This window comes from Pezoporus occidentalis, unplaced genomic scaffold (assembly GCF_034315485.1).
Source record: "Pezoporus occidentalis ecotype Australia unplaced genomic scaffold, CSIRO_AGI_Poc_V1 ctg223, whole genome shotgun sequence".
In the NCBI taxonomy this organism is placed as follows: Eukaryota; Metazoa; Chordata; class Aves; order Psittaciformes; family Psittacidae; genus Pezoporus; species Pezoporus occidentalis.
In genome coordinates, this window is record NW_026914106.1 from 1,357,202 (window position 1) to 1,499,600 (window position 142,399).

At 49.9% G+C, this 142,399-nt stretch overlaps 1 protein-coding gene across 1 annotated transcript; it reads right to left on the minus strand.

Annotated features, from left to right (window-relative positions):
* Positions 1-12,173: 12,173 nt before the first annotated feature.
* GRIK3 (glutamate ionotropic receptor kainate type subunit 3) lies at positions 12,174-113,173 on the minus strand. The gene is made up of 16 exons (XM_062620775.1): positions 112,678-113,173; positions 57,017-57,193; positions 55,596-55,853; positions 54,098-54,279; positions 51,086-51,139; positions 47,091-47,264; positions 45,043-45,186; positions 41,887-41,994; positions 37,857-37,970; positions 35,791-35,994; positions 28,073-28,296; positions 23,360-23,478; positions 20,654-20,871; positions 14,256-14,478; positions 13,781-14,031; positions 12,174-13,007 (listed from the first exon to the last, which is right to left on the minus strand). The coding sequence occupies exons 1-16, from the start codon at positions 112,790-112,792 to the stop codon at positions 12,813-12,815; spliced, it is 2,760 nt and encodes a 919-aa protein (XP_062476759.1). The 5' UTR covers positions 112,793-113,173; the 3' UTR covers positions 12,174-12,812.
* Between the last annotated feature and the right edge of the window lie 29,226 nt (positions 113,174-142,399).

Genomic DNA, 142,399 nt, shown 5'->3' on the forward strand with positions numbered 1-142,399 from the left:
GTGCCTTAAAACTGAGGACTTGCACAGACAGTGACCACTGAATAAGCACCTCTGATGACTGGATCTTTCACTTCAGACAAGGCAACGAGCAGTTAAGTGCTCAAATACAACAGCCCACATGGCTCCCCTCATCTCACCAAGCAGCAAAACCTTGGCTTGCATCCAGGGATTTCAATAGGCAAACCCCTCCTTCTTGGAAAGACAAGTTGGTTTCTTCCAATTCAATTATGTTCCTCAAGGTTTCCTCTTACTGAAGAAAACAAATACTGCAGCGCTGCACGCTGTGCATCAAACTCGTGTCACCCCAGAGAGAGATGTGGTATTTAGAGCAGGCATCTGAAGAGGCAGAAGCGAAGCACAGCCTGAGTAAAACTACAGCTGCATAAAGAGAGTCCTGGTGGGGTCTGGCAGCCCCACAGCGCATGGAAACCTGGTGGGGAGGTGGTTGCATGAGCGCAGGGTAGACACAGGCAGGAGTGATGCTGACAGCGCTTGTGTCAGTGCTGCTGGAGAGGCTCCAGCCCTCCTGGGTCAGGCAAAGGCCAGTCTCCAGGTGGGAAACGTGGTATGAACTCGTAGGAGAAGCATCATTCTGAAGTCTAATTCTAAAGTGCATGAAGTTTTCCCTTGCTGCTGTTGCTTGGGCTGGACAACCTGCCCATGTAACCCCAGCTTGTTCTCTGTAAGATACGAGCACGTGGCATCTGCCATGGCCAGAGATGGGGCAGGTTGTGACTGACTCCCATCAAATACTGAAGCAGAGGGAGAGGGGATTTCACTTTGCAGCTTTTATTTGGATTACTTTCCCCCCAGTCCCCTATAGAATTATGACTGAGTCTTCAAATACAAGCTTACTGCTTCTGTGTACCTCGCTGTGACCTCTGCAGTGGTTTGTGCCATAACGTGAGGGGCAGCAGGAAAAGAACCTTGCCATCAACAAACGCTGAACTCTGGGGAGCACCTGCAGCATGAATGAAAAATCAGAGGCAATGGGGCTATTTCAGCAGGTTCACATTCCATCCAACCCCCCTGCAGCAGAGGAAAAAGCTGTATCAATGTCTCCCCACACTGTTCATTTGCACTGGAGAAGGTTCAGCGTTGGCATTAAGTTCTCTAGAGTTCTGATAACCTTATTTCCCCCCCGGGAGTTTTCAGGCAGGATAATGTATAGCCCGTGGTTGTATGTTCCAAATTCCATTTGTGAGGAATCAGTGTTTTATTGCCAGACCAACATTTAAAAATTGCTCTCTATTTTCTTAGCTTTGTGGGAATTTACGGCCCCCAGAGTGGAAAGAAAAGTGTTTTTTTTTTTAATAAGATTTAGTCTGGACTTTTATTTGTGTTGATGGGAATCGTTACCCCATAGATTCATCTTGCTGGTTACAAGAAGTAGTTACTGCAAATGCCTGCCTCCTTTGTGCATCAGTGAAGGAGCTATGCTCGTGGCGTGTGTGTGTGACCCCATTCCCCAGGCATGGAATAGCTTTTGAGCAGTCCAGGCGCACGTCTTCAGGGGTGCCTGGTGGTTTGAGTGCCACCAGCACTGTGAGGCACTTCCTCAGGCTCAGCTCTTCCTAAAAATAGGACCTGAAAAGAGGCGCTTCGAGTCTCTTCCTTTGTTCCTCTCTTTCTGCCACCCTCCAGCAGTCGCCGTGGCCAGCCCTGTATTGTACCCTAATACCTCCCTATAGGCTGTCTTTTGACTGGCAATCCAGCACCTTCAGATCCCTGCTGCACCTTGCTGCTTGCTCATGCCAGCCAGTCAGCCCCTGCAGAGCGGGCTGTTTGTAGAGGAGCACCCGGATGATGTGCCCTAGGAGCTGGAATCTCCTTCTCCTCCTCCTCATGTCCCTGGCTGCAGCCCAGTCACTGGTTGTGCTCCTGGCCCTGATGTGCTCCAGAGACTGAACTGCAGGCTGCTTTCTGCAGCTCCTGGGGTTTTGCTCCTTGGAGCATCCTGCTCTAGTGGAAGGTGTCCCTGCCTGTGGTAGGGGATTGGAACTGGAGGAGCTTTAAGGTCCCTTCCAACCCAGACCAGTCTGGGATGCTGTGATTTCAAAGGGCCAGCAGCCTCAGGGAGGTCAGGAAGCCCGGTTGTGTGACCAGCCTGTGCTGGGTGCCTGCTCCGTGCCAGGGCTGTGTCGGATGCTCCAATGGGTTCTACCTTCCAGCTTGGGAAGGTGCCTGGATTTGCCCCATTGAGTTTTCCACTTGTCCTTTATTCCCTGCTGTAATTGTCAAAGCGTCTCCTGGTCACTGCTCTCCTGAAGGATTGAGGCTTTGGTGCAGATCATAGGAATTATTCTTGGGATGGCAGCTTGGGCTGTGTGCTGCTGCAGCACAGCTGTGGCCCGAGAGCCTTTGAACGCCTGGATTCCTCTCCTGAAGCATTACCAGAGGAATTCACTGACTGCTAATTGCTGCTAATGACTCCTGTGTATGGTTTGCCATGTTTATGAGCAGATGAAGTGAAACTTTCTGCCCTTCCTTGCAAACAGTTGAGTTTTGGTGTGGCTTTTATCATCACATTTCAACCCCCTTAAACTACTTCGTTACCCCATCCCACAGGGAAATAAGCTAACTGCTCTATGGCTTCTTTCCTATTCCTATGTTACTCCATGTATTTGTATGACGTATGGCAAATCAGTTGCAGTTAATGCAGACTGCAGCCATCCCACATAGGCCAGCACTTGTACGTCTTTGCCTGGAGGTGTTTCTGCTCATCCTTGTAGCTGATTCCAAGCAGAATCTTTTCTACACTCTGAAAAGCTTGGATAAGGTAAAGGTAACCTGGGTTTGGTGCCTGCTTGTGCACATCTGGGCTGTTGCTGGGAATCTGGTGAGTGAAAGCCTCTTCCAGATCCAGAGCTCCTGAAACAAAGCTGAGTTGGTCCTATTGTTATGCTGGGCTGTATCAAAGGGAGTGTGACCAGCAGGTCAAGAGAGGGGGATTGGAACTACATGATCTTTAAGGGCCCTTCAAGAATCCATTATATGATTCCATGAAATAGAGGGTATAAATGTTATTTTCCTCAGCATTTTATGATCTCACTGTCTGCTTGCAAGGAAAAAACCCTTTTAAGAAGTCTTTTAGGCTAACCCTTCTCCCCCAAAAGCTCTGTTCTTCTAAACCAGCCATGGAATATCAGCATTGGCACTGCAAGTATCATCCCACTTGTTGCTTCTTGATAGCAACACTAGATAAATGGATCTTCCCTTCCATGCAGGGGTAATGACAGCTTAAAAATGCCCTGTCCTGCCTCCGCTTCCTTCATTTGGCAGATTTTGGGTAGTTTATATAATTTGGCAGTGATCCTCCATCTAAACCATGTCCAACATTTCATGCAATAAACTTAATGGACTTTTCCATCTTTGAACAGCTGAATTCTTTCTGAGCAGCTGCTCTGGGTTATCGATGGCCTCATTAGAGCCCTGCCTCGGGCCTGCCATGAGGTAGGAAAGACTTTGCACATATCCCAGTGTGTAACAGAAACAAAGCGCTCCCAAATGATCCCGCTTGAAAGAGGGGAGTTGCTATGGTTTGGATTGCAGCAGTGGGGAGGCTGGATGAGCTTTAAGGTCCTTTCCAACCCAAACCAGTCTGGGATGCTGTGATTAACAGGGCAGGATCTGGCTCAGCTAGCATCTACAATCTTACTCCGTGCATGGTTAATGATTGAGGGTCTTAACTCATACTCACAAACTATAGCCCCTGTCTGCCAGCCTCACCTTGAAGAGCCAGGTGAGGGAACAGCCTTTGAGGTGCTCTGCAAAGCCTAGAGGTGCCCTTGCTGCTGTCACCAGCCATCCGCCAGTGTCTGACTGTCCCAGTCACTGCAGAGCATTAGAAAAGAGGCAATTAGCTGAGTGGCCTGGCCATGGCCATCCCGGCAGGAGGCTGGGATCAGTACGTGGTCTGAGAGGCTGCCAATGCCGAGCCTCACTGCTTGCTCCAGCTGGGATGCCAGGGTGCACCACCAGCACCCTTAGTGCTGTGGGTCTGTGCCGTGTACCACGCATCCCAGAGAAGGCACGTTTGCTTTGGAGCTTTTCTAGGCAGAAATGGTGGCTGATGCTGTGCAATCCAAGGCTGGCAGCAGCAAGCAGCCATCCATCAGCAGCGGGTAATTGATGCTATCTAGGGCCAGTTTATTCCAATCAATACAGCACTCTGAACATCGGCATTCACCGCAGCCCTCTTCTGTTCCAGAGGGTTAGAAAATGTTATTATCCAGACAAACCCCTAATTCCAACAAATTCGATTACCCAGGCAAATGAAAATAACAGAAACAAACTCGTCTGAGAGGCTGAGGCTGAAGTGCTGGTTGGTGGCTTTATTTCTTTATTTCTAACAGGATTTACAGAGCACTCCGTGGGCACATTGGGTTTAAAAGCAATTTGGAAAGAGCAGCCCTCTGGCATCCGCTCACACAAACACAAAGCCACAATTACCTTAGAGACTGCATTCCAGACCTGGCCCTTCCAGACTGAGGGAAGCTTTTCCTCTCCCTGTCCTCTCTTTCAGCCTTGTCTGCAAAAGGCAGGTCTCTTGGGCAAGGTCTAAGTGCTCCAGGCTGGACCTAAAGAACTATTGCAATGGCCGTGAATGTTAAATATAATCTGTGGAAACCTTTTGATTTGTTCTTATCTCAGTGTCATTGAGGTTGATGCTGCAGAATCGTAGAATCCCAGAGTGGTTTGGGTTGGAAGGGACATTAAAGCTCATCCGGTTCCAACCCCATGCCATGGGCAGGGACACCTTTCACTAGAACAGGTTGCTCCAAGCCCCATTCGTTTCTTGTAGCCCCCGTTTAAATATTAGAAGACTGCTGTAATGGTTAAGGATCTGTAACGCAGATCATCTATGCTCTTGTATATCCCTGTGCGGAAGTAAAAATGCAGTAGCTACATTGAATATTTCCCATTTCCTCAGGGTTATTCAGCCCAGGATCAGTCTGGGTGATTGAGATCCGTACTCAAGGATCTGATTTGTTTGGGCCAGAGCCATTCAGCCCCACACGTGCAGGTGATGCTGCTCATTTTCATGCTGAATTTCCAGCTGGTGGGAGCATCAGGGCCTCTCTGGTGGCCGTGGCTCCTTGTCCCAGCACCCAGCCATAGGGGCTTCCCCAACACTCACTCCCTATGTTTGGGAGCCTGATCCCGGCGGGCTCAGAGCTTTCAAGGAGGTTTGGGGTTAGAGACAAAGTGTGGTTTGTGCCATGGAAGCAGCAGGAGAAGCTGGAGATTCAGATGTGTGTTTCTGAGCAAGCTTTAGAGTTGGAAATGCGAGCAGGGCTGTGGGATGTGATTATGTTGTCGTGCACCAAGAGGCCTAGAATTCATGCTAAAAGACAGCCTATTCTAATTGTATTACCTATTGTAGCCACACGATCATCTGCGGGATAGAGCGGGATTAGCATTGCAGGAACAACCTGCTGCCTAACACCCAGCTACTCAAGCCTCTCTAATGCTTCTGTGAACTAAAGGAGCCCTCCTGCTCAGTGCCGTGCTCCTGTCTGAGGAGACAAGAGAGGCAGAGCCATTAGCTCGGAGCAGATTCCTTAATGTGGCATAAGCAGCTAAAGAAGATGTATTTATGCTCCTTCATTTGCAATTGATAATCTCAAGAGTGAGAGGCTGGTAATAAATTTTCTCACTGGGGCTCCTCTCCCCCCGCAGCCCACGCTGCAAAGGGAAGAGGCAGCTCATTTACATGAGATAATGGAACTGCAGCAAGAGAGGGAAACTGCGAAGCGACTTTGTTTTAATAATGACAGATGCTTCTTAAACACTCTGATTGCGGCTCTCGGAGCAGCTTGAGCTGGGCCACAAGAAGGGAGGGCAGGAGTGCTGAGGAACTGGGAATAAAACCCGTTCCCTTTGCACCACTTGAAGGTGCCTCCAAATCAGAGCTTTTCTCCTTTGCTCAGATGCTTTTCAGAGAGGGGATGCGGGTCCTCATGGGCTGATCACCTACCCTGGGATGGGGTAGGCTGCAGATGGTGAGATCCCAACACTGGGACACCTACAAGAGAGACAACAGCCCCATCAGGTCTGCGGGATTCAGGGAAGAGCTTCTGCCTAAGAGCTCATCTCAATCTCCCCTCTGTTGGGTTAAAGCCATTCCCCTTGTCCTGTCCCTACAGACCCCCAAATCTCCGCAGTTAATGGTACCCACAGTAACGACAGTGTTAGCAGCAGCCTGAACTTCCCTGAGCAACATTGGCTGTTGAAGTGTAGCAGCCACTTTGCTCTAAAGCAGCAGTGAATGGAGTATCCCGCAAAGCATAGGCAGAAAGATAAGGTCATTAATGGAAAGAAAGCCATAATGTAAGTAAACAGCAGGCATGTAGAAAATGGGAAGAAAATCTGGGCAGCAGGGGAGGATGAAAATAAGGAAACTTGCGCTGAAAGGTAAAAAACCCTAAAAAGAATGGGATGGGAAACCTTTCTGCAGCACACTTTCAGTCTTTTCTGCTGTGATTCATCTAACCCTGTACTCTGTTATTTGCCCCCTTCCTTCCTGTAATGATGGCCTTTTCCCTGCTGCTGGAGGTCATGTTCTGGTTCTGCCTGGCTCCTTTTAATGCCCACAGAAAGGAGCTGCTCCAGCCCTGGTCCTGCTTTCAGGCAGCGCCGAGGATCTCTGGGGTTGTGCAGTATTAGCTGTATCACAGTCACTTTGCTAATCTACGAAACCCATTTCAAGGCACATTATATACAGAGCCCATATGTCACTTCAGCGCTGCCAGAAGAGTTCTTGTTTACAAGATCATGCTTTCAGCCCGTGTTTCAGGGTGTGCTAAATAGCACCATTGATACTACTTAAAATAAAAGGTGTCAGCACCCTGTCTCTCCCAGCAAATTGCTCAGCGCTTTCAGCTCTGAAAACACCCCTGGGCACTAATGCCTCTGCTCAGCTGCAGGGGCTGATTCTGCCCTGGTCCTGACCCATCCTTGGTGCTCTCCCGTGGTGTAAAGACCATCCCTGTGTGTTCCCCGTCTCCCTGTGAGCACAAGTTCTCTGGCGCTGATGCGACCCTCAGCCGTTTAAATGCCATTTCCCAAAGTCTCCTCGAGCTCCTGAAAGGGAACAGCTTTTCCAAGCGGAAAGTTATTTACTGGATGCAGTCACAGCTCCCTGTTTCCATGCTTGTTCCCAGCCTGTCCGCTGCCGATGCATACCCAGCTCCTCTGAGATGGAATGGCCATCTCTCAATCTGATAAACCCACTGTGTTAGAGAAGAAGCTGCGCCTCCTGATGCGCTCATTCTCTCTGTGCCATCCCCAAGTCTCCATGAAGGAAATGAGGTGCATTTGCTTTAGGTTCAAATTTGCCCAAGTCCTTCCTGAGTGACAAAGGCTTTGTTTGGTTGGGTTTGAGGGAGCAGGAAGAGCTGTATCTGTAGCTGTTGGGTGCAGAGGAGGAGATGTGGGGTCTGTGTTGGCTGTTCCATCCCTGCGAGCAGCACAGGGCTGCGTCAGAGCTCTGCCATGCAGGGTCAGGAAAACACCCACACAATTGTACAATTACTGCTGGAAAATGGGATTTTGCTGGAAGAAAAACAAGGTAAAAATCGCTCCCTCTGGTGAGCTGAGAATCTGGAATGTCCAAAGGTGTCTGCGTGGAACAGGGGGTGGGAGAATGGGTGGGTTGGGTATTGCCACTCTCACGGGTTCCCACTTTTCTCCCTCTTATGCCCAGCAGGACTCATCGCTGCTCAAAGGGAGCCGATCTCTGTTGTCTGATTAATAATTCATCTATAGCTTGACTGGCAGCTTTGGGGCGGGCGGCTCACACTCGGGGAAGGGTGATCCATTGACTGACAAGGTTAATTGCTGCCTTGTGTTATTGGTGATAAGGATTTATGCTGACAATTCCCCCCACTGCTGCTCAGGGTCAGCCAGCGCTGCCTTGTCCTGCTCCTTGCGGGCAGGAGCAGCCGTTCCCTTGCTGTGCCCCTTGGCACGTGGGAAGGGGTTTTGGTCCCAGAAGCAGGCCTCGTGCTGAACAATGTAGAAGAAGCTTTGCGAAAGCATCACTTGCTTTTACCTTTATTCCCCTTCTTTTTGACATGTTCCCTGCATATTGATCGGCATTTGTAGCATGGAAGTGAGACTGGGCTCTGCTCTCCAAGTCCTTACTCGGCAGGAGAATCAAAGCTGCTGTTACCCAGAGGGCCTGAGTGAACAGAGATGAGAAAGATTTGGGAGAGGTGACCCTTATAAAGAATTAAAATGGGAAGGAATTGTCGTTTAAATTCCAGTGGGTGGGAAATGGCTTTGGAGCATGGGGCCGCAGGGTTGTGCCTCTGCTTAAAGGGTGTTTTATCGCCGCCTCGAATGGCCCAGCTCCAACCGCTCTCATCGTTCCCATCCCGGAAACCACAGCCTCAATACAATAAAGCAGGGTCGTAAAGATTTCAGACTAATAAACATTGGCCTTTAGGGTGCTTTCAGCTTTTATCAGGCTAATAAGGTTTTTGACTCGCATGGACAGGCAGAGCGGGTAAACAGAGGTTTTATGGACCTTGAAGCCTGCTTGGGTCCTGTGGTCTTGTTGAAGGGTCTCGGGCTCAGGCACCTTTCTGTCACGAAGAGCACACGCAGCCTCCAGGCAAACCATTGTGGAGAGTGCTTCTGCAGCTGGCTCCTCGTGGACTATCTGGGCTTGATGGTTTGTCTGACACAAAACTTTCCATAGGGATATGAGGTCAGGGAGCGTTACAGCATCCGAGCCTCCCTGTGACATGAGTGAGGCACATAGGGCTCTTATGGAGGAGGCGATGAAGATGATCCAGGGGATGGAGCAGCTCTGCCCTGGAGCCAGGCTGAGAGAGCTGGGCTGGGGCAGCCTGGAGAAGAGAAGGCTCCTTAAGAGGAGACCTGAGAGCAGCTCCAGTGCCTAAAGGGGCTGCAGGAAAGCTGGAGAGGGGCTCGGGACAAGGGGGAATAAGGAGACACGGATGATGTCAGTGGACAGCTTGGGTTTGGGTGTAGCATTTCAACAGGGAGGGAGGTGTTGAATCCAAACAGGCAGGAACTTTGTTGTTTTCTAGAAATAATTTTTTATTTAAAATTTAAAACCATATTACTTCATACAGCAAACTGTGCACTTCGATATCTCACAGTGTCTTAAAAAGGAAAATAATTGCCATTTTTTCTTTTGTTTTGTTTTTTTTGGAAATCTTATTTACATCAGCCTCGAATGATCAGCAAGTAACACAGTTACTATGAAACCAAAATTGTTACAAAATGTTTACAAAAAACTATATTCATAGAAATTCTGCATGTCCACAAAGGAAAATCCCCTGAATGTCACGGAGACTTTTTTTCCTTTTTCCGACTCTTTTCTGCCTTTTTTTTTTTGACTGTTTTTTCAATGAGAACCATGTCAAAGGAAGGTAGGGACAGCAGAGGGCTGGTGACACCAGTGCCTAGGAGCAGCCCCAAGCACCACGGGTATACCAGGGTCCCTGCTCCCTGTGGCTGTGCATGGTCGATGTCCCCACGGTGATCCTGCTGGGATCTCAAGGTCCCTTTGTGATGACCTTTCAGAGACGTGGAAGATGCCCGGCCACATCCTGCTCTGCAGAACCACCCGCTGAGGGGGGAGCTGCGGTTGCCCAGAGCTGGAGCTGGGTCCCCTTTGCATGTTCCTTCTCTTTGTGGATCATCCCGACACGCGCTGTTGGTTAACTCCAAATGGAAAAGCAACCCCAAAGCTACCCATTGTGCCCCTGCTCTGTCTCACAGGAGAGCTGGAAGGGAAAAGCAAGTGATAAAGGGACAGTGAACAGAGGTGACAACAGTTTAGGTGCAGTTTAATAGCCCAAACCTGGTTTTTCTTTATTTCCTCCTCACTTTTTCAGTCCCTCTGCCCAAGCGAAGAAAGGAGCTGATTTAAACAGAGTTGGAAGTTGGATGATTCCCAAGACATGAGTCGCAGATAGTCACAAACAGGTCACAGAACAGCTCACAGAAGGCTTTGAGGCTTTGTCATCAGCTCTGCCCCTTTGGAAGTCTCCCAAGGTATCACTGCTAAGTGTGAGTCTCATCGCTCCTCCTCTGTGTTTAAGCACCGCATGGCTTTTGGGCTCCCGGGATGAAGGCAAGGAGCAACAAGGAAAATGGGAATAACAGGAGAGACTCTGGCCTGTGCTAAGCAGTGCAACAGAAGGTGAATTAACCCAGGATGGGGTGCAGCTGCCCAGGGTCCCAGCGGGAAGGACAAGGTCCGGAGCCATCCCTCCTCCCAATAGTTCACAGTGAGCAGGAGCCAGCGGCCCCCTTGGGCTGGGGTCCAGGGAGCCCCCCCAGCTCCAACGCTGCTCCCAGTGGTGCAGAACACTTTCTTGCTGTTAAATATCAAGTGCTTTAATGACACAGATTTAAACATGAACCCATAATGCGGATGCATGATGTTAGCTGCTGTTTCACAGCTGATTTAGGGGCAGGGGAGAGAGGGAAGGGAAAAGGTTCATCTGCAGGGTTTGGTCTTGCTGGCAGATAGCACCCGTGATTCTAGATGCTCACCTCTCACTCTGGGATGTTTGTGAGTCAAATCAAATCAAACTGGTGTCAAAGGTGGATAAATGGGGTTTATGGTATCAGTAATATGTGTTTATTTTAAAATCATCTCCCAGGGAGCAAAACTAATGCTGTTTTCTCTGGTATTTTGCTCTCTGGACATTTAAAACCCATTTCAGGCTTGTTTTTCTCTTTGCCTTAATTGTAAAAATCTCTTCCTAAGAGCTGAGAAATCTGCAAAGAAAACATCAAATCTCCTCCTTTGCCAAGCCTAGGGATTTGCGGTGTCATTAGCCTTGGGAAGCAGACCCAGACTCCCAGTCTATGCTCTGCCATAGGTATCTGGTCAGCAAACTATTAGGATGATGATGCCCATGGGGTTGGCAGCTTTCGCCCCTAATTTTTCATGGTTTCCATGAAAAGGTGAGAATTAACATAAATTCTTTGCATATCTTAAGTCAAAATTTGACAAATTACCTTTTTTTTTTGTTTCGGGTCACTATGCTGCTGCTTTTCATCACAGAAAGAGCGAAATGAGGACAAATGCTGCTCTGTGGTGGGGCGGGGGAGCAGCTATCTCCCCTTGAGCTAACTCTGATCAGCTCTGCAGATAATTTTCTAACAGCCTGAAATAGAAAGAGGTGGGGAAAAACCAGCCTGAAATCAGCTACAAACAGGTTTGTTCCTTTGGGCGAGGATGAACTTTCGAGGCAGGCTTTGCAGGTAGGGGAGGGCGAAGTGGGTCACTTCAACATCTCAGAGCTCCGAGGACGAAGGTTTGGGATGCAGAGCTCGGGCAAGGGCTGCTCCATCGCTCTCCAACCCAAGGTTTAGAGGGGGAGGTTGCTGTTTTCTTTGCTACCAGTGTTTAAATCAGAGCTTTTAAGCACCTTTGCGATACTCTGTGTGATGTTTTGGGTGGTAACAGGCAAAGCCATTGCTGTTCCAATTTGCAAGTGCATCTGCAGTGCGTCCCACTGGCTCCCCATGGAGCGATGGAGCCGAGTGAAGGTACTTACTTGAGCATTACTTTAGGTCAGCAGAGGGGTCTTTGGTAGTTGTGGCCAAATTCAGCTGCAGGACCTGGGTCAAGAACACAGTTCCTGGAAGGTTTCTTGAGAGCATTTTAGCGTGTGTTTGCTTAAATCACACGGAGATGCTGCCTGCGGGGCTGCTGCTCACCGGGCACAGCGAGAGGGAGACAGGTTTGGCTCACACAGTGTGGCTTGTCCCAGGCCAGCCCTGACCCTGCAGCCTGAGGCTTGGTCTTTCAGGTGTCTCATGCCATGGGGAGCATTTAGTCCTCAACCAGATGCACAGTCCTCTCCTGGTCCGAGTGTGAAATCAGTGCTGTTTGGGTCTGCTGCTGCTGAACCCTGTGGGCTCAGCTGCTTCCCATGCTTCCTTGTAGGAAGGAGCGAGCTTTGTGGGAAGAGTGAAGGAGCTGAGGACCTGGCAATCATGGTGCCACGCTGGGTGGGGGCTATATGGCTGGTGTCACTTGGAGATGGCAGCAGCTCCGGCGCTGTCCCATCCCTGGCCAGGGCTTCGGCTCCATTCAGGCTTACTCGCCCCTTTGCAGTCACCTCCCTTGGATCGAGTGATGAACGTGTGCGTTGCCTTCTCTCACCACATCCCCATGCGGGTGGTCAGCCCTGAGGCAAAGGGCCACCACGGTGAGCTGCTTCAGGAGAAGATGCCTTGACCATCACGGTGCTTCCCAGACACCTTTCCCTTTCCTGGCCAACATATCCCAAGTGTGCTGTGTGGCAGTGTGGAATAGATGCTCGCACAGACGGCTGCTCACGCTGCACCTATCAAAGTGGTTCTTTTTATTGCCATGCTAAAGGAGCCTTGCTCGGGCTCCTCCTTACCCACTGAGGGGCAGTTTGGCTCAATTCTGGTTTGCCTCCGTGTGTTTGCAGTATGTAAACATCAGACTCCGGGGTGATGGGCGATGGGTGATGGTGGCGTGGTCGGGCTCCGCGAGGCCTGGAGGATCTAAGCATGGAAAACCAAAAGAACGAAAAAGAACAAAACCAAACCCAAAAAGCCCCAAGACCCACGTTCCAGTCCGTGCTTTGAAGCTCTTGCTTCTATCCGGTGACGGATGCAGCTGCGTGGTGAAGGCCTTGCTCTTGAAATGAACCAAACCAGGCTTTTTAACTGAATTTTCTGGGTTTTTCTTGTTTTGTTTTCAATCCTTTCTTCCCCACTTAGAGCGCATCCAGCCTTGTCTGCCGCACTGCCTTCCCTCCCACCCCCCCCATTCCCATTCCCTAGGGAAACACGGGTGTCAGTCCAGTGTTGCAGGTCATGTTGTCCTTCCCTGGCAGCCGTCGGTCGTTGAACGTGTGCATGTTGATCACGGCGTCCGTCTTCACCATGACGGGTGCTTGGGGCTTGTGCTTGACCCGCCGCTGGCACGTGAGGGACAGCCGGATCTCATCGGCCATGGCGCTGCAGAAGGAGCGCTGGGGAGAGCGGGGGACAAAAAGCACCGTTATTCCTGGCACAGCATCCTGATTATCCCACCGGGAGAGGGGGGATCCGAAACGGGTTCCTCAGAGGGCAAGGTTTAGGCTGCGTTTAAGGCATCAGCTGTGCTTAGCGGGACGTCAGGGATGTCAGACAGCTTGACCCCTGTCTCCCGTGCCTTTGATGCACTAAATCCTGCAGAAAGGCAGAGCTGGAGCGCCGGGAATGCCTGTGATCCCTGCGGGGGGTCTGGGGGATTTATGTGCTGGGATTTGGAGGGCGGTCGGATCCTGCTGGGCTTGGTAGCGGGCAGTTTTCCTTCATCTATCTGGCCCGCCACGTGGGCAGATTGCTTTGATTTCTGCTCATGCACGCAAATGCGCTTTTCCACTTGCTGTACCATGAGGGGCAAGAGGGAAACCCATAAAAGCAGGTCTCCCATCTCAGCAGCACTAATCGGGCACCGTGGGTGGGATGGGCCGGCTGTGTAAGTGTTGCGGCAAGTTGATAAGATAGCATAGGGCTTCCTGGTGGACCCTGACCAGTTCCTTGAGGGGGGAGAGGAGATGGAGACTTCATGCACTGTACGCGTTACACCCGGAAGATGCAACGCGATTGGATTTAAGAGCTCAGAAAGGTCCTTCCCAGGGAATTGTGTCTGTGTTTTCCTGACTTGTGTGTGTCGGCTGGCTCAGGATGGCCCTACAGATGTTGACCAGTGTCGTTACTGCAGCCAACGGGGGTGCAGGGAAACGGAGGAAAGCGGTACCTGCTCTCGCTCCGCCGTTTTGCGCAGCTTGTAGATGAACTCCACCATGGCCACGAAGACGGACAGCACCAATCCTGCTGCCAGCACGATGAAAATCCCACCGATGTTCTGGATGCCCAGGGCGCTGGCCTCCTTGTTCTCATCCTCAGGGCAGCCGTTCCCCCGCCACCACTTCTCCTTCATTACATGGAGCTTGTCCTCCTCCTGGAGCTGGAGGATGGCAATGGTGATCTTGTCCCTGTACGGCGACCCTGGGGAGGGGGAGCACCATTATACACAGAGGGAAAGCAGGACAAAACCACACACGAAGTAGGGAATGTGTCTGGGTTAAGCAGGGTTGCTCAGACCTCTCTTCGGTAGGCAATATAAGCTTTGGTGTTTGGGGATTTGCTGTTGGGAATGGATTTTCTTAGTCACATCTGTTGTATTCATGGCAATGAGTCCCCCCCCCGGGTACCTACAGACCCCCACTTACCCATGGGAGTCCCGATGCCGTAGCCTTTGGTGTCGATGAGCCCCCCGATCTGAGTGAGGTTGCAGTTCCTCTGGGTGATGTACTCGATGGTGGTTGACTCCATGAGCAGAGCGTAGTCCGCCGTGAGGGTTCGCTGGATCCCTTCCTCGTTGTTTTTGACAAGTGCCGTGGGTTTGCTGCTCATGAAAGCCCACATTTTTTCAAACGTGGAAATTTTGGATTTCTGGAAAAATGACACCCCCCCATCCCCAAAATAAGAATTAATCTTCCATTTGCTGAACCCTGGTAGCTCTTCAGGAAATAATACTAACAAATGCCAGTTTGAGAACAGATCGCAGTGTGGAATGAGGACCAGTTTGACCTTTTCTTAACTGTCTCTCTGCTTTCATGCCCAGCATTGTTTGGCTTTGTGTTGCTGTAACAAGAGGCAAAGGTCCAGCTCTTTGCCTGTCGTGCACACACTCAACATAAAGCAGCCCTGCTCCTGAGCCCTTATCCTGGAGCTGGACCTGAACTCCTCATTCACTTCAGCGAGGGGCAGGAGACCTTGCCTCGATGCCCTCAGAACTTGCTCGTGTGACAGGCTATCAGCACATCTCTTTAAATGCATTAGCTTCCTAAGCAGGATTTTGTTTCTCCTGTCTCTGCACAATGAGAGGAGACAGGGAACATTTCAGAGGGCATGTTTCTCTCTTTTTGCACACGCTCTATTGTATTTTTGTCTTTCCTCAAGCATTGCAAGGAAACATGTCTCCTCTGAGATATGTGCAACTGCCAAACGAATTTAACATACCCACATAAACAGAGGTGTAGAAGGATTCAAGCAGATTGTCTTACGGCTAAAAATAAACAGGGATACTCCTTCACTATCAGCAGGCATGCTGGTAAAATAGGAGGAAGGTTTTTTCTAGCTTCCTGTTCATGGTAATGTTGTTTTCTTCCTTTACAAAGTATGTTGGGTGAGAAGAAACATGGTTATTTTATGTCTTTCCGTAATATTTGACATATACCATTTGTCTATGACCACCTCCTGAGCTGTCCCTGTGCAGGTTGTCACTAAAGGCACAACTGGCTTTGTAAGAGTCCCCAGGGAGGCCCAGCAGCTCTCTTAAAGGTCCCTGTGTTCCCCTGGGCTCATCACGCCAGCTCCATGCATTCACTTGAGCTCTGGAAAAGCACTGGGAGGTTGAGGCTTGTGTTCACGCTGCTGCCTGCTCCTTTATGTGCCGTTCTTTTCTGCCTAACTTCTTGTTTTTCCTGCATCTCTTCTTGCCTTCTTATTCTATAAGAGGCAGCTTAGTCAGCCAAAACCTCCTCCTCCTCCCCGGCACTGCTGAGCAAGAGCCTGAAGCTGGCTGATAAGTTGGAGGGGTTGAAAAGTCTTTGTGCTTTGCCTTGACTAAGGGTAACTGCTCACCTGCAGCTGCAGGGGAGTTGCTACACAGAAGCTTTATCTCCTTTCAGGTCTCTGTCCTTCCCTAAGAAAGCAGGAGATGGAGCCCCAGCCCATCCCAACTGCTGCTATCCTGTTTTCCCCTCATTTTTGCAATATCACCCAAAATGTGCCAGCAAAACCACTATAAATAAGGATAAATTAGCTAAGGAAAAGGTCCCTTGTAATGCTTTCTATTTCAAATGCTTTGCCTGTCCACTTCCTTTTATTCAGCTTCTTCAAGTTAAACAAAAGCTTCACACCCCCAAAGCTGCTTCAGTAGCACAGTGGCAAAGGCTGTTCCTCTGTCTTTAACCCTGTGGGCTCCTAACTGAAATATCCATGGACTCATTTCTTCTCAGTTAAAGCTCATGTTATAATCCACTTGATGAATGTGCAGGAGTGGATGTGCTGGAGCAAACTTCATTCAAGAGGCAGGATAATCTGCCTTACTTGAAAAGCTGGACCGGTGCCTCTAAGATAGATTTGTGGCATCTATCAAACCTCAAAGAGCAGCAAGAGATGTAGCCTCCAAAAGGATTATTAAATATCTGTGCATTACAATGGGTAATTGAAATGAATAGCACACTCAGCTTGCTGATAAGACTTGTTTAACATTTATATAGTTCACATCAAAAGCCTCTGGGTTCACTGGCTCTCCCTTTCTCTCCTGCTCTTCCTGCATTTAATGCTCCTTGGGTGTTGACACAGAGCTCTTAAACAACATCAGTGTTCTCCAGTTTAAAGCATAGAGCAAAATAAACTGGCAAAAAATCAATAGGCTGCATTTAGTGAAGCTAATAGGACTTGCATGAGGCATTGTAGCTCTTCAGGCAACTTAAATTACATCAGACAGCGCTCCCTGGAAGAGAAAAACCACTTTTCTCTTCTCTTCTTAAATCACTGCTTTTGACCAGCTGAAAGGACTTAATTGTGGTTTGAAGTTGCAGGAGGAGCCAGGAGGAAGGCCAGGGGATGGGGGCACCCACGGTGGGGTAAGGACCCTCTCTGGCTGGAGCACGCCTGGGCCAGAGCTGCTTGCTCATGCCTGGTGCAACAGAGAGCTGCCAACACGGGGCTGAGCCCTGCAGCAGCATCCCAGCAGCACGGTGATGCTGACGGCAGCAGCCTCATCTTCCCAGAGATAAGGTGGCGGTGGGTCCTGCAGGGAGGGCAGGTCAGGCCCCTGGAGCAGGCAGAGCAGCTCAAAGCACGGCTCGGGTCAAAGCAATCTCAGGTTGTCCCCGTAGTCTAAAACCTGCCACTTCCTCCCTGGGAATTCATTTCCTATGAGTGCCTTTCCCTTTGCTAACATGAGATAAGAACACTCCTTTTCCAAGTGGAAATGCCCCCGCTGTAACTCTCAGCACAGCACCAGCAGGTTGAGAGACTGGGCTATTTGTTCGGGTCCAATCCAGCAGCAACTGTCAGTCACTGTGAGAGCCGTCACCGGTCGAGAACTGCCAAGCGCTGGGTGCTCCCGCTCCAGCCTACCTCAACCACTGGGCTTTTCCTATCAGGGGAAACGTTCCTTCCTCCCCTTCCTCCTCCTGGAACACTTCAGCCACACTGCAGAAGTGGTCGCTTGTTTATGGGAATTTGCATGACATCACCTGAGAACGTGCCATAGGAATACACAAAACCGTCTTAGCAGTGATTTAATAACCATAAAGGATGCACGTAAACTGGGTCTGTTTTGCTGACTTCTGATTTTGCAACTGAAGAAGAGGAAGAACTTCTTCTTAAGATCTCCTCTCAATCTCCCCTCTAGCAGCTTAAAGCCATTCCCCTTTGTCCTGTCCCTACAGGTCTTTATGTGGGATGATGGAGATTATTGCTGATAAAGGTGGCAGATCACGGCAGCGGAGGCTCACCCCACGGAGTCCTGTCTCCCATTTACACCTCTCCCACCACTTCATAGGAGCAGAGCTTCTCCTCGTGTTGGTTGGGATAAATAACATCAGAATCTGATCCCCTGCCCTCTGCATCTGACTAAACCCCTGCGTTAGTGCTAAATGAGATGCATGTATGAAAAGCTCAGCACCAGCCCCTCTGAATGCAGCAACTGCAGTGACACTGTGAGAGCGCCTCTGAATTCATTCTTTAGAGTCACAGCTCAGAAGCTGCCTTTAATAACCAATGCTTCAAGACCAGTCACCCAAATAAATTAATGGAATAGTTTAGAGGAGCCACTACAAGGCATCTTGCCAAGACATATACGCTTTTTTATCAGCAAAATTGGCAAGAAAGTGACTTCCAGGCTTAAGATTTTCAATTCCAGCCTGTATGAAAAAATAAATTGATTTTCAGCAACTGAAGATGCTTACTGTTGAGGATTTAACATTTCTGTACAAGTGAATATATATGTACACACACACACACTTCCACACTCGTATTCCACACTGCACGTTAAACCCAGCGTCTGTTCAGAGAGACAGCACCCACTGCAAGATGGGAAGGAGTTCTGGTTGATTTATAATGAACGCTTGATGCTCTTCCTAAATTAATTGATCTGGGTTTATCCCTGTAACTCGATCTGCATTGCCAGGGAGCAAATAGAATAAATAACTTCTTCGAGGTGCTTTTCAGACGTCAAAATCTGCCACTACGGTTGGTGTACGTTTGGAATTGGCTCAGGGAACAGCGTGCAAGGCATTTGTCTCCTTCCTCCCATTTCCTACTGCTCCCCAGGATGATTTCCAGGATGGTGCTCTCTTTGTGCAGCCCAAGGTCCTGCTTTGTTAGACCACCATGTGCTGGGGGGCCTACAGACCCAGGTGGGATCTGGCTGAAGACAGTGATGGGCAGAGCTGCAGGCACAGATGAAGGGGCCATGGCTTGGGGGGGATCCGTGTATGTTGTTTGCAGCTTCTTTTCCATGGAGCAGCAGAGGAGTGAGTTCTTAATGTGAGGGGGACCACTTTGCAGAACAACCCCACGAGGAACAAGGCAGCAATCTGGATGAAGTCCTAGTGTGTAGTCCACTAAAGAGGTGAGGTCCCAGTTGGGATGCTGCCATCGGCCTCTTGTCCCAGCAGTGAGTCTGTTCACCAAAATGAGGGAGTGCTGGACCTCCAGAGCCCCAGGAGCTGTGGGGCTCTCTCTCTGCTGGTAACCCCCTCTTTAGCAGAGCAGAGGGAGGTGATGTGAAGCCTTGTTTGCCATTCCTTTGATCCCACCCATCCGAGGAGATGCGGATCCTCAGCAGACATTGGGATGCTCAATGCTCGGTCCCCCAGAGCTTTGTGCTGTTTGAAGATGTCCCCATGAAGGTGGCACTGCAGAGCAGCTGTGATGCAGCCCAGCCATTTGGAAAAGACCTTGTTGAGGGGCGGGAGGAATTCAGCCTCCCCTGTATCCCTCTGTACATGGGGACCAGTGAACATCCTGCATGATGCTCTCAGTGCTCCACCAGTCAAAACGCTTCTCAGAAGGGACATCCCTGAGAATTCGCCTCCAAACAACAAGGATAATAAAAGGAAAAGGCAAACACACTGCAACAATAAACCCTGCCAGATGCCCATTAGAAGCCTGAGGAAGGATTCTGATGGATAATGATATGAAGCAGCAAATATACTATGTCCTTGATGATTTGTAAAAGAAGGCTGTTTCCTTTTACTCCCATATAAAACTCAGGTTGGAAAGAGCAGTTAAAACACATCAGTAACAGCCTGTCTTTCCTGAGAGCTGTGGTAGATTTCTATTGCTTTTGGACGGAACACAATGCACCTGACCATGCCAAAGACAAAACCGCATGCACCAGCTCCACTGCAGAAGGCAAAGTGACCTGCAGCAACCTGCTATTCAGAGCCACGCTGTCGTTTCCCAGCATGAATCATGGCTCAAGCCAAATCAAATCCTCCATGTTTCCTCATCAACCTGCCTTGCTGCCTCTCAGAGTGGAGGTTCAGGGAGTACAGTGGCTCCTTAACCAAGGGAAGCTGCAGAAGAACGCTGCTCTTCCTGGCTATTAAAATTCAGCACATAGGTTTCCTTTAACGAGTCTTGGCAATTAAACTGTTGATGGCCCCATCTCGCTGCCTTACACTGGGCCTATTCAAATCACTGCACTATTCCAGGCACAACCTGCTTTTTAAAGCACGAACTGTTTGTCACGCTCTGGCCCATATATTTCCTTCTGCATTAGGGTGACCGGGGGAGGGATCAGCCCCATTCCTACACCACAGGCTCTGCTCTGCCAGTGCCCCTCTTGCCTTGCTGCCACAGCCCCCAGGGAGAGCGTTGGCATCCATGGGTGCTGCAGCCAGCCCAGCTCTGCCTGTGCTCCCATGGGAGCCCCACTCCAAACCTTGCCTCGGCACACAGCTTTTTGAGTACACCGTGCATTTAAATTCTCCTCCAAGCCAGCGTGATCATCCCTTAGATTAATCACCCTCATTTCTATTCCTTTATTCTCTCTCTTTTTCCTGAAGTGTTTTTACAGGCCAGCTGTGGTTTTGAAAGTCTTTTCAAGTCTCTGGGTTTCTTTCCATTTTGGAGGCAATAGTGAAATATGAACGTTCTTAGCAGCCTCCTCTGCAGTGTTGGCTGACTCCTGAAATTAATTATGCTTTAAAGAGAAGAAATTAATGTGATTTGGGTCTGATGCATCGGTGGTGTTACCTTGCACTGGGTTTCAGAGGTTAAGAAAACTTGACTACGCTAATGTGAGTACCTGAAGGATAAGAAAGGCATTTCAGCTATAAGAAATACCGGTCGGGGAGGGTATACTGCAACATCTGGCCAGCTTTAGGTTTCATTTGCTGTCTCCTCTGTCCCTGGAGGCTGCTCGGGGCAGCCTCAAGGGCTCTGTGGAACCTCTGTGAGCTGAACTGTCAGAGTCCTGCCAAAGATGCGAGACTGAAGCAACCTAAGGAGAAGCAGCGGTGGCTTAGGAGGCTTTTTGTCTTTGGCTCCTTATTCTCACTCCCATTGGCCTGGGAGCGTTGCATCTGCCTGGTCTCACCTTGAAGAAGGTCATGGTAGCTCCGTCCTTCACTGCTCCATACTCTATTTTTGTCTGCTTTGCCAAGTCATCTGCCGAGTCGATGGGGGACTCCATCCTCTCCACTGTCAGGAAGGCAGCAAGGTTGGCCGTGTAGGACGAGATGATAATTAGGGTGAAGAACCACCATATGCCACCAATGATCCGTGTAGACAGTGCTTTGGGCATCAGCTCCGAGCCTGGGGTGGGAAGGGGAAAAGGAGAAGGAAGAAAGAGGTTAACAGAGAGAGAAAGAACCCATTTTATATACACATACACACATTGCATACATAGATCTGTGTATAGAAAGGATTAGGTTTCACTGTTGGAACTGTACCAGCTATGCAATTGAAGCCAACTGGTTTTGAGGCAAATGATGATCCCAACAAGTTGCATGCAGTGGAATAAGTGGGGTTTGTGTAGAACCCCTTTCCCTTCACTGCTGCCCTCGTGCAGTGCCCAATGTACAGGCAATATTCCAAGTGAAGTAATTAACCAGGCTGCTTGGATGAGATTTAAATAGCAAGCGATTTGTGGACTTTGATGAGTGTTTTGTTGTGCCATTTAAAAAAGGCTTTGCTTGTCTATGAATTCCTCTTCAAAGCCTCACTCCAGGGAATGTGTTCAAATACATAAGGTTTAAAACAAAATCAAACAGGAGGAAGGAACTATCAGGGTCCAGTACTTTGAATACCACTTAGAAGTGGGGAAGCAGGAGATGCTACAGCATAAAAGGTGTAACTGGTCTGGAATGACTTTTACTGAGCAGATGTGAAGGACTAAATGGGTTGTGCTATTTTCGTAATTGCCCAAGACACCTTTTAAAGCCGGGAAAGAGCTTTGGGTTTGAAATGACTGTGTTCAGAGGATACATCCAGCCTGGAATCTGCAGCAAAGACTGCTCTTTGCAAAGCAATTTTAAGCAGTGAGGCACCAAAGCGGAGCATGGAGCGTGGCTTTTCTCCTGAGTGCAGCAAGGAGGCACCAGGAAGCAGAGGAGCCTTGGATACTGAGGGCTGCTTCAGTTCTTGAGATCCTGATTCAGTTCTTCCCAGGATCCCGCTTCTTTCCCATTCCATCTCCTGTCCTCTGATGCATCGGGCGGTGCGACATCAGTCCAGCTTTGAAATCTTTTTCTTCTGAGATGCAGAGCAGAGTTAAAAGGAATTCAGCTCCTTTCATTTATCAGCTGCTGATAAGAAGGTGATTCATCCTGCTAAACAGTCTGGCTGGGAACTGTCACTGGCCATCAGGGCAGTGAGAGCTGGGAAGAATCTCTATTACCCGCTGCAGCAACAGGAGGAGCATGGAGCAGCAGCACTGCACATGCCACCAAGCTAGTGCTGGGGTTCTTTTGCTCCGTGGGAATAACTACTGATACATGGTAAATTAAAGTGTGACAATTGTTTGACATTTTCCACTTATTTCTATTCCTGGATTTTCTGCAATTAGATTACAGCTGAATTTCATTCCTTCTTTCAGAGCTGCTCGCAAGTTCCCCTTCTGCTGTCTTCCTAACTGATTTACTCTGTTCATTCCATCTCTATATATTCCATTTGCTCTATTCCACCCACAGATGTGAATGTAATCCCATCTATATCCCATTTCTAAGGTCCCTGTCAGTGTCGACGGGTGCACCAGTAGAATAGAAAGCATTCTGTCTCGCACGTGGTGGCTGCTGGGCTGAGCTGCCCAGAGGAGCTCCTCGCCATCCCCTCTGCCCTGTGTTGGAGGGGCTTTCAGGCCATTTCACAATGTGCAGAATGACCAGATGAGGATAAAAATGGAGGCAGACCGGAGGGCAAGATGCCCTCTGTTCTGTAAGCGTTCATTCAAAGCAGAGCAAGCCAGGACAAAGATCCTGACATTAAACAAATTGAATTATCAGGAATAGGAATTTGCAGAATCTGTGGGATGCTGCCGAGTTTGGTGAATTAAGCAGCTGAGGGAGATGAGGAAGGCAGTGCCCCTCCTCAGGGCATGGTCCATGGATGCTCCTCTGGGCACCCCAGCAGCAGCACACGTGTGAACGCGCCGCTGCTCCATCACAGAGCTTCCAGATGGCACCTGCCAGAGCGTGCACGCTTCATTAATGGTGATGATTGCTGCGTGGTGGCACGGGGGTGCTGGCAGCCACCTGCAGCTCATGGGGTTGGTGATGTGTCTGAGCTGGCAGGATGGATGGGGCTCTGCCCCGCAGGAGGTGGAAGTGCAAATAGAGGCAGGTGCCAGAAATGAAGACAAAAGGCTGAGAAGCTTGTTCTGACACAGGAAAATCCAGATGGCTCTCTTGGCGTAAAGCCCCTGGACCATGTCCTGGGGTGCTCCAGACAGGGCTCAGCTTTGGCGCGCATCCCCCTGTGTTCCTTCATCCCTGTTGCAGGCAGGGTGCAGAGGTGTCTGCGTGGACGTGAAGCTCAAAGGAAGGGGCTGATACCAAACGCAGTCACCAGGAGCTGCTGAAGTGCAGATCACAGCTAACGAGGCAATAACCACAGGAGATCCTGCCTCATCAGCCCTTTGCTGGCCCCGGCCCCAGGACCCCTCAGGGAGCAGGTCCCTTCGGTGCTGCGATGCACCAGGTACCCAGTGTGTCCTGCATGGTGGACCCCTGGAGGTGCGGGAAGAAAGCTGCCTCCCCTCTCCCACACCTCACCCGCTGCCTGTGGGTCTATGAGCAGACCTTACCCTGCTGCATGAGCGCTCCCATCCCAAACCAGAAGCTGTTCAATAGGGTGAAGTTGTTCTCCACGATGTCCGATCCCGGGTTGCAGGGATGGGCGTCGTACCACTCGTATGGGCTGAACCTACGGCGGCACACGGAAAGGGAGAGCTTGTTAGTCGGGATGTGGCATGACAAGACTCTAAAGGAACAGGAACAAAAGAGCCTTAATACTGCTTAATGCTGCTGTGGGGGCACGCTGACCCCTGCTTTGTGCGCAGCTCTCTTAGCCGGGATGCGCTCAACAGGAGAGAGTTAATGTTTTTAAAGCTGTTTATTTACCTTTTCTAAGAGTCCCGAATTTTGCAGAGATTAAATTAAAAACATAATTGGTGTAATTGCTTTCGAACCAGGCATTAATTATCATCTCTGCTTCCTCCTGAAATCCCTGCAGCTTCACAACAGCCCTTGCTCAAAGCCCAGCCCACAGTTTGCATTAGATAGTTCTCTGTGTGATTCTTTGCCAAATGTGCTGCTGCCCAAGGAGAAGTCTTATGGATCAGTCTCATGGTGCTCTCAGTCAGACAGCTGGCTGGATTTGGAGCTGCCATCCCCATGCACCTGAACGGAGCAGGGCAGAGTGCAGGAACATCCCACCATGGGAGATGGATGAGGTCTAACACACAGGACTTCATCCCTGGGAGGGTGCTGAGGCGCTGGCACAGGGTGCCCAGAGAAGCTGTGGCTGCCCCATCCCTGGCAGTGTTCAAGGCCAGGTTGGACACAGGGGCTTGGAGCAAGCTGCTCCAGTGGAAGGTGTCCCTGCCCGTGGCAGGGGTTGGAGCTGGAGGAGCTTTAAGGTCCCTTCAACCCAAACCAGTCTGAGGTTCCATGATTTTATCATGCTACGACTTCTTTTGATTTAAAAAAGCTTATTTTAAGTACCCATGTCCCATTGTTTGCCTCTATTTTGCGCAAGATACAGTTTAAGGACCTCTCATCCTCATCTCTTGTTGTGCCTTTCTGCAGCAGGGATCGCTGCCTGCTCTGAGCTTCCAGAGTGCAGACCCGAAGCCTTGCTCTGGCTGCACCCCAAAAATCCTGCTCATTCACCTGTCTGCTCCCCTCCCTCTGGTTTTTCAATAAGAGAAAATGAGAAGGGGAAACCAAGAATCAGGCTGAGCTTTACACACTGCCTGCTCCTTGAAACCTGCTCTGAATTGATGCAAGAGGTGTACGAAGGATGGCACCGCAGCCCTTGCTGTTGAATTAAACCAGGGTTCAAGAATTAGATGAAAACTTTCTCGGGCTGCCAATGATGGAGTGTGAAACAGAGCGGGAATTGCTGAGATGAAATGAGCCTGACAAGATGACACGGGGAAGAACTTCAAGGTCTCTGAGTGAAAACCTACTGGTGCTGCTCAGATTATAGAGGAACACTCAGAAAACCACTAAGCAGTGACAGAGCCTTCAGTGCTTGGAAGTGAGCAGGGCCATTAGTGGAAGCAGAGGGGTAATGAAGGAAAGAGTGAGCGGGGCTCATTGACCCCCTACAGCTGGAGCCATAATAAACGGGGGCTGCTCAGGATTCACCTCTTCCCTCAAGTGCGGAACAGGGGCTGAGAAATATTTCATCAAACCCCAGGATTTTATTCCCTTGTCTCTTCTTGGCCTTTTGGCAGGGAAATGGGAGTGTTTCAAAGAGGTTTTAAAGACCTGACACCAAAGACTTTGGAGTCGAAATTGCATCTCCAAAGGAATTCCTTATGGATGAATCTTCAGGGCCCTGCCCCGCTGGGCGCCCGGAGGTGATCAGCAGAGCTTTGGAGGCTGTGTCAGTCTAAGGCTGGTGACAATCCACATCAGCCCCTCCACAGTCCACTTGCAAGCACTCACCAGACAAATTACCCACACGAAGCCTTATGCATTGCAAGCGCTTATGGCTCTTTGGGGACTGGGGGGGGGGTACGAGGAGAGGCTCCATCAGTAACTAAGAAAGACTGATTAAAAGGGGAAATGGATCAAATACATCCTTTGCAGGCCTCTAAATAGTCCCTAAGTTGTTTTACGTGGCATTGACCTATGATTATAGCATCAGCAGGGGGCTCTGGTGCCTAGTTCAGGAGCCTCACATCTCTGAATTAAGGCTTTGCTATTTTGATTGTGGTTGTCTTCTGAGAATTGGATTTTAGAGGCCTTGCCGGGGTCAGAAGCAGATCCTGTTTCCATTACTTCTGAATGCAGTAAGTATTTTCCCCATGAAATCTCTTGCTTTCCATCTCCATGTGTTAAAAGATCATTCTTGCAGAACCTTAATTACACCGAACACTTGGTGTTCTTTGAAAGAAGAGGAAGACAGAGGCAATGTCAGGAGCAAAACGTGACAAAACCCTGTAATTGCAATATCTTGGAGGTTCAATTTCAGCCAAAAAATAGCCTGATAGGGAAAAACCTCTCCTATTACATCATAACTGCTAGGATATAGGGGATTATGAGGTTTGTTTCAGGTCGTTTCAGCACAAAACAAGACACTAAACCCGTGTTCTTCAGGTTTTTATCCCTCAACATCAGGCACACCAGGCTGGGACCCAGTTGGGTGCTTGAGGGCCCGAGGCTGCTCTCTGAACACAGCATAGAGATATCCCATTATGTACAAGGTGATGTCTAGAAGGTGTTTTCATTTCCTTCGACCTTTCCTCCGTATTTACTGCAATGAATTTTATGTGCAGCTACAATTTGCCCATTTAACATGCTTTCAAAATGGGACCATTTGAGCTGGATTTGGCCATCATATGGCTTGGGAAAAATAAGCTCATAAAGGTAAAATTGTATCTGAATTGTCACTCCAAGCCTCACAAGCAGTCTAATACTTTAGGGCATTAAAGCCAAATGCATTATGGCAGCAGAGCCCATCTAGCTGTGTTCTGCATGGCTAACAGAGACAGAAAGTGAAGGAGTTCTATCAGTCATGGCAATATTTCCCCTTTTTGTAATTACCTCGGGTTCATTCTCCCAGATGAGGACCTTTTCCTGCTGAGAGCGCCTGGTTCTTTCTCTGACACAAAGCAACTGCTGAGCACCTCATCCTGCCCCGCTGCAGGCCCCCAGTGTCTTCCCAGGGCTTCAGCTGGGGCAGGACAGAGCCATGGTGTCCCAGGCACTACGTGCATCCGGCTGGGGCTGTCTGTGGGGCAGAGCTGGTGGGAAGCTGGAGAGATGTGGTAACGGCAGCACGACTCTTGTCCTCTTATAAAATCACAGCATCCCAGCCTGGTTTGGCTCAGAAAGGACCGTAAAGCTCATCCAGTTCCAACCCCTGCCGTGGGCAGGGACACCTTCCACTAGAGCAGGATGCTCCAAGCCCCGTCCAACCTGGCCTTTGGTTGGAAGGCTTTGCCATCCTGGGTGGTTTGGAGCACTAATGCTTCCTGCTGAGCAGAGTTTACTTTGACAACTGCTGTTATGTGTAATTAGGATATTACGCAGTGAAATCATCTCTAAATGCTGCTGGGGACCTGAGGGATGCTGAAAATTGCAGATTTGTTTTAACATGAGGGTTAATGGATTCTGGTTGCTGCAGTTTCCATTTAATCTTCTTGAATATGTGATGTCAGTAGATCAAATAGGAGCTGGTTTGGAGGAATGCTCCGAGGAAAGCTCCTCACAGCAGCCCCTTGGGCTCTGCCTGTAGTGCCCAGCCCAAGGTGTGGGGTGAGCAGGGAGGGCTCTGAAGGCATTGCTGGCATAACTTGGACTGGAAGAAAGGGGAAACCGGTGTCCAAGTGCAGGTTGTGCTTAGGAACCTTCCTTGGGCACAGCATTTAAACAAGGGCTGTGCATGGCCAGGGAGGCGAGGGCTTTGTTCTGGCTTGAAAAGGTGGAATCAGCTCTTGGGAGCAGCCCTGGTCTGTGCGTCTCATCAAAGGCTCTGTGAAATTATTAACACATGCAAATCTATGCTAATTCTTCTTTTAAATATAGGGGGTTTAAACATGCTAATTAGATGCGTATTAATTTTGTAAACAGGCACATTGTCTGATCTCTAGCAACGGGTTCTCCATTCTCTTGATATAGGGAAGGGTTTGCGGGAGCTTTGCTGGTGGAGGGTTTAGGGGCAGGAGCTGGACGTGGTGCAGGACCCAGCGCGGAGGCTGGGTGAGAAGCGACCTGACAGGAGCATGAGCGAGAATGATGGAGAGCAGGACAATTACCCTCCATTATGCCAGGGAGGTGCTAATGAAATGGAGAGGCAACAACATTTCTAAAACCATAAAGGAACGGGCATTTAAAATTCTTTTCTCCTAGAAGCCTGCTGAATGTGTGGAGCTGCCTGCCCTGACACAGCGAGAGAGGCTTATGCTAATAAAGCAAACAAACACAAGCATTTAGTCTGCTAAAGCAGTAAAAGGGATGGAAAGCAGGCTCTTGCTAGCAAAGAAGGAAACAAATTTCCCCTGTGGCTAGCTCATCTTTGATTGTCACCATGGAGCTTGTATCACCTCTACAACCAACCACCTGAGATGCAGGTTCCAAAGAGCACAGGGCAGGGGAGCCTGGTGCTTGGGAGCATCCCTGGCTGAGAGCACAGCCTGCTTTGGGTGATGGACCAAAAGGCATTTCATTAACAAGCCAGGTTTAACACACCAGGCAGCAAGATGGATCTGAGCATGGGGAGGGCAGCTTGTGGCATGGCAGCAGATGTGGTGTGGTAGCCCTTGGGTTCTGGTGCATCCCCTTACCTGGCTATGACGAACAGCACGCAGCTGACCCCCAGGTAGGCGAGGAGGATGTACATCCAGATGTCGGGAGACAGGGGGTTGAGGAAGGAGAACACGCTGGGGTTGGTCCCGTTGGGCTTGCGGTACAAGATGCTGACCCCCAGCGTCATGAAGGGCTTGGAGAAGTCTATGGCCTTCTCCCGAACGTGGGTGATGGTGAGAGGAGCAACGGCCAGATCAGCTTTCTGTGTGCAACAAGAGGGAGAGAGGAGGAAGGCATTAGGAATTGTTTGCTAATTCTGCTCCATGACGTTCACTGTGTGGGTGTTTGTCTGATGGTAACCGGTGAAACACACTGCAGACAGCAGAGAGACATTACAGTCCCCGCAGCTTTCGCCCAGCTGCAGTGAGCTCATTTTAATGGGCTCTTCTATAACGGCTGGAAGAATTGTGTTTCACAATGGTATCGGATGTCTGTGGTCCTCGCTGAGCTTGTTTCTTGCCACACAGCTCCTTACAGCAGGGTTTGCTGTGTGCACATCCCACTGTTTGCAGAGATGATCTGTTTTTGTTGACTTCCCTTTCGAGGCTGCTGCAAGAGGAGAAAGGCACAGGGGGAGGCCACTCCAGAACACACTTGCAGGGAGTAATATTGCAGCAGCATGGGGTAAAAGCTTCAATTCCTTTCCTCTCAGTCCACATCATGATACGACTTGAAAGGAAGCCGTGGTGTAGGGTGGGAAGGAGGAAACTCACACTGTTCCCCTTCCATCTGCCTTCTGTCCCCATGGCTGCAGCCCCACCGAGGAGATGCTTTGCTGGTCAGTGATGGACTTCACAGCTTGTCATGCTGGAAGTGTCTGAACTGCACGAGGAGTTTCAGCTGAGCCCGTTCTGCATTCTGGCTTCTTGTCTGGCTTCTGTTTCTGTCTGTTATTCAATCATTTCTATGCTAAATGCAGTGCTAGGCCATGGCTAACTATATTGTACAGAGCTGTGTTCACTCCTCTCACCAGGTCCTTAAAAAACACCTTAACTAAATACACCCAAGACTACCTCAGTGGCAGCTGCATTGCTTGGGGCTTGCAAACCTCTTTCAGTACCTTTGACTTCCAGGGCAATGCAGGCACACAGATGATGCTGGAGTTGAGCAGCACCCATTGCCTGGCATTCCCATGCAAGGTCTATTGAACAGCTGGTTCTGAAAATTAACACTCTCAATTATCCATGAGTGATAATTGCCAAGAGCTACCGTGGGTTTGTCGTTACCTGCAAACTTTAAATCAATATTAGCTGTCTTGCTGGAACACGCTTTACTCCAACAGAAACAATGGGCTCACTGCAGATACCAGTGAAGATCCATGGCCTGAGTTATGGAGGATGGTCAGGGAATGGTCTCGTTTAACCTGGCAAATCTGTGATGAAAGTTAGTGCAGTATTTAGAAACACAGGAATCTGAGCCTCTTTCTGTAAGAAAAGTTCCTCTACGAGCTTTGATCCATTGCAGACGTGTGTGTGTGTGCAGGAAAAGGGTTTCCCCTCCAAAGAACGTGGCTTTAAAGGTCCTGAAAGGAAGAGTTTCGGGAATTCTGTCACAAGGGTAGAAGTGATATGCATTTTGTAACATGGTTCCTCAGCCGAGCCCTGGTTGCTTCCCTTCCCTCTCACTTCCCCAGTGGAAACACATCTTAAATCAGCTTGGTACAAAAAGCATCTGCTTCAATCACTGCCGTTTGCCAAAACTTAGGGAAAATGGGAACAGTGTTTTCCCAGCGAGTCCTTTTGTGCCTGCTGTGGCTGGGGGGGCACCGATGGACTCTGCAGGATGGTGGGCTCTGCAGTGCACAGGCTGGAGGTGGGATGCAGAGCCCATATCCTGGGTACCAGCAGATGCCTCGGCTGCTCTCCCCCCGTTACAGCACACGTGTGTCACAAGGCAGAAACGCCAAAAGAAAGGCAGGATTTCAGCTCCTGCATCGCTCCTGTGTGGGTGTCCTGACTCGACAGGGAAAACCGGAGGAGATAGTGAAGGATTTGGCTATGGATTCTTCTGGAGGAGGAAAGAAACGAGCAGTGCTGCGGTCAGTGCCGGCGAGCAGCTGCCTGGCTGAGAGCTCCCAAGCCACATTTGTCAGTGGTACAGCAGGCTAACCAGCAGCCAGGGGTTGATGCTTCAGCGCAGAGAATGAAGAGAGGCGAATCTGCATGGAGGCCCGAGCATCCAAAGTGCTTTCAGTGCAGAAATCAAATTTGACTGTGTCATTTCAGCAGCTCCTCTGGTTTGATCACAGCCCCGTGTCCTTGGCAGCAAATGTCACACCCCATCAGAAGGGAGCCTGTGTTAGGGAGCCCAGGCTGGAGTGGTCTCCTGAGCTATTACAGGCAGTGCAGGGCTGCACTTCGATACCCTTTTATCAATGCAGATTTCTTCTGAAGGTGGCCTCTAATTAAGGCTTTGCTGACTGAGAGGATCTAAATCAAGCCCCACCAAGGGCGAAGCTTTCATTTGTCGTGCTCTGACATTACAAACTGGGAGTCAGTTACCAGGCCCTGACTGGTTCCTTCGCTCAGCCCCAGCTTTTACACTCTTGCACAGGGATATGGGGTTTAGTTAAAATGAGGAACTACAGCAAGTGCCCTTAAAGGCCCTTGTCCAGCAAAACCACTTAAGCACACGCTTCTGTTTTACTGGGGCTTGCACACCTTCCAAGCCTTAGGTGTGCTCTTAAGTGTTGTGCTGAATTGAGGCCAAAAAGATGGATTTTGCCAAGGCAGCTACGTGGCAAATGCAGACACTTCTCTAACACACCTGGAAGGGTTTGGATCTCCTTATCCACCCACAGTGTTTTCACTTGGGTGGAAGTGATGCGGGTTACCGGGCATTCAGTGGCTGGGGGATCATATTCTCTGCACAGAGATTTGGCTTTTATCAGGAAGTGCTGAGTCTTATCTTCAGGTTCTCAGTTATCACACGAATGGGTCAGAGCAGCTCCTGCACTGCCACAGTCACTGTGGGAATCCTGCAGGATCCAGCCTGCACCAGAGGAAAACTGTGTGTGACAGCAGAGCTCCCATAGCATCAGCACCAAGCTCAATATTGATTCCAGACAAGAAGCTGCTTCTGCGCTTATTTTGCCAACCTGAGCTAGGTATTTACATAAACTAATTACATGTGTGTTGCCTGAGAGACAGAAATAGTGCATATTTTACTTATTTAATTGGTATTCGGGTATCTGGTGGCAGCATCGGCACTGTCATCCCTCCCCACTGCCCCACCTCAGGGCCCATTTCTGCCCCTCTTGCTCACGTGCTGCTTCATGCTCCTGCACCCCCATAGCTCTGCTTCATGCTGGCATCACTCCTGCATCCTTCTGCACCTCTCCTTGCAGTGGTGCCCTCATCCAGCCCCCCATGGGCACAGATCCTGGGGCACCGAGGGATGACAGGGGAGGCTGCTCTCGCTTGCAGGCTCTGTGCTGAGTGCCCTATGCCCACATCCCTCCCCTCGCTGGCCAGGGACAGGAAAACACTCAGTGTGAGAAGTGATGCTCGAGGAGAGCAGGGTTGTGCCCGGCAGCAGCCGGGGGTCACTGTTAATGGTCTGACTCCAGCTTTTAATGGCTGCTCCTACAGTTTCATTCCTAATTTAGACATCATTCCTGTCAGTGAATTTAGTTAATATCAATGGTGAATTAAGAGCAGATGTCGCAGGGACAGCCGAGCTGTAAGCTGAAGAGGAGAAAAGAGGACCTTGAAGACCTCTTGTAATCTTTTCTCTCAAGAAGTTCTTCAGAAAGGGACCTGCCATTAATTGTGCCTAAGGGATGCCAAAGGCTGCAGCATCCCAGGGAGAGCAGTTGTATCTTTAGAGACAAGCCCTGTCCTATGAATTACTGGTGGGTGAACAAGCCATGGGGAGGGAAAGGCAGGTCTAGAGCTACCTGAAGAGGCAAGCAGAGAACTTGGGGCACCCAGTGTGAGCTTCCATCACTCACAGGGGGTCCTGCAGTGTCTAAACCAGAAGTGAAGAACACTTCACGCAGAGAAGTTCTTCTTCCCCTGTTCCAGGCCCAGTGGCTTCCAAATGAATCCCCAGTTCACCTCGCTTGAAATAAGGCAGTGCAGGAACATTAATGGCAATGTGATGCAATATGTATTTCTGCCAGAATTTACTGTCAATAAATGCCCACTTATTGTGAAGGTGTTAAATCAGCTGTCATAAACCCTCCCTAAGGACAGATATTACATCTTCTCTATAGTTACCACTGGCAGGGATTTCCATTAGAAACCCTGTTATTTTTCATACCTTTTTTATTCCCACATGAGGCTTCAGATTGAATGGGAACTTGATATGCGCTGTCTCAGCACAAGACAAGTTTTATTTGTGAACAAGTTTGTGCAGAATGTCCAGCATGGCTCATTCTGCTGGCTTTATGGGATTCTGCCCACAGACAACAGGGGAGATTTGCAGGTGCTATTTGGCCAGACAGCTCGGCTTTATAAATCAGAATGGATGGACCGCTGCTCACAGCGTAGTTCTGCTTGTATCAATGATAATTTCTATGAATAAACATCACTAGCAGCTCACTGTGGATGAAAGGAGAGCTGACGGTTGCCAGCTTCCCTGTGTGTTATGGATGGGAAACACGGGAGCATCTCTGTGTCACCTGAATGCCCCAAACCCCCCCCATGTGCCAGTGTTGTGAGTTCAGCTTTTGTGGTTCACCTGCTTGAGGCTCCTCAGTGGGAGCGACCAGGGAGAGGGACAATAAACAAGGAGCTGCTGGGAGAAAGGACCCTGCTTCTCCAGGGAATGAACAAACAGGGGTGTTCTTGTGATGAAGCCCAGCAGAGGATGAGAGGCAGCAGGATGGGGTCTCTGCATGGGACCACACGAGCCTGCCTTCTCCAGGGCTGTGGAGGACCCTGGGGACCTGGCAGCTGGGGTCATGCTGTGAGCTGCTCTGACTGCTGTTGCTTTTCCTGTTTATGCTTAAGGCCAGACTAGAAACAAAGCAGTTTTACAAAGGATCCTCGCCTACGGCATTCCTGCCTCTGGCCAGGCTTGTCTGGATCAGAGAGGAGAGGGAGAGCAGAGAGATGAGTGACTCCAAAACAAGCCATGAGAGCTCAGAGTAAACAGCCCATCCTCCTTCATGCGTGCTGTGCACCTTCACCCAGCTCCTCTTCACCACATCCCAGCCTTGGCTGGGGCTGCTCGTGGTACACAGCATCTCCCACAGCTCTCAGCCCTTCCAGTGATAACAAATCACCATTTCAGCCTCTTCTTTCCCTTCAGAAACACCCTCTCCTATGCACAGGCCATTGAACCAAGCCTGTGCATCAGCTCAGCCCACCAGAGCTGCTGCATCTCACCAGTCCTGCGGGCTCAGCCTCAGATTTGAGTTCAGTCTTTACCAATGCACGGATTTAGTGCATAGAATTAATCCTGGCCTGGCTGCCTGGAGCTCCCCAAACCCTTCCTGCTTTATGCTCCCACCCGAATGATCCTGATTCTTTCACGAGGAGGAGACTCTGGATCTGGAGGCAGGCCAGCCCAGATATCAAACTCACAGTGGGGGCAGCCCTGTTTTCATCACTACAACGTTGTTTGAATGCCGTCTCCAACACTTTCCCTGCTAGGTGTGAAATAAGTATGAACTTTGCCATTGCAAAGCACCAATCGGTTGTTGCTTTCTCCACACACTCTGAAGATGCTTTGCTGCTGAGGAAGGGCCCCATCTGGTTGCAGTTTCACTTTTTAATGCTTTCCATAAACACTGCTATAAAAAGCAATGACATGCAGATAAAGAAATTAATGGCTTTATATGGGGTTTGGGCAGTGGTTATAAATCACTCCAAGGCATTCACCTGTTAGAAAGCAGAGTTCAAACCTACTGCTACAGTAAAACTTGCAACAGGAGGGCCCTTGGTCCTTTCCTGGTGCTGTATGTTAATTTGCTTTTTGAATAGTTAGCCAAGAAAATACTTCACTGCAGGTTGACCATGAGTTTCATGTTCCTTAGTGAGGTTGTTCCTCACACCTTCTTCTTGGTGGGTCTCTCTTAGCTGACCACAGCTTTGGGAATGGCTGGAAGCCTCCTGAGAGCCCTGTAGCATCTCGCAGGACATTGGAAGTGACATGGTTCGGACTAAGTGATGTCCTGGCTTCTATTCCCTACATCTTATTTCCTGCTTTGGAGCAATTACTTCTTCAGAGCCCTGCAGTGAGAGCCACAGACCCTGCCCTGGCAGTGAGTGCAGGAGCTGTGTCCTGGAGCACACTGGGTGCCATGGTTTAGTGAGAGGTGTCCCTGCCCATGGCAGGGGGGTTGGAACCGGATGATGTTAAGGTCCTTTCCAACCCTAACTGTTCTGTGATTCTATCCTATGATTGCATCCTGTGCTCTGCATCTGCTCAGCTCCACATCACACACAGCACTTGCAATGGCAAAGTACCAATGGCTTCTGCTGGGATGCTGTCACCCACCTAACTTAGCCTGGCTGTTGCGTAAGAGGCTCTAACGGGTGTGTTTTGTGCTGCATGGAGCTTTCTGGAAGGAGAACCACACAGGCAGCTTTGCACAGCCTGTGGTGTATTCCCTGCGAGGCGCAGTGTCCTTCTCCCCCAGGGCTGTCCTTGGGTGCCCTCCTCCCCGCTCCTCAGGGTGAGCCAGCCAAGGATGCCGGCGCTCTTCGCAAACTGATTAAGCATCGCTGTGTCCCACAGGGGATGTAATCATCATCATCTGCTTTTTACAGATGGAGCAAGCATTGCACGGAAGCAACTCGTCCAATGTCATCTAGGGCAGAGGAGCCGAATCTGGAAACACAACCTGGATCCCGGAGCCGCAGCTCAGCAGCCTCACCACCAGACGCTGCTCTGTTACCTGCTCCCAGCAAAGCTCCTTCACTGCTGGCACCCACCAGCAAATGCATTCTTCCCACATGAACCAGGGGAGCATCACAGCTGCTGCATACGTGGGGTTGGTTTCGTCTCTTTTCTGCCTTAGGCAGTGTTTTCAGCATGGAGGCAGGAACTTGAGAGGAGATCCAAGGGCTGCCCCACTTGAGCAGGAGGCCAGGAGAAGAGCGCTGTGTTACAGCTCTAGGACTGCTTACGTGGCTGCCTGTGCTGCAGAGATCATCACTTAACTTTGTCCTGATCTTTTCTTCCAGAGACCTTTTTGGGAATCAGAGATTCCTGAAGACACCGGCTTTCCTCACCTCCCTAACGGGGCTTCTGGGATCACAGGGTGTGCTGGTGGCGAAGGGTGGAATTAGCAAACTGAGCAGCCGTGAATTGAGGTTTCAGACTAGGTGACTTTTTGGTGTCTGTGAGAGCAGAGCTTCCACAACAGTTTCACCAGTGCTTAATGGGCTTTTCCTTTTAGGAAGAGCACAGCTGCTCTGTGGCAGGGGGAGCTTCGTGTCTCAGGAGTATTGCCGAAATAAGCTGCCTTTATAGGACAAAACAGATATATGAAACTGTGCCCTGCACACCTGCAGTCTGGATACATCATCCGGATCCAACTGAGCTGGTCTGGGACATGTCTGGGGTCCCTGAGCCTCCTCAGTGTTGTGCCCTGTTTATCAGGGCAGAGCAGCAGCATCCTCGGGAAGGGGGGGTGACCACCGGTACACCCTGCTCCTGCCCCAGGCAGACAGCTCGGGGACACCCCCGGCTCAGCCACCCCTCAGCAGCCCCCCTGCCCATGCTGCAGCCAAGCTGCACTCACGTGGTCAATGAGCTCCTTGATCATTCCGTTCCACTGCCCCTTCTCATCCTGCGCCCCGTATTTCCCGTCCTCCACCAGCCGGATCTCGTAGGTGAAGCCCAGGATGATGGCCAGCTCCTTCAGGAGGTCGATGCAGTAGCCCTCAAAGCGGTCGTTCCCAAACAGAGCCGTGTCGGACTTACGGAACATGACGAAGGGCTCTTCCTGCACACGGGAAGGCAAAAAGTCCCTGTTAAGGGTGAGCCGTGGTCCCACAGGGTGCAGGCTCCGCAGGCAGGGCTGCCAATGGGACACGTTGGGAATACACTAACTCTACATGGTGCTGATTACAGCCTTGGTTACAGCACAACACGTGATTTTGGCTCTTCAGAGCAGCCCATCGTTTTCCATTTGGTAGGATTTCAGGGAGAAAAATAGTCATTTCGTGCTCTGGAAATGAAGAGTGGTGAGAGCCAAGAGAAGGGGAAGGACAAACCCAACCCCGAGTTCCACGCAGCAGAAATGCAGCCAATGTGCGCTGCAGTGCCTGTTGTTTGCTGAGCTGCAGCGAGCAAGAGGCTGGTGGGTTAAATACAGGGTGAGGGAGCAGTGCATGGCTGGTGCCCATCCCAAAACATTCCCCAGTTCATCACATTTTCCTCTTTGCTGATGGGATACGGGCCCCTATTGCTACCCAGAGAGAGTTTCTGCTCCGGTTAGAGATGCCATGGGAAGGTTGGGGTGTCTTTAATCCCAGCAGTGCCAAGCCACCAGCACAAATGAGAAATACCTATTAAAGTGCTTTCCAGCCCTGTGGATCTCTGCCTCTTCAGCAGAGGTGAAGTTAGCAAAGAGCAAACTTGCACAGCCCTTGGTGAAGATCAGGCTTGAGCAGTCACCAAGGACAAGGGATGCTGGGGAGCCTGAGGTAGGAAACGTGTAGAGGACAGATGGAAATGGCAGAAGATGGTAGGAGGCAGGAAAAAGCTGGAGGGCAAGGGGAGGATGAGATACCAACAGTAGCTAACACATGGCTCCAATTGAAGGTGTCTCAAAGCAGGGCACAGGGAGCTCAATTGTGGAGCAAACGTCCAACCTATAGAGTTCAGGTTGGCACACACAGCTCCTGCACTTAAATCCTCTCTCCCTGGCCTCCTCCTCAGCTTTCCTCACTGGAATTAGTGCTTTGTTTATGAATCAGCTCAATCTATGGATCGTGATACAAACACACCAGCTCTAGAGCTGCCATAAAGCACTATTAATGTGGGGAAGCACTGTAGGGATTACATACATATTTAACAGCCGAAGCACTGAACATTAGGACTCCATTCGCTTCAGTAATGTATCTCCAGGTCTCCAGCATTTCCTAGGGGGTAATTCTGAACTCTATGAACCACTTATTCACGGCCTATTTCACAATTTATTACTGAAAATGGCCAGACATCCAATTCACGAGCTCTCTCGGTTTGCTAATCGATTTCTCAGTGAAGGTGCCCTCAATTTCATAACTTCACAGTTCCCATATTGCTTGGGGAGCGTGGTGCTGGCTGCTGGGGTAATATTTCTCTTCCAACAAGTCACTGCAATATGAGCAAAAGGGGAAGAAATAACCTTTCATGCTTTTCTTTTGAAAGATTCCTTCTCTGCCTTTTCTATGGCCATTTACAGCAGTGCAAAGGTACAAAGGGGTGTTGCAAATGCAAATAACATTTAGGGGTGTATTTTATGTTTAGTTTAGAAGCCAGTGTATGAAAATGGAGTTATGGCAGGAACTGGGATCTCAGTACATTTCCATTTACAGGAGATACCCCCTGTGCAAGCCCAAGGAGGGGCACAGTCAATAGGAACTGATACCACCCTTGTACATGATGCAGTTTGTACATCATCACAGAGTACGAGGTGAAAATCCTGCCTCAAAGAGCCCACCAAAGGCAGACGGTTGACAGGGCTCCTCCTGGCTCCATGGTTTTGCATTAGGCCATGGCCTTTGAGCTGCAGTGATTATCACACCCCAGGAATTTGCAGAGAGATGGGATATCCCTGAGAGTCGGGGGGAAAGGAATAAAGACAGGCTTGCAGTGTCCTACCAGGACCGTGGTGACGATGAGGGATCTGTTGCTCAGCGAGTCTGTGACATTAGGGCCTCGTCCTTTGGAGATTTCTGTGATGTTCAAACCATTGGAAGGGCTCCACGCTCCAACCTGAAATGAAGCAATAAATGGACCATGGGTGCCCGGCGAGCACTCCTCAGCATGGATGAGGATGCTGTCATCATCCTGCTGGCCTGGAAACGGAGCTTGCTTCTACCATCTACAGCAGATGGGAGCAAACCTGGAATGATCATCTTGTTTCACCTAAACAGGAGATTTGCCTTAACCCTTTAGTTGCAGGTTACCCCACTGCACATGGATAATCAACAGCCCCTGTGCCACATTCTGATGTATGAGAAAAGACCATGACTGCCCATGATTCAAGGCCAGGTTGGACACAGGGGCTTGGAGCAAGCTGCTCCGGTGGAAGGTGTCCCTGCCCGTGGCAGGGGTTGGAACTGGATGAGCTTTAAGGTCCCTTCCAACCCAAACCAGGCTGGGGTTCTGTGGCTGGAATTTAGGGGGTGAATAATCAATTCGCAAAGGGTTTGTGTAGAGCAAACAACCCAACCGTGCTGAGGAGTCAGCTCTGGGCAAGGATAAAGCAGAACAAAAGGGAAAAAAATCAAATCTGAGGCCATTTTATTTCTGTTTTATTTCCACCCAACTATATTGGTGAGGAGAATTAAAAATGACCTTGACCAGCTCTGCAAACCCCACGTAGGGACCATTCCTGCCCTCTGTGCTGTGGCAAACCAGATGGATATCTCTAACCCATCCCTTTGAGGGACATCCATCACAATGGGAGGTCTTGGTCCTGGAGGAGGGAATAGCAGCAGACATGCTCGGGCACAGGCACACGGTTCCTCATCAATTTGAGGTGTTGTTCTCGAGCTGTCAGTTTTAATAAATTGGTGGACTTTGAAGAAGCCTTTTTATCCAGAAATAGCAAAACATGTTCCTATTTACAAGAAGTCATCTGGCCAGCTCTAAGCCTGTTACCTTGATCCCCACAGGGCTATGGAGGCTTTAGAACAAACTTTGAAGGCAGGACTGGCTAAAGGACTGTGACGGTGAGATAAAGCATCAGGAATGCTGGAGGATGGAGGATTTCTACCTGGAACCAGAGCACGGTGGCTGCGTAGCCTGGGAAGGAGTGAGAGAAAACAACCCCTGCATGGAAATGGGAACAGAACGATCCATCTGTAGGGTCAAACTGTGAGGCGGTTTCAGAGAGAAACCAAAGGCTCGAACCCTCCAGGAGCCACTGATAGTTTATTTATTGCTGTTTTGAAGATTCTTCAACCTCTTCAGCAGCGTGAGGTTTCCCTGCAGCCCCAAAAAGAGACTTTGTAATGAGCAGCGCTGCCTGGCAAGAAAAACCCATCATAAATTCTACAGGAGTTTCCATGAACTTGGTGAAAGGCTTTAAATATTTCAGGTGAACCCTGAGCCATCCCCGCATCTCCTTCCATCACACCCCAGCTGCAGTGTCAAAAGATGATGATTGCGCACGGGGAAAGGGAATAGGGGCTGAGAGGCCCCTGTGGGAGCGCTGCTGGCACGGTTGAGCTCACAGCGCTCGGGTTTCTGCAGGGAAATTGAATACGTGGCACTTAAAACTGAATGAATCAGGTTGAAATAGTCAAAAAGGGAAAGAAAAAAAGGCCAAATACACGTTAAGAGGCCTGTGCAAGTCAGATAGTCCAACTACACGTAATTAAGTTTGGTTAATACTCCTGTAATCCCTGGAACATCCAGGAGGTATAAGGATCAGGAGTTCAATCCTAAAGCTCAACAAACACGAGCTCCTCTACATAATGCACAATGCGCGTGGGATTTGTTTGTGGTTTGACGGTTGGTTATTTGGGATTAACTATTGCCAGCATCCAGCTTCCACCGAGATCTGACACGGATGCTTCCAAAGCCCTCCAGAGCTGACAAGAAGCTTTGAGATGATAACAGTGGGAGCTGTGAAATCTCTGGATTGCTGGAGACAAAAAGCTGGGCGGCTGTAGAGAGCGTGCATTGAGGTTTGGTGGCTTCCTGTGGGCTCTGTGTGACACCACAGCAGTACAGAGCTGTGTTCTCCAGTACACCTGAGGAGGATTAGTTGGATGGATATTGTGGTTGTACTTCAACATTGAGATTCATACGGTGTCCGATACTCGAGAAGGCTTCTCTTAGGGTACCAGCACAGCCCATCGGAGCTACTGCGCTCCAAATAGATGCGGTGGAGTTTTGGGTTTAGACTCTATAGGCAAAATATGATGTTCAAAAAGAAAAGCCAGGATACAAGCATCATCTCCTGCTCAGTGCTCGTGGGACGGTGGCCTCTTCCCCTGCTCCTCTCCTGCCTCCATCTCACTTGATGGCAGCTGAGATTGGAGGTCACCGCGTTGATTTGGAATGTGTGCTTTATACTGTATTTGACACCAAAAAATACCCCCCAGGAGAGCGAGTGCTGGGGTGACCTTGAGATTCCTCACAGGAAGCAAAGAGCTATTGCTGTGGTGCGAAAGTGTGGCAAGGATTTATTCCAAAGCCAAGGCAAAACAAGCTGTAAAACAGGGGGATGGGGAAGCCAAGCTGTTTGCTCCCAGGGAGCATAACCTGTGTCCATGCCCAAAGGCTGCAGGACTCAGCGCTCATCCCCGGCTGCCAGCAGGCACCTCAGGCATGTGGTAAGGTAGATTCTGCTCCAGAAGGGGATTCACTGCCCGGTAGCAAAGTTGCTCCTATAAATCTACAAGAACCCTTAGCAGAGTGGGGAGTCCCTCAGAGCTGGGCTGGGTCAGCCTGGAGAAGAGAAAGCTCCTGAAGGGGAGACCTTAGAGCAGCTCCAGTGCCTGAAGGGGCTGCAGGAAAGCTGGAGAGGGGCTTGGGACAAGGGATGTAGGGACAGGCCAAGGGGAATGGCTTGAACCTGCCCGAGGGGAGACTGAGATGAGCTCTGAGGCAGAAGCTCTTCCCTGTGAGGGTGCTGAGGCGCTGGCACAGGGTGCCCAGAGAAGCTGTGGCTGCCCCATCCCTGGCAGCTGCTCTATGGAAGGTGTCCCTGCCCGTGGCAGGGGTTGGGGCTGGAGGAGATTTAAGGTCCTTCAACACAAACCATGCTGTGGTTCTATGTTTCTATGACTCAGAATGACTTTGAAGGGGTCAAGCTTCAGGAGTCCTCGGTGCTGTTATTTGGAGGAGCCTGGTTAGATCCACTCCTCACTGCAAGCCACTTGCTGCTCTCTTTTGCCTTAAACAAGCCCATCTCACCTTGGAGCCTGTGTTCTAAGAGCTCCAGCGCTTTGCATAGTGCCTTTTTGAATGGAATTGAAGGAAAGGAAATGAAATCCCCTTGAACACCTGAGAAGGAGATGTGCACATCAGCGTTGTATCTCTGTGCCCAGGGGAGATCTGTGCTCATGAGAGGGATCAGTGGCTGCAGCCTTTGTGCAGGGTCACCCCTGGGTAGCCAGGCCAACGTGGAGACTGAATGAGACCCTCCAGCCAGGCAGGAAACAACACACTTTGATATTTCTCTTATTGTCCCTTAGATAACACAGGGAAGAAATCAAGAGAGCCACCCACAGCATCCTCCTGCAAAACCCAGGTTGCAATAAGCTGGGGCCATTTCCAAGCCTCAGGCGATTTTTGTTGTGGGAAATTACACTCAGATGATGCTTTCAAGAGCTGTTGCCTCCCATCAGTGTTTTTAAGCAAGCCCAGCGATGGGAAGGGCTTTGTTCCTGCCCCTTTGGTCTGGGCAAGGACTGGTTAATGGCTGCTCAGGAAGTTTCTTCTGCTCCCACTATCCCAGCAAAGTGCCGCAGGGCTCTTGCAGCTCCTCACTGTAATCCCATGCCTGGCTTGGGGTGGTGAGCCACGGTTGAGGCATGGAAAAGGATCTGAGAAACCCCCCAAAGCAAACAGCCTTCTACACACAGCCAACCTGGAAACAATACAAGCACCAGCCCTTTGCTGCCTGAACATCAGACTAAGCCATACGCAGGTAGGTCAGACAAACCCTGCCTACCTTTTCAAGGCCATCTTCTTTGAGGCTGATGATATCCAAGTCAAAATCTGTCCTCAAACCACTCGTTTTGTTGAAGACAATTCGTCCCGTTAATCCTTCCCATTGGGCCTGTGGAGGGGCGAGAAAGGAGCAGGGCTGTTACTTGGTATCATAAACAGTCCTTTGCCCTCCACTGGATGCTCTTTTAACTAGTCCTTACGCTGGTTCTTCTTCCCTAAGGAGCATCATTAATAATCACCCCATCGCTGTTCAACTGCAGACGGAGTGAGGTTTTCCTCACTCTCTTGCAGTCCTTGCTAGAGGTTTTGTTTGGACCTTTTGTGTTCCCCAGCTGGTGCAGGACACGATGACTCAGTAGAAACCTGCTTGCATTTATCATGGCATCCTTGTGTGCTGCATTTATCCTTGTAGTACTGATAAATACCTGGCTGCAGGGAGCCTGGGTCTGGGACAAGTTCATAAATAACCCTTTCTGTGCATGAATCTGCTGATGCTTCCAAGGTGTGTGGAGGCTAAAATGTCCTGAACACTTCCCTGCCTCCTTTCAGGTAGGAAGTGGAGCACAAGAGGCCAAGAGGTTGTCCATGCAGGCTCTGCTGTTTTGCAGCAGGAGTGGGAATCTGGTGGGTGTGTGCTGTGTCTGCATCCCTGGCTCAGGTCTTGGCACTGTAAGTACAGGGCAAGTGCCTGCTGGGGCTGGGGAAGCCCCATTCCTGGAGATATTGGTCTGTCTTGGGAGCCAGTCCTGCTCTGAGCTGGAACTGGGGATAAAGATGTCTACATTGGATTCAACCATAATTATTCTATGATTCTGTTTCTTTCCCACTGTACACTTTGCAGCATCACCATAACTAATCTCTCTGATTGAGAAGGTGAAAGAGCCCCCAGATACCAGGCAGCAGCTGTGCTGGCAGAGCTGGTGCTAAGGGACAGTGTGGTATATGACGCCTGCTCTGCCCGGAGGCAGCGCTGGGATGTGCTACAACCATCTGCCCCAAGGAGGATGCTCCCATAAGAGTGCCAGGCTTGGTTTACTGTTTTGCAATCACAGCAGTGGAGAGCTGGGATTTGGGCTCCTTCCCCACAGCAGTTCAATGCATGCTCCTTGCTGATGAATGTGTTTCCTTTATGGGTGGGGGAGCTTGAAAGATCCCAGTGCGATGAAAGTGGTGTAATGTATTCTCAGGGGGGAATGACTGGCATATAAATACACCCCTCTGGCTCTTCCTCATTAATTCCTGAGGAGTAATGACAGCCTCCTCCCAGCCTCCTCACCACTGAGTTTTGGGGAAGGCTGGGCTGTTTTGCTCATTTTGCCATGCAGGTGCTTTGCCTGTGGAGCCTCTTGGGAAGCAGGGAAAGCACGGGGTGTTTAATGCTCCCCACCAGAGCAGCCACAGCCATGTGCTGATGGAGCGAGAGCATCCATCGGCTGCATGGCATTGCCATGGCTCTTCAGGGTGGCAGGGCCACTGTCCCAGCCCCTTGGCAGGTAGGAACAAGCAGGGATTCACAGTGGGAGCGAGCAACCTGGACACACTTCTAGTGGAAGGTGTCCCTTGGAACTGGATGAGCTTTAAGGTCCCTTCCAACCCAAACCAGTCTGGGATTCTATGATCCGGTACAGTGGGACCACGACCTATGCATGCACAAAGAGGGATGATGCTGGGGAGCCCAGGGCTGGGGGTGCAGGTGGCTGCGGTGAGACATCGCTCTGCGCTGCGCTTTGTCTTTACAGGAGTTTAGAGAGAGCAATTACTGTGTGTTCTGATTACAACGGGGAGGAAGCTTATCCCTGCAAGGCGCTGACACGGTGCCAGGGAGGGAAACAACAGGCAGGCACTGGAGTGTGAGGCTCAGGGTAATTTGCAACAGGAGCCAACCAAACAAATTATTTACACTCTCTTTTGGCAGGCAGCTGGAGCGGCTCTGTGCAGCCAGGAACAAAACAGGAGAAAGGAGGCAGAGAGGCAGAGAAGGGAGAGATACCATCTTTAGTGCCTATTAGGAAGCAAGTTCATTCTCTCTCTGCAATGGGAATCATTCATCCTTCCTCCTCCCGTATGTCTGCGTGCTCCGTGCGGCACCCAGGGTGGGCTCTCCCTGCCCCTATGTGCTGGTGCTCAGGAGGCACTGGGTCTGTGGGTGCTGCCACAGCACAAGTTGTGGGTAACAACTCTTCTGTTTAAAAAGTGTAGGGGATTTTATACCAGCCTTTTAAATGTGGCCTAATCATGGTCCAGCATCTATCCAGCACTGCAGCCTGACTCATGACTTGTCATGTGTAAAGCCACGGGCACAGAAGTTTGAAAGAGCCTTAGGGTAAATGAGGGTTTGCAATACCTCCCTGCAGCTCTGCCTTTGTTTTTCCTTATGTGAGGGCTCCTCAGAAAGCAAAACCAGGGCTATGAGTGCAGGGGTGCATCCTCAAGGGCCCTTATGGGGGGCCGTTCACCTCTCACCGCAGCCCCCCTGTGCTGCGCTCCCTGGGCGAGCTCACTGCTCATGGGCACCCGTGCTCTGAGTCAGCTTGTGTACTTAAGCCAGATGCAAACAAACAATTAGATGGACTGAACAGAGAGCAATGATAATGACTGGAAACAGAGAGAGAATAAAGCTGCTTCCTTGCTCCCCTGGCTCCCTGCTTGCTAAATCCACCGCTCTGCCAAAGCCGTTGATCAGGCAGAGATGCACAGCGCTGCCAGCTTTGCCACTGGGATTGAGCAGTGCTGAGTGCCCTTTGTGGACCCCAAGCAAATGTTCCTGTAAAAAGGCAAAAGGCTATTGCTCTGCTAAGAAACGGGCTCTGAAAGAGAGCGGTCCAGCTGGAAGAGGCCAGGGCGAGTCTTAGAGACAGCATGGGAGATTTCAGCTTGGTTCAGGGGCTTTGGGGTGGCTGTACGGATGTTATTTTGAAGGCAAAGACAGGATTTCTCCTTCCTGGGTGCACCCTGCAGGCTGGTGTCTGCCCGTGCTTCCACCCGCTTGTACCTGCCCAGGCAGGGGGAGGATGTTTGTAACCTTAGAGCTGCCAAACCTCCCCATGCTCTGGACGTGCCAAGCCTCCGAACCCGCGCGCCGAGCATCTGCACTGCTCCTGCCAGGGCTGCTTGGTGTTAGTGGGAAGCAATTGGAGCTGTTAAATCACGGTTTTACCTCTTTGATGAAGTTCATGAAGCGGCCGCCGAACCGCCAGGCTTTGTGCCGGTGGCACTGCAGGGAGTTCACCGTCATCTGCGGCGCGCGCTGGTAGCACACGGAGACCACGTGCACGGCGTCGTACAACAGGGCAGCGTCTGTCTGAAGTGAAGGGGAACAGCATTGGGGTTCCAGAGCGAGGAGGCAGGCAGACAGCAAAGCAATGGGGGGGGGGGGGGGTCCGTGGTGTGTCGCAGGAGGAGCTGCAGGGACCCCCTTTGAGTTACCCCCAGCCCAACACTCAGTGGACCCGAGGGTGGGATGCTGAGCATCCCACCTCCTGGTGTCTAATAGCAGCAGGGCTGAGCTCCACTGGGATCTAGATGATCTCTAAGGTCCCTTCCAACCCAACGCACTCTATGATTATGAGATGGCTGTAAATGTGTGTGCTTTAACACAAGACTTGTGGAAACAGCTGACATCTCATGCAAAACATGTCCTCAAAACACGTAGCTCTGCACAAGGCAAATGTGTTTTTCTGTTATGTGGCTCCTCAGACTAAAAGATCATAGTTCTGTCTTAAAATCAGAGGTTGTGAAAATGTCATGTGTCTCTGTGTATCTGTTCTGGTTATTTCTAGCACATTTGCTGCTGTAATGTTGAGGAAGGCAGTGATTTCTGAAGGTAGGAGATAGTAACAGGATTTTGGTGTTTAGTCTTCTTTGTCTGAGTGTAAAGAAAGCCTCTGTGAGAACCTATTATCCACACTACTTTAGACATGGGGAAATAGGAAACAGAGAAGCTAAATGGCTTGTCTGTGGGCATGGAATTTTCCAAAATGACCCAAACTATCACCGGAATCAGGAGGTTCTGTAACATCATCCTGCACTCCAGTGACTGGAACTAGGGAGAACTCTCTTTTTCCCTTCCATATAATGTGATGGGTTTAGATTTAATTTGAGATTCGCCATCTCACCTCCAAACACCGATCAAGAGAACTGGATTTATTTCTCACTCCAGAATGCTTAGACCTCCTAGTGAAAATCCATTATTTGCTGGCTTCACAAAGCTACAAACCAGATGCGAGCGTAGCAGTGGCCTCATAAAACATGATCAAACAAAATCATGCTGCAAAGTCTGATGCAAATGTCTAACAGGACGTGGCCACAAAGAAAATCCTCCGGTGTTGGCGGCCATCCCCATGACCTTGCCTTCCCTCAGCACCAGAGCATGAAGAGCAGGCACCGACCTGCATCCCATGGGCTTGGATTTACCACAGCAAGGATGGGGTTTGTAAGTTTGGGGTTGGGGGAGAGGAGGTGCAAGCTTATGTCCAAGCAATTTCATGGTGAATTACATACTGCAGTGCCCAGCTGAGATCAGGGTCTCACTGGGATTGAACCAAACAAACAAAAGGCAGGATCCCCTCTGAAGAAGAAAAGGGGGGAATGGGAGAAGATCCGGCGGTGATGAGGGGAACTCAGCCCTGTTGGAGGCAATAGGATGCTGCAGTTGTGGGCAGCGCTGTGGGAAAGAAGGTGGCTAAAGGAGAATGGTGAAGATCTCCTCTAAGACAAAGAAAGAACAGGAAGGATACGAGGAGCCATTTCAAGGTGAAAGTCTGGGAGGCTTTGCCACTTGTGGGTTGGTGCTGGCAGATCTAAAGGGAGAGGGAAGGAAGGAGCCAGTCAGCAGTTGCAGGGGTCGGAGACAGCCTCGCAGGGAAGACAGATGGGAGAGCAGGTGCTGTACCTGCCGAGCAGTAACTCAGCAGAGCAGAGCTGCCATCAGGCCCTAAAAGGAGTCATCAAAGCTGCTGCAAAGCCCAACTCTGGGCAGAGCCTTGGCTCGTCCTCGCTGCATCAATCTCAGCGAATTGACTGGTCCAGACTGCTCGTGGGGACCACAGGGAGCGATGATGGAGCCCTGCATATCCCTGCAGGGAAGGCTGCTTGGCTCCTCTAATGGGATGGGAGCATTTCTGCTCCTCAGTGTTGCTCCTGCCCTCCCTACCCCTCCAGTCTGCTTCCCAGGCTTCACCCCTGCTGTATTTGAACTGCTCATACCATCATCACGCCATCGAGCAGCCCCAGCTCCGCCTTGGGCGCTGACTGCAGCCGCTCCATGGACCACTTCTCGACGATGGAGGACACGTGCGGGTTCTCCACGTTGAGGATCCGGAAGCCGGTCAGGTTCACTCCCGAGTAGCGATATGGTTCTAGGTCTAATGCATAAAGATCCTTAAAAGAGAGAAACCAGTTTAAACATTTGGTTTAGCTTTGTTTGGTTTGTCTTTTCTGCATGGTCAATGTCTGGGTTGGAAGCGCAAAGGCAGAGCCCACAGAAGGCAGGAGGCAGGGCAGTGCCCTCAGGAATGGGGTGGATTATCCTGTCTGTTGCTCTCAGCTTGCAGAGACTTGTAGGTGTTAGTGGAATCTGGGTGTCGTTATGTGCAGGTTCACCCACCCACAGCAGCGGGAAACTCCTGCCAAAGAGCTCATTCTGTGCTTAAAAAAGGCGAGTGAATTGTGGGGAGAAACCCAGGCTCACTCTCTGTAACGGTGAAAAAAGCGGCTTGTGATCAAGGATGGGGGGAACCAGGCAGAGTTTTGTATCTGAAGCTCCCTGGGGCTCTTCCATGGAGGATTTGCTGTGAGTGCTGAAGCCCACGGGGTGCTGCAGATGACGGAGGAGCTCTGACTGCAGAATGCCAATTTGCAGACGGCTATCAAAGGGGAACTGAGACGCGTTTCTTGACATTCCGACCGGCCTACACAGTCTGCAAATGAATGAGAGTGCCCTTTATCCGATGTAAACCCCCCAGTCCTGCTGGCAGCCAGCCCACGAGCATCACTTGGCAGGCAGCAGGAGACAGGCATTGGGAGGCCTCTGGGAGTGCGCTTCTTTAATGCATCTCTTGGCTCTGCTGCACGTCTAAATATTAACTTCAGTTCAGGGATTAATATCAATGCCCAGCAACTTGTCTGAGTAGTCTGGGGGTAAAGAGCATGGCACGGGCATGCTGCAGGTGTAAGAACCCAGGGCAGCTGACCTGAGGGGCATCGTGGCTAGATGTGGGAGATAATGGCATTGGAAGGGGGATTCCTTAGTGGGAAGCATTTGTTGGATGGGACGTATTTAATCAGAGCTTATCCTGAATGAATCCTGCAAGTGATCAATGGTAGTAAAAATATGAGGAGGAGGAAAAGTGCCACTGTGGTAGAGGGTAGGGGGTGAATATGGGAATGATGCTCATTGTTCTCACAGGGGGCTATCAAATGAGTTTAAATAGGGCATGGGGTTCCGTGGCTGTGGCTGTTGGCTATAAGGTGGCTGCGCTGGTGGGACGCAGCCACGCTGCAGGTTCACCCAGATTTGGTGTCCATCAGCAGCAAGCTCTGCTCTGCCCACGGGGGAGTGGGAAAAGCACGGATCCTGAACCGCACTGCTCTCAGCAGAGCATCACAAACGCAGCACTCGGTCACTCTCAATGGGACAGCAAGGAATTCTTAGAGCTGTTTTGCTTTAATAAGCTTTGGAGTTTGATCTTTTCCTTGAGCCCTGGCCTCTGACTTTGCCCCCTCCAAGCGTGCTGCTGATGGATGCTATGGTTTAATCTGCAGGTGCAGCCAGGGCCCCAGCCATTAATCACACCCACCACACAGTTCAGGGGTTTTGCTGTCTGGTTGTGGGCTTTTTCCCCCTGAAAACTGCAAGCACAAACCTCCATGCTTTGTTAAAGGGCATGGCGAAACCCAGGCCAGGATGTTGACTTTTAAATGCTGTACAGCAGCTAAGGGCACATCCAGTTGTTTAACTCCAGACAGATGCTATATCATCTATATTCCCTTTCACTCATTATTTTCTGTACTGCACATTAAGTCTCCCCTCCATCCTATTCCCTTTACCAGTTTTGCTCTTGGTATTTCTGTGGGGCTCTTCCCCTTTCTTACATATGCTCCCCAGTTTAAATCCCCAGCTCTGGTTCATCAGCCATAGGCGCGGTGCTGAGGTTGCATCCTCACCACGTGGAGCATCCATGGTGGAAGCTCCTGTTGTGCAAAACAGCTCATGGATAGTGGAATGTCCCCGCTATGGATTGCTGCGGATCCCTGTCTGGCCATGGCTTTGCTAAGACTGCTGTTGCTGGGAGGAGCTGAATTGGCTGTAATGGGAGGCACATTGGAATAACACCCTGTGATGTACCCAAGCATGAGTACACTTGTGTTGTGTTGTAAGCCTCAGGTACACTGCGTTTAGCAAGAGCTCTCCTATGGAGATGGGTTGAGAGAGCTGGGCTGGTTCAGCCTGGAGAAGAGAAGGCTCCTGAAGGGAAGACCTGAGAGCAGCTCCAATGCCTGAAGGGGCTGCAGGAAAGCTGGAGAGGGGCTTGGGACAAGGGATGTAGGGACAGGCCAAGGGGAATGGCTTTAACCTGCCCGAGGGGAGACTGAGATGAGCTCTTAGGCAGAAGCTCTTCCCTGTGAGGGTGCTGAGGCGCTGGCACAGGGTGCCCAGAGAAGCTGTGGCTGCCCCATCCCTGGCAGTGCTCAAGGCCAGGTTGGACACAGGGGCTTGGAGCAAGCTGCTCCAGTGGAAGGGGTCCCTGCCTGTGGCAGGGGTTGGAGCTGGAGGAGCTTTAAGGTCCCTTCAACCCAAACCATCCAAGGATTATCAGCACCAGTGGAAAACTGGTTTGGTTTAGCTCCTGATCAGGAGAAGTCAGGCTGGGTGTGTGATCGTTGTCAGTGCCGACTCAAAGCATGGGAAGGGATCCCTGCTCCTGCCTGTCTGTATCTGGGAGCATCAATGACAGCAGTGCAGAAACTCCTGTATTTGCAAGGATTCCTTTTTGCAAGCTGCTGAGACATTCCCATAACTGTTGGGTTTGGAGGGGTTCTCACTGCTTGGGACTTCACAGGCTCTAAATCTGTGCTTGCAGGAGGGAAGGGCTCAGACGAGTTCCTCCTTCTCCTCTGGTAGAACAGGCTGATGGTGCTCTTGATGCTGAAGGCAGTGAACTGTAGTCTTGCTGCCTAGCAAAATGTTGAAGCATTTCATGCCAAGTGTTGATGCACCGTACTCACTATTGACTGGGGACCTTTTAGAAACATTCAGTATAACATAATAGACTAATTCATTAGCACCCCATGGGTCTAGTACTGTAGAAGCTGAAGCACATGCATTGCAAGCTAGGAAAACATTGCCTTAAGGAATGACAGATTAAAATATCTTTCCCATGATATAACTGTTATTTCAGGGAAGTGGCATTAATTGTGATTGCTTATCTATTAATTTATTATAATTCTCCTTTTCCCACCTCCAGGCTGTACCTACACATGAAATGTACTCTAGGCTCAGCTGGGGCTGATTAATAGGAGGTTATCTGGGAAATGCTTAAAGCTGCTTGGAATAGATAATGGCAGAGGGGTAATTAAAATGTCTTTTGCATCTGAGAAATACATTCTGCAGGTTTTGAGGGTTGGTTTAGTCTGTTCCGTTCCCAAAGGCAAAGAGATAAACCGGATCTCCAAAATCACACCGAATTCTATGCTCTGCTGGACAATGACATCCCGAATGGAAGCAAAAAACCCCCAGTGCCTCCTGGAGTCAGAGAGGAGCTGGCTCATGGTTGAAGAGAGTGGAGTTAATTTCAGGCTGAGTTCTGAGCCATTGGACACAGCAGGGCTGCTCCTGGCTCTTAAGGGAGACCCAGATGAGCCCACAGAAACATCTACCCGGTTCTTACCAAACTCGGCCCCATCACAGCCTGTCTGCACCATCAGAATGACTGGGAGGGGAAATAAACCCAGAGCCTGCCTCTCTGCAGAGCTGGAGCAGCTCTGAAGGAGGGAGCCAGTCCAAAAGCAGGGAAAGGAAGGACTGACATCTCTCAGAATGAGGAGCCTTCCCCTTGCCTACCCCATCCCACCGCTTTAGCGTCCTACACCTATGAAGGAGGCCCAGGACAGGACATCCAGCCTGCTCCTGCTGCTCCAACTGCCTCCATCCAGCTCAGCAGCCAGGTATAAAAGGTGTTTGCATGGATTAGGTACTTTACCAGAGTGGTGAAGATGAAGTGGTAGTATTCTGTCATCATTCCCATCGCCATGGCCTTGAGGAGAGTAGGGAAAGGAGGTTAGCAAGAGTGGATACAAGAGTACAACAACAATCACGCAACACAAACCTCTACAGAGCTGACGTGGCAGGAGCAGCCCCAGAAACACAGTAAATGTCTTTAAAAGGCTTTTGTAGTCCTCACACGTGTATTTCTGGTGCTTGGCATCCCCTCTCCTTCCGTGTCCCTTCATGCAGTAGAGCTCCGTTTGTGCATCCCTCCCTCTTGGCCAGCCCAAGCTGTAGATGTGCCAGTCCCAGCACGAAGGATGGCTGCTGCAGGTTGCTGGGATGTGCATAGCTGAGCACTGGGGAGGACAGCCTGGTCCATGAGGGTTGTCACAGAACCATGAAGGGCTGCAGGGACCTGGCTGGGTGACTTTGACCAAGCCCCACGCAACAGGAGGGGAACCTTGAAGTTCACCTTGGAGGCAGTGGCTGGCTACAGGACAGAGATTGTCGTGGTTTGGGCTGTGATGGTGGCTCTGAACATGGTTTCTGGACAAAGCACATGCAAGAGCACTTTAAGGTCTCCTCTATAGGAAAGTGGCTCCGAGCCGCTCCAGGAAACGTTTGATTCCCTGGGATTTTGCTAAAATTACTGGAGCAGAATTCAGCTCCGAGGAGGGAAGTGGCAGCTTGAAAAGAAGTGAGATGTCAAAATACAAGGGAAAAGGGAAGGATTTAATTTACAAGCCTAAATATTGTAACTCCAGAGTGGGATTTAACCCTACATTTCATGCCTGGAAATACCTTTTACAGAGCATAGCAGCTGTGCCTGCAGCCATCCTGTCCCCCGTCCCCCCCCATGCCTGGTGGGGATCTGTGGGGCGATGGTGTAGCCCCTTCCTGACCTGCAGAGAGCTGGGGCAGGGACCAGTACATGCGGCATCAGTTGGATGATGTGAAACCAATGGAGAGGAAATGATGCAATTCCAGTGGTAGATGAAGAGTCCAGACCTGCTGTAAGAAGCAGGCTCTGGCTTCCCAGTGCTGACAGCCTGTGTGCAGGATACATCTGGGTTTGTGGGGAAATGAATAAGTGATAAAGCTGGTGGATAAGCTACAGGCAATCTCTGGGCTGAGAATGGGAGCTCCATTAAAGTGAAGACGGGCACATCTGTGCACTGCAGAATGCAGCAACTGTTCAGAGACAGCTGCCAAAGAGAACAGAGAATCCGAGAAGCCAAAGAACAGATGTAAAGCATTAACAAGTGACCAAAACTGGGCAAGGCCAGAGAAGCTGGGGTGGGATGGGGAGGTCTCAGAGCAGGCCTAGCGCTGTGATAGGGTTTTACAATGATTTGTTTGTCCAAGAGGGTAGAACACTGAATGGTTTGATGTCTCAGTCATGCCAAGGAGCCCAGACTGGAGCAGCGTGTGGCAATGTCATCTGTACGTCTTTGTGCCAGCTCTTGTGCTGTTGTTATTCATGGATTACTAATCCATGGGGGCTTTTTACTACTCCAGTTTCAAAATCCTGCCCAGTTACCAGTGAAGTGCTGGGGGAAGATGGGCTTTAAATCACCTCAAATGGCCTGGGAGCAAGATGTGCCCTGGCACGATGGTGCGTGCTCAGTCAGAGCTACCCTAGTGAATGCAGGCTGTAGTTGCCCGAGCCTTTCTGTCCCCTAAAGCTGTTTCACAAGCAAAGGTGGCACCTCTAGACATGCATTTCTTCATTATGGGAGAAAAGCTGGGGACAGATGAGGTTTCTGAGCTTCCTGATTCTTCCACACGTTTGAGTGCCAACAGTGGGAGAGACCCAAGACCCTGCTCAGAGCCACCCAGTTGCCACACACCGGAGTAAGTGTGCAGGGGCCACTCAGGGCATGCTTTGGGCTTGTGCAGCTTCCTGAGCTCTGGGAACGTTTGCACTTTCTCCCCTAGTAAAGATGCTCGATGTAATAATGCTAAGCTGAAATCCATGGCTTTGGGCCCTATGAAACCCCACCACACACACAAAATCAGCCAGAAGGACTTCGAAAGGCTTCTTCCCCCTCAGTCCCCCCTCTCCTCCATCTTCCTCAGGCTGCACTCGCAGCGATGAGCAGAGCAGATGGCACAATAAACTATAATAAACTGCATAATAAGTGAACAGCATCAAACACAGGCAGCATGTTAAAATAATAGGCAGGAGACAATGAGTCCCTTATATTGCTTGCTTTAATAATCCCTCCCAGGCTTTCTGATTTCTTTGAGCACTTCCCTTCATTCTGCATCAAGAAGGCTGCAGAAGAAGTCTCTTTCCATGTGCTTGCTTTCTCAGCCCTTCAGGGGATTTAGTTAATCTATGTGGTAGTGTCTTGCTGGGCTGATAGGAGCAACACTTCTTCCAGCGACTGGTTTTTAGCATCCTTTGTGAGAGCGTTTTCCTCTGCCTCAATATTGACCCTGAAACCTAAAGGCACTTGGAAATGAGGAGCAGGGGGGAGCAGCAAAGCGCCTGGCCCATGGAAAACACCAGTGGAGGAACGTGGGGAGAATGGAGAGAGACCAAATGAATGGAAAATCACTGACATCTGGCTTAAAGTCCAAGAATTGCACATGGTGCTCGTGAAGGGACTGAGGATGCTGTTCCTGCCTGGCTGGCCATGTCCTGGCTGCTTGCAGCGAGGCGCAGGACTGGGAAGGAGGGATGGAAACCGGATTCATGCCCTGCTCCTCTGCATGAACGCACCAACCTGGGACATGAGCAGCATGGAAGGGAAAGAGGATATTTAAAATTGCAAACACGAAAAGCTCGTACAGGGCTAAACGAAGAGTGGCAGAAGCAGCCGGTAGCCATCCAGTAGCATCCTTGAAGCATGTCCGTGTTGTAGCCTTCAGTGTGGCTGAGGATGCGGGCAGAGGGGAAGCTGCACCTCTGCCAGTGGGGCTCTCCCTGCATCACAACCACCCTTAGCACGGGCCTCTCAGTGCCACTTCTGCCTCTCCCCCTCTGCCCCCCACTCACCTGCTTGAGGATCTGAGCTGCCATCAGGTGGCTGCAGTCGAAGATGATGCGGAATTCCCGGCCCCGCTTCATCTCCTTCAGGAGCGGCCGCGCATCGTCCGTGTCCAGCGGGAGCTGGCGGATCTTGAGCCGGATGTTGTACCTCGATGGGGCCATGATGAGCTCCTGCAGCCGGATAAGGCCTTCGAGCGTTGCACAGAGACAAACCCACAGTGTTACAGGAGAGGCTGCCCGTGCCCTGCAGGCTGGCTATCCCAGCACGTTATTCCTTCCTATAGTACTGTATGGAATGCGATCAAGACTTTCCTCCCTCCCTCAAACGGCCATTGTAAAAGGAGTATCCAAGACAAATTGTCATGGATCAGCCATTAAACCCCCTGATATTCCCAGAGCAGCTGTCCTAAGGCAGAATGGCTTTTATTGGTGTTTCTCCCTGCATCCAGCTATGGTAGAGCTGAAGACTGCACGAAGCAGGAAGAGGAGAACAACAGATTGGTCCTAACCTTTGGCATCTCTGGGTTCATGGCATATTTTCTTAAGCAAATGTGCCTTTGAGGAAGGACTGATGATGATAATCAGCTATAAAACAAGTTAAAATCTGCAGTATTTACTGGGCATAAGAGCAAAAGAGGAAAAATAACATGTGCTTAGTTTACGAATATCAGAGTTCATCACTTGTAACTTCCTTACTACCATTAGAAATCATTTCTTTCTTATGCAGAGGGTACAAAGTGATGCTGGATGCAGCTGAGCAGGAATTATTGGTATCTAATGTTGCACGAAGAAATTAAGCAGATGCCTATTGCGAGGAGGAAAAGAGAAGCATGTCCCTCTGCATAATAGAAGAGATACTTAAGAATATGCCACGAAGGGAACATACTGTGACCCACATTCGCAAAACAGGAATGTCAAACTGTGTTCTCATCAGCCCTCCCCTAAAGAAACCATTTGGTTTAGTGGAATTAGGTTGGACAGGCTATCCAATGTGTCTTTTGTCTGGGTTTTTTTTTTCTCTGCAGTGCTGTGCAGCCCTTTGCTTTGTTTAACCATCAGCAGCTTGCTTTATGTGCAAAACTTTGTCAGCTCTGCTTTATGGAATGAGCCAGGAATTAAAGCGACTTCCCTGAACTGCTTTTGCTTCTAGGTGGGAAACTGCACCCTCAGTGGGAGCCACAGACCAGGCTCTTTGCTTCTATAGATGGGCACCGTGGTGGCAAACAGAGCCGAGCTGAGCCAGATCACCCAAGAGGACAGTTAATCCTCCGCTTTGTCAGCGGGGGTGTGCTGGGGGTTACCCACATCCCAAGATCTTTGTGAATGGAACGCTTCAGAAAGGATCCCAGAGCCTTCTGCAACACTCGATGGAGTGCTTGAGAGCCAGCAGGTCCCCATGCGCCCATCGCTGCGCGTCATTTTGTTCCTAGAAGGTTTCATTCCAAACGTTCCTAAATGAGACCCACAACAACAAACGCCCTGGATTGCTCCTTCCGTCACCTACCTGTGCTGTCATCATAAACCACAGTGGCTGACCTCCATTTCAAATACTGCACGAGGTCCAGAATGGCATGGCTAAGGGAAGCATAGTCCGGATAAAGGTTGACATAGAAAGTGTCCTTGTTATCCAAAGGGTGATGCTTCCATCGAAGCTGTATGTGGGGGACTTCCAGGGCATTGCAGATAGACTGGACGGCATTGGTACAGGAGCCTTGGGAAGGTCCAAATATTGCTACGACCCCCAGAGCAAGCTGGTCACAGGCTGGAAAAGGAAGGGGAGATGCTGTCAGGAAAGCATGAGGGACCTCTGCAGGAGGGGTGAGCATCAGAGCATCCGTGGGGGCACAGAAAGCTTCTCCTGGCCTGGCCCCTGGAGCAGTGGGCAGACAGACAAGCTTCCGGGCACTAACAGCAGCACTGACGTTAGGTACTTACAGCAGTGACCAGAGGCAGAGAGGGGGAGAGGAGGAATTGAGGCAGTGGGGTCTGGACTAGTGGTTAGAAGCACAGAGGAGGGGATAACAGCTCTGCTGTGTTAGAAATGGCTGAGCCTCTGGAGGGGTCAAAGAAACACCCAGAGATGAGCAGATTCCCTCTAACAAATGTGCTTTCCCATTGATTTCATTTTTTCCTACTAAATAATGTTTTTCATAGACTGAGATGAGCTCTTAGGCAGAAGCTCTTCCCTGTGAGGGTGCTGAGGCGCTGGCACAGGGTGCCCAGAGAAGCTGTGGCTGCCCCATCCCTGGCAGTGCTCAAGGCCAGGTTGGACACAGGGGCTTGGAGCAAGCTGCTCTGGTGGAAGGGGTCCCTGCCCGTGGCAGGGGTTGGAGCTGGAGGAGCTTTAAGGTCCCTTCAACCCAAACCAGGCTGGGGTTCTATGAATCTTAAAAAGGGCCAAGACAGGGTCAGTGAACTCCAACATTCCCTCTCCCCTGTGATGCCCCTCTTGCAACCAGGAGCTCTGGCAGCAGGTTCTGTTTCTCCCCAAACAGAAGCACACTCAGCCTTCAGGTCATCAGCCCCACAGCCTTTGCTGTGTAGTCCCACTTCTTCCCTCCCCTTCAATAATTTGAGTGGGCTGCTCTTACCTGAGCATAAAACATGGCTTTTAGGAAGAGAACAGAATATCTATGCTGTGGATGTTAAAACTGCCGGGGATACAGGAACAAATAAAGGCATCGCCTACAGCCCTTCGCTCAGGATTAGAAGCAAACACTGAATGGAGGTGTGCAGAGGGAAAAAGAGAATAGTTGTTCCCCTTATATTAAATTGCCCCTGGAAGGTCAGCTCCTGGAGGACTCCTGATCCAGAGCACCGAGTAGAACAGGACAAAATGAGTGGCTGGGTCTCAAGTGAAGCTGTGCCTGGTTTTCTGCTCAACTAATGGCCACAAGGCTGCTGAGGAGTGTGCTGTGCTCTTACCTTTCTTGGTTGCTTCAAAGCTGTCGTGGAAGTGTATCCTCTGAATGTCATAGGTCAGTGTTGTGTTAGGCAACAGAGTTCTGTTCCTGTTAATGATATTGGCAGAAAATCTGAAGGCTTGTTCCTCAGCACTCATAACCTGGGTATTGGGGCCATCGGCGTACTCGAAGATTCCTCCTGCAAGACAAGGCAAACCCAACTTTCAGCCACATAAAGTGCAATTCATAACACTACATAGCAAGGGCAAGAAAACTCTTGGAGAGAGCTGCGACATTTGCAGGCTGAGCAAGGTTTTGCTCCAGGACGTTTCCTGGATTGAAATGAAGATATGCAAACATTTGGGGTTTGTTGCATGCTGGTCCATGGATGCATTCCGAGTGCCAGCTTCATAGGGCAACAAGGGACAGATTTAAAGGCTTAGAAAATTCTTATAAGTCAGATGGGGGGCTTCCCATTAAACTTTAGGACCAGGCCTTGGGAAGTGTGGACAGGCTTCTTGCTCAGCTGCAGGGATGCTCCAGGTTTGTGCTCTGTGGTGTTACAGTGGTACAGAGCTGGCGCTGTCCTGCCCTGCCCAAGTCCTCGTGGAGGAGGCAGTGCAACACGGCTCCTTGCTATTTTTAGTGCCATTTTTAGTGCCCTTCTCATGTTTTATTGCTCCTCATGTTTAGTTATCCCACGTCTTAATTCAGGCCAGCAGAGACTTCGGAATTTGCCTCCCCTAAAGCTTATCTGCTCAATAATGCACAACTTGAACGCATGCTTTCCCGTGTTCAGGAGCTGTTAATGCCATTACACCTCCCCAAGGACAAGGAGCTCATGTCACAGCATCACTGGGTTTCTTGGCTCTGTGTCTGGGAGTCTTGTCCTCAGCTCCCCACTGAGAACCACTGATTGCAATGACTCCGTGCAGGCATAAGTTATGCAATTGCATGTCCTTGTCCTCGAGATGCAGGCACCATCCCGTGCCCCTTCCAGAACCACGGAATGACACACAAACCTTGCTCTATCTTATTAAAAAGTAAACTAAAATAATTAACGGATGAGCGAGATAAGCAAGTGCAATCGGTAACAGATGGTCTCTGGCTTCATTAGCAGAAGGAAAATCTTCCTATTCAATTTAAGGTAGTCCTAAGATGTTTTGTTACAGACAGCAGATGTCTGCTCGGTTCTCCCAGCAACTGCATAGATCTTCCTGTAGGAGCCAGAAGGTGTTATCTGTAGTTTTGGTGACACTTTGGTGTCAGCCAGGCGTGCCAATTTGGCAAGAGCCAAGCCATGCTCTGCGCATCCCCCTGGGGACCCGACCAAGCCATGGGCTGAGCAAACCACATTAGCAATGCCTTGAGGTTTCCCCAGCCAGGCTGCTAAGGAAGCTGCAGAGGCCTCTGACTTCCCTGCAAGTCACTTCCTTCCTTTTCCTCTGCACACTTTGTGTCCCCATTGTGAAGTGATCGTGGTGGTTAATTTACATTCATAAACACCCAAAACGTTTGAGCTGTTCACTGCATGTCCCTGGTAGGAAAAAACACGGATCTCAGTGCTAGCTTTGGTAATGGGGAAGAATAAAACCAACGAGGCTGAATGCTCAACCTGAGGACAGGTTTCATTCCCATGCAATCCTCAGCAAATCACTTCTGACCAGGTTTTCAATCTAGAATGCCTGGCAGTGCAGGCAGCAGCCAAGCAGGATGGTCCAAGTGCCTCATTGTCACTGAATTATTCATCCATATATCCAAGTTTGCACATACTGGTAGCTCAGTCTTAGTTTCTTAGGGCAGAGAAAGTTCATACACAGTACTATAGCAGAAACAATAAACAGAACTAAAGTGAGCACGAGATTCAACCCATCTTTCTGGTCAAAGCTTCACCATCCAGAACATTTTAACAAGGGATATTTTGTTTTCTAGCATCATCCTGAAGTGATAACGGGGTTCATAGCACATTGATTACCAACTAGATGACATTAGGCTTTCTCCTAGCCAGAGCTTTCAGACTTGCTTTGGGGCATGTCTTATTATGATAGAATACAGGACTGGGTATGTGGATTATTGGTGTTTGATCCCAAATAAATTCCCATTGCAGACATCCAACTGGATATAATGGGCTTTTGGACAGAAAAGAATTTTCTGTGCAGCCACCCAATACCTTGAATTTAGTGGCAGGCAATGAGAAAGCAGACAGGCAGAAGTAATGTCTCTCTGGTTCTATGGCTGGGTGCTGGGTACGTGGGGACAGTCCACTGCAGTTGCCAGTGGTGCTGAGGATTGCTCCTGAGGGCAGATCTGCACAGCCTCATCCCTTCGGCAGCCGCTCCCTGCTCCTGGTTATCCCACTGTGCCATCCCTCTGGCTTGCGTGCCTCTCCTTCTGAGATGTTCATTCCCATCATTATTTAAAGAGCCTAATAACCAGCTTGGAACAGCTGATTAATGCATAATCTTCATCATGATTACATAGCAGAACTGGCATTAATTTGAAAAGCCACCTAATTATGAAAATAATTGGTGCAGCTTTTCCATTGGAGCAAGATGGAGAGCATCAGCTTGTGCCATTGGGAGGCTGAGGGATGTGACATGGGCCGGCTGATGGCCGGGCCGGGGGGACCCTGTGCGTCCCCTGCAACCCTCAGCTGGGAGGGTGAAGCGATGCAATGGGACACACAGGGTTGGTTGGCTCTCCCTGTGCTCCCCAGGAGAGTGATTGCCTGTGGGTCCTGTGACAGGAGCCTCACTGTGACTTTATGCTTAGAAAAGCAGAGAAAGCCAATGGGCGATAAAAAGTCAACAACAAAACACTTTCCTCTTTTATATACTACCTATAAACAAGTTTAGGGGGATCTAACAAAACCAAAGGTCCTTTAGTGTTGCTCTGCCTCTGAACCATTTCTGCCTCTACCCTATTCTTGCAGTTATTTGGGATCTCTTGGAGATGAACGGCTGCTGCTCACCGGACCCGGTGCTAAGGTCCTTCTCCCAGTATTGCCCCATCTGTTCAGGTCCCAGCTTCCCTTTCCTTCTCTCCTTACCTCCCACAGCTTTGCAGATAGGCAGAACATGGCTGTGTGAGCTCTGTCACGCTTTGTCACATCCTCCTGAGGTTCAGGAGAGCATTTGCTGCCTGATTTATCCAGGAAAGGACTGAGCTGTTTCCTTGACCAGTCAATACATCCCACAGACTCCCCACTGCGACACCACACCTCCAACACACACTGGGGTTTACCAGCTTCAGGTTGAGTTTGTTTGCATGTGTTTTACCCTGAAAACCTTCTTTTTAGGCCAGGTTTGTATGGCTTTAGTGCAATGGGGTCCAGGTCAGGGAGTCAGCTTGTAGGAGATGCCTCAGCACAAACTGTCAGTATCTCCTCAAGGCAGGATGGGCTCGGATGTTATCATTTGTTATCCCTTATTGTAAGTACTTTTGGTGGAGTTGCCTGTTATTACATCTGACTCCTTGGATTTTAAATACAAATCATGAGGCAGGTTAAATAATGATTCATTTTTCTTTCCCTTTAGAGGAGGCTAATGGCTCTCCAGGGAATACCAGTCAGCCTATGGGAAAACACACTAAGTAGAATCAGCTTCATACCTTCATATTTTATGCTGTTTTATTTGATAACCACTGACGTTACTGCTGAGGCGGGGAGGTTTAAACATTCCAAATGAGAATCCAAAGCAAGCACCTGAAACTCTCTATTATATCTAGACCCAAACTATGATTCTCTGACCATTAGCCTCGCTGTTCAGGGTAGAACCTGGATCCCACAAAACACCCCAAATCCCCCTGATGGCAATCAGAACATGGCCAGGTTTGTCTGCATCAAAGCTGTGCTACGCTCCTCCCGTCTTCGGGTGGTAACACTGGAAAACCCTTGGAATGAATCCAGCAGGGAGGCTGGTCAATGGGACAGGAACCCTTTCCCAGAGCTGCGGCTGATCCCGAGCGGCGGCTGCGCAGGATGGATGCAGTCTGAGTTATTTTTAGCGTTGTGAAAAGCTAAGTCAAGAAAGCCCAAGTATTTTAGGTTTTCCCTTTCTCCCCAGTTCCTCTTTTTAACAAAACAAACAGCTTCATTCTCAGAAAGAAAATTCCAAGAGCCCTCAGCGCCTGGTGTGATCTCTTATCTTTTACTCCTCCTAAAATCACCGAGTTACTTAGCTTTGAAGAGCAACCATTTCTGATAACACTTTCCTCTCCCCCGCTGACAGTGTTGTTAACACATTTAGACAGCTTTCTGACAGTCTCTTTCCGTGAGACACCCTGGGAGAAATACCTGGTTTGAAATAGCTCTTGCTGAGGATGGAGCAAGCCTGAGCTCCTCCAGGGATGCGAGAGCTCCTGCCTCTGCCTCACGGACCGGTCCTGCCCAGAGACCTGTGGTTTATGTGCTTTTCACTCTGAGGTTACAACGTGAGAATGCAGAAGAATGGATTCCTTCTTGTTGAGCAGCACGGCTGGCTGGGACATGTAATTTGTCCTGGGTTGGGGACAGTATTAGCAAGCAGGGCAATCAGGACCAGTACACATGACCTAGTGTTTAGATCCTACAGGATGGCCAAGGAGAGCCCTTCCCCACAAGATGTGCTTCCCCAAAGGGAAAGCTTTGAGAATTGATGCTTCTGCTCATCTGACCAGTCCAGTGGAGAGAATGTCCCTGCCATGGTCCAGGGCCTCCACGTTTATACCAGTAAGGAGAAATGAGATAACACTGATGGGATGTTAAAGAAAGTTCCCTGGGATGGAGCTGAAAGCCCCACAGACTGCCCGTCAGCGTGGGACCGTTCCAGTCTCAGGTGCACTAACACGGATGCAGTGAAAGCAGCAGAACCCAGGAGACAATAAATACCATTTAAAAAGCAAGAGGTGAAGCAATGATGGGTTTGACCACAAGAAACTTCTCCGTTTGCTTTCCCCCAAGGAGCTGCTACTACAAACTGCTGCACAAGTGAGTGCAGCTGGAGCTGGAGCTGGAGCCGGAGCCGGTCCCTGGTTCAGCCAGAGCCCCTGCGTCTGATGGGGATGGGGTTGGTGTTCTCCAAACAGGAACAAAGTCATTTGAGTGGCGAGGCAGCGCCAAGGGATGCTGTGGGACCCCTCCATTGCCTCAAGAGCCCTTTTGACTGCGTGGGGAGCCCTTGTACCCCAAGATGCCCTGATCCCATTGGACTGTCTGTGTCAGGCCACAGCCTGGGATGTGCTCCCTGAGCAGACCATGGTGAGGCTCAGAGCTAAGGCAGCAAACAGGACTTGCATATTTTCTGAAGCAAACCTTCTGAGAAGGCGGTGGAAATCATCCCCTCGCTCTGTCAATGGGCTTCTGATTTTGACAGCACAAAGATCCGAGTTCCTGTCCCCTTAAACTGCTGCTGATCATGCATCAGCCCTGTCACTTCGGTGTGGCACTGCTTAATGTGATGCAGCACAACCACAGATCCAAAGCAATTTCAGGCTTCATAAACATGCATCACGCAAGAGAGAGCCTGTGCAAGGGCTGTCCCCTGCCTGCGGAGCCTGCTCGCTCTGAATGATGATGGCTAAAACCCAGGAGCAGGATCCAGCTTGGAAGGCAGGAGGAGGATTAACCTCGGAGCCGGTGTGTTCGCGCTGCTTACGCTCACAGCCTGCCTGGAGACGTTGCACCTCTCTTTCATAGGAATGAGAAAGGAATGTGGCCTGTCCCCATGCAGACAGCTGTCACTCCCACGGCAGTTTCTCTTTCTCAGGGTATTCCCAGTTGTGTTTTCTGAGGGCCGCAGGTTCCCTCTGCCTCCACAGACTTAGGAAGCCCATGATGGTGACAAGGGATGTAGGGACAGGCCAAGGGGAATGGCTTTAACCTGCCCGAGGGGAGACTGAGATGAGCTCTTAGGCAGAAGCTCTTCCCTGGGAGGGTGCTGAGGGGCTGCCCCATCCCTGGCAGTGTGGCTGCCCCATCCCTGGCAGGTTGGACACAGGGGCTTGGAGCAAGCTGCTCCAGTGGAAGGGGTCTGGAGCTGGATGCGGTTAAAGTCACCCAAACCCCATCAAATTGAACACAAAAACCCAGATTTTGAACCCTAACAACAGCCCCCAGGCACAGAGCCACCCCCGTGACACTTAGCACAGGGAACAATCCTGCTTTCAGCTGCTCCGGAGACATCCATGGGGCTCCACAGCAGCTGACAGGAGCAGCCGGTGGACCGGAATTCCACCACATTTTGCAGCCTAATGAAGGGCCAGGTCCTCTCTGAGTAATGCCAAGAAAATGAATTCAACCAGAAAATCAGATATGCCAAATGTGTGTGTCCCATAGGGAGGGATTTTCCTGCCTGCCAGGACAGAAAGCCCGGCACAGCAGGCTGATCCATTCCCAGGAGACAGCATCTCCCTCTTCCCATTTTGATACTGAAGAGGCAAAATCCTCTTTCACTTGCACTGTATTAGGTATTTTATGTCACAGGGGGTGACATTCTTCTCTTATGTGTAAGCTGCTTAAGAGATGAGCAGTCAAGTGGCAAAGAAATACATTATTAATGCTTCTGGTTAAATTAACTGATTAAAAACACCGTAGGTAAAATGTGTGTGTCAGCACTTTACTCACACTAAAGGAGAAATTTATAGAATCATGGAATGGTTTGGAAGAGCCTTAAAGCTCATCCAGTTCCAACCCCCTGCCACGGGCAGGGACACCTTTCACTGGAGCAGCTGCTCCAAGCCCCATCCAACCTGGCCTTGAACACTGCCAGGGATGGAGTGAATGGAATATGGCAGCTTGATTCTCAGTGCTAAATGGGTAGGGATGGTGCGGAAAGGTGCGTGCCCCTTGATGGAGACCATGGACCACATGGGGCTGGGGTGATGAGCAGAGCCGTTTCCCCCCTTGGCGCATGTCGAGGCGCAGGCTGGGCACACGCAGCACCGGGTGGCAGCTTCTAGAAGCAAACTTCTCCTCCTTTACAAGTCCTTCCCCCTTGGCCTAATTGGCACCGTTTCCTCTGGCATTTCTTTGAACAAGCTCTTCTGCTGCTGCACGTTTTACATCTGAGAAAGAGCATTTACCCCAGCAGCATCGCGTAACCCCGACCAAGGGAGCGGATCAAAGCGTTAATCTGAGATCAAAGGCCTTCAGCAGTGCTACAGCAGGAAGAAATTAAGTTAGCAACAGATTCCTTAATGATATTTAAATTTTTCATTTACATAATACATGATTAAAATGAAATGGGCTTTTTATTTAATTTTTTTTTTTAAGCAGGCTCAATTAAAAAAGAAAGACAAGCCACATCAGCATCCCCTAGGAAGTGATTCCCATCAAGATAAGGGCAATGCAAACGGCAAGACACACTTAATTTACCCAATATAAAGCTCACAGTGTAATGCAGCGACCAGTGAGCTGCAGCCCAAGGAGTCCCCCAGGGGCAGAGCTGCCAGCAGGAGCCCAGTGATGCTCTGACTGATCAGATTCCCTCATGGGAAAGGCTCCCATGGGCTCTACAACTTTGCTTTATGTGGGCTTATTTCTCTGCAAGGTTTGGACAGTTGCATTTGAGTCGTTGTCTCTGGCAGATACCTCACCAGGTACTTGGGCTTGCTTTGGTTAATGTACAGGCTGAAAGAGCTGGGTTTGTTCAGCCTGGAGAAGAGAAGGCTCCTTAAGAGGAGACCTTAGAGCAGCTCCAGTGCCTAAAGGGGCTGCAGGAAAGCTGGAGAGGGGCTTGGGACAAGGGCCTGTAGGGACAGGCCAAGGGGAATGGCTTTAACCTGCCAGACTGAGATGAGCTCTTAGGCAGAAGCTCTTCCCTTCCAACCCAAACCAGGCTGGGATCCTATGTTTCTATGACACAACTCAGATCTCTTGTTCATCAGTTGCCACAAGCACGGAATAAACAGCAGTGTTGTCTGTGCCTCCACTTTCCAACACCCTATGGCTGGGGAGGACCTGTGCCCACCAGCACAGGGATGTCCTAGGATATAAGCACTGGAGGAGACGATCCCTGAGCTTTTACCTGCTCAGAGACAGGAGCTCCCTCCCTAGAACCTGCCTGAGGATGCACAAACTCAGCAAATGGGTCCTGGAAAGCACCGGTGCCCGAATAAATCAGGCCTGCTCAGCTGTGGGCTTTACGGTGGTGCTTTGGGCTACAAGCATGTTTTAAACTGCAATACAGGGGAGAAAAACCTGCTCGAAAGCTTAAAATTATTAAGGACCCATAACACGGGGTTTAGGCAACACAGCTGTAAGTCTATTTTTCTGTCCTCTTTTATTGGTGTGCGGTGTAACGCGGTGTTAGATGCGATGTCCATGGGGCGCACGGCTCGAATGAAATAGGAAGCAGAGAAGCAAGGCCACAACTGAAATATATCCAGGCTCATGCTTGTGACTGATGGGGCTCACAACAGAACCTGCAGGATGATTAAATACTTTGGGTTTATCTTTATTACGTGCCTCGGAGCTGGGTGCGTGCTGGCATCGTGTCCCCCTGCACACCCAGGTTGGGACCCCCCTGCATGGCCAGCAATTGGTGCATGTTAAATGCAGTTCAGCTCTTTGTGAGTATTCATGGCTAAGCCCAGCTAATAAATCTTAATATCCACCTGGCATGTAGCACAGAATAATAGAATTAAGACATCTAAGTCCTATACTTCATTTATAGTGTAATGATGTTGATGCTTCCAAAAATCAGGGCTTTTAAGCAAGACGATGCCACTGAATAGCAAGTGCAGTGCTGCAAATATTATGACATATTGTTTGTCATCTGCCCTAAATATTTAGCAGTTTGGTTTTACAAGATTTTTATGCCACACGCTGAGAATTTGCTCCTGATAGAGGCTGAATTTGATTGATGAAATGGATTCCATTCAGGAGCTGACAATCCCAAACCCTCGCTGGGGTCTCTGCTGTAGCATCTTGGTTTCCACCCTCTTCTTAAAAGCAAGCAGAAAGAGAGGGAAAAAAAGCCCCATAGAGTTCTCTGGAAAAACTGATTCTGCTTAATCCCACCTACTCTCACAGAAAAACCTTTATGTAGGCAAAGATCAAAGGTCTATAATAGACTCCAACAGGTTTCCAAGAGGTGTGTGATGCAGAAGGGAGCACAGGGCTCCGCATGACTGAACTGCCCCACGCTGCTGGTGCTCAGCGGCAGCCAAAGGTGTCATTGGGAGATTTAGTTGCCTATTTTAGCCTTTTCTCTTCCTATTTTAACGTTGTTAAGCAGAGAGCAAAGGCAGGCTTTCCTGGGATGTGGTTGTGATGGGAGCGGGAGGTGGTGGGAACCATGGGGCTGCTCTGAGACGGGGAGCGTGGGATGCTGCTCTGGAAAATGCTCTTTGGAGCCCATTTTCAGAGGGGTGAGGATTTTCCAGTCTCTTTCTAATCTATATTCCCAATCTATTGCTCTGTGCTAGCTGGGTGGGGAGGGAAGAATGAGGAGCATTATGGCAATGAAGTGTCCGGGAGCCCCCAGCCCTGGAGCATCCATTGCGGGTGCAGAACCCAGTATTTTGTGAGGACCAAACCTCAGGAGTTTTAAGTATTCCTTCCCAGTCTCCCTGAACTAACACCTTTCACGGTGGGAAAGAGCTGCCCAGGGGAAGCATTTTGGAACCCTGTGGTGTCCAGGGGGGGTTATGAATGGTTATTCCTCCATTTAGGTTTCTTCCCTATTGCTAATTCTAAATACCCAGCGTAATTACAGCTGAGCAATTCCCTGGCTTAAAAGCAGCCCTTTCTTCTGGGGAATGAAAGAAAAAAAGGGAATGACAAAAGGATCTGCTCTGAAAAAAATGCTTTCATTATTTTCCTGTCATCTGTACTCTCAGTTTACAAACAGCCACACACAGAGCAGGGGATGCAGAGGGAGGCACTGGAAGTGCCCGGCAGCACGATAGCAAAAGGGTGTCACATACTCCTAAGTGATCAAAATCACCTATTACAAACCTTCTCCATCTCCTAAAAGCACATGAAAGAGCAGCTTGTGTGGAGCTGTGATGGGAGCCCCTGGTTGAAGGCGCTGATGGCTTTGGGGAGATGCCACCCCATCACCTGCCCCCAGCCACCCTTCCAGCCCAGCCAGGGATGCTCTTATATTGCTTACGGTCCCTATACCCAAGGTCAGGGCTTGGCATGTGGTGTGTGCTCACAGCAGAGCAAGGTCCTGATCCTATTTGTTCTGTGGGAAAAGGGGTTTGGGTTGTGCTGTGAGAGCAAGACACATGGCACCCTGCACAGGGCACCCTGTGAGGCCATTCCTGCCTCCCTTGGGCTGCCTTAGAGGTGACAAACAAGTGCCATTAACACCAGGTCACTGCACAGAGCTGCTGTGCGGAGCGATCCAACTGTCACACTGATAGGGCTGAATGCATCTTGGCATGAATTGAACCAAATGTGTGCTAATGAAGCTGAATATTCATTATCATGACTAAACAAACTAAGTGAATCACAAATTAAAGTGGGTAAATTATCAGTTTGGTAGCTCAGAGAAGGGGGAATTTGAAGGCCATTCCAGTTATAGAGGGGGGTGGAGTAGGAAAACTTTATTAATAGATTCAAATCCAATTACAAAGGCATATTAGTCATTGTGTGGTGCTTCACACCTTTGTCCCCAGTGACAGTGGGTGTACCCGTGCTCAGCTGTGACTTGACCATTGAATTGTTCACCCCTAACCCCAAAGCTTTGTTGTTCTATGGTAATTCTAACATTCATCACGGTGATCACTGTTTGTTTAAGGCTAAGGACGCTGTTTCCTCAACTGCAGCATTATGAATTACCAGGGGTTCTGTGTTCAGTGGCTCCAGTTGATTCCCGCAGGGCTGATTATTGAGATACATCACCCAGGCACTGACAGAAGCAGTAGTGAATGCCTCCTTAGCACAAAGTGGTGCTGGAGGATGGAGGGACAGGTCTGCAGAAGGGTTAATGGGGCAGTTCTCTGCTGCTTGAACTAAAACTCCTTTTATAAGCTCCGAAGTAGTGACCAGCATCACCTGCGGGCAGGCGGGTCACTGCCTCCCCCTGATTGCCCTGCCCTGGGGTGGGTATTTCTGCCTCCCTGGGGAGCTGAAGCCTCTTTTAGAGCTGCGGGAGAGGCTGAGGAGCGATGAGAGCATGAAGCAGACCCATGGGTTTAAGGTACGTTTGTTGAGCTTTATTTAGATGAAAACAGGTTCTTTGTTATCTGGACCCTCTGTTGTGGCATCAGCATCTTCCGGCAGCTCTGGAGCGCTGCTGCAGAGCCCTTCCCAGGCACTGGGGATTGGCCCGAGCCTTGGTCAGGACTGGGGAGGCTCCTGAGCTGCCAGGGGCTGCTCGGACCATGGTCTCTGTGCTCTGTGTCGCTGTCTTTGCTCTGGCTCTGTTGGGGTAGTGCCCAGGGTAAGAACCTGCAGGTGAGCCCATGAAGTTGAACTCATTGCTTCCCATGGGATGCTAAAGAATCCCTTACTTTCTTGCTCTCCCCCCACCTCTTTTTCCCCCCAGTAGGGTTGGTTTTGTTCCCTCTCACTTTAGGCAAGGCGCTATCTCCTGGGTAATAGCTGTGTGGTATAAAGTAAACCGGGAGCTATAAACTGAGACTAGCAGGAACTCAATGGAAAAGCTGATTTGATACAAGTTAAGGAAGCGGAGGAGGGAGGGACACTTGTGAGTGGGAGATGCAAAAGAGCTTAAAATGCAGCTGAGCCACATTTGACTTGTAATTAAAAAACATATTCAAGGAAGAGGGCTCTGACAGGAAAGCTGAGGAGTGAAGCTTTTTCCAGCCCTATTTATAAAGCAGCGAACGCGAGCTGGCATTCCTCCTCCCTATGGTGGGGCTACAGTAAGCAGATTGTCAGTGGGAAAACAACATGAAGTTGGGCAAAACAATCCTCCTCCTCTTCCTCCTGCATGTGGGATGAGCAGCCGTTGAGCAGCCCTATGGTGGTTACTATTGCCCTGCCTGGCTCATAGATCTGAATGGGGGGCAGTGTCCCCGATTTCTCCCCTGATTCACAGATACCCAGTGCAGAACTCAAGTAATCTCTTCAGTTTTAAAGAGCTAAGTGAGAAAAAACCCTAGATTAACAAGTAGAACAGTGCCTCTGAAAGCAGATCTGGAGAGGCTGCTGCAGGCGTATACCCAGCTGCAGAGCTGAGTGTGTGGCTTATGCATTGCTTTCTTCTTGATGCATGTAATATATTTAAAGGCTATTTGGAAAGGATGTTTCTAGCATCTCCCAGCCCGGCAGTAACTGGGACTCTGCTGGGTAGCAGTAAATGAATCTGATGAATTGAAGTGTGAGGTCAATGCCATGTGCACTGTGTAAATGCTGAGTTAAGTTTAAGTGCGGTGGTCCTGGTAACAGCCATGGGGTGGCTGGGGGAGATCCAGCCCTACAAGTTACATATTGCAAATGTGCCCTGTGCCACTTGGTGCAGTTCTGTGTGTGCAGTGGGCACCAGTGGCACACTGGGAGCAGAGCTGGTGCTCAGCAAGGTGGCTGGACAGGGGTTGTGGAGTTTCAGTGTCACCCACATCCTGCTCTGTGATGTGCTCTGTTCAGTCACAACTGAGTGTGTGCAGCCCATGTGCTTCACAGGTTTCCCTTAATTAAAATCAACTAATAACATCCTGGGGCTGTAATAATGGAAACACGTGGGTTGGCATTGGAAATCAATAGTTATTCTGGTCATGCTGTGGGCCTTGCTGCTGAAACGCAGACAGAATGCAGGGAAGATCTGAAATTAAAGCATCAAGTGAGATATAAGGCTCCTTCACACTGGTGTGCTCTTCCCTTCTTTCCTTCATCCCTATGCAAGTGAAGGGCGATGCAGCCCTTGCCCCCCATTGCTGGTGCTCCAGCAGAGCCTTTGTCTTTGGAGCAGGATGTCCCCAGCCATGGAGGTGACCTTGCCTCTCCTGAGCAGTGCAGGTCTCCAGTCCCTCTCGGACAACTATGTGTAAGAAATGCAGTGTGAATCAGTTTACTCCAATACTGGCGATGGGAATTCTTCAAGGCCTAAGGCACATCTCACCAGACAGCGAGCTGGAATAACCCTACTGCTTAGTGCTTCACTCAGCTTTGTACTACAAAGAGAATACTGTAGCTTTATAGTGTAAAGAGAAAACCCAGAGACACACTGGAAGGTGAGGGGAGAGTAGATGTGACTTTAAAGCTTGCAAGTGGTAGGATGAAGGCTCGGGGAGATGATGCTTTGCTCTGTGGTGAGTCCTGGGTACCCTACCTGCAGGGTGAATGCTGTCCTCCTGCCTTGCAGCAGGCTTTAGGGACGCATGGAGAACCTGCATGTCCCCTCCTGCCAGACAAGAACTATTCAATGCCCACAGTATGGGGTGAGGCACATGCTCTAATGGCAGGGAGCAAACCAGTGTCCTTTAACAGCAAGTAGAGCTGCTTTGAGCTTCACCCCAGAGCCCTCCTAGCTCCCCATGAAGAGCAGGACCTAGCTCGGCTAGGTAAGGACTACACTGAGATGTGACATCCATCTGTGTTTAGAAGGCATCAGCTCTTATCTGCAGGAGTCGTGGGGGGGGGGAGAGCAGAGGTAGTGAAGATCAGATGGAATTTTTGGGCTGGACTTCAGAAAGAGCTTTCCTGTGGCAAAGCCAACAGACTGAAGGCACAGCCTCTTAGCATGGAAATCTTCCCGATGTCACAGATAAATTCCCCCTGTTGTCACCTCACTTCTGCTTTCTCCTGGCCCGAGTCCTTAGGAACGTCCTGCCAGAGACCTTGCAGGATAAATCGGGCTCCTGGGAACTGCTACAGGCAGGAAAACCTGCTTTCAGCAGAGAGACAGCCCCGGGTGGCAGCGGGTGCGCTGCGATGCTGTGACACGATCAGGAGCTGAGCTGTCATTTAGACACCGGCTTTGGCAGAGCTGCACGGGGAGGGTGATGGAACCAGAAACCCACAGGGTAACACAAGTGCTGCTGCTTCCCTGTGGACCAGGCAGCATCCAGGCTCCTGGAGATACCATTTCAGGTGTACCCGGTGCTGCACAACTACTAAACCAGTGTTCCCAGTGGCTGGAAAGCAGGCAGGGCCGTTTGGGGAGGGAGGTGCCTAGAATAAAACATAATCTGTCTCTCCACAGTGAAAGAAACCCTCACTTTGGCATTTGAAAGGGAACGAAATGCTTCTGTTAAATGCTTTCCTGGTTTGTTGTAGAGCAAATGGCAGGAAGAGTCTGGAAGCTGTGCTGTAATGACTTGCCATGCTTTGCCATCCAGGAAAGCACTTGGAAAATCACTGGGGGGAAAAATCTCAGCTTACTCTGCAGGAACCTTGGGGTTTATGCTGCTTTCCTGTGAGCATGAGGAGCTTCAGGACGCTGAAAGCTCCACTCAGCTGAGGAAAGGACAAATGTTCCCAGGGTGGAATTGGCTCCGCTTACTGATATTAGTGAATTTATAGCTCCTTTCCCTGCGTTCCCTGTTCAGCACTGACTGAAGGTTCAAGGTAGTGTCGTGTCCCTGTCAGCCAGGTCAAGCTCTGCTTGCTGGAAGTGGCCTCTTGCTTTGGTTTGGCTGGAGATGAAGGCTCTGCATTAGGAGGTTGGAGCAGTGCAAGGGGATAGAGGCAGTGGGAGCTTTCCCAGATGATGGGCACAGTGTGGTGATGGGGAGGCTCTCCTGAGCTATAATTGCTGTTTGGATGAAAGAGGATGGGAACTGGGAATACAATTGGTGCCATGTTAGCACATTTGCAGCTGGGGGGGATCCCTTTGTGCTCATGCAATGCAGGAGGAGACACAAGAGGCTTTTCCCCCTTGGAAGTGTTCAGAGGTGACGTGTCCTAGGGAGGCTCTGCCGCAGCTTATATTTTTAGACAAGAGTTTTTACCAGTGGCCTCATGAGCCAAGTGTGTTTCTTACCCTTGAGGAGAAGCTAATGTGGAATAAAAGCTGTGCTTGATATTAAATGGTTCCACTTTATGGGTATTTCCTGAGGGAAAAATGACTAAAGGCATTGAGAAAAATGGTACAAGGGGAAACTATTGACCCAAGTAGCAAAATAACGCTCTTGCTCAGTGCTGCAGGGCTCATCCAGAGCTGGTTTTTCTCTTCCAAACAAAGCCTTCAGGTACGGTGCAGTCCTTTCAGATGCATCCTCTATTCTGACAGGGTTTGGTACCCGTAGAGGCTTTGTGTGTGTGGACAGGAAGGGCAGTGTGAGGAGCTGGAGGGAGGCTGGCTTTGTAACTGAAAGCGTTGGGAAGTGCATCGGAACTTCTGGAACTTGATCCAGATGGAAGTGCTCAGCTGTGAAACCTGGGGGGATGCACACTGGAACTTCTGATCCATTCTCTTGTGCTGCTGTTGGAGGAGGCAGAAAACCAGAGATGAGGCTTGCGGTCTGATGCTCTGTGTGTGTCCATCTCCACTTGGTCCAGCCTGAGCTTGGCGGGGTGGTTTGGACCCTGTGTGTGCCCGCTGTCCTGCAGGGCTGGAGGAGCTGCTGCCCCTGCTCCTCATCCAGGCTTCAATCCCCCTCTGCAAAACCTGGAGCATATTCCTGCAGGCACTGCGCTCCCTTCAGAGACCAATTGCCATAAACCTTTTCCATCTTGTAGTACCAAAGTGCTTGTTCCCCCAATTAACAGCAGTTCATTGCAGTGCATTCAAGCTCTGTGTTCAGAGTGGGGTTTTTTTTGGATCTGGGAGGCTCTTCCTGAAGCATTCACTTTGAACTAAAATGTTTTTATTAATGCTTTCAAATGGAGATGAAAATGATGTGTTATCTCAGATGTCAGGTTTGATGAAACCAAAAATCCCACTGCTTCAACCTCTGCTCCCTCTGCTTTGTGTAGCTGAGTCTTAATGCAGTAATGATATTGTAGTACCCTCTGAGATGAATATAGAAACCCAAACTGGATTAACATGCTGAACTGTTTATTCCAGCTGGGCTTTCACTGCTCACAGGAGCTTGTCTGAACTTCATTCATTAATGTGCTGCTAAAACAAGTCAATGGGTTTGAAATGGAGGTTTGGTCTTTCTATTTTCCCTCACCTAAGCAAGCGTGCAAGTGTTCATTTCCTCCTGTAGAATAATCCAAACACAAATCCTGGAGCAGCCAGGTTAATCTCTTTGGCAATTGAAGGCGGTCAATAGCATCCAAGGGAAGGGTGAACATATTGGATTGGGTGACAGAGATAAGCCAGGCCTTATTTTCTTTATCCCTTAATGAAGGGATGGATCAGCAGCGCTCTTATTTTGAGGACAGGGCTTGGAGCAAGCTGTTCTAGTGGAAGCTGTCCCTGCCTGTGGCAGGGGATTGGAACTGGATGAGCTTTAAGGTCCCTTCCAACCCAAACCATTCTCTCATCACCTCACTGGTGCAGTCAGCCCAGCGGTGTGAGGGATGCAGCAGCTCCTGCTCCATGTGGCCCAGCTCTGGTGCTGGGCTGTGATGTGGGAGCAGCCATGTGTGTGCTTGGGTGATGCTTTTCCCTTCCCTGCAGATTTCACTGTTAATAAAGCTATTTTTAGCTTCCCCCTTCAGAACTCATGCAAGCATGGATTTCTGATCCCTCTCAGATGTATCTCGCTAGCAAAGCTGGAATGGGTTCTTACAGGGTGTACTGCATGAATATAAGAAACTCAGTTTTTCCTTAATAGCTCTTCAAATAACCCTTGCTTGGTAAGTGCTGAAACAAAGACATGTAAAGGTCTTTTTCTGCAGGAGGTCACAGGCAGAACATGAGGATTGCCTATGGAGCTAAAGGGATAAACATAAATATCTGTCTGAACTTCTCTCTCCTTTTGATGCTCATGCATCACCAGTGGAAATAATGCAGCCTTTTCTGCCTGAAAGGAGTGGGGGGGAATAAGCCATCTTGGCTGTGCTGAAGAGTTACATGTGCTGAAACTCTGCAAACTTTCATTCCTTTAAAGCAATATTGGATCTAACAGCTAAGCCTTTTCCTGGTTTAATAACAAGGGATCTTCCTGATGTCAAAGGCAGCATCAGAAACAGTGGGGCAAGTTCACTTCCAGAGTTTTCCTGTGACCTTTGAAGGCTGCACTGAGACACACTTTGTATAAATAGATTAAAATAATACAGAAGGATGAGGGTTGTTGCTTCAGTTTAGAAGCAAAAGGGCTTTCCTTAAGCAAACATGGCCAGTGTGTGCAGAAAGGTCAGCACAAAGAGTGCCACAGCCTCTGCAGAGGTTGGTATTTAACCCCCAACCTGCTCCGAAGCTGAACGCCGCTGCGAGGGGTGCAATCCCTGTGGCAGTGTCCCAGGTGCATCCCTGTGGAGTTTGGCCATGGTTCTGTGCCTGCAAAGCACCCCATGACTGATGGGAAGTCTGGTGTTGGGAGGCACAGCATGGATTGGAGCCCTTCTTCCCCAGCCATGGAGAAGGGGTGCAAGCACAAGGGGAGTTGAGATCCCCACGAGCCCAGTTGCAGTTACCCCACCAAATGGGAGCCAGCCCTGTTGTCTGTTTGGCTCCTCCATGGCCAAGGCACAGCATCTCCTGGGCTTTGCCCTTTGCAGAGAAGCTGCCTTAGGCTCTTTTGCCCCAGCTCTTTCAACCAAGGCAAAGCTTCACTGTGCAGTTCAGCTCAAGCAAATACTTAGGGTCTCTATGCACATCTGCTGGGTGGGATTGACCAAGCTGGGACACCCCCCATATACACACAGCACAGCTTTGTCCCACTTGCCACCACTGCCCTTGTGCTGCCTGCACCGATGAGTGAGGGCAGAGCAATGGGGAGCTGGTTACAAGGGATTTGTGCTTAAATTAACGTTGGCTCTGTTTCCCTCCCATTAAACAAACTCAGTTAAAGCACCACTTTATAGTGTAGACTTCTAACAGCTCCTCTAGTAAGTGGCTGTGGCTTTAACTGCTGATTCGTAACCACAAGCTGGATGGAAGGTCACTGTGTTATGTGCTCCATGGGTTATAAAAATGAACACACACAATGTCCTTTCAGCCTTTCTATGCAGGCATTGAGCAGAGGGCCAGGGCATAAACATGGTCATAAAACCATCATAGCACCACACAGCTCAATGACAACAGATTGTCTAATTATGGAAGGCTCAAAGACATCCTCGAGAAGATATCAAGTGGAAATGCAGTTCCACGGATGGATCGGGAATGAATCCTGGGAGAAGTGGGTATTAATGAGTAGTGCAGAGGAAACTCGACTATAAAAAGATGGGGATTGTCTGTATAACCAGGAAAGAGCTCAAACAGACCAAAAGGGAAACATAAAGTTGGAAATTGGGTAATAAATCTCTGCCCTCATCAAAGAGACAGTTCTATTGGAAAATAAAAATAACACCCTAGTATATAACGAAGTGGAATTTATAGCGCAGTTAAACATGCATGATACATTCCTCCCTACTTTAGGTGGAGTCCAGGCAGAGCACAGCATATCTGGGTGGGAAAGGTGACTGCTGGGAAAGGATAGCTTACACATGCAGCTCATTGAAGGAGTTCTCCGTGCCCCCGAGCTGCTCTGCAAAGTCACAGCCTGCTCCGGGGCTGCTGCTTCCCCTCGGGATCCTTTGCTCTGCACCATTTGAATGCTGCTCCCCTGAGGCTGAGAGACTGGAGGTGCAGAGCCCAAGGAAGGGATGGCCTCACCCGGACCCTGCCTTTGCTCGGGGTTTGCAGGATGGCTGCGAATGTGAGAGGGCTCTGTGGGAATCCTTAGATGAGATTTAAACCTAACACATGAGCCATCAGGAGATGCAACTGGGGGCAGAGCTGAGGCTTGTACCTGTCCAGCATCAGCAGGAGAAGCTGGAACAGGACTCGGGAGCAGCCGTCTGGCTTTCATCCCCTAGAAGAAAAGCTCAGTCATAACGTTGGTGCGGCTGCAGACATAACAAAACAGCCCTCAGCTCAATGGCAACAGATTGGCTAATTATAGAGGCCACAGAGCCGCCTCTAAGCACCCTGTAAAAGGGAAGGGCAGAGCTGGGGATGGGTCTCTCACTCCCAAAGGAGATGGAAAAGGGGGAGGAACGCTCCTGTGCTGTACGGGGGGGGCACTTTCCCCTCTGGTGGTGGCGGTGCTGGCGCCGGGGAGGAGAAAGAGGACTTTGTGGTGCTTTAGAGGGCAAAGAGAGCATCCGTGTGTCTGTGGAGGGAGGGAAGGAGAAAAGCAAACACCGTTACTATCCCAAATGCTCCTGAAAACTCAGGGCAGGCTTTGCATGAGCAGCAGAAGCCACGCTGGCCACACAAACCATCTGGAGCTCCCGTGGGGATTCAGGGAGCTTCCTTAAATTGCTTTAGACGCTTTCCACCCTCCCCACTCATTTTATGTGCCGAGTTCAGCGAGCCACCATCTCCTGTTTGAACACCACTTGTCACTTGTATTTGGGTCAATTTTCTTCTCTCTGCCAGTACTTCGCTCTTCTGCCTCTCGTGTCCTTCCCAATACCGGCTCTGGGCACACCATGAGGATGCACCACGGTGACAAGGTGATTGCTGATGCGTTCCTGCACCAGGGATGCGCCTCGGCTGCCTGCCCCATTCCTTCCTCTCCATCAGATCTGCTGCCTTTCCCTGTCCTGCTCCAGCCCTGCTGCGATGGCACAGCGGTGCCAGCAGCACCAGCTGCTGACCACATTCTGTCTGTCTGCTGCTTATCAGGAGTCAGGCCACGGACACTCACTGCAGCAGTGAATTATGATATAAAAATAAGCCCGGGCCTGATTATTGGCTTTGTCTGCTTGTTGCAAACAGATGCTCCATTGTTTATTGAGCCTGTTCTCAGAATCCATAGACATGGATGTGGTGGTTTAGATGTGCAGGCGCTCTTGGGGCTCCGTTTTTCAAGTGCACCCTTTAAAATGCCCACCAGATGCACTTTGTATGGCTGTTAGCATGACCTGCTCCCACGGAACGCTGTGTTTAGCAGTGCTCCAAGGCTGGAAGAGCTTTGCTTCCCAGCTCCATCAGCAAAGTAGATCCCATCACAACCCTGCTCTAAAGAAAACCTTTCCTCACTGATGCTCAGTGCCTCATCTCAAGGAAGGAGAGACTTTGTTATGTTGGAACTGATCCCTGGCCTAGGCTGATAGCTTTCTTGTAGACAACATGAAACTGCTGAAGTAATGGTCACTAATCACTGACCATTGAATCGTAGAATACTTATCATGCCACCTCCCCACGTAGAGAAGGCTGAACCCTTAAGAAGTTACCCAGTGCATGTTCTCTGCTCTCCTGGATGACCAAATGTGTATTTCTGGCCCCTAAGTGGGCTTAATTAGCTCAAGTTCTATGAAACATAGATCTTCTGTGCACACATGAGCTCCATGATAAAATCGGTTCATGTCAAACGTCCTGTCCCTTGTCTTTTTGAAGATCTAGGAAGCAAAACCATAAACCCCCCAGTTTTACATAGGGAATGGTTTGAAATACGTGCCTACAACAGTTGCTAAGCCCATGTTGGTAGAGAAGAGCCCCTGCCTGTTGCTCCTGCTGTTTGTGACATTTCCAAACCGCAGCCTGCTCCTGTCTACCGATATTGCAAGAGTGTGTCCTGAATAAAGGGATTTGGAGGAGCTCTGCACTAGTCAGCAGTTTCAGCTCCCAGGGGTACACAGCAGCAATGCTCCTCATTTCCTTGTCATTGCAGGTTTCCTTTCTGAAGAAACTTAATGGAAAACTCGGCCCAAATTACTCTGTATTTGCCTCCCATCAGAGCAAAATTATATGATAGCTTTCACTTGGCTGCTTCCTGAAACCCTGGGTCTTAGTCAAGTGCTCTTTTTATACCATGAACTTCCCAAGCCCTTGCATCACCAGTGGGGTTTGATGGAGAGACAGCCCTGATTGCTGCCTGCGAGCTTGGCCGCTGCCTAGGGATGACAAATGGCTTTGCTGCGGTGCTCGGTGCCAGGAGATGAGAAGAGTCTATTTGAAGGGGAAGAGCCCCCACAAGGAACACTGACCCGGGCTGGAGGCTGTCTGCTGATGATATCAAATTGGAGTTTGTTCTCCCACTGAAATAACCATGGCTCACATTTTCTCTGCGTTTGGGTGACAGACATCTCTTCCCTGAGCTCTTCAAAGGGAAAAGCTCCTTTCTTCAGCCCTGGCCGAGGTCGCTCGGGCTGCGGCACAACAACGCTGCGTGGCTTTCAATTAACACCAGCATCTAAAGGGAGTGCGTAATCCCAGGTATTCGGCTGCCACGGAGCTCGGAGGAGATGAGCTTCAAACGCCTTCAGAAACTCGGCTAAAATAAGCTTTATGTGCGTGTTAGCCTGATACGTGCTTTCTCACTTGTGCCTTTAGCCAAGGGGATGAGACTTAGTTAATTCTGCTGGAAGGATAAAGCACTTTTTAGCCCAGAAGGACCAAGATTGGTCCCAGTAAGCAACTGGGGAGTGTGGTGAACAGCAGCAGGCACGGCCCAGCTCTGCCCAGCCCTGAGTGTGATGTGCACTGGAGCAAAGCACCAGTGCAGAAGCTGTTGTGCATCGGGAGCCTGGTAAGCAGGGAGCAGGAGAGGACGATGTCCCTGCTATTGTAATTGATTATTAATATCTTGCTTTGTTCATGCATTACATACAGCCCCGATCCAGGCTTCAATCCATACCCTCACTCTTCCTCCTTTCGTCTCGATATCTCAGCCTGTGTTACTGCCTGGTTGAGGGAGGGAGTTTGGTGACCATAGGGAAGCAGATCACTGACACCTCAGGTCAGCCCAGCCCTTACTTCTCAGCTGGGTTGTGTATACTGGCTGCTCTTCTTTCTGCATTAGTGCATCTTTATGATTGCATTTATATTCATGGGTTTAAAGTGTGCTTCAGACACTCAGCAGGGCACCTTGTTAGACAAGGTCATGCCCTGAAATGCTTTGAATCCATTATGCAAGTAGGATGGAGTGAGCCAGGGGGAGGGAAGGGAGGTGAGATGGGCGAGAAACAAAGGTTTGCATAGATAAAACTGAGGTGCTTTGGAAACCTTGCTCATGTCCCCGTGTGCCCCAGGCTTCCTGTACCAGTCAGTGCCATTGGGGACTCTGCAGAACCCCTTCTGCTGCCTGCTCATCCCTTGTCCTTCGGGAGGTCTGGCACCAGTCATCCCCTGTGTTTCTGCCCTTGGTCTGAAAGAGCTGAACCTTTATAAACGGAGTTAAGCACTTTAAATGATGTGCAGATCCGCAGTTACCTCTGAGCACCATTGATGGGTTCTTAAGTGTCAGAGAACAATGGCTTGGAAGGGGGGATCTCTGGCTCCTCCAAATAGCCACAAATCACCTGAGTTTGGAGCCGCTTTTGTGGCTCCTGATAACCAGGAGACCAGACTTTGGAAGCCATGAATTCGATCTGTGCCCTAGACAAGCAAGTAAGGGATCATAGAATCACAGAGTGGTTTGGGTTGGAAGGGACCTTAAAGCTCATCCAGTTCCAACCCCCTGCCACGAGCAGGGGCATCTTCCACTAGAGCAGCTTGCTCCAGGCCCCATCCTATTGAATCATTTGCATTTTGTAGGATTTCACCTCTTCTCCCTCCCCTGCCTACCCATGGAGATTTTACCAGGATGTCTTCAGTTCTTCTTATAACTTTTCTACTCAGCATCACTCCTCGTTATCTTTATGGGTACCAATTTCACGTTTTTCCTTCCTGCTTTTTTTGGTGTTTTGTTTCTGGCTTTCCATTTTATTGGCTTCAGCTCAGCACTAACCCAGGATGGGCTCTTAGACAAAGCCATCATCTCCTCTGATTTGCCAAAGAAAATGTATCTCCATTTTCTGGTCTATTCCATGGTTGCAGTGTCCCCTCCTGCTGGTGAGGAGCTGCTGTCAGGTCCCTGGTACCAGAATCTGTCCAGAGCCAGGAAGTTACTGAGATTAAACAACTGATGTGCTGCATCTCAAAGAGCATCATCAGAGCATCAGCTGTGACACAGCTTTGTTTGAAATGGACAGAATCTGAGTGTTGCACTGCACTGAAGGGGGTTTTCACCTCCTTTTGGGCAAGGTCTTTTCCTGCTGTGCTCATCCTTTGCTCCAGAGCCCAACCACAGCTTGAAGGAGTAGGAAGATGCTTCCTCATTGACACAAAGAAGCAGCTGCTGCTGTGGCTCTGGAGCACCTTATCCAGTCCCTTCTGGACAGGTTTTCCCTCTGGTCAGATAGGAATGGTGCCCACCCTCACGGTGTCTCACCAGCCTGGCCCCAAGTTCTGCATGTGTCAGGATGAATCCTTCAGAGCTGTTTGCCCCATCCCTGTAGAGCAGCAGCCCTGTGGCTGGGGAGGAGGAGGAGAGGGAAGGGGAAAAGGCAGAGCTGTCGGCAGAGCCTAGCTTAGGGAACATGGCTGGTGCACAGAGTGGCACCCGCAGCAGATGTGCTCCTGCCAAGCAGCAGCAGCAGGGTTTTGCCAATGGGAGTTATCAGTGCTTTCATCCGTGCTGCTGCTGGAAGTGCTGCGTGATTCCCAGTGCTCGGCAGCCAGGGAGTGGATGTGCACCCACAGCCTGCAGCAAGAGCCACCCCCGTGCTGGTGCCACTGGGGTCCAGCTCCCCACGTCCTCTCCAGACCCACTCCTGGGTTGGTGGAGGGCTGCAAAGTATCTACAGAAGCATCAGTTGGGGTCCAATTTCTGCTCTCTTTAAACTCCTCCAGGATGCCTACAGCATTCCCTGCTGTTCAGTGGGAGCTGCAGAAAGCTTTTCAACAACCATGGTGAATTCCAAGTATCGGGCTTTAAAACCAGCGGTCACAGGGGTTCTGCTCTACCTGGCTAAGAGAAGGCTCCATTTTCCCTGCTCTCTGCCAGCTCACTCCAGCAGTGCTATTCTGAAGAGCCCAGCAGCTCCTCGAATCTTGGGCTCAGGCGGAGATTGCAGGGTTTTTAAGGCATAATGACAAGGTAATTTTCCCAGCCTCCCTGCAATCTTCATCACTGGGGAGGTATTTTGTGCAATTTTCACTACTCGCCATAATCATGCTCCCAGAGCTGAGAGCCTGCTGCTGCACTGCCAGGAACCCTGAGATGCTTTGTGTCCCCCCCCCCAGTGTAAAGGGAATAAGGAGTGAGTAGAGCCATAGAGGTGCTATCTCTGCTGGAGCTGCTCACGGCTGAAGCTCCATCACTGAGCACAGTGTGTTATCTAGGTTGGCCTAACACCCAGATTGGAGTCTCTGCTCATGAGATGAGAAGCTTAAAAAAAACCCACTAGAGATCAAAGGGGAATGAATCCCTGGAATGTGTTAGCACACAGAACATATGTCCTGTGAAGGGGATGCAACATGTCCCTGGCGACATGCTACAGTCTGTTCGCTCTCCTGCCTTGCTGTTGCTTCAGGGGAGGAAGCTGCAGCACTGATATGATGGTGATGGTCAGGATTTTGGCAGGATGAGTTGCAGTGCAATGAAGGGAGCACACGGTTCATACGGCATCCAGTGCATTAGCCTTTGGAAACATGGTGAGGCTTGGAAAAGCTTCTGGATTGCTCTCGCTTTGTCTGTGATGGATCTGCTGAAGCCAAGGCTGGAGGGGGGGAAGTGGAACTGTGAAGGCAGGGAGAAGGGCTGATACACCAAGAGCCTTAGGCTCATGGACGATGATGCTTCAGAGGTGTGGGACAAGACCCAAGACAAGCTGTGAGGAGCATGTTGCTGTGTCTGAGTGTGCAGGCACACGGGGTATTAACAGCAGGACGATGCTCCCAACAGCAGCTCTTTGGCAAGAGAGCTCCCAGCAGTGAAGCTGGCTGCAGTGAGCTCCATCTACTGACGCAGCAGCACTGTCATAACAGTAAAGGGCAACGCTGGCTTGAAGGAGGCTGCGTTCCTCTCCCCAGCTGCTTGTACCACAGCAGTGGGATGCTGAGGAGTAGCACAGAGTCTGTGATGCACTTGCAGCAGCAGGTGATGGAAGGGAAGCTCAAAGTCGTGTTGGTGGGGAGAGCAGAGCAGCACAGCAGCCTGGGCAGCAGCTTCTGTGGTGCCCCTGGCACAAAACCATGCCTCATGTGCTACGTGCCAGGAGCCATTATCCAGAAAGCAAATCACCCACAGGAAGGACTGGGAGGAGAGCATAGCTCGGAGATGGGGGGGTCTGCAGCAGCTAATCTGCAGTCATTCACTTAATCAGGACGTGTCTGTCACAGCCTCGTGCTCTAGCCTTAGTGCTCGTGATACCTGTTTGCAGGCAACAGGAGGCAAACAAGCTGTAATGCTCAATCAGATGATGCTGGTGGTTTCAAGGAAAACAGAAGTGGAAATGTCAAACCTGTTCAGCTTTGGAGTGCTTTCACCAGGACGTGGGCAGGAGGGACTCCAGGAGGTGGTTTAAAAATAGGAGCCAGAGGGAAATTGCTCTCCCAGTGGTGACGTTCTGGTGTTGATGCCCTGCTGAAGCGCTGCTCGCTCTGCTTTTTATAGCTCACCAAAGGGGAGACAAACACAAATCATGCGATGCTTAATGCATGAACCCACTCAAAGAGCAGGGGCTCAAAACCCAGCTCGGTCATCTCGAGTTCAGCCTTGAGAGTGCCTGTGTCGGAGCTCTGAGTGACTGAACAAAGAGGCAGAAGAGGCTGCGGGAAGCACAGTCTGTTGTCCAAGCCCTGCTGTCTCTTAGCAGCGTTTTAACCTGTGCAAGGGCAGTGTAGGGCATTACACCTCACAAAGGTGGTTTCTTACCCCTTTTTTTTTTGCACCTCGTGAGTTCAGATCTCTACTTGAGTGTGCAGCAGAAGAGGAGGTCAACTGCCTGTGCTGCCTCCCTGTGCTGCTCTGCTGTGGCATCTCTGCTGAAGCACAGCACAAGCTGGAAAGAAAGCTGAATGGCCTTGAAGCATGGGAGGAGCAATGAATGCTCGGGGTTGTCTCAGGAGCTTTAGCAGTTGTTTTCCCTCTATGAGGGCACTGTGCACTTAAGAGATCAGGAAAGCGTTACTGGGGGGGGGGTTTAGCTGGCTTGTTGCAGTTAAAAGCCATTTCTTGCTGTGTGCAACTCAGGCTTTTGCTTGACTAGAACATTTATATTGGATAGTATAAGTGTTTTCTTGTGTTTATTCATACGTAAGGCTTTGGTTTATAGTATGTGGTATAGGAGACAGCATTACTAGTAAGGTACTTGTTACACTGAGCACTGCACAGAGACTGATCTTCCTCCTGGTCCCTCCAGCAGCCCCTAACCACTGCCTTTACACCAGGGGCAGGGAGTGAAGCATCTGGCGCAGGAGTCCTGTCCCTTCTCCCTCCCTCCTGGTCCCTGCACAGGGACATCTTCTTTTGCCCCCACAAAGCGATCGCTCCCTTGTGCCAAGGAGGGGTTTGGCAGGGCTGCGGTGACGGCTCTGCCAAGAGCCGTTTGGCAAACACGGTGCTGATAGTCTGGGAGAGCAGATACCAGGTCTGCAATATGGCCCAGCTCAGATGGTGAGCAAACAAACTGTTGAGCCGCCCGGCTTCTTGCATCTCCCCTTTGTCCCCGTGCTGGTGCCTGCCACTTGCCTTGGTGAGGTGGGCATCTGTGGTTGCTCCTGCAGTCACCAGCATCCCCACTCCAGCCCCTGCCCGTGAACCCGGCACCTCCACCAAGGTTTGTGTCAGCTCATGGGAAGCTTCTTTCAAGGCTGCCAGGATTTCCTGATGGTTGCAGCTGCTCTGTTAACACAGAAGTGATCTGTTCTAAGTCTACAAATCAGAGGATCCCAGCCTGGTTTGGGTTGAAGGGACCTTAAAGCTCCTCCAGCTCCAACCCCTGCCACAGGCAGGGACCCCTTCCACTGGAGCAGCTTGCTCCAAGCCCCTGTGTCCAACCTGGCCTTGAGCACTGCCAGGGATGGGGCAGCCACAGCTCCTCTATATCTCCATATGGATTTATCCATGTTTCCTACCACAGGCTGAGGGCTCTCATGGTCACTGCCCTGTTCTCTGTATCCCACCATCCAAGGCTTATGCACCATTCAGGACAGGGCAGAGGACAAAACCGATGCCTTTCCAGTGCCAGGGACAGTGAGGAGCAGATCTGCCCAGCTCCCCCTGTGCTGAGCTGACAAATGGAATACAGCACTTCGGGAAGTCTGAAGGAATGGGAAACGTTGTCATGTGCCATAGGCTGTCCCTCTGTACCTGTGCTCCAGCCACTCTTTCCTCCCTCTGCATCCTGAGGCTCCCACGCTCCTCCTCCTTCCCCATCCTTTATCTTTCTCAGCTATGTACAACATCAGAAGCTTTTCACAGCCACGACTGCCTTTTGCTCTGTGTTTGTAAAGCCCTTCTTGATGCTGGAGCACAGCCCCAGCTCTGCCAAAGGTGGTCCCTGATCCTTCATGTTGGCTGCTCTCAGAGCCATCCCTCCCTCTGCTCCATGCTCCCGGTACAGGCAGCAGCGGGAACAAGCTGCACGTGGTGTAATCAAAGCAGCAAGCAGACAAGGAGACAGCAAATACACTGAGCAGTGCAAAGGGCAGAAATGAAGACTCTGATCCAGGTGTTCAGGTGTGAGATGACTAAAACATAAACAGCTCGCTGGTGCCTGTGAGTGAATGGCAGTTCAGCAGCCAGGCGAGCAGAGCTGATGGGCAATGACAGCTCCTCTCATCATCTTTTCAATTACCTTCTCAACAGTGGACCTCATGGGTGGCAGAGGAGTCACTGCCCCTTACAGAAAGTGGCTGATGGAGCAGCAGTCCCTTCTCTTGGAAAAGGTGATGGATAAAGATCAGTTTAGGAGGGTTCTAATCCTCATTCAATCCCTGCAGCAGTGCTGGTCACTCTCGTGCTGCATGAGGGACATAGCACTGTGACTGGGTGCTATATCCATGTTGGTCCTTCCCAAGCACCTGGAGCCAAGGATTTCCATCCTGCCAGTGGGAAAGAGCTTTCCCAGTGGAGCAGGCAGAGATAATATTAATATAGACACGTGCAAAGGTTGCTTCCCTGCTGCCTGCATGCAGGAAGAGAGCCACAGCGAGCAGCCGACTCTGCTGCCCAGAGGTAGTGGTGCGTCTTTGAGGCAGATAAAAAGCATCTCCTTTATGCAGAAATCCCAAAGGAGAGCAAAGCCTTGGCCCCTCTCTCCATGCAGGAAAATGGAGTTGGATGCAAACCCCTGGAGAGGGGAACAGCGGAGGTGGATTCCGAGGGCTGGCAATAGCGAAGCAGGGAAACAAAAACTTGGGTCACATAAAAAGTCGTAACGTTCACCTTATAAAACACACAAAGTCAGTGATTTAAAGGGGAAAAAACTACTATTTGTTTCCAAATTTACAGGCAATAACACTTGATTTAGATCCCTGTCTGCCTCCTGTATAGACTGCAGTATAATTTAAAGGACAATAAAGTCTGGGACCATAATACCGTCACGACAATAAATCAGGCTGGCTACCACTACTCCGAACAGAAATTATTAATCTGTGTTCCAAATGATATGCCTGTATATTGCTTATTGGAGCTGTTTATGCAGCGAGCTGAGATAGCACTTTCCCCCATTGTTATTTTTTACTTTTGCAATGAAATATTGTCTCCTTCTACCCAAGGGGCATTTATTACCCGTTATATATGGGGGCAGCAGCGTGTGTTGCACAAAGCAGCTAATATGAGAAGCCAACTTTATGGCTTATCACTGCACTGCTCGTTTCTAGGATGTTCTCAAAGCTGAGGGCACTAACTCATCCTCAGATGGTGGGACCACAGCACTGGTGTGCACTGGCTCGATGGGGTTGCTGCATGATCCAAGGCCAGGTCGGATGGGGCTTGGAGCAAGCTGCTCTAGTGGAAGGGATCCCTGCCTGTGGCAGGGGTTGGAACTGGATGAGCTTTAAGGTGCCTTTCAACCCAAACCAGGCTGGGATTCTATGGTGAGGAATAGGAAGGTGCCATTCAGAGAGTCTTTCTGCAGCCAGGCACTGGGGAATGCTGCTATTGCTGCTCCCAGCACCAACTGCTTCCCATGGGAATGCCCTGGACCCGTCTGTCTCTCCCAGCCACACCATTTCCCAGGGGGGCTCAGGGTGCATTCATACCTCTGTGATTGGAGACAATTGGTGGTTTTGCCATATTTACAGCACTAAATTTCACTTTAAAAAGGCAAAATTCTATTTTCATAAATTCTGTGTGGTTTTGGTTTTGTTTTAATACCACAAAGGAGGGAGGAAAGTGTTGAATTTTGGAGGAGAAAACCACACATTTACATGGAAAAACTACACTAGAGACTTGATCAACCTCAGACTGGTTTTCCAGAGGTTTTAGGCTGGTGTGCTAATGCACTGCTGGAGGGGGAGAGCCTGTAGCAGGTTTCTATCCCAGGCCAGCCATGCTGCCTGGTGGAACAAAGGGAGCCCACATCCCAACAGGAGCAAGAGGTCCTCGGGATTTATCCCATGCGTGGCTCTGCAGAGCCACTGCCAGATACACACTGATCATCTTCTGATTGCCATCTGAGAGTTGATAATCTGAGCAAGGGAGTGATTCACCCCGAGCAGCAAAAGCAAGAATGAGACTTTTCAATCTGCTTCCCTTGGGATAGAGACTAATTCAGGGCAGTGATTTGTGCTCCTGGCTGGAGGCCTTCAAAAGGAGGCAGGATGAGCATCGCTGCAGACATCTCCTCGTCTTCTTTGTGAAATCACATTGGTCCCAATCACTGGGGATTTCCTCATTTTTGAACACAGGAAGCCATCCCAGAGAGCACGCAGGAAACTGGGCTGCCTTTTCAAACCCTTTCCCAATAACTCTGAAGCAATGGACTGAAAATTCATGATAGTTGCTAAGTTTGGGGGACCGTTCTTGCATCCTTACCAAGATCTGATTGTGCAAGGTCTACCTTCCGCTAATAACAGTGACTAGAACTGTATTTGCTGTTAAGGAGTGAGATTAGCCCTCGAGCACAGCGCACCCCACCTGGGGTCTTAATCTGAATGCAGAATCCTGGGAGCTTCATGTCGACCATCAGCAGAATTCCCAGCTCCTCTGGAATCCCTGGGATTTCATGAGAGGAGAAGGCACTGCTGTCACAGGCAAACCCACTCACAGCTACACTCAGGATTTTGCCTACATTCCTAAGGGCTTAGCATCATTTTCATCGGCAAGAGTGATCTCTTTTCATCCGGAGTGAAGCATGAAGATGTTAACATGAATTTTAATATAGTCCTCTGGACTGCTTAAAAAAAGTTGTGTTTTTAATAAAGCACAATGTATTTGTTAAACAAATAGCACATTTTAAAAGATAGATAACACTGCGGCCTCCCACATTGTCTGCAAACCGCATTCTGTCTCCAGCTAAGGCCTGGAAGTTACGTTTGTACCAAATGAAATATTCAGCACTGAAATTCTCCCCAGGAATGTCCCCATCTGCTGCTCGATTTCTCGTTCGTGCTCAATATGAACTATATCTGAGCAGAAATAAATAATAGATTTTCTTTAAGGAAGCAGAAGTAGAATTTAATGAGTGTTTGGTGTCAGGGTGTGTTTTTCCCTTTGAAGCTGCAGTAACCTTAATGCATCCTGAGCCCTGGACACCATCCTCCTCCTCTCCAGCAGAACCGCAGCACTGACTGCCCAGCCTGCTCCTTGCATTTAGTTCACAAAGCATCTCACAACAGGACAGGCAGGGACCCCTTCCACTGGAGCAGCTTGCTCCAAGCCCCAGTGTCCAACTTGGCCTTGAACACTGCCAGGGATGGGGCAGCCACAGCTTCTCTGGGCAGCCCCCCTGCATATGGCAAGGGGTTGGAATGAGATGATCTTTAAGGTCTCTTCCAACCCAACCCATTCTATGATCACCTCACCCATTATACACCAATTGTGGGTGCATTAAGCACACTCCCTTGTTCAACAGGGTTTTTGTTCCTTTTTGGTGTCTCCTAACAACTACAGTAATACAAATAAGAGGGTGCCAGGAGTAACATCCCCTACACCAGGCCTCGCATCCCACCAGTGAATCCATTCCCTGCCTCAGCCCGGGTGTTGCAGTAGAGCTGCACCATGGCACAGTGTCCCCATCCCCGTGCTCCAGATGGGTGCATTTTCTCTCTTACTGGAAGCAAATCTATCCCTAATAGTGGCAATTGCTGCAGAAGCGTTAATGAAACACTTTACAACTGCAGAGTAGGAAGAAATCTGTTACTATAAATTGCGTTTCAATTTCCTTATTGCCAATTAGACTGAGTGAGTCAAACAGGTCGTATTTGTATTCAGCTCATCAGGAGCAGGCTTTCGCAGGGAAAATACCAAGAGCAAGAGCTCTTTAATTGTTTATTATGCCTTTCTTGAGGGAAAGGGCAGTGCTCAAGAACAGCAAGTGGGGAAGCTCTGCTCAGGGATGAGATGGCCAGGGTGTCTCTCTGTATCCGCTCTTTGTCAGTGGATTTCTTTGCCCGAAGTCCTAAATGTCGCTGTTCTTAAACAGGGAACCTCTTCCAGCAATTAAAAAGTCTTGCCTCTAGGAAGATTTTCTTCCTCCATAATTTATATCCCACGTGCTTCCCGTTACAGGGTGGGCTTGAAAATCTCCAGAAAGGCGTCTTGTTGATGGCAAATTTTGAAGTTAAGTACAAATCCTGTTTGCACCTCTTTAAGCGATAAGAACTTCCTGAGAAGGAGAAGTGAGAGCCACAAATGTCAAGATTAAAAGATCCCTGTAAATGAGGTTTGATTCATCCTCCCGTCGTTCTTGGAAGAAACGCATTGAGCTCTACTGCAGAGTTTGCTGCATTTCGGATGAAATCTTGGAACACTGAAAATCTGTGGTTCTGGTAGAAACCGGGGGTCAAATGGGTGTGCTGACAGAAGGAGCACCTAGGCAAAAAGCTCCTTTGATTTTAAGAAAACCCACATATTCCCGATGTGGAGATGAATGGTAACTGTGTGGCACAACAAGTTGGGATGCCTCAGCAGGCAGGGTCTGTGCGAGCGTCTCATCTCCTTCCGTTCGATGGCAGCGGGGATGAAAGCTTTGTCTGTTCATATACAGGAACACTTCATTCCTCCTCACATCTGTTTTCCCCAGTTTATCCCAATTGACAATGGAATTAACAGATCCAAGGGCGAGCACAAATCTGTCTTAAAACGCTTTCCAAGCCCGCACATTCAGCCCTGTCCCTTTCAATCAGCTTTTCGGGTGTCTCTCAGTTAATTGCTTTCTGACAGCCTCTGTGGGATGAGGCAGGGGAAGGAGTGAGGCAGAAAGCAAAGGCTGTAAATTATTCAGGGATGTCATGCATTCCTCGAGGGGCCTGAGTGGCGTCTGCTCCTGCCCAAGAACTCAGAAGACCCAGGGAAAACTTGGGAGTAAGTTCAAGCCTTGCTGAGACACCCCAGTCTAAGCTGATGTTGTGTCCATCAGCAGGTCTTTGTTCCCTGGGCTCTGACTGAAACAGCACAGGCACACACTGCACTTCGTGTATACTTAAAGGATGCTTCTCTGCATCACCCATCTTCCCCTCAGCCCCAACCCTTTGGGTGCCATCCACCTTCATGGGGTCATAGAATAGGGAGGAAGCACAGTGAGCAGGAGGGAGCTGGCTTACCTGGGTCACTTCCAGCTCAGGGCCCTCACTGACTTAGAGGAGGGGTTGGGGTTCCTCATGGGGTCCTTCCTGGTGAAAATACACAGGAGGAAGGATTTAAAATGGGCATGTCTAGAGAAGAAAGGGATGGAGAGGAGAACTGGAGAGCCTGCAGGGATGGGGACAGGGACCGCAGGGTGCCGGCTGAGCACCCAGCTCTACCCTGCTCACTGCCACGTACTGGTATGGACCAAAAGGATCCAAAGCCATCACCCACTAAAGCAAAGGCAGGAGATGAGCTGGCCAGGCTGGCAAGGGAGGAGGAAGCGTGCAGGGATAGGAGGGAGCTGTGCTGCTGCTCGACACGAGCCTCTGAACGTTTCAGTAGCCAGGTAGGGGCAGACTCCACACCTCATCCTTTACGGGTCACCTGGTGAAGCTGGTGCAGGGCAGCGCTCCCTCTTACAGCACAAACTCGTGCATTATGTCTTTGTTATGCTAATGGCCCAGCCTGCACAATTTAAATAGCACTTCCAGAAAAATTAAGTATGTTCATTGACACAGTGAAATGTTTTCACCCTCCATGTAACCTTCACAGTTTCTGTACAAAATCTATCAGTCAGTAAACTATTCATCTGCGAATGCTTACCAATTATTATGCTAATGTATTACAATACATTACAGTGAATTCTTTTTAAATGCCAGGAAATGCAGCTGTCTGGCAACCTACCTCGCCTGTATTATGGAGCTATCAATAAACAGCAGAGCATTTGCAACTGGATTCTGACTGCTTTGTCAGAACTCTGCGAAAGAATTCTTATCATTTAATATGACGAAGGAATTCAGGAATTAAAGTGGTGTAATGTATTCTCCATGCAGTTGGCCTCGGAAACAACACAGAAATACAAAGCAGATGGCTGTTGTGTGGCTTTGCACTGAGCCAACTTGTGCACGAATGTTAAGGCAGCAAGGAGAGCACTGTATGTCCATAGGAGCCAGTATATGTGTCCATGCTATGATGCGTAACTGCTCTGTAAGTCACACCTCTTTCGTGGTACTGAGTGATGCTAAGACTTAGACTAGCTTGTGTAGGCTGCTCATGGAGCTACTAGGTTGTATATGGAGTATAGTGTATTAATAGTTCACACTGAGCTGATTCCTTCTGCAGATCATAGGAACTGCTCCCAAGTACCAAAAGGAGCTCTCTCTTCTGTTGCCTGACAAAGGAAATGTTCAATAGTAATATCAATTTGGTGCTCTAAATCACTGAGGAACGATACGATAAAGATCCTAATTCATGCAGACGGAATAGCTCTTGTTGAAAGGATGAAGCTGCTTAGTCTGTGCTTTTGAATTTCCCTGCATGTGTAACACACTGCCCGTGCTGGGAGGTGTGTGCAGAGCAGCGCCGGAGCCGGAGCTGCTTTCCCTCGCTGGAGAACACGTGCAGGTCCCCACAGCAGCATCTCGCATCGCCTGGCGGGCACGTAGGCTTGCAGGGATGTACATACCCGGTATTTTTAAACATTTGCAATTGCATAATACTTTAATGAATTCATTTATTCCTCTGTAGCACGACACAGAATGTCGGAGAGAGACTGTGCATACATTAGTGGTGCAGAAAGATGCTCGGCTCCAGGGAGGCCCCTGACGATCAGGCTGACAAGCCTGAGCCCTTTGGTGCATGCCCCTCAAGGACACTGCTTCTCCCATAGGACAGGCCAAGCCTGGCTGCACACAGGGCTCTGTCAGATAAGATAACCCGTTCTTTGGAAGCCATAGAAATCTTTGTTTTCTCGAAGGAGGTAGTGCCCAGGGCCACAGGATGCTGCCAGACCTGAGGTCATAGAATCCCAGAATGGTTTGGGTTGAAGGGACCTTAAAGCTCCTCCACCTCCAACCCCTGCCACGGACAGGGACCCCTTCCACTGGAGCAGCTTGCTCCAAGCCCCTGTGTCCAACCTGGCCTTGAACACTGCCAGGGATGGGGCAGCCACAGCTTCTCTGGGCACCCTGTGCCAGTGCTGCCATGCTGCTGGGGATGCAGCCCAGCGCACGGGGGGGACCCTAGCAAGGGAAGTGTGGGAGCAGAGAACCCATAGAAGTGGAATGCAGCAAGTCAACTATGGTTTAAGCAGGACTCACATCATTATATCAGGTTTTAAAGCAACGAAGTCGTATCTGATGGCATAAAGGTATAACCTCTAGTTACCTTAAATGATTATAATACTAATCCCCACACCTCTAGGAGGGGATTTGATATGTAAATGTGGGACCACCTTCGTATAATGAGCTCAGAAGCTGCCTGGCCTTTCCAAGTTAAGGTGGGCTGTCTCAGTGTGGCAGATGTTTGGGAATTCTGAATGGAAATGCAAAGAGAAATAACTGCAGCTAGAGGCATCCATCAAACCCTCTGTGCTTCCTGGAGTTGTCTTTTCTCAGAAGCTAATATCCATGAATTTGGTTATTAGAGTCACAATGTTATAATTATTTCATTTAATACTCTAATTACCCCTTGGGATTAATCCTGACCAGAACAGCAATGTCTGTGAGGCTGGAAGGCGTGTTCCAAGAGATTTTTGCATTATGAATGTTAATTTGAGTTAACAAGTGTGATAGCTGGAGGAAAAGAAACCAAGGAGCGTGAGGACTCCTCGCTCCTGAGCGAGCGTGAGGTCTTTTCCTGCCCTTTTTTTGCTAGGAACTGAGCCAGTGAGCCAGAGTTTCCACTGGTGTGGATCCTGATCCTTCAGCGTAGCACTGGAAAACCTGGGTCCATCCGTGGAGCTTGTTCAGGATGCACGGTGGGATGGGGGTGAGGTGGGAAGGGCTCTGGACAGAGCTGTGCCCAAGTCCTTTGGACAAGGGATGTAGGGACAGGATAAGGGGAATGGCTTTAACCTTCCAGAGGGGAGACTGAGATGAGCTCTTAGGCAACTGTGAGGGTGCTGAGGAGCTGGCACAGGGTGCCCAAAGACTGGGGAAGCAGTAAAATGATACCAGGATGTGAGCACATAACTGACCTGCCTCTGAGCGAGCGCTTGTTCAAAGCCATCCTTACCTACCCGCTGGCACAGAGAGGAGGGGCTGGCCGGGGTCTGCTTTGGTTATAATGCAAGTTCCTGGTGCTAAACAAATTACCCAGCTTTACTGAACAGAATAAACCACCTGCGTACACAAAGCCACTTCTCCTCTAAACAAAGGAGCCCCGGCAGGGTCTGACTTGCAGGGGTTTGCAAATGCTGCTCTTGAAAGACTTCTCCAGGTGCTCTCAAGCGTAAGTCGGCCTCTCTAGCGCAAGGTACTCAGGTGATGCAGGGATGGAGCTGGCTCCCTAACAGCTGCCTCATTTTAGGTACTGATATGTAAAAGATTGAGCCGAATGTGGCAAAGCCTCCTGTACAGCCTGGAGTGAAACAGAGCTCAGGCAGAACCTCCTGAGGGTGTCTCTGGATGGCTGAGGGCAAACAGGGAATCGCCCGGGGCTGTATTATAGGTAGGAAAATGAATGTTACCTGGTTTCTTCCTTACTAGTCCTTAGCCCGCATATTTGCTCCCGATTTAGCTCGCCTCGTAGTAACTCCACAGCTTCTGGATGTGCCGCCTTTGCCCTGTTACCTGCACTAAGCCTGATTACTGGCACGCAGCACATGGGAGCACCTCGAGCTACCAGGGCAGCACAGGTAGGCAGTGGGCACACATGCAGCAGCAGCAGGAGGGGATGGAGGAGCCCCAGGAGCACGGCAGTGCCCAGCACCATGACAGGAGCCACCCCGCAGGCTGCTCTGCACTGATTCAGTGCCTGAGCTCAGTCTCCTCCTCCAGCGTAAGCCCCATTCACAGAGCAGTGAATGTCGGTAGAGCCAAGTCCCTTTTCCATGTCTCTGGCTGCCAATTCCTCATTTCCAGCGCAACAGCCTGCCCTTAATTCAGCAGTTAGGGGCTTGTTGGAGGAAGTAATGCAGCAATGCTCTTAGTGGGAGTCTCAAAGAGACAGGAGGAAATGAATGTGAGAATGGGGTGTGTACAAGCGCCTGTCACTGCCCATCCTTGAAGGGCTGGTATTAACACCTGGTCAAGAGCAAGATCTTTCTCTATAGATAGTTATAAAAAGCATCCAGGATGATATTGAAGAGCATGGAAATAGTGTGATTAATAGGATGTCTCCTTGAAACAGTTCTGAAGCACGTGAAGTGTTACTTTTACTGCAGTGCACTTTTCCGTCGCAAAGTGAAAATCAAAGTGCAGAACACCACCAAACGCAGAGAGCCTTCCTACATGGAATAATGAGGCCATAAAACCAAACAATAAAGTTAAATAATTTACCATAAATATCTAAAGCTCTGAAATGATTCTCTACATTAACTGCCTATGTTTCAAATGATCTTTGCATTCACCATGTCACAGATGGCAACATCAGACAAGAGAGTCCTTGACAAAATCTCGCTGTAATTATTCTTTCCACAGCTGCAGTTATTTTAATGCCTTTTCAGTTAAGCTGAAAGAGACGCACACATTTTATAAATAAGGGCTTTTAACCAGTCTGACAATGAAGCGTTTGAAACGTAGAGTGTGGAAAAAGAAAAGCCAACCCCAAAACTTTGCCTGCATCTCGAAACCGGGGAGAGCAGCAGGCTCGGAGCAGGGACACAACTGCTCTTGCCACAGCAATGCTTAGCAATTAAAGCTAAAACGATGCTGAGTGCAATGGCCTCGGATAGCTGTTCCCGGCGGCTCTGGGAGCTGCTCAGACTGTCTGACAATCGGTCTTATCTTGGCTTTTGGCTCCCAGCTCGGGAGAGCCCTTTCTGCATTGAGGAATTGCCCCTTGAGGGCAGACGGGAGCTCTGGGACTGGCTGCCAGGAGGAAAACACAGCTTGGATGAGGTCAGGGTTAAACGCTGCTCAAGAGCGAAGTCTTCAGCTGCAGACAAGTTTGGTTGGCTCCTCTTATTTGTTTGGGGTTTCCCCAAAGTGCTTTAGATTGTATGTCCTTCTCCCTAAGGAACGCCATGGAACATGCCTCTCCTATCCCCAGCTCATCCTAGGGAACTGGGCACTGCCTTTGCAGAGCCTGGGCTGAGGCTGCCCAAGTAACAAGGCAGAGGCTGTGGCCCTGGGTCTCCTCAAACCCAGTTGCTCAGCCAGATGGTTCAAGTATCCTCCCCAGGACTTGGTTATACTCCCTCTTACCACTGTTCCCATTCCTTTATCCATGGTCAATACCTGCCATGGGGGTGATTCAGCCTTAATAGCTTTAACCTGCCCGAGGGGAGACTGAGCTGAGCTCTGAGGCAGAAGCTCTCCCCTGTGAGGGTGCTGAGGCGCTGGCACAGGGTGCCCAGAGAAGCTGTGGCTGCCCCATCCCTGGCAGTGCTCAAGGCCAGGTTGGACACAGGGGCTTGGAGCAAGCTGCTCTAGTGGAAGGGGTCCCTGCCCGTGGCAGGGGTTGGAGCTGGATGAGCTTTAAGGTCCCTTCAACCCAAACCATCCAAGGATTATCAGCACCAGTGGAAAACTGGTTTGGTTTAGCTCCTGATCAGGAGAAGTCAGGCTGGGTGTGTGATCGTTGTCAGTGCCGACTCAAAGCATGGGAAGGGATCCCTGCTCCTGCCTGTCTGTGTCTGGGAGCATCAATGACAGCAGTGCAGAAACTCCTGTATTTGCAAGGATTCCTTTTTACAAGCTGCTGAGACATTCCTGTAACTTGGGTTTTGGGGAGTTCTCACTGCTTGGCAGGGGTTGGAGCTGGATGAGCTTTAAGGTCCCTTCAACCCAAACCAGGCTGTATTCAAACCATTCTGTGATTCCACTCAGGACCCCCCCCCAAAAAAGATATTTAGGCTCCTAAATAAAAACAAGCTCTTTTCCAAGTGATCCTGGGCCTTGTGAGTGCTCAGAGGAGTCAGGGAGTCTGGGGTATACCTAAGGACCCAGCGAGGCTCTCCTGACAGCAATAAAAACCTGGGCTGAAGCACCAAAACCGTGGTTCCTGCAGTTGTGCAGAGCATGGCAGGACTGTGTGAGCTTCACCCCTGCTTCTAAAACACCTCTCCCCTAAATCTGTGTGCTCAGGAGCCTGAAGAAGTGGCCGTATGTTTTTAAAGCTCTGAACACTCAAGAGCTCTTGTGGAAAACAAAAGGAGCTGAATCCTCTTTAAGGGAAGTTCTCCCTGCTCCCAGCAAGTTGCAGCTGCTTTTCCTTCCCTTCCTTTAAGCTGGCTCTTAGTTTAAAAGGACTGTGTGGAAACGCAGCTCAAATGATGGTGGCTGGCCTGGGGGGATATTTCCCCATTTAAACCAGATAAAGAAACAGGAAAGAATGGGAGATTGGTGGGGGGCTTTTCAAAGCGTGATCCCAGCAAGCTTTGGCGCACAAAGAAGACATCGCGGTCTCCAGTGCTTGCAGACTAGGGAAGCCTGATTAATGAAGGTTATTGTTGGGGGGGCCTGGCTTTTATGCTCGACACTGAAAGGCACCAACCCTCAAAGTATTCAGCATTCTACAATAACAGATTGTGTGCAGTTAGCCTTAGAAAACAAATGTGCTCTCTCTTATGTAAGATTACAGAGCATCCATCACCGCCTGGCATTAAGTACCACATCACACCATGTATGTAATTAGCAATACATGAACTCAAAACGTCATTTTAAACAAGTTGGGACAACAGAGAAACTATAAAGGGAGGTTTGTGTTTCCCTTTCACTTTGGAGCATCTTTTCTCTCCCAGCTGAGGTCCCTGGAGAAGAGGTTTCTCCAGCCCCATGGAGCTGTGCTGCCCTTGGTGGGAGCATCACTTCCTGTGTCTACCCGCCTGGGACTGCATCAGTCACTGCTCCCAATACCAGCACACTTCCCTGCCAAAACCTCTGCTCATTCTCTTCCTAGATTCAGACTGCAAATGAAATACAACTGTCGTGCTGAAATGGGGAAAATAGGATTTTTTATGTGGAACAGTGTGCACGGTGTTAATGGGCTGCTCGTAAACCACGGCTCGCCTTGAAATCCTCTGCAAAATCCACATCACAGATCCCTCTGTACTTTATCTGCCTACAAAAGGAAAGAAGGGCATCAGTTCTCTGTAGGAGAAATGACACCGGGGGCCTGGGGTACAGAGGGGTCCTGGTGCTCCCAATGGAGCTGCTGTAGGAACCTGTTTGTCCCCACTGTCTCCTCCCTTACCCCAGCGTAACTTCACTGTCCCCCAGGGCCAGAGCATGCTTCCAGGGAATGCAGCACCATCGCTTCTCTCTTACATCCTGCCCACCGTTTACAAAACAGGAGCAGCAGCATCCTAAGTATTCCGCCTGAGGCTACCCAGGGTCTTTGTCAGAGCTGGGATCTGACCTGAGGCTCCTGCAATGCCGATCTCTTACCCTGCCTTTTTGCTCGCACTGTACCCTCGTCACAGCCGCGCAATTAAGAGCTATATTTAAGCACTTGAATAAACAAACTCCATCCTTGAAAGAGTCAGGCCTGCCTCGTGGGGTCCCCGTCCTCCTCAGCTTCGAACCTCAGGCTGATAATTGAAAACAAAACCCCCACTTACACAAATTAGCATCGCATCAGGCTGGGGAGCCAGCACAAAGCTATTGTCACTTCCTGTTTCAAACAGGCTTGAATGAAAGGGGCTTGGATTGTTGGTTTTATTTGAAGGGAGGCAGAGAGAAGTCACTTGGCTGGATGGGAAGCAGCTGTCTCCGCATGGATGTCCCGAGGGCTCTTCCTAATGCAGCCTGCCCGTGAAAGCCTGGCACAGGACAGGATAATGACACAGGCGTGTCACTGTGCGCCAGCTTTAGGATTCCCAACTGCAGAAGAGGCCGGGGCAGAGCTGTTCAGACACCCGGCAGCAGCGCAGGATTCCCAGGGCTCCCATAAACATCCCGCAATATTGGGGCCTTGGTGCACATCCCAAGGTTGCTCCTTCGCACCAGGACTTGTGGCCAAAAGAAGCTGCAGAGCTGGGGGTGTCTCCTGCAGGGGAATGGCCCGGTGCTGTTTCCTATGGTAGTGATGAAGCCAAAGCTGCTGTTAGGGGCTGCTGCTCCTGAGGGGGTAGCCCTGTCCCTGGAGAGCTCTGGCACCCCAAAGAGCGAAGTGTCCATAGCTCGACCTCTCTCCTGCAGCATTGAAACCATCCTACACGGGGACGGAGCTGCTACCAAGGTGAGCACCTTGACGGGCAGCATCCCCCCATCCTGCCTCTTCCCAGCCCCAAAGGACAGCCCTGATGAGGAGTCGCAGCCCCGGGGACAGGCGCGTCTGCTCTGCGATGCGTTTGGCATCGACTGATGCTCAGAATCCTTGATCGTATGGATCTGGCTGGGGAGCCAAACGATCAGGAGCTTATTATAGCCTCCTTTTAATTAAGTGTCTCAAATAGGGCTTTAATTGGGATGTAATAGCACACACTATTGTACGTTAGTTAAATACCAAGGGATTATTAAGAGTATGTTTTAAAGGCTTTACAGTCCCATATTGAGTAAACAGTTGTTAAATTTCAATAAATAACTTTTTAAACCTACATTAAATAAGCAGTTAAGCATATTTAGGATACTCTTCTTTCCCCAGAATGACTCCAGTCAGAGTCCCTGGTTGTAATCTCAGTATTTCACTAGTTTAATAGGGTTGTGCCTCCTCGAATCTATTTGCTCTGCCTCAAAGGCTCTGCCTCCGTACTGCAATCTCGGCTATTTACACCCAATTGTGACAGCCTTGAAAACCCTCACCGCTGCCACAGCGCAGAGGGGCAGGGAGCGCTCCGCAGCCCTATTTTACATGTAGAGAATTAAGGCACACAAGAGCAAAGTCGTTTGCTCAAAGGCACGCAGGGAGCCTGTAACGGATCAGAGCAGGAGCCAAGGAAAGATCAAAACCTGCTCTTCTAAAAATAAGGCTTTGAAAACGTGTGAAGGAAACGCAGCTCTAACAAATCACTGTACGAGGATCAAAGCCGCAATTAGCCATGTGCTGCTTCTGTCACCGACGTTGGGAATGAACATACAAATGTGCCACGACCCCCAGGATCTTATCTAATACCGTTTCCATCCATTTGGGAGTAGAAGGGCAGGGTAAAAGGCTCCAGGAGGAACAAGAGCAGATGGATGGAAAGGTTCGATCCCTGGCAGGCAGCTCTCACCTGTGCTGCTCCAGGAAGGTCTTCCCAAGGTGGTACATCAGGAGCAAGAGGTGCAATCACCCTGGGGCCATGGCAGTGAGTAATTCAGGACTCACTTAACCTCACATTGAATGACTGGTGTATCCCGAGGGGTCACCGGGTGATCTGGTGCTGTTCTGCAACCAGCACCCACAGCCCCAGCTGCTCGGGGCTTGCTGGAGATGGAAGAGTCCCTAAAATCTTGCCTCAGCTTCCACCTTCTCATTGGAGGTGCCCAGAGCTCCACACTCCTCCTCCTGTAAAGGAATCTGAATTGGACTGCTCCTTTCTAAAGTCACTTCCATGACTCTGCGCTGCTGAGCAGGTAACACGGATGAAGAAGCCAAGAAACCAGGAATCCTCAACCAAGTGCACTGTATAATTAAGGAGAAGCCACACAAGAACATAAATAATCCGTGCTCCCCTTTAGGGGTAGTTAGCACCATTAAAGCAATGCAGAGAGAAACCTGCCCAGGCACCACCAACCCTTCTCCCTTTGACATCCATCACTGCCGTGTAGATTTGTCAACAGAAATCAAAGGCGGGTTAACCCTTCAACACCCAGGCTATTTAGGAATAATTATTGTTACTGTAAATCAAAAGCAGTGGCTTAACTGGTTACAAAAATGCGTATATTAAACCCCAAAATGAAATAGCATGGCCACAAAGGAAAAATCACTGGCTCCCCGATGGGTTCCCAAGTAATTTGCTAGCAATAAAAATGCAAAACCACATTTTGGTGCATAATGATCATAAATAATCCTTGGACAAGAACCCTTTCCAGGGCTCGCAAGTCCACTCCCTTAATGGCAAGCTTTATTACCCTGGTTTCTCTGTGCTCTCTTGCAAAATGCTCCTGTCATAACAATTTACGAATTACAGTCCTGTTGGCATGAACTCCCATAATTCATATGGAAATAGGTTTCCTACACACACACTCGCAAAGAGGCGTGTAACCACATAGAATGACCTTAATAACGCAGTCAGAAAGCACAGGACCAGCACTAAGCGTAAGTGGTGACCAGGCTGGGGGAGAAGCCCCTGCACAAACTCATCTGAGCAGGGTCGGGTTGTTTGGCACAGTCACTGCCGTGTGCTCGGGGCTGTCACCTCCCAGGAGCTTTAGGAAACAAGGAACATCTTGAACATTTTGTTTCCAAGCACTGGCAAGAAGTGAAAATCCCAACCAGCTGCGGCGGGAGCCTGCGAATGCAGCTCTTCCTTAAAATAGGAGCGAGTACAGCTTGTTCAGGATTGAAAGAGTATTCATTCCTTCCCTCCTTTTTTGAGGCCAGAGGATGAAGAGTGGAGCTCAGCATCCGAAATGAACGTAGAAGGCAGGGAGCTGCAATGCAGAGGGGCTGAGGGTGTTATTTAGGCAAGACTAAGTGGCAGGTCACATCCGTCAAGTTAAATCCTGCACGAGGATCATGGGGTTCTCTTGTGCTTGAGTTGTTGCTTCACTGCGAGTGCATGGTGGGGGGATTCGGGGGTAAGCGAGTGAAAGTCAATTAGGATGGAATTGCCTCCAAAACCCCTACAACTAAACGTGGATTTGCCATGTAAAGATGAGGATATGCAAATCAGGCCGGGTTCACGGATTAGCATGCTGTTGTTTTCCCTCTAATTGAAGAAAATGGAGCCAGCAGCTGGAATTGCCACACTTAGCATCTAAAGTTCCCCTGCAGACAAGAAAACACTTCATGTTTGTCCTCAAACTGGATTCATGTATAAGAAAATTCAGTAAATACGGATAGAACTCTCTCTTCTCTGATCAGTTTATGAATAGCAAGCACGTGTACAAAGTTAGTCTTGTCTACTGTGACTGAGGTTGGCTACTAGGAGCAAAGGGCTGCTTATATTTGACACTTATAGCTTTAAACTTAAATGAGGTTGATAATCTGGGCAGAGACAAACTCTACATGGTAAATAGTGCTCCTGGCCTCATCTAAGCTCTTGCAGCACACTCTCTGGGTAACCCTTTCCCTGTGGTGTAGGGGAATAGGAAGAGAAACTAAAGAGCCTATTTCCATTCAGGTGTTACGAGCCAAGCCCAGGCATCATCCTGAAGGTAAATGTCCAAGGGCTCAGTCTGAATTTCTTCTAAGTAAAGATGACAAAACCTGATTTTGGAGAAATAAAAATTGGTAGGAATAAAAGTGCATAAAATGAGGAAGAAAATGGTTTTCTTTCCCTATAAAGGAAGAACGGATCTTTAAGATTTTATAGACCAGAAACTTAAACCAAAATCTTCCTTTTTACAGGTCCCTGCTTCAGTTTTAAAGGGTAATAGCATTACTGCAAAAGGAAACGGAGCTGCAGGAGGTGCAGCACTGCAGTGAGCTCCGGGGAGGCTACTGATGCTCAGAACGGGTGTCCAGAGGAGAGGGACAAGGGCCTGGAGGATTTTCTTGTGCCTTTTCCTCTCCCATCCTCTCATCCCAGCACTGTTCTGCCAAAAAGGTTTTAAACCTGCGTGTTTAAAAGCAGCCATTCCCGCAGGTGGGACACAAGGATGGGACATCAGACTGCTTCCTGCCTTGGGAACTCCACTGGGCTCTGCCTCATCTCCAGATCTGCACCTCCAGTTACCTTCGGATGAGCTGGTTCAGACCAGCAAGATCCTGTCTCTGTGGCAGACAGTTAAAACTGAAGGTGATTAAGGGGAAATCTTTCCCTGCATCAGAACGGTCTGACCGTGTGGAGACAGCACAACAATCAATGCCTCGCCAGCCTAAGCCCACAAACCAAACTGGATTTGGAATGAAGCACATGGGAACAGTGACCTCGGTATGAAACTGGAGGTCTCCAGTTTGGCCATTTTGTCTCCAGTTCTGCTGCTGCTTAACAAATACTGAATTCTGAATATTCGATCTGAGCAGATTCATTGCTTGATTGAGGAAAGAACAGCAGCAAGATGCTGGGAAGTTTTTCTCTTCATATGGACACTGTTTGTTTTCCCAGACCTGGTCTTGTGGCAGTTTTCTGCCCAGCTCAGACTGAGCCCACTCAGGAGACAAACACCCAAACCCTGGGGAGACTGAAGCCAGGCTCTTCTTCCTCACCTGTATCTATACAGATCATCTCTCTGTCTTCCTTATTTATCAATAAGCTTTGATTCCTCTTACTTCCTCCCATGGTTAATTTTCTAGATCAACTCTTTCCTAACTCACAGATGACAACCAAGTCCCATGGCTCAAGTCATAGTATCCCAGACTGGTTTGGGTTTGAAGAAACCTAAAAGCTCATCCAGTTCCATCCCCCTGCCATGGCAGGGACACCTTCCACTAGAGCAGCTTGCTCCAAGCCCCATCCAACCTGGCCTTGGGCACTTCCATCATCCCTCTCCAGGGATGAAACCACCTCTGCTGGGCACGAGCAGTGCACCAGGGCACAGATCCCAGGTTAAGATTAACAACAATTTAAGCAGCCCATAACACGAAGCAGAGCCAGAGAGCAGGACAAAAGTGTCCTGAGGCATGATTTGCAGCGACTGTCTTTTTCCTCTCGTAAATAGGAGACACGGTGGGATGATTATCCACCCAGATTTATCTCTGCAGCTCCGTGTGTATCCTTCTGTGCTTAGAAATGTCTCGCTGCCCTTTGCATTATTGCATTGCCCTTTACGTTCATACCACATAAACCTCTCAAGTACCGTAAAACTTACAAGGTGTAATATAACGTCGGGGGTTTCTTTTTACACACCATAAACAAAAGTCACTGAAAAAGGAGTGCAGAAAGGGAGATGTTATTTGGCCTGTCAACGACACAGGAGGAGAAAACCCATACAATATATACAAGTACCCATACGTGCACTCTTAGACACTTAAAATCCCAAACTGGATTGATTATCTGGCGTTGATAGATTGCTTTAATGTATTACATAGATAAGGAAACTGATTATTCAATAAATCACTGTCTGCACTAAGAATCCAGTGTTAAAAAAGAAAGAGAAAATATTATCCATCCATCTCATACAGGCAAAGGAAAAGGCTTCCACCTTTAAGGTTAATCACCATGCACCTTTTGCTGCACATCCAATGAAAGAACGAGCTCTCGGAGTCCTGCAGTGCTAAATGGATGCTTTTCCTTCCCAAAGCTCGCTAGGGATGAGCCTTCCTTGTGAGGCTGCTCCGGGTGCTCCTGTGGAGGTGACTGGAGCACCCGGAGCTGCCACATAGGGATCCACAACTGATAACCAGAGGGGACTGAACACCCCAGTGGTGACCCACTAGAGCAGGGGGGGAGCTGCAGGGAGGCAGGTTGCCAGCATGGAGGATGCAACCTGCCCTGCACAGGGCTCGGGACCGGGGAGCATTGCGCTCAGCGTACAGAGGGGAGAAGCCCTGCGCTGAGAGCAGAGGGAACATCCCAAGAATAGGAGTAAAACAGGAGAACAAAGGGAAATCCAAATGGAAAATGGAGTATCTGGGATTTGGAGAAAAGATCCACCTCTGTGTCCCCCTGGGGATCTGGCCAGCAGGTTTTGTGGTTTGTCTCGTGGTTCTTTCTCAGTAGTGAGTTTAGTTCTGCTTCCAAAGGAAAGGAACAGGACCAGGTAAGTCAGAGGCTTTTAAAAAACTCAGGCAAAGCATGTCATTGAAATGCCTTATAGCAGTATTAATAAGAACAGCAGAAGCTAAGCTAACAGACATGCCTTAGTAAGGAAATACCTAATGCATGGATGCTTCCTCTAGGGAAAAGCGTCTGAAATTGGCTGTGATAAACTTCCTGTAACAGGAATCTGGGGGAAAGAATACAAATATTCCTGCAAGTTAGGACAATGATACTGCCAGGCTGAGTTGGTTCACATTATGGCATCAGAATGTGACAGATCTCCAGGTCACATTCTGGTGCCATAATGCTCCCATTGTGAGTCTCAAGGCAGAAAACAGAGCAACTGCTCCAAGTCATGTCTTGGCAGTGATTGAAAACTGCTGCAAGGTGTTTGTGTCCTACAGGTCGGACACTGCCCCAGGGAGTTAATACAGGAATCCTCTGGAAATTCCCATTGCTTGGGAAAAGCCCAAGAGGTAGAAGGCAAGGATGGCAATGAGAGAGTAGGAGATACTGTGCTCTTTAAGGATGGTTTGTCTTTCCCTCTCCAGCACAGCGGATCCAGACCCAAGCAGCAGCAGCCCTGTGATGCTGCCAGAACTCTTTACGTGTATGTAAAAATGCAAATCATTACAGAAACCCTTAGGAGATGGTCTTGATCTGCTCTAATTTTTGCTGGGAAATATATACCGGCCACCTTTGTGCAGAATATGAGAGATTAATAATTCCTCTTCAGTGAGGCGTGAATCAGAGACGCAGACTGAGCAGCACCTGTTTGCTTTAAATAAAACCTGTATTTATATTATGCGGCAGTGAAAACAGGCATCCTTCCTTTCAAACTCCGTAGCGATAGACACACACGCATCGTTCTTCACCCACAACTTCAAGGCCAGCTTCCCAGCAGAGCAAGTCCCTTTTGGCAGCCCCGTTTTAGCAGCATCCTCACCCAGAGCTGCCGGTGCGGTGCGGCTCCCCTGGCTCTGTCCTTATGGGAAAATCCCTTCTCGGATCCTCTTGCTATAACCACTTGCTCCATTCAGGACACAGCCCTCCCTGTTTCTAACATGCAACCTCTGCTGCAGGCAGGGAAGGCTTCCCGCTGCCCATGTGCCCAGGCAGGCGCCGTGTCTCGCAGGGGGTGGGATTTCAAACTCCTGCTGTGGCTTCCTTCTGAGTGCTTTGAATTCCCTGCAAAAGTAACCAACAAGTCTAACACTTCGGTCCCAATAGACAGCCGCAACTCAGCTAAATCTGTAGGTGACACCAGATTTTATTTACTGTTTCATCCCGGGAGATAAGGAAGAGATGACAGCCATCTATTCATTAAAGTAGGGGAAAGCCGCCCACCGCTCACACTGGTTCTCACCATAGACTTCCACAGCTTTAATCAGCTTTGGATTGTGCAGACCCAGCTCTGTTATTTTAAGAACGGCTTATGTTCCTATTCACCTGGGTACTGGGGAGTTCAAAGAGCTGCCCTGCTCACCTCTAAGCCCCTAATTGGAACAAAGGACATGTTGTAGCAATCAAATGTCATTACTGCCTAATGAGTATCCAGTGGCCTATGGAGGAGCAGTCGATGGCTTCTTCCCGTTCCTTATTGGCTATAGGAACCCCTGTTATAAGCTGAGCTGCTGCAGTGGCACTAATGAACGCACCTGAAACCCCTGTTTGCAGATGGCAAGGATGGAAAGCTAATTAAAATCAATCGGGCTCAAAAGCCTTTGTAATGGGCTCAGTGTTGGTACCTGGGAATCTGAATGCCCCTCAGTGGGGATCCCCAAGGGATGGACAACCTGCAAGGCCCAAATTCAAGAGTTCTTCAGAACAGTTCTGTGACTGTAAGTGTTTTATTCCTTTGATACTGGATGCTTTATTTGTCTGCTTAAAACCTCTCCTGACCAAGGATGTGTTTCTGACTCACAGACTAATCCAAGGGGCAAATACTCCTTAGCTTGGTTTACTCTTTAGGCTTAGTGTGACTCGAGCAAAAGGCCAGGCTGTACTTCAGAGAAGAAAATGCAGTCTGGGGGCTTTCTCTGCAGGGAGGGAACCTTTGGGCTGTCAGTTCCCAGCAGGGCTGAGCCAGTGCAAGCTGGAGGAGCCCCTTCCCACTGCCTGCACTGTGGGCTTGCCTGGGCAGGCTGGCTCCATTGCTTCCTGCTGTGCGATACCCAAGTGAACCATCTCATACCAAGGTCATGCTGTTGGCCAAGCAGCTGCTAAAATGTGTTGTTGCATCTTCTGAGCTGCCTGGGAGAGCCTTTGCCTGCAAATCCAAAGCCCACAGACAAGAGCAAATGGGAGTGAAAACCAGAGCCCCTTTCCTAATTCTCCTGTGCACAGATCTTTAGTTTATGATCGTCGTGCAACACCCTGTGCTTCACTAGAGTGACTGCTCAAGGGAGCAGCTCCTGTGCAGTCTCTGTTCCTGGTGCCAGACTGTGCAGTTTCTCCCTTTAGGGGACCTTGATCAAGAAGCCAGACATCTTGTATTTCCCTTTTCCTCCTCTCTTCCTTTTGCTCTATTAGCATCATGGCAGATTTATTCCACTACTCCCACAGCATCTTCTTCATCTCTTTATTTTAAACTCTGTGATCACCAAGGGAACCCTCTCTCCCAGTGCTGGTGCCTCATACCTGAAGCTACACAGCACATTCCTTTTCCCTGCTCCTCTTGTCCAGCTTTCCCACATCTCTCTGCCTTCCTCCTCTCCTGCATCCTCAGTGAGACAGGTTTGTGGTGTTGGAGCATTTACCAGCAGTGCACAGTGACAGAAAATAGCCTCATATAGTGAAATAATTGGTGGGGTCTCTACATCAGACACGGTGGAGAAAAACTCTCCAGGGTGATTTAAAGAGCAAGGCCTGGTGCTACTGAGCACACCGGTAACAGTGTGGTGAGGGTCCCATAGGGGGACATGAAGCTGTAATGCCAGAGGAAGGTGTGGGGTGGCAGGAGGTGAGAGCACAAGGGGTTAACAGCCGCAAAGAGAAGGCAGTGAACTGAGCCTTCCACCTGCTTGAAGAGCTCTTGCTTTTGGTAAGGACCTGCATCTTATTTTAGGCTTTATTATTTCTGATAAATACCAGCACATTATGCCCGGGTTTAACTGTCCGTGAGCAGCAGTAATGCGCGATGCCCCATCACATCTGCATCCCATCAGCCCAAAGTGAGGCAGTCGCTGCCTGACAAAACAAGTTGTGTCTCTGAGGGACACAGCACTCCTCATTTCACATCACCCCCTTTGGCAGCATCGCCACAGCACAGTTTTCATCCTCACGTTCAGCCCTCAGCTCCTTTCCAATATTTGCCTCCTCTTACCCATTGAGTGCTTTCAACTCATTATCTGCCTTACCCAGAGACTTCGCCAGCCTCTCTTCTAAGTATGCAAAGAGAAAAGAAGAAGTCTAGACAGCATCACATCAAAACTCTAGCCAAAATGTGGGAAGGGAGATTGCACAGCGTTAACTGGTGGAGAAACACAGTACATCGGATTACGAGGCTTAATGCTTGCTGCAAACACACTGTGCAGTGTCGGGTTTGATTTGATATTGTGCCTCAATGAGAGGCTCCAGCATCGTAGCTGTTCTGGCAGTTTGGATGCTTAGAAATTAGGGATGATTGCTAATAGGAGAAAACAGCGTTCAGGACCGGAGGGAGGAAGGTGGCGGGGAAGAGCCGGGCATGGCAAGGCGCAGTGCCCTCTGCTGATGCTCTGCAGCTGCGGGCATCACACCGGCAGCAGGCGAGAGGGGGGAAACCTGTGTTTCATGCAGGATTGCTGAGTTAGTGATGCTGCTGACCTGTACCAAAGGGGCATTTCGTTTACCAGGACAGGAGAGACTCGGCTTTGCTGGAGATTGAATCACTTTTAGCGTTGTTCTGTGCCTGACAGAGTCATGAAGGCTTTACAGGAACCTGTTCATGATATCAACCTCTGTTTGATTCCATCAATAAAACCATCCAGAGACGGAGGAATTAAGTTTGAGGTGGGGGCAGCGCTGATTTGCAGCTGCTGGTGATGGAGCCAGGAGCGGCAATGCAGCACCAGGAGTCCCTGGTGCAGGGCAGTGTGACTACGTCCATACGCACTCAGGCCACGCAGGCTCCTTTCCCACTCAAATTCAGCATCCATCTACCACATCCCAGCCCTGTCCCTGTGCTGGTGCAGCCCAGCACTAAGCAGGGCTGTTTATTTTGGCTGGACTCCTGCCCTATGATGAATGAGGGTCTATTTTTTTTCTCTGGTTTGTGGTTTGATCTGAATTTCCTGTGTGGAGTTCCCAGGAGGATGCCAAGATCAAATAATTAGACTATTCTGTGATAAAGAGTTAACATTGTTATTCAGATGTATTCAGAATGAATTTACCACCAAACAATTTACACTGCTGCCCTTCTATCCCCCTGAAATTACTGGAATACGTTATCTGGCACACAGAGCATCTTGTGACCTGAAATAACTTTATCAGCCATTAAATGCTGGAGCAACGGGTGCATGGAATACACACAGAAATGCAGGAGAAGCCACAAAGCAATAGAGTGATTTAAAAGCAGGAAAAACCAAACCAAATGAAAAAACAGGGCTTTACTTGCAGCAGTGAATGGGCAGAAAGCAGAATCCTGAAGCTACCCAGCAGTGGACTTGACACCAGGAGATGCGGGATTCAGGCACCCATGGGAGATGCTGGTGGATTCGCACCCACAGCACACAGGCTCCATCTGAGCCTGCTCCTGATGCTCAGCAGGGTGCCCAAGGGGACCCAGCTCTGTTTTCTGGGTGCCTACACCCCAACAGGGGAGCACACAGCCGGCAGTTGGGATTCCCTCAGGGAATATTCCTGGAGCCTGTGGGCTGCTCCTCTGCAGCGGTTTGCTTCGGGGATGGGAAATGTCTCAATCTCCCTTCAGTTTCTGCCTGCTCCTACCCCTTTAGGTTCCATCGCCTGTCGGCCACAGGGAGGAATTCCTCATTGCTTTGCCCTGGGTGACAGCCAGGCCCTGGGCTCTGCCACTGCACCCGCACACCCAGCAGCACCCAGCAGTGCCCCTGTGGTCCAGCACATTACCATGAGGAAACAGGGTAAAAAGGCGAATCTTGGCCAGTTTTCTGGGTGAGAAACCCTGCATCCACCAAGCAGCTCTGGCCCCCTCAGACTCCCTCCAACGATGGACCCGGGCTGCAGAGCCAGGCCTGGCCATCCGGCCACCCCTTCCCAACTAACACAGCCTAAACAGGGCATCCAGCCTCAGGCACTGGAGCTGCCTTCCTGAGGCTCCATCTCCTGCACCCATGCACCCGGAGCCCCGCAGCTCCCAGCCCTGTAGGCACTGCTGCCTTGTTCAACCTCAGCAAACCTGCTTTTCCCTTTGTATTGTTACAAAGAAGACTTCATTTGCAAAGTGGGGGAAGGTGGTTTCAAACTCCAGCTCCAGACAGACATAGGAAGATCCAGGAAAGCCAATCACAGAGGAGGAGAATTATCAGAATTTGTTTTCTATATATCTATATACAATAATCAATGCCATTTTTCCCTACACAGGAAAAATGTTTGCCTGTTCTCTGTTACTTGCAAATCACACAATCGATGCCCTAACCCCTTCTCTACACAAACACAGCTTAGAAAGAGGCTACAAGCAATGAAACCCCACAAATTCCTCCACGTAGGACTGTTTGTTTAAAAGCTTAACTGGAGCCTCATCCTGCTGCCAGTGACTTCAGTGACAGGAGAATGGGACCTTCAACGTGCTCGAGGTATAATTATTGCCACAAATCTCAGTGGGAATGTAACCCTAGTTAAAAGAAGGCAGAACAAAAGCAAAGGCCCCCGAGGGGAAGGGGAGTCCTTTGAAAAGGCAGACAGCGGAATGAAACCCCTCCCGGGCTCAGCACGCTCCTCCTGCAGGGGAAGGACAGGAGGGGGACAGACAGGGTTTGGGGGTGACCCAAGTGCTGGGGACCCTGCCTGTCACCAATGGCAGGCCACGGGGAGCATCGTCAGCGGGGCTGTGAGGTTTTGGTGTCACCTCCTGAGCAGCACTGGAGCACAAACCCACCCGCTAATCACCAAATGCAAGTGCTGCAATCGGATTGACGGCTCCCGCGGGCTGGGCTGGGCTTTACAATGACTTATTAATCTCAAACTGTTGGCACCCGTCCGAGCTGCACAGGCTAACGCATCATCCATCAAAATAATCACTCTGAGGAATCTTGGGTGATGCTCCAGCAGAGCACGGTGCTTGGAATCGGGCTGCCCTGGAATGCCGGTCCTGTGGGCTCCACTGGTTCCAGTCATCCCGCAATGCTTTGGTAGGGCTGGTGCCATCAGGCTGGACAAAATGGCATCAAGCTCTCATCTGTCACTTTGAAGGGGTGCTACTACTGCTTTTTAACCTAAGAGCAGGGTTAGAGGAATAGGCTTGGTAGCTTGATCACCTTCATGCACTGCTCTTACTATATGAGGGGCATGATATTGCAACTACTCTGCAGCTGCTCGGTGCAGCACTTAATAACAGGTACAGTCTCACTGATCTCCTCTGCAGTGAGGGCTGGCAGGCTCACAACCTGCCTCCCTCACAGCGGTGTAAGCACGGAGCAACTCTACTCACACCGCTCCAGCTGTCTGTCTGCCTACCAGGGTACCTCGGAGCTGAACTGAGCGTTGGGGTGTGCTGCAGATCTGAACGGTGTTTTCTGGTATAGCTATTGAAGAGATTCCATAAGAATTGACCATAGAATAAGCTTCAGACACAAACTCCTGCTTCCTAAAAAATCCATCAATGAGATTTTCCTTGTAGGTTTATACGTATAGATTGTGTTTAGATGCGTGGATTAACTATTTATATTTTACTGTGAGAGAAAGACTGCTTTGAGCCTTTCCTTTCCTTCCCTTTCTCAGGTGCCTCTCCCTGTATTTATTTTAACACAGGAAAACGAGAGAGCTTTGATAAGTCCACTTGTTTTCTTTCTGGTTTGATTTTCAGTCCTAAACCAATACTTACTCAAGTGTTCTCTACTTCTTGGCATAACCTAATGTTAAAAGAATGACTTGAAAGCCAGGGCAGCTTTGCACAAATTAAAGCTGCAATTTTCCAGTGGGCTGAAAAAGAGGTCAGAATTATGCCAGCTTTAAGTGAGAGCGAAGGTAAACACGGATCTCCCTGCAGCCCCTTCAGAGCCTTTCGCTGATCTTTAAGTTTCTTATTTTACTGATGAAGAGGAAGGCTAAAAGCGGTGCTGAATGTTGGGGCAGCTCCCGGGGTTTCAATAGCACGAAGCCGAAGCCGCTCCTGCATTACGGCGGCGCTGGCAGAGGCGATGCACAGCGGAGCTCCCGCGGCCGCAGCCCTGCCTCTGCCCCTGCCTCTGCCTGCGTGCACCAGCCCCTGCCCTGCTCCTGCGGGGGGCTCTGAGCCGAGCCGGGGAGCGCTGGGTGAAGGGAGCAGAGCTGCAGCAAAGCCAAGGGGCTCGGAGGGGCTGGCGGCGGTTCCCGCACTGAAAGCAGCTCTCTTTGTGCGATTGCTTTAAGCCGTGTCTAGAAAACCCATTTTCTGGACTACTGAGGCACCTGCACTTGAGACTAACCATCCCCATAGAGCCACAGGGATACTCCTGGGCCTCAGCATCCCCCTGTGGCCACACTGGTACCCACTGGGGTCTCGGCACCCACCCGCACTAGCGGCTTCAGCCCGTTCCCCTGCCAGCATCAGCTTGCACAGCAGCAGCCCCAGCCCCTCGCACGCCTCCTCCGGAGCATCAGCCTGGCAGCACGCCGGCTCTGGCCACCAGGATCAGGCCTGCTGCTGCCAAGCTGAAAGCAGTACAAGCTGCAAGCCCAGCACCCCAGCTGTGACCGAGCACCCTGGTCTCAAAGGGGATATGTGTCCTGGGACCCACTGGGAAGAGAAGCACTGCGGGGGTCTCCATGGGGGCAGGCTGGTGATGTTAGACTGGGGGGCTCCGCCGCAGCACAATTGGATGCCTCCTCCCTGCTCGTGCGCTGGCACAGGCAGAGCCTGGTGTGCCAGCAATGGGAGCTTTCCTGGGAGTGGGTTTCTGTCACACAAACCATTTCCAGCTGTTCCAGGCTGCGGCTGAGCTGACCAAGCAGCCTGTCTCTCATAAAAGTTGAGCAGCACCAGGGTCCAGGCCCCAGAGGAAGGTCCATCAGCCTTTCCCATCGGCATTCCTGGCACTGCCACATGCACAGGACCTGCCTGGAGCATCTCTTTCACACCAGTCCAGGTGTTCACCGCACATGAATCAAACCCTTGCCCATGAGACTTTCTGGGCCACGCAGTCACTCAAAACCATTCTGGAGGTGACAGTGTTTCACTTCAGAAAGCGGCTGTCCCCCAGGACTAGCATTTGGCTGTTACTGGTTTTCACATTGCTGCTGTGCAGTTGCACTGGGATAAATAAGACCCATTTTTTTCCACTTTAAAATATTCACAAATCTATTCAGTTTGCACTAGTTTCTCTGGGTTAGAATTTGGTCCCTAAAAAGACAGCTAACCCTGTCCTTGTCATTTTCCCTGGGCAGACAACAAATCCCTGGGAATGCGTACCGATGGCAAAGGACATGGGATGTAACAGAAAATCAGTGCTGTTCCTTACATGACACGCTGAAAACAAGAATCTCGTTTAATTAGGAAAAAGGCTGATCGAGGGCTCCTTCCCGAGCTGTTCTCTGTGCAATTACTTTATGTAACATTATTAAAGATTAATTTTCCCTAGAACCTCAGCAGTTTAATGAAACACGCCTGGCCCTCAGCAGCCGCTGCGGCACAGGCAGCCCGCCTCCATCCTCCGGGCACCTCCAAGCTATCAGCTCCCTGTGCTGGGCACATCTGGCCCTGGGTCAGAACACCTCTGCACTGCATCCCTATTGCAGCAAGCACAACACCTCTCCTTGCAGTGGCACAGCACCCCTCCTTGTGCTGGCATAGCACCTCTCCTTGCACAGGGCATCGCAGCCTTCCTCCTCGGGCTCAACATTCCCCCACTCTGGGGCTCAGCATCCCCCTGCTCCAGGGACTCAATATCCCCTTTCTTCGGGGCACACCATCTCCTTTCTCCAGAGCTCAGCATTCGCTCTATCTGGGGCTCAGCATCTCCCTTCTCCAGGGCTAAGCACTCCCCCACTCCAGGGGCTCAGCATCCCCCTTCTCCAGGGGCTCAGCATCCTCTTGCTCCAGGGACTAAGAATCACCCCGCTCTGGGGGCTCAGCATCACCCATTTCCAGGGGCTCAGCACACACCCTCTCCGGGGGACAGCATCCCCCTTCTCCAGGCGCACAGCATCGCCCCTCTCCGGGTTCATCATCCCCTCCCTCTTCGCGCGGTGCCCAGCACATCCCGGTCACTCCGTGCCCCGGTGGATGCTCGCACTGGGCTCCTGCATCCCCGTGCCCGGGACGCGGCCCCTCGCCTCTCCGCGCCCGCAGGCAGCGCATCCCCCTCCGCGTCCCTGAGCCCTGAACTTCGCCCCGACGCGGGGAGAGGCGGCCTTACCTATCCGGATGACATGCGGCATCCCGTGCGAGCCCTGGCCACAGAGGCCGCCGACCAGGAGCGCTGCCCAGTATTCCCAGAGCACGCCGCGGAGAACCGGCCAGAGATGGGGCATCGTTGGGGAGGGCGCCGGCCGGCGCGGCCCTACGGCCCCAGGGGCAGCGGGGGAGCGGGCGGCTGCTGCCCGGGGCTCAGGCGGAGCGACCGGTCGGCGCCGAGCCCGGACCGCTCATGGCACATCTTAGTGCGGCCGCGACGGCCCGTCCCGCGGCAGCCGCTCCGAGCCGAGCCTCTCCGTTCCGTGCCGTTCCGTTCCCTTCCACTCCAAGCCGAGCCGAGCCGTGCCGGTGCCGGTGCCGGTCGGGCGGCACCTGCGGAGCCGGGGCTGCCGGTGCGCTCGAGGAGCGGCTCTGTCCCCTCCTACCACTGATGCGCGCGGCTCTCGCAAAGCCCCGGAGTGGAGCGTGCACACACACACACCCTGACACACACCGACACACACCGACACGCACCGACACGCACTGACACGCACCGACACGCACCCCGGTACCGACGCACCGGTGCCCGCCCGCTCCCCCGGAGAGAGGGCAGGAGGCGGCCGGGGGTGGGGGGACACCGGGGGAACGGCAGCTCCGGGGTCCCTCTGCCCCCTGTCCCGCGGATCCCTGGGTGTCCGGTGTCCCCTATGGCCCCCGTGGTTGATGCCGGGCGAGGCGGGGCAGCATCGCTGGGGCCGGGCCCGCTGGAGCAGAGAGCGGGCGGCCAGGCTGGGCTCGGCAGCCGGGAGTTTAATGACCTCGGTGACAGAGACAAAGGGCTGCACGAGCGGCAGAGAAGTTGGCTGCTTTGTCAACCCGCTGGGCTAGGCTGGGGCCAATTTATTTTTCCTCATTTAAATAATTTGAGCGATTCCATCATTTCCAGTCTCCCCTCTTTGCCCGCTGTCTGCTGGGCGCATCGCCCGCGACATCTGAGGAGCACATCTTTAATTTTCTTACAAACATGCTTTACTCCGTATCTGTTCATCTTTGCAGTTCTTCCTGTCCATTGCTTTCCCAGCAGTGAGCGTGGGCAGCGCTGGGCGGTGACAGAAGCCAGTGGCCTCCTGCGTGACCCATCCCAGTCCCGTTAACCTGAGTGTATGAACAGGAGGAAGGGATGTGCAAATCATTCTCCATCTAAAACTCAAACAGGAAGGCAGATTGAGACAAGCTCTTAGGCAGAAGCTCTTCCCTGTGAGGGTGCTGAGGCGCTGGCACAGGGTGCCCAGGGAAGCTGTGGCTGCCCCATCCCTGGCAGTGCTCAAGGCCAGGTTGGACACAGGGGCTTGGAGCAAGCTGCTCCAGTGGAAGGGGTCCCTGCCCGTGGCAGGGGTTGGAACTGATGGGCTTTAAGGTCCCTTCCAACCCCAACCAGGTTGGGATTCTATGATTCTATAGAAAGTTCCGGGGTGCTTCATTTGGGGTAATGGGGAGGTGCCCCTGAACATGAGCTGGGCTCCCAGCATTGTGTCATGCCAGAGGAGGCTTTTTCTTCCTCCTAAGAGTCAAGACCAAGAGGCAAAGGCATTACCCAGCATCTTCAAAGTTTGGTCTCTGAGGAGATCTTTGTTCCTGTTTATTGTGAACAGGCTGAGGCTCCAGCAGCAAATCTTACCAGTGTCAAAGGCAGTTACAGAAGCAGGTGTCTCATGTTAAGGGGTGTTTTCATCCCTCCTGACATCAAAAAGGTCAAGATTTAGCAAAAGGCCATAGAAGAAGTGTTCATTCTAACGGCTTGAATGAAGGCTAGCCAGTTCTGTGAACTTCTCATAGAATTAAATGTCCCAACTTGATGAATCTTTGCACCTGACAATAAAAAAAGGAAGGCCCACAAAGCTCATGGGGGAGGAGAGAGATTCTGTTTGTGACTGTTCTTTTCTCCTTACAGTTTGAACACATAAGGAAGAGGCTTCACATTCACTTTCAGTTACTGGGGACAAGAGGTTCAGATTTGTGGGCTGTTTAAATTAAGATGTAGCTAGGGTGATATATTCTGTTGGTCTATTAGTGTCAAGATGCTGCCTCTTGACTTTTTGCTGGCACCAGGCACTAATAAGGCTCTAACCTTGGCCTCAGCCTCTGGATCCCACTGCAGTACCAGCACATGTAGTTTATTTCTTATTTGATTAGTATCTGATGGGTGTGTGGAGGTCAGGAATGGGCCCTGTTGTGTATGTAGGTCAGAGAAGGCAGCCTGTGCAGTTCAGAAAGGCAGCAAAGGAGTAATCAGCTATCAGCAGTGAGGCAGCAGAGTGAGCTGCGCACACCGGGACTCCGGGAAGCTATGTGGATGCACATCCCCTTGCTCAGCCTCTGCATGACTTTTCCTTCCCAAAGCAACCAGAGCACCTGGAGCCCATCATATCTGCTTCCCTTCCTCATGCTCCTGAGTTCCCATGCTGTCCTCCAGTCCCATCGCTCACACGCGGCTCAGGGGTACTCCACTCTCCGGCAGCATCCTTCTACTGTCTAAGGGGATCCTGTTCCTTAAAAAAGAGGCTTTCTTTCAAGTTACTCTCAGGTGTTGCCCTGTGGTTACCTTAGGTTATTTTCCTCCCCCAGAGCAATGACCTTTACCCATTAGGACAAGCTCTTCATTAGCTGTGGCCCATCAGGGTTGTTAGCGCATCATTATAGCAAGGGTAAAAGGTGCCAGGGAAACAACCAGGGCGCAGTTGCAGGGTTAGCAGAGCACCAGGAAGGATCAGAGCTCCAACTCCATCCGTCTTCTATGGGTAAGTGCTCTGAGTGGGCTGTTATGCTGGAGTTTCCTTGGAGAGGGGTGAATTTGTACCGGAGCAAGTTAGGGTTATGCTAAAGAGTCTGTGTTTGTTGCTTGGCTGAAGAACAACTGCAGGTAGCAGAAAGGCTTTGGTGTTCTTCTACAGTTCGGTACAGCGATGCTAAAAATACAAGAGGGTTGCCCAGTTCACAACTGCTATGAAATAGCTTTAATGTGGTAATTCATCCTTTCATGGGATATCAATGAGCGCGGCTGCTCTGCTGTGTTTGGAACTTACGAAGGTGGTGTGCCATCCAGGAGAAGTCATTTGGCTGCTCCTGGTTTGTTGTGAGGATATTCGGATTTTCAGGCTGTGTTTTTTCTCCAGTGGCTACGTGTGGTATTTAGAGCTCTGTTTATTAGGCAGGGCTCTGATAATTGTGTACATTTTATAGGGTTTTATAAGCATAAAAATCTCTGTTCTCTTGCCTGCTAATAAAGCTGTAGATTTATGGGTGCTCTAAACGCTATAGATATTAGACTTTTCTTCTTGAGTATGTAAGGGAAATGCTTATGGAAGCGGGGAAAAGGGTTGAAGTTATTAATATCTGGGGGAAAAGTGCTGATTGATGAAGGACGGTGTCAAGCGAGATTCATGCTTCAGAGCAGCAGCAGAAGCACGAACCTTGCAGAAAGAGGCATGAGCTTTTCTGTAGCGGTGGCATTTTTCCATCCTAATGAAGAAAAAGAGGCTTCTCATTTTTTTTTAATGGCATCTAAACCGATTCGTTGGAATTAGCTACATCCACGCGCGTTTTGTTTGGATTTATACGCATCAGGTGTAACATAACTACAGTCGAGGTGAGTTACGAGGCCCAGCGCTCACATTACCGGGATTCATGTGCTGGAGTTGTCTCCTAAAATACCAGAGAGTAAATATACGGGGCTGGCAAATGCAGATTTCTGGGCCTTGAGTGCCCTCTACTGAAACAGGCCCAGCTAGCCCTTCGCTTTGCCACCCAGATTGATGGCTTGCTGAACGCACCTGAGCCTCTGCTTCACACCTGCACCATTCGGAAGGATCCCTCCTTTCTTTCCACCCCTGTCTCACCGTGCGCTTGTTTCCTCTCCTTGCTCATCTTTGAACGCTCTGGTTTGAATTCTGACTCCTGCAGCTCTGCATATGTCGCAGTAGGTTTTTCCTCAGTGTAAATGGCAAATACAGTAAGGATTCCTTCTGAAATGCTCATACAGGAGCACTGGGGGTGGTGTTAGGATGGGTTGGGAGAAGCTGGCTTTATCCCAAAGAGTTTGGGTCTGTTCAATGCCTTGTTATAGGGCTGGTATTAACTCCTTGCACGCAGCCATGGTTGCTGATGTGATGGTGCTACCTATGGTATGTGCTGTACCTATAACCAGGGATGTGATGGTGCTACTTGTGTTTTAGGAGCTCTTGCAAAAGCAAACAGCCAGAAACCACATTTCCTCCCATGGACTCATTGCAATTTTATGTTACATTTTGCTTGTTGTGAGGGGGGAAAGGAGGAAAAACTTGCACTTCCTACTCAGCATTTCCTCTGTAATGGGAAAAGCGTTGTGTTTCCTCATGCTTCACTTACAGCCAGAGCAGGAGCTTCTCTTGCCACGGTGATGCTCAGCCCTTGGAGGTGATGGAAGCCTCTCTGCCACATGGTTGGACCTGTTTCTGGATACAGGATTTGGATGTGTGGAGAGTTCCCATTTGTTGATTTTTCAGCCGTTTTCTTCTCTCTGAAGGGTTTTATGCAAGGCAATGTGTGTTGTGGTGCGGTCCGCTCCGAAAGCTCACGTAGCATCGGGGCTCAGGGGGAGCGTGCTTGTTCTGCAATTTGTGTTACAGAGGAACACTCCTAGAAGAATTGTTGCTGCACTACACTGCATATATTTGTGTTGGAACATACCGTGGTGTAATAGCTGGTTTGAAATGTATCCAGTTCTCCTGAATATGTTATTGTGAAAGTCAAGCAAATGCACTGGGGGAATGCGAGCTCCTGTCAAAGCCGAGTGCAGAAACGCTCTGCAGAAGCTGTGAAGGCGAGAAGGGAGCTGGTACCAACTGCTGCACCCATGTGCTTGTACAGGGACGTTCACAGGCAGCAGCACCATGGGAAAACTATGATCAGAGCCCGGTGTGTGGCCCATGTGTCTGAACGGATCAAAAGGCTGCTTCCTTCCTCTGTACAGCCCCCTCCTTGCAGTGAGAGGCTGGGACCTTTCAGGTCTCTGCTGGCAAAGCTGGCTATGAGGCTTGTCCCAAGGCTGGCAGGAGATGGGAACTGGTTCTTCCTTCCCCTAGGTGGTACTTGCATCACTGGTTTCCTCCACCATCCCCTTTCCAGACCTTGGGGGACAAGACAAGGGCTGTGCCAGTGCTGGGAGAGGCAGAACATAGCTCCTTATAGAATCAGTGGTGATTAGGGAAGTTTCCCAGACTTTCCTGCCTGGAGCTGGTTTAACTAAGGGTGATGGAGGCTTTGAATGAGAAAATAACAGGATTTCCCCCTTTGTGCTGTAACTGATTAAAACTAATCACAGTTTGCCTTGTCTGAGGGTCCCTCCCGGCTCACAGCTGGCTCAGCAGGAATCCAGCAGTAGCACCCAACCCCTGTCATAGGGGATACCTGTCCCTTGGGGGTCTGATTGCTTTTACCCATGGGGGAGCAGTCCTATGTGGTACCCCCAGGTGGTGGGAGGTGGCTCAGCCACCCTGTCTGTAGCACTTGATGCTGGGGTGGCCGCATCTGTGCCAGCTCTTGCATCAAACCCTGCACAGCAGGACCCTCACTGAGCATCTCTCTGGCAGGGACTCCTTTGATCAGCCCCTTCTTTTGAAGTGATCTTGGTTTTGAATCTGGAGATGGGCTGGTACTTCCCAGGCTGTGCACTTCCCAGCATCCACAGAAGCAGACTCACACAAGGCAGCAGGAATGTGGGAGGACATTAGGAACCGGTCATCCTCTTTGGGTGGGATGTGGTGCTGGAAAGCAGGGTTGGAGCTGACTCGGTGCCCAGAGGTTGAAGCATCCCTCTGGGTGTGCGGAACAGAGGCACTCAATGCCCCGGCTGCTCACAGCTTGCACAGCACTGGGTGAATTGGTACAATTGTAGCATGTCATACAGGCTGAAAAGGGCAACAGGGAACAAATGAGCAAGTAAGACCAGTTAAAATTATTATCTTTATCCCACCAAGTGTTCATCCCCGGCAGGAGAAGCTGTTTTGGCCAGTCAGCCCCATCGAATGCTCCTTTTGCAATACAGGCTTTTGAACTAGGCCGAGTAGGAGCACAGATTTGTGTCAGGCAGCCCTTGCGTGTAGTTTCCATCCTCTTTCTGCAGGAAATAGAGGTGCTTTTTTCACGTTAAAAAAAAACCCAGTATTATCTTTAGGATTGGTGGGAGAAGCCATTTGCAACTGATGGGTGTAAATTATGCCTGCTTAGTCAGACAAGAAAATTAGAGCCTGCAGAATTAGGCTCTGCTTGCAATTATCTTTAACACGGAACCAGTTTACAACAGAACTTGGTACGCTCCTTGGCTTTCAGACACGTTCTCATGGGACCCATTTCCAACCTGTCAGCTTCAGAGTGTGGCCCGTTGTATGAAACCCTTAGGAAGGGGCTCTCTGTTCTCCTCCTATCCAGGCACCAACTGGTTGAGCAGAAGGTTGGTCACCCGCCAGCTCCTGGGTGCGCGGGGCACTTTCCTACCCACATGTCTAATTACCCATGCAACGATTTGGCAGGAGTTGTTAATACCTTTTCTCTTTTTCCTCTCTGCATGCAAAGGGCAAGGAAAGAGCACGTTCTTCCCAATGCCCGTTAAAATCGGACTTCAGTGGAATTATGCTGGGAATTAATTTAGGCAGCTGCAGCCGGTTCTCTTCCCAATCCCCGGTGAACTTGACCTGTTTCCAATTCACTGCGAATATCTCGGCTGTTCCAGCACGTTCAGGGAAGGTTTTAATGTTGGGTGAATGGGAAAACTGAGGCTGGATCTGCTCAGAATAAAGCAAGGCACAATCAGGCATTGCTTGCCAGTGGCAGACCTGATGTACCCGGGATAAGGAGGCTCCTCGGGAAGCAATCGGCTTTCCCATAGCAGGCACTGACCACGCTGAGGTGTGTTAACTATGTGGAGGCAAACAGCACCTGCCTGTGTGTGGGGAGGAAATGTCCTGGTCTGGAGCTCCTGTGCGATCTTGGCTTTGGGAAGGGGTGCATGAGGGCAGAGGGGTGGGAGAAGGAAGGAGGAGATGCCACCTCCTGCTGCGAGGAGACTTGGGGGTCTGGTACCTGCATGCCTGAACTCTGCATCGTTACTTGAACCCCCCCATTTCCATACAATTTCAGCTTAAACCCCTGGCTTTGCAGTGTTTGCAGAACACACTTTCCCCGCTGTCTGCATGGATAATGAATTAGGAATTCATGAGAGCAGAGAGGGAAAACCTCTCCATCAGCTGCTGCCGCCAGCACTTGCCTCCTGCCTTGGACCATGAGATGTGGGGTGAACCTGCCTATGCTCAGCTCTGCAGCATGGATTTCCACTGTGCCTGTTCTAAGCTGATGTGAGGCTCCTTTTGAAGCCAGTGCTAACCCAGGCTGTTACACCAGTCAAACACTTGTTATTCATGGCTGTTGGTGCCTGGACACGGGGTTAGTTTTGGCACTTTTCAGCTTAGCAAGCAATGAATGGCTTCATGTTTTATCCTGCTGGAAGGGGGTTGTGCAGCATGTTGTATTTGTGGCTTGGAAGGGGAGTGTGGGAGGCTTCCCTATTCACAGGAAGAGGGAAATGCTGGTTTTCATTATCTTTTTATAAAATCTGATGTTTATTTGGTGGTTTAAAGGTGTTAGGAAAACAGAAAATGAGTTTCAAAAGGCAGAAAACAAAATAGGTTTTGAAATAGGACTTTGTAAGTTGCTCTCTGCTGTTCTCGGTACTGCCATGTCCCTCACTGGTGACCGTGGTGATGGATGTGATACTGGGGTGGCTCTGCTGGTGTCTGGCTGGCAGGAGGCACCACCTTTCTCTCCAGCAGTGGCTGGTGCCCCTGCCATAGAGGAGAAGTTGGAAGCTGATGTGCCTCAGGCTGTGCTGAGTATGTCCCTTTGGAAGCCACTGTCAGAGGTTTTCTTTGGCCATTCAGCAGATACAGGGGTTGAAGCTCACGCAGGGGTTCCGGGTGAGCATTCAAACCTGGGATTCTATTATTGATCCTATAGAATGCATCTCCTCTATTCACTGATAACTGCTGGGTGCATCCTGCTTGGCACAGCACAGAGGGACTCACCTGCAGCATCTTGTGGGTGACCACTTGATGCTTTGGGTCTTACCCCCTGTTCAGCCAAGAGGGCTCCAAATGCAGATGGGGAAGAAGGAAGCCACAATCCCACTGAATTTCTGGTCATCTTCATGCTGGGGATGCTCCTCTGCCCTGAGCCCAGCACAGCCAAGGAGGTGCCTTGTACAGCACTTTGTACTCATAGCTCTGAATTCGAACCTGAAACACATCGGTTAAGCATCTTCACTGCTATTTGTGTGCATCATTTCTGTTTGCTGATGAGGTGGAAGGATGATGTTTTTAAGCAGGTCTTAGTACAAGTAAAACAGAGCTGATGGCAGCCTTCTTTTAAACGACACATGCAAAATCCTCACTAGATTGTATCTGTGCTCTCTGTGGCCTTCCAATTTGCGGTGGGAACGTGACTTGCATGTTGAAACCCGGTGGGAAAAATCCCTGGGAAAACTGAGGATCTTTTCTCTATAGTTTTCTTCCCATAATTTCCTTTGCTTTTTTCCCATGTGAAGGAAAACCCAGGGCTGTGTTCAGTCAATGTTTAATGTTTAAAGTGTCTTCCTACAGAGCATATAGGAGTCTCCCAGCTGTAGTGATGCCTTTGTCCCAAGATGTGGGACCTGACTGCATGCCAAACCCTGTGAGTTTTAATAATGAAGGCCAAAAGTTGCATTAAATCAATCAGTCTGGCATACCTAAGGTACCAGGGAAGTCAGGCCCTTTGATTGGAACTGAATATATATCTCTCCTAGAAAGCAATCACAAAATCTCCTATAATAATTCCATATATTCAGTGAGATACAGCCTGAAAGTGGGCGAGAGTGAAACATTCCAGCTCTGCCCTCCTGGTGCCTGCTGGGCTCAGATGCTCGCCGCAGGAGGATGCGGCCCTAGAGAGATGCAATTAATACCCTCATGTTAACAGTTTAAAGATCAAGTGAGGAGTAGTTTGACGAGAGATTAAATCTAAAGATACCCATTTATGAATTATATTATAAAAAAAAGAGTAAAAACTCTCTAAGTAGATTAAAGTCTCGCAGAGCTGACTAATAAATGGACTGCTGGCGGAGCGTGGCAGCCCTGCCTGCCACTCTGAAGTGGCTAAGGACAAGTTTAATAATGCTTTACCATTCAGAGGCTAAATGAAGAGAGAGCAGCACAACTGCTAACTCTGCGAAGGGGATGAAAAGGGACTTGGCAATGAGCATGAGCCTTGGTTGGGGTGGAAGAGGTGCCCTTGGTCCTTCCAGCCAGGAGCAGGGCAGTGAGGGGAGGCCTCCATCAAGTAGGTACCAAACTGGAGCTGACAACTCCTGGGTGAAGGAGATAAATGCTGTAGGCATCTAGGGGTAAAGAGGAAAGCTTGCATTACACTGCTTGGAAAGTGGACCTTAGAGAACCAGGTGCAGCACTAGATAAGAGATGTCACTCACTTCAGCAGTAACCTATTGCTTTTACTGGGTGTAGGCTTTCAACAGCTGAGTTTTAGGGGTGGGGAGACACTGGGCTTAATTGCTGGCTTGGGGAGTAAACAGCTCTAGGTGCAGTCAAGGGTGATCAGCCTCAGCTAGACAGCCATTTCCCAGGAGATGCTGTATGCCAAGAGTACCTCTTGCTATAAATTGCTCTGGATGTTTGAATATAGACCTTTTATAATCTCAAACACTGCGCAGGATCCTTGCGCTGTCATCATGCCCTCAATCACTGTGAATTGTTCAAGGTCATCAGAAGAGCCTGGAGTGATCCGGAATTAAATCCAGTTTGGCTGCTCTAACTTCATCCCATCTTTGCACCCAGGATTTCCAGCGTTAAGAATGCTCTTCCTGTTCTATCCTGCGGGCTGCTCCCAGGTCTGACACAGCACTGATGCACCAAAAGCATCCTGAGCAATATGCAGATGCAAATAGGTTATTTCTGCAGCGTGCTCTTGGAACCTGCTGAAAGACAGAGCACGGTGCTGAGAGCCCGCTGGCAAGCACTGCGCTCAGGCCCCTATTAAAACCAGCAGAACACGTTTAATCTCTGGGTGGCAGGGAAGTTTGCATTGTCAGCATTGTTTGATCCAGTTTTAAAGGCAAAAGTGAAATCGTTCTTCACCAGGCTCAACACATTGATCTCTAGAAAAGAGCACTTGTAAATAACCTCCTGGAGAATGTGTCACCCTCTTTTTCCTCCAAACCATCCTCCTCTGTGAGACGGGCAGTCCCCAAGGATGCTCCAAAAACACAAAGGAGACAAAGGAAAAATGGCTTCAGGGAATTTCTCTCTCTCATTCCTCCTTCTGTAGCCCACCATCAGTGCACACATCACATGCTCTAGATCACAAGCCGTTAATAAGGAGAAAAACCCTGATGCTCTCACTTCACCTTTCCCAAAAGGTTAATTTGCTTTCCTAAAGAAGAGAAGTTTCAGGGCAGGACCAGCATGATGGACAGAGAGGCTGCTCCTGGATGAGGTTGGCTCCCCACCAAAGAGCAGAGGGCTAGTTGGATTCAGGGTCCATCCCTGGGCTGCTGGCAGGAAGCCTTGTAATGCAGCATCCCCGTTCTCCCTCCCTTCAGTCCTGATTTTCTGTGTCCTGCTGCAGTGGGGGATCTTTTATACTTCCTGTAACTTGAAGTAATCTCCTAGGTCCCAGAGTGGTTTGGGTTGGAAGGGACCTTAAAGCTCATCTAGTTCTGTGGCACATCAATAGGAATAAAGGGAACCATCACCCTGGCTTTTGGTACTATGGGGATGGGCACGGTGGGTGCTGAGGTACTGGGATCTGGGTATGGCTTTCCCTTCCACACATGCTGCCCAAATGCTGTATGCCCTCCATTAACATCAGCAAGGTCGCTTCGGGGGAGAATGGATGATCCTCTTGGGATCAATAGGACATCTTTATGAATAACTTCAGCTGAAAGGAAAAGCAGCTGATGTTAGACTCGCCCCAAGCATAAGATTTCCCTGGCAGGGTTAGATATATTTAGAGCATCTGACTGCCAGGGAATTAAGAAGTGATTTTTCATCACTAAATGATCGTTTTCAGTATTTGTAAGTTGCACTGAAAAGGGTGAAGTTTGTAATTTTGGGGACTTGATTTTCCTCTTTTAATTAGCCCAGGGTGAGTTTTGAGCCTGTTGGTTGTATGACTGTGGTGGTATGGGGGAAATGTCCCCTCTGCTTGTGTGATTTCCATCAGCATCTGTCAGAGCTGCTGTGACCAATGTGACCCCTTGTGGGGTTTGATCTTGCGAGATGCTGAGCACTTCAGATTAGATCGTCAAGTATCTTTTGACTTCAATAAGTTGATTCATTAGCTTCAAGTTAAGGACATGCTTAAATGATTTGCAGACTTGAACCCAGCCGATGTGATTTACAAATTAGATATATTTCCACTTTTTTTCTGAGGTTTATTGGATGTTAAATGAGTTTGAAGAGACTCTATGGCAGTCGCTATGACCTCCTTCAGAGCAGAGACTGGCTGGGTCTCTCCAGTGGCTCTGCGCTGATTAAGAGTGCTTTTATGAATACATGCCTTTATGAATATGTACACTGCCACTTGAATGTAATTTTCCTGTAAGGGGGGTGGAAATAAAACCAGTGTTGTGTAACTGGGGCAAGTTCACAGGAGAAGCATCTTTACCAGTGACAGGCATCTAATTCATGCTCTCCTCTAATGAGGAGGGGGTTTCTCTCTCTCCCTCCTCATCTGATACAGGCAAATCTGTCTGACCAGGGACAGAACCAGTGCTGCACTCACTGAGGGTTTTTCAGTGGTGATGTGTTAAGTGGTGTTCCCAAACTGGTCTATTTTAGCTTTCCTGTTCATCTGGATGGGGGCAGCGGAGGATGTTGGCATTGAGGAGCCATGTCTGCATTTGAAAGCAAAAAGTCCCTTGACAGAAAGCATGGAGCGGCCCCTGCTGCCATTGGGCTGGCTCTAGAGTCCCCCAGTGCCACCTTGCTGGCGAGACAACCCCTAATTCCCAGTGTTGAGGGCAGTTTGGATGCATGGCCTGGGGGCTACCAAGACATGGCCCAAAGCCGAGTCCAATAACCCCAGGAGGACTTGCAGGGCACCCAGGGCACCCAAAGCTCCTGCAGCTCTGGAAGCCTGACAGAGTGAAGAAGTTCCCTGTGTTTGTGGAGCCCAGCATCTAAAGATGGGAACGAATAGATCCAGGAAGCCATGAGCAGGAGATGAAAGAGAAGCATGCGTGATTTGGAAATAGAACGAAGCCCTCTTTAATGAAAAAAAAAACCCTTCAGAAATAGCTTTGTCACAAAGGAAGTTATTGTAGTGAAATTACATTATCATCTCGTGCTGGTTTTAAAACCACGCTGGGCCTCCTGGGGCCGAGTGACTGCAAAGAGCTCTTTGTCTTTTCCCTTGAAAAGACAATGCGGGAGGATGTGTGTTTTCAATCAATGGGGGCTCATAACTAATGGATCAGAAAAGTTTAGAAGCCAGCAACAAACTGAAGGCATTAATAACTGTTGCTTTCAAGTCAATGGGGATTGATCAGCAAACCCCGTTCCTTTCTCAATGATCATTGTGGAAAGCAAACCAATATTTAAAGATGTACCTGCAAGCAATAACACATGATTGCAGGCGCTGGCGAGCTGGGCAGCAGCAGCAAAAGGGCTGGATGACATAATGGATCAGTCATAATCATCAGCCAAATTGCATGGCTGGTATTGAGCTTTAAAAAATGAACCATAAGAAGCATTTCTTATTGATTTTTGTTTCGTTAGAAACAATATAAGCTGCCTTAAAGAACTGCGAATGGGCTGCAATTGATTTTCTTTCCTTTTCAGCAAATTTGAGTGGAATTTGATATTTGATTTTAATTTAGGATTTATTAATGTTTTTTCTTTCTCTCCCGCTTCTTTGTTACGATAGGAGAGGTTGGGAGGCATGGGAACTGAGCTAAAACTTGGGGGAATTTAATGCCAAAGGGCACAAGCTCCATTAAAATTGGATATTTCACAGATTCCGGACTAAATCCAGAGTCTAATATGGATCCTATAGGCCAGAGATGACTGGTTTTTGGCAGGTACCAGTGCTACCACCAGCTTCCCAATTCATTTTGGCTCCTCTGCCAAGCATTTGGATTATCAACAGCTCCTCGTCACCGTCCTTCCTCTGCAGTGAAGATCATCATTAAACCTTTCAGTTGTGAAATATTAGGCCCATATTTGCAAACAGTGCTCCCTAGCTCAGATGTAGCGTTCCTAAAGGACAGCTAGGCTTTTGGAGGAAAATGGCCTTATTTCAAGCAGAACCATGTTTCTGTAGGTGTTGGCTTCAAGGGGGTTTGTTAGTCATCATCAGTTGGCAATCCAGGACACCTTCCCTGCAGTGTGCAGCTCTGGACCACTGCCTGTCTGCACTGGTCTCTGCATTGTAAGAGATGAATCATAGAATCACAGCCTCATTTGGTTGAAGGGACCTGGGCCACTTGAGCTCTGTCTTGACATGCAGATGTGGTGGGGCTTCACATGACATCTGACCCTCTGTGTGTGGGGCATGGGGGGCTCTCCATGAAGACTTGTGCAGGAGAAGTGTTTTTGTTGGGGCCTTCCATGTGCCCTGGGCTTTCTCTTCCCTGCTACCAAGCAGCCACGCTGCTGCTTCCACTTTGGGATTAATTTCCCATGTTTTCTTCCCAACAGATCTATTTGCCTTTCCCATTCTTCAATTGCTAGATAAAAAATGCATAATCCCTCATCCATAAAGGTTATGCATCTATTCTTCTTCCTCAAGCCCGCAAGTGAAGCCTGCAAGACCTAGTGTTATACAAGGTCCTTCTTACATGAAAGAGATGTAATCACCCTTCACAGGTGAGAGATTCCAGGGGGATTCATTTCACATTATTCTACATTAAACTGGTTCACTGTGACTTTTTAGTGCCTGCTCTTAGGAGAAGGCAGGTGGGACAAGGCAAGGCTCTGCCTTGGGGATGCTCTGGGTACCTGAAGATGTGCTTGTCACCAGGGCACCGAGTCCCTGACCATGGAAGCGATTCCTCACTTTCATCTCTACTGAAATTACTTCTTTGAGCAAATGGAACTCTACAAAATGCATAGTAATTTTCCTGAATTGATCGAACCAGACACTTGCATAGTCTCTTGGGAAATGGCTCCAGCAGGGCTTAGCAAGGGAGAGTGGAGATGGGGGGTGATTTGCAAAGACCTTGCAAAGCCTTCCCCACTTAATGGGGAGACTGCTGCTTTAGTGAAACGTTCTTGCAGCACTCTAATACACTTCATAGGGAGCTGGTTTATATGACAGTGAAAAGAAAAGCGAAGCAGTGCCGGTGTTATAGGAGGCTGTAAGTGTGATGGGCAGTGTGGAGGCTTTGGTAGAGCAGAATTGGCTCGGGGAAGAACAGCCGAGTCCCTTGGCTGCAGGGGGCTGGCCCCCTTTCACTGTAGACCTGTCAGGAAGAAAAGAAAGATCTCTAGGATTTCCATGCACTTTAGTGATGTTCTTGGCTCTGGGAAGAACATATTGGATGGAAGGACTCATACCTGCAGCCTGAGCCCCATCACAGCACCACTTGCTGTGTTAGGGGCTTGTATCTGTTCTGTTGCTCCTGTGGTTATCGCAGCACTGGCATCTAAACAGATCCAGAGATACACATGCAGCATTAGCACAGAAATCTATTAGCATAAATTACTGATGAATTCACCTAAAAAGCCAAGCCCCAGCTCCATGATTTAAAAATAGTGACAGAACTTCAAAGGGGCAAGAGGCATGATTTATTTTTAAGATAATGTGGATAATTTCAAGTACCAAAGGATCTTGCTTATGCTGCTTTCCTTGGTACCCTGCATAATCTGCTGTGTCCAGCTAAGATTAGATAAAAGCAAAAGCAGAATCATTTTTCCTTTCCAGCATTAACCATTCTGCTTCTCCTTATGCAGAGATGAGGCTGTAGGGTTCAGTGTGTGGAAAGCTCCTCCTGGCTCCAAGCTTCACTTTGACTTTTGGAGTGTCTTTAGCCTGTGTTGTGTTGCTCATGGCTGGATTTGTGCGATTGCGGTGGGCTTGACCTCTTGCTGTGGTCCATGGGGCACAGATGCCTCAGCAGAACCATGGATGTGGCAAACACTGCATGCAATTGTGGTCCTGCTGCCTGTTCCGCAGCATTCCCAAGCTCAGGAGCAGAGCTGCTGACCAAAGGCAGTCCAGCTTCATAGCTCTTGCTTGTTCTTTACCTGAAAGTTTCTATTTATTCATGCTTAATGAAAATTGACTTCCACATAGAAATTACCAAAGCTTAATTGCAGCTTTCCAATACTTAAAGGGACTGATGAGAATCCTGGAGAGGGGCTTTGGGCAAGGGCCCAAAGGGACAGGCCAAGGGGAATGGCTTTAACCGCTGTAGGGGGAGATTGAGATGAGCTCTTAGGCACAAGCTCTTCCCTGTGAGGGCAGTGAACCTTCACAGCTCAAAGCTAAGCAAATCCAGCCCTCAGGGGTGATCACATCCCAGCTAAGAGCATCCTCTTGTCCCCTTGCCCGTGCACAGCCTCTCCCAGAGCAAACCAGCTCCTCCAGTGCAGCCTCATCCTCCTTTCTGCTGGTGCTGGTAGTGGAGGGAGGATCGATGCTTTCGGTGTCCTGGCAAGATGCTGTCTGTGTATTATTGCGATGCTATTGACAGCTCGACTGCTCTTCTTGTATTGTTTATACTTCATTTGTGCAAAGTGCTGTAATTGGCCCCTAGCAGTCATTTCGGGAATGGAGCACAACTTGAAAAGGAATCAAAATGAGTACACCTGATTGCAAAGAGAATGCTTTAAATATTGAACCGTTCTTCTAAAGGTCTACGTTTTCTATTCTCCTCAGCACTTAGCATTCGTGCAGCTATTTCATAGGGGTTTAACAATGGGCTTTTTAAATTGAGGGCATTTATAGGCATAAAAATGCAGAAGGGCTCATGCCCCACACCTTTTCTTGTTCTGTATCTCTCCTTCTGTGTACTCTTAAGCAATTAACAAGCCCTTAAATCTGTCTATTCCCCCCCACTCCCAGTCCATGCAGACTTTCCAAACCTAATTGTCAGTCTGTCTTTCATTAAGCCAACTGCAGGCTGTTGATCTACTTGTTTGGAAGAGCTTTTGTGTTCGGCATGAGAACGAACTAGTCCCCTGTTTACAGGAATTTACATCAAAATAAGGTTTCTGGGAAAGAAAAATGCAGCTTAGCAAAATAAAAAATAGTGCAAAGCCCCCAGAGGATGAATTCATATGCATTTCAGCAAGAATAATGATGATAAAAAGCAGGAGACGGGCTTGGCAGCGCGGAGATGCGGCAAGAACAGGGTGTCCCCCATCTCTTGGGTGCCTGTTTGCTGATGCTGGAACCAGCCCCAGAGCTGCAGGATCGGAGCCCTGCATCGTTCTCAGGGTCAACTTGGGATGAAATCTTGTGGTAAACTTACCAACCTGGAACCAGCTCCTTGGGCTTTGTATTTAAATGATTCCATCAGGCTTCCTGCTCGGAACAGAGACAAGGGCAGAGCTGAAAGGAGCATCCATGGGCAGGGCGCTCCCAGCAGCGCTTTGTGGGGAGCACAAGACCCAAGGGATGGTTTCATCTCGGGGGTGAGGAAGTGCTGCCTGGTTTCCCCCACTGCCCTTTTGTGTTATCCACACCCCTCCCTGTAACTTAAAGTCAATTTAGGAGCTGACAAGAGCTGAATCAAACTGCAGCAGTTAATTAATAGCCTTGTGTCCTGTGCACTCGGCTCCAAGAGCCGGCTCCGGTAGCAGAGCTAATTGGGAAGTCAGTCCAGATTGTATCCTACAGAAGCTCGTGTTAATAAGTGATTTCTGTATTCAAGGGTAGTCTTTATTCAATTTCTAGTACTGTTTTGACTAGCGAGTCAAATATTCTTGAAGTATCAAAACAATCTTTGTAGCTGTGTAACAGGAGCATGAGGATGTCATTAAAAACGAGCCCAGCTTGATGTGAACGCTGGCAAAGCAGCTTCAAAAGTATCCCAGTTATTCCAGGGGGAAGGAGCTGTGTTCTCTCGGGATGAAAAGATCCCCTGAGAACAGGCTAAAGGCAGGGTTGGGGCAGCCACAGCTTCTCTGGGCACAGAGTTTGGATGTGGTGGTCCTCCCACAGAGGCATCCGCTGGCATCACTGGGCATCTGGTGCAGAATGAAGGGGAATGCTGGTTTTCAGAGTATGGAGACCTTTGCTAGTGGATGCTGTAGAGCTGGGGCTGTAAATGGGTGGGAAAAGAAGTGAAACGAGTGGGGAATAGGTTTGTGGGTGGTGATGGACACTGAGAGCCCAACCACAGGGAGTTCCTGCATCGCTGCCAAAGCTGGAATGCTGGAGAGCGGGGATTGCTGCTCTGTGTGGGACACTTACTGCACTCTCTCTGCACATCCACTTCAGCTACCATTGCAAAAGGGAGCACTGGGACTTTGCTTCAGCTCTATTTTAGCTTACCTTTTTAACATGAGGTGGTGGAAGTAACCCTGGTGATTAGAGATGGAAATCCTGAGCTCTCTACGGAGGGCCCGTGTCACATCATTCAAAGCCGTGTCTCCCCGGGTTTGAAAAAGCAGTGAATAAGTAGAACAGAAATACTAGCTTTTGAATTGGGTTACTGTGATTCTCTGCATGCCTTCATTCCTCAGGCATTTGAGGGGGTTTGTGTGTTTTCCTTCCTGGATTGTCCCTTGGATTTAAGCAAGAGCAGGGCTGTTATTTAGTGGCTTTTCTTGGCCCAGCAATAAAAGACAAGAGGGATGTCAGGCAGGTTAACTCAACACTCGTGGGATGAGGCACTTGTCATTGGAAAGCAGTTAAGGAATTTGGGCTTAAATTTCCTTGTCTAGCAACATCCCTGTACCCTTACAGACCACACAGGTACCTCTGGGATCTCTGCCCAGCCAAACCTGCCTTTAATCTAAGGGTTAAGCCAGTAAAAGCAGGTCAGGATGAAGTGCTCTGCGGGTTAACACTGCCTTCATTTGAGGAAACAGAGGAGCAAAGCCCCAGGGGTCCCAGGAGCATTCATTTCCTCCAGTACTTTTGTTGGCACCGTAAACCCACGTTTGCATCCATCGAGCAGTCGTGCAGTTCCCCCAGAAGGTCACTGTGCAATGAGCATGCAACACAAACTATTTCTGCATATTAAAACCCAGGGAAGAAAAGGAGTTATTTTTCTCTTTGCATGCAATTTTTAAGAGGCAGAGAGCAAAAGAGCCATAAAGTTTCCTTTTATAGATGTGGAAGACAGCAGCAGAGTGTGCTAAAGTGAGCGAGGAAAACCCAAGGTGACATTTAATTTTAGCAATAATAAGCTATGGCAAAACTCCTCTTATTAAAGACCTCAGGCAAAAATGTTCAGCTGGTCTATTTGGGAGCAGAGACGCTGCAAGGAGCAAAGGGAGAAGGGGGTAAGACACCTTGAGCGAGATTCAAAGAGCTAGGCATTTATTTTAGGGATAAAGAATTTGAGCACCTCGAAGCAATAACTGAATAATGCCTGTTACAGTGAGACAGAGCTGGTCTGCTGCTCGGGTCCACACAACAGGAATTCTCTCTTGGATAAGGTAGGATTGGGGCTTGGGGCTGGGGCTGCAGCCCCTAGAAGGATGCTCTGCAGCTCGCATATCCCAAGCATCCCTGCCCTTTACAGCGTGATGATTCTATGGTTTCCAGCATCAGAAAGGCAGGAGTTGCAGGCTGTGCAATCCCAGGTTGGAAGAACCTCAAGGATCATCTGGTCCAACCTTTCTAGGCCAAGCATGACTCAGACTGGATGTCCAAGCACCCTGTCTACCTGAGTCTTAACAGTGCCCACTGTTGGGAAGCCACCACCTCCCTGGGGAGGTTATTCCAGTGTCTGGTTGTTCTCATTGGGAAAAATTTTCCTCTTGTATCCAATTGGAATCTCCCCAGGAATAATTTGTCCCCATTATCGCAAGTCTTTTCCATGTGGCCCCTTGTTAATAGGGAGCCTCCAGCTGCAAGGAAGGGCTGGGGTCTTGCTCCAGTGCTGCTGTCCCGGGTACAAACCATGGATGAGTCTGGAGGGGCCACTCCAGCCCTGTTATCTTCCAGTGCTTCTGGGTACAGAACCTGCCACCTCTCATTGACAGCCTCACAGCCTCTGGATGAGGGGGAAAGCTGAGCTGGACTTGGAGTTGACAGGTAGCAGGCATCCAGGGTGAAGCATTTTCTGTAGCAGATGACTGGCAGGTCCATATCCCACCTCAGCCCCTTGAAACCCCAAGTGTAGAGTATGGAGAGACAGAATTTGCTTTACTCAGTGTAGGGATGGGATGCTCATTCTCACCTGCGATCACTGGTGATGGAGGGGTGTCTTGTAACACCCTCCCTACTCCAAACACCTCTGGGTGCAGAGCTCTGGTTGTGCCGCTCTTGCTGCAGTCCTTTCACAAGATCCCTTTCATTTGCTGTGAGCTCTCATCACTGAACGCTCTCGGAGGGAGGAGAGCTCTTCCGATGGCTCTCTTTGCAGATGCTCATTCCTGGTGGCAGCTCTGCCTGCACGTAATTGCCCAACACCTCTTTTGGCAGCACGGCCGAGGAAAGAATTAATAAAATCTAATAAGGCATTTGGAGTCGTGCAGCTTCACTCGCTGCTGCGCACCCGAGAGGCTCATGCAGCAGGGTGTTGAGTCTCCGCTGCTTAAAGGACTCTTCCTCCCAGCAGCCAGGGCACAGCGTGCCGTCTGAGCTCATAGACTTGGGATGGCACTTCTGGAATTGGGCTGTGAAGGGCCACAGCACTGATTCTCTACCAAACTCCAGGTATATTTGTTAATACAGATGCCTCCAGTTACATGTAAAATAGAGCTAAAAGGCCTCTTATGGCTGCTGCATAGAAAGAAACCTGCAGTTTCTGACATCTCTGTGTTGAGCGATCCTGCAATGGTGCTGAAAGCTGTGCTGAGGCTTTAGGTTGTGATTTCACACCTGGTTCCTTTCTGCTTTGTCCCTGTGGGATGTTAGTGCTGTAGGATGTCTCGGCACCCTCCAGCACAGGAAGGAGGATGGTGCTGGCACCCATAAGAAGCTGCCTGTGCAGTAACTGTGTTCACTAATGGGTAAGATGGGAGCTTGAACGCCAACCAGCTGCTTCCAGTCAGTGCCTGCAGAGTGGTTTCCTCTCCTCAGGGAAGCACTGGGAATGGGAAGGGCTGTCCCATCGGAGCAAGCCTCATTTGGCTCCATGGCTGTAGAGAAACCGGTGACACACACCGGTGCTTGTAGCAGCAGCCTCCAGCTGCATCAGGTGTAACTCCCATCTCGGCCTCACTCATGTGCCTCGGTGCCCAGGAGCGTGTTTCTGACCCGCTAACGCAGCCCAGTGATGCTGCATCTGCTTCCCGCGTTTTGGGAGTGCATCCTTCCCTTCTCCAGCGGGTGGGAGGGAGGAGAGGGACTCTCAGGACCAACACCTCCGGCCTGGCCACCCTTCCATGGGGCTGTGCTGCAGGAGGGGAGCAGGAGAGCAAGACCAATGGCTCCCGAATCCATTTGTGAATCTGTCTCATGCACAAGGATCAAAGCAAGGGTGTCTGGCCCAGACCATGCCTCTGGTTTTCTAACATTAAGGTGCCTTATAGGAAGTCTGTGAAAATAAGCAGAAGGCAACAATGGGCAACCTGCTGACCAGCATCTTCAGTTCTTGGCTCGCTGCAGAACCAGACTGTTCTCTGCCTGTGTGGATGTGGATATAAATAGATGCAGAGTGGAGGGGATGAGTGGGTTATACAATGAACCTCGGTGCTTGTGAGAGCCAAAAATACCTCCTGAAATGATGGGCAGTTCGAATGACATCTGCAGAATGCTGCTAATGGCAAGGAACCGCTGCCATGTTTCACAAAGTCCCTGTCACAGGATAAATCCTGTCCCACCAGCACCCGTGGGTTCAGCTAATGGGGGCCCCTCCATCACCCTGTGCACTTGCTGCTTTCTCCCTGGTGCTTTTCTGCCTGGAGAGGGATGGGGATCAGTGGACAAAAGGGTATTTCATGACATCCTTGGCCTCCCAGCTCACATTTCAGCTCAATGTTATTTTCCTCTTCCCCACTGCACAATGCCAGAAGAGCTGATCACACTCACCTTAGCAAGGAAGCGGGTCCTGCCTTTGTTGCAGTATAATAAGGGACAATAATTCTTGGAGAGCAAGCAGGAGCCGGCGTTTTTGTGAAACGCTCCCATTTTGTATATAAACCTACCTCTATTTTTCACTCCTAAATGGGCCCACTGGATGAGCTGTCTCTATTCAGTGTGAAAGCTGCACAGAAATAAGAATTGCCCACAATTGCTCAGCCTCTAGGGAAGGGGATGTTTTTAACTGCCTCTTGCTGGAAAGCTGTGATGGTTTTGTGGTTGGGAGGTTGGGACCAAGGGTATTGAGCTGCTTATCCAGCTCCGTCCCAGACCCTGCGTGGCCTTGGCATCCTGTAAAAGGTGCTGGATCATATCCCTTCCATGGTCCTGGATGCTGCAAGGGCATGGGTGGCTGCAGGGACTTGCAGAGCATGGATACATGCACAGGTAGAAAACAGGTTGTTTCTCCCCTCTCTTCTGTTGTGTTACAGATCCTCTTGGCCATTTCTCTGATGTGGGAGCATGAGGGGGTTCAAGCATTGCTTTGGGAATGAGCTGCTATTTCTCTCCTGAGGTGTGTGTGTAATGTGTTCTCCTTTAGGGGAGGGCCACAGGGTTGGAGATCTGGCAGGGGCTGCCACAGGACTGAGCTGAGGATGGATACCGATGCAGTTGGTACCCTGATGGGTAAGGGCAGGGCCAAAACCCCACGGGGACAGCCCGCTGCTCTGAGCAATGCTCTGGGTCAAATCCTGCCACAATCCAGTGAGAAGCCTCAGTACATTAAATAGTACATGGAAGCAGGGCTGCTGAGGTGCGGTGCTGCCATTGGGGAACTGGGAGCATCACCCCAGCTGGAAACTTGTCACTAGTGTTTGAATAATTCATTTCTTCAGAGCAAACAAACCCCAAACCCCACAAGGGTCCTGCTCTGCACGTGAGCAGCTTCCAAACTGTTGCTCCCATCAGCTCCATTGCCATCCCAGCGCTGGCACTGGGAGCAGACCGTGGGCTGGGAATGGTGGCATCTTGCAGGGTTGGCCTCGAGCTGTTTTTGCTAACAAGAAGTGATGAATGTTCCTGTGAATCTCTTGTCCTGAGGCCCTTTGCTGTTACAAATAAACCACGTTATTAAAATTGCCAGGGCAGAGTGAGTAAAGCAAACCCTTGTTTGGGTGATAGGATGCTCTGGTTGTCCTGGCTGTGGGAGAGGCTTGCAGGTACTTTAAGGCTGGAGAGAGCTCTGTAGTGTCAATCTGTGTGTTAGGAACTGAGAGTTGCTTGGGATTTACCACAGTATACTGTCTATCATTACCTGGGTGCAGGCACCAAACAGAACAGCTCTGGGCTTGTACTGCAGCTTCCAGAAGCACTGTCCCAGTGGCAGGATGATTTCCCTGTATAGCCCTGCACTCCAGCCCTGCTGTATTAACAACAAACATGTGTTGCCTTGAAACAGAGAAGCTGTGGCTGCCCCATCCCTGGCAGTGCTCAAGGCCAGGTTGGACACAGGGGCTTGGAGCAAGCTGCTCCAGTGGAAGGGGTCCCTGCCCGTGGCAAGGGGTTGGAGCTGGAGGAGCTTTAAGGTTCCTTTTAACCCAAACCAGGCTGGGATTCTATGGAATTTCCACCCACCTTGCAAGCAGGGAGTGCCCAATGGGAAGTGCCTCCTTGAAACACAGCTCCTTACAACTGCAATAGCCTAATTGTTTCTCTCCGATCAGAGTGCTGAAAAGACACTGGGATCCCTTGTTTGTGCCTCTATCTTTGCCTGAGCTCCTTTAGAGCACAAACTCAGCGCCATGCCCCTGCCTGCTTCCAAGGCCAGGCTCCACTAGGTATATGTTTGTAGTTGCATGACTCATTTGTATTAATCGTTGCATTAAATTCTATGGTACTACACCAAAAGAATGTTAATTCAGTTTTCCTACAACTGTGTTCAACTTAATTTTTAATTAGATCTGACAGCAAAAATCTAAATCAAGTGCTGCATTTTGGCTCGCAGAGGACCGAGGACGTAATGAATGTACTAAAGCCATCAGGCACTTTGCAATGCTCGTGCACATTAAATCTAGGCAGGCTGCTGAGCCATAGACAGTAACTATTCCTTTTCTCCCACCATGCTGAACTTAATGGAGGAAAAGCTGAACCAAGCTCTTGGGTTAGGGTCTGGAAGGCAGCTGGGGCTGTTATTGCTGCCATGCCATGAGCTGGAGGGATGCAAACAGCTTTAATGGGGCTGATAACGAAGCCCCAGCAAACTCACACTCCCAGTAACAACCATGCAGCTAAAGTAGATTAGAAAACAAGCTTCAATCTCTGTAACTTAGACAGTAAGGCAGGATGGGGAGGGAGGGCACCAAAAGCAATTTGCAGCGGCAGAACAAGCGTGTAACAGCATCTTAAGTTGAAAGAGCCAGTGAGAGGGTTTTCCAGGTGATTGCCACGTTACTGAACTTCACCAGATGAAAGAGCATCTTCCAAACTAGGCCAGGTAGCAGCATGGCTTCTGCTCAGCGTTTCCTACAACTGATCTGCATTCAGGAGATCAGGTCCTGGAGATAAAGGACCATGAATTAGGAGAGCTTGGCTAATTAAAGTGAAAATATAGCACTAAGCCCCTTGCAAGCCACTGGTCTGTTGGTCCCAGCAATACATGGGGGGGAGCTGAGGGAGCCAGGCGAGTTCTTTAGAAGCCTGACAGCATCACTACGCTTCCCCTCCTCTCGTGCTTTATTGAGAGCGTGGCATTTGGAGCACATTAATCTGCTGCAAATAGCCATGGCCACTCGTTGTGCTGCGTGGGAAGGCGCCTGCAAGGCTTTGGGCTCGTGTGTTTCCCTCCTCAGCGCTCATTCCATCAGCAGGCACAGAAGGGTTTGTCCTTCTCTGAAGGCACTGTGCATCACTGTGTGTCTTCTAACGGGAAAAGCAAGATCTGTATAAATCCATAATGGCTGCAGTAATCTTTCTTTTCTGTGTGAAGCTGGTATTAATAAGGAATGTCACAAACTATGAATTTTATTGTAGCGATATTCATTATATGTGCAGTACCGAGAGAAAACGTGATGCAGCAAGTCCAATGAATTGTATTTGTTGCAAAGACTAGGGCAAAGTGGAAATAAATTAAGCGTATTGTGTTTTAGGAGGTTCTGAATTCTGTCACAGAGAGAAACAGCTGTCCGAAACTGTTGATATAGAAGAGATTTCTAAGGTACAAATGGAGACACAATCGCAGAAAAGGAGAAATAAATCCATGTTGATGCACGGAGACATCTCCTTTGCTGTGCGTTTAGAAGAGGGCTGCAGAAAGCAGCTATTCCTTCTGCTCTGGAAATTTGCAGAACTGGGATAATTGCTACCTGTGGTTGCTGTGGGAACCAGAACTTTTCAATTCCAGATTTTAAGAGCACAAAGTCTCAGCCAAACGTGCCATATTACTGTGACTGCTGTCACATTACAGGAAATCAGCCAATTTGTGGTTAATATAAACACGCAAGAAAGGGAGGATTTAGTAAAAGCAGAGGCTCGGTCGGTGTTTTTTTTGCCTCGGAGGCAGGCAGGGGTTTGGCAGCCGGGTTGGAGCCCTGGGGATTGCTCAAAGGCAAAGCTGTTGGGAACCAAAATGGCCTTTTTATGGTCCAGGGTGGGCTCGGCCCTGGCTGGACGTCCCCTCTCCTGTGCTGGCTCTGGGGTAGCGGTGGTCTTGGCCAGGACCCTTCCTCCTGCTTTTAGGGCAAGCTCTTGCTTTTCCCTCCGTTAACCCCAGGAAAAGCAGCAGAGAAGTGGATGAGGGATGCGGCTGTTGCCAGCCTTACAAAGGAGCAGTGACTGGTGCAGCGGCTCCTTGGCAGGGAGCACAGGGAGGATCTCTGGGAGGGAGAGGAGCCCGTGGCAATGCACATCAGTTTGGAAGAGCAGAGGCACCACGCAGCCAAGCCCCACAGCCCCACTGTGGTGTGCTCATGCAGACCTGTGGGTCCAAGGCAGAAGTGATGCTTCCAGGCTTCTAAAGTGCACATGGGACCACAGGCCAGGGAGCATTTTACTTATTATTTGCCTGGAAGAAGGGAGTTGGGATCAAAGGGCTCCCTAGTTAATAACTGAGCCTTGGTGCCTGGTGTGCTTTCGCATGTGCAGTGATTGTTTGTGCTCTTTGGGGCTTGTCAGCCTCCTCACAGAGCCAGCCTCACGCTTGCAGTGAGTGCAGGGATGCTCCCTGGGCTGCAGGTGCCTGGTGCCAAGCCAGGCAGCGTGATGTGGAGTGGTGCATGATGCCAGGTTGGCACAGTCAGTTCTGACCCCCTCAGGACACAGCTCGGAACCAGACCATCTACATCCCCAGCATCACTGTTCTGGTAGTGTTTTACTTGTAAGGAATGCTTAAAAGAGCCTGTGTAGGCTCAGGTAAAAAACAAAACGCCACAGCAGAGCAAGTGGAAGGTGGATCACAACAGTGCGATGCTGAGCACCAGGCAGAAATCCGCAGCAGCAGTGCGCTGTCTAGAGCCCTTGTCAGGAAATATCACCTGAAATGCAAAGCAAAGGCAAAGACAGCTCCAGCTTAGATACATCTGCAGTGATATTTTATTGATGGTGTAGTACCCTTAAGGCAATTGCTAGAGCCAGTAACGAAGGATTTAGGTTTTGTTCCCCTGGATGCTGTTGTTTCCTGGCTGCAAATGCTGCTTAAGAAAGTCCTTCTGATTTCTCTTGTGCAGTGCTCAAAGCTGCTGCAATAATCGCTTTAAAACCTGGGTTTGGCTTTCTCGAAGCAGCTAGAAGGAACAGAGCAATTTAGCTAAAACCAGGATTCCTTGCATCAGTGCTGAGTTTATGACTTCTATAAGCAACGCTTAGGACTTGCTGTGTTGGCACATTTGGGTTGTGTTTTAGCAGCTCTCTCCCTAACTGGCACTTCAGAAGACCCAAATATTCCTGTGTAAAAACTTACTATGGTGAGACTACAACAGTTTATGCTTCCTAACTCTCAATGGGAATAGGGAATATTGTACATAAATGGGATAAATTAGAGAGAACACACAGCTCGGACTCTGCCCTGAGGAACAAGCTGCATCGGCACAAGGGCATTGTTGATGCTTGGGGTTAAATTTGGAAGGCACTGTGTGCTATTTTTCTGTTCTTTGTGTAAGCAAGTGTTAAAGTGCAGCTTATTCATTAGATTATTGTTTTATTCATCTGCAGAGCTCTTCTAAGGTATTTTATAGGGAGAATAAAACTAGAACTGATGAACTGCTTGACGTTCTTCTGCATTCTTCAAGCCTCTCAGGCGTACACGCTGGCAAATGCGCTTTGCTCCAGCCAGATGTTTCAAAGTGAATGTGGTGGTGCTGATCGTGTGAGCATGGGGTGCCCACATCTGGATAAAGGCTGGGCTCTGTCTTGGTGGAAGCTGTTGCTGTTTGAACTGTGGATAGCACTTACTGCATAATGAATCATAGAATCCCAGGGTGGTTTGGGTTGGAAGAGACCTTAAAGCTCATCCAGTTCCAGTCCCTTACCATGAGCAGGAACACCTTCCACTAGAGCAGCTTGCTCCAAGCTCCATCCAACCTGGCCTTGAACAAGGCCCGTTGAGCTTTGTTTTAGTAACTGGTGAAGAATCCAGTACACCCTTGCATGGCAATACTTGTTAGGTTGAACAGGAAATACTGCAGGCTTGTAAGGTCGTAATCAGGCACTGAAAATCCCAGTGTATCAGTAATTCATCAGTGTTTGCATAAATAGCAGAAGATGCTCTAGCTCAAAAGCAATATTCTCTTCTCAGCATCATTCTTGGCAAAGAGGGTGCTTTTACCTACTTGGAATACGTGCTCTTGCTTTAAAAGTCAGCGAGTCTGTGCATTTTTATGATTGCTTATGAAAGACCTTATAGTGCAATTGAAATAATTGGCTTTTACTTAATCTCCCCGAGAAGATGGAGTGTTTATTGAGGAAAGGCAATAACAATGAACCTCGATAGTCTCATTGTTTGGGTATTCTCCTGTTCCAGGGAAGGACATGTGGTGATGCAGGGGCTGGGATGCTGGCTGGAAACCCTCATCCTTATGCCAGAAATGACTGGAGAAGAGTGTCCCCAGGTTGTGTTCTGGAAAGAACCAGTTCCTCAAAGCAAAACCGCTTCTAATGAGTGCCAGGATGGGGTTTATCCCCTCGGCTGCTGGACAAAGAGTGACAAACCTGCCCCTGCACTGAAAACGGGCAATGAAACAGAAGGATTTACCCTGAGCTCGTTTAGGCAGGAAGCTGGGACGTGTTGAGTCAAAGTGGTTTTTCCATTTCCAACATCTTCACTGCAGACTTTTCACACGCTCAGACTTGATGTTTCCTTTAACACTTTGATTAAACACTTTTCTTTTGAAAAACAGGGTTTGGGCCAAAGCAAATCTAACCAGCTTGGGTTTGGGAATGTGGGGTTGGATTTCAAACCTGCGATGGAACAACTCCTTCCAAATTCCAATTAACCACTTTTTTTTCTTAGCATTTTCTTCTTTTTCCTACACAAGCCTCTATTCTCTGTGCATTTTTAATAAGCTTTATCCTGGGAAAACATAAGAGAGCGAACTGCAAGCGGAGAGAATAAAGGCGGCTGCTGCGCAGCTCTGAATCTGTTAAGTACTGCAAAGCTCATAGTAAAAAGCAAAGCAACGCTGAAATCTCTGCTCTGTTCTTATTAGAAACTGTGAATGAAGATAAAAACCTTTTCACAAACCTTGTCTGGCTAAAAAAAGCGTGGAGTAACAGCACGAGATAAACGTGTGACGGAGCTCATACGTGCTGCCGATAGCGCAATAAACAGCAGAAGACGTCTGTGTCCTTTTTCTCTTCCCAGACTGCAGGGCTGCGAGTTTAGGGACTGACTGATCCCTCCCGGAGGAGGAGGAGAGTGTGCACTGGATCCGTGTGAAATGCTGAAAGCAAAGAGGAGGCAAAAAACCCCACGTAAAGCCAGATTGTTAAGGAGAAAGTAGCTATGCAGAGCATCCTCCTGGAACGTATGATTTCAAATGTGTCTTTAAGGAGAACAGATGGGCCCGGGGTAGCAGCAGGCAGGTTTCTGTCTCGGGTCCATGTCACACGGGCTGCTGACAGTGAGTCACTGGGGGACTGAGCCTACCAGCCCCTGTGCATCTGGTCTGTGAGTCCATGGGTGCTGCTGGGCTGCAGGCCAGGAGCCACGGTGAGGGGCGAGACCCCCTTGGTGTGACCTCTTCACCAGGCATTCACTGTGAGGGGTGATGCCACAGCCAGGGCCAGCTCTGGGGTGAGCTCTCACCAGCCACAGCTCAGCCCTCCGAGCCCTTCATGGCTCAAGCAAAGACAGCCCAGGGCTATAAACCAGACCCTGTTGTCACCCTTCATCCCCACCAGACACCCAACAGCATGGCCCAGCAGGGACCTGATGCTGCAACTGCCACCTTGGTGCTGTCTGCCCTGGGGACAGGGTGAGCCGGGTGTCCCTGCAGGGATGGGAATGGAGCAGAGCCTCCCATGGGGAGCATCGGGTATACCTGGGGCTGCCCCCCTTCCTTCCCACCTGTGTGTGCTTTGGAACCACTAAGAAATAATAGTAAGTGTTTTACTTAAACAGCCTCCTGATTTGAGACTAAACATTTGTGATATATGGCTTGAGCCTCCCGAGCTGGTTGCATGCATTGGCACCTGTATTCGCTTGCCTATGATTAAGCAAGTCCAGAAATTCCCCCAAATTCCCTCTGATGCAGCTCCCTTTTAGTGCCTGCTGTGTCCTGAGAGCCCACCTTGTACTTTGGGGAGCCCCATGATGGGTGCAGGATGCTGCTTGGCTCCTTGGCCATCCCAGTGAGCAGCAGCCAGTCCCATGGGCATCCCCAGCTCCAGGCTGAGGAGCAGCCTCACCAGGAAAAGCATCTGAGCAGCCCTTTCGCTGTCGGAACTAATCAGTGTCAGAGGAGCTAATGGGGAACATAAAACCCATTTAAAAGCTACATTTACCACTTGGCTGATTCCATTACACCGTGTATTATCCAGGTGTCACATTTCCTCTCCAAACACTGGGTTTAATGCTTTTTAATGCTGTGTTTAGCCATGTGGCAGGGACTCCTCTCACTGTGCAGCCTGCAGGACCAGGAGGAGAGGGCATCTGTGGGGTGGGGATGGGGTGCAGAGGGGGAAAGAGGATGCTTCAGAGGGAGGGTGGAAATACAATAGCTGAGCTGGATGTGATGCTGCCACACCTGGGGACACTGAGCTGATGTGGGACATATGCTGAAGCTCCTCAGCTTCCAAGGTTTTCCCTGGAGCAGGTCCTTGTGCGCTCCCCATGGCAAAGTCTTTCCAGATGACAGCTTCTGGGTGGGAAGCAGCCACTTGGTTATTTCTGGGATTGAAGGGTTGAGCGTGATGGGTTTTATTGTCTCCAATGAATTACGCAGGATTACTTTCATTGCAGGGATGGGTTTACAACTGTTTGCATTCGGTTTGTTTTCCATGGGAGGCACCAATTCCTGTTTCAC

Excerpts from the sequence above, each read along its gene's own strand:
- GRIK3 (XM_062620775.1), bottom strand. The coding sequence starts at position 112,792 with ATGCCCCATCTCTGGCCGGTTCTCCGCGGCGTGCTCTGGGAATACTGG. Across the intron at positions 28,297-35,790 it reads TCAAGGAGCTCATTGACCAC|AAAGCTGATCTGGCCGTTGC; the intron begins GTGAGTGCAGCT and ends TGTTGCACACAG. Across the intron at positions 13,008-13,780 it reads AAACGGCGGAGCGAGAGCAG|CGCTCCTTCTGCAGCGCCAT; the intron begins GTACCGCTTTCC and ends CGCTCTCCCCAG.